The sequence below is a fragment of the Cupressus sempervirens genome, chromosome 2 (assembly GCF_028749045.1).
Source record: "Cupressus sempervirens isolate cs-2001-9-10 chromosome 2, ASM2874904v1, whole genome shotgun sequence".
In the NCBI taxonomy this organism is placed as follows: Eukaryota; Viridiplantae; Streptophyta; class Pinopsida; order Cupressales; family Cupressaceae; genus Cupressus; species Cupressus sempervirens.
In genome coordinates this window covers 575,125,284-575,269,462 of record NC_143119.1, presented here as the reverse complement: position 1 = coordinate 575,269,462, position 144,179 = coordinate 575,125,284, and positions in this window count along the sequence as shown.

Genomic DNA, 144,179 nt, shown 5'->3' with positions numbered 1-144,179 from the left:
TGGGCATGACACTTTCCTTTCATCTTCTTTCCTCTTCTTCCCTTTGGCCTCAATCTTTCTCTTTTCTTCCTCCTCATCATAACTCAAGTAGTCAATGACATTGCCAATAATATTTGGCCTAATATCCTTGAAAGGATCTTCTATGATATTTACTATTACACTTGTAGTACCAATTTGCACTATGTATGCTCCAATGGAGATATGTGAAGATAGATCTTCCATCATTGTATTCTTTGCTTCCACTGCAATTGTTGATGGAGTACTTTATTCAACATATATAAGGATTTATCCCCCTGACTTTGTGCTCTCTTTCTTTCATACAAAAGTCATATATTTGACTATGGCTTCTTTTGTCTCTCTATTTACTTCTTCATAATTTCATCCCATTAAAAGAATGTGTCTTCTTTTATTTTGCAGCAAGGGCTCAACTCCCTTCAATATATCTTGCAAGTCTTCCTCATTATTAACTTTGCAATTTTTTTTACCATGTTTTCTCTTATTTTCTTATCTTCTCCAATGACTCTTCTTGTTATATTAATCAATCAAGTATACAAGTCTTTTGGAATGTGTCTTTGAACATCTTCAAATATTTTATTCTTAAGAATCATATTCCTTACAACTGTATTTTCTAACTGGATTCTATCCATATTACTGTATATGCTATAGAACTTATTTATCTAAATGAAATTACTATCATTTATTATTTGCATTCTCAAGCTCTCCACCTTTTTTTTTCAGGGATTCTTTCCCATGGTTGTCCTCACTTCACCAATTATATGTTCAATAGGTCTTTCTTCTTCATCAAATTGATCTAATTCAACCATTTGTAGTGTCTTTCTCCTCTTTCTAGGACCACTAGATAGTTGCTTGGTTCTTTTCTTACTAGGTGACTCAACTTCGTGCTTTACCTTGGTCAGTCTTTCTAACTTTCTGTTTGCTAGAGGAGTAGATGATTTTTCTTCAACAATCTATACATCCTCTTCATCAATTTTCTTCAAGGGTTGTACAACAATAGGTTGTACTTGACCAACTATAGCATAGGGAACAATATATTTTTGCAAAGTGGGTCCTTCTATCACTTCCTCTAAAGGTGTTTTTATGGAAATAGGAGTAGCTTCCAATACCTCATTTTGTTTGCTATCATTTATCTCTAAGGCTATACCCTTAATATCATTGAATTCCTACGTTGTCCTTCATAATTCCTTGAGAATTGATTCTGTCTTCTTCTTAACATTCTTCTCAATCTCTTTTCTATAGAGTTTTCTCTCTAATTCTCTAATCATTTTAGCACAAATACCCCATATAGGAGTATCCTTTTCTTCCTTAGACTTGAGTATGGTCTTCACATACCCTTCAATGATTTCTTCACTCAATTCAAAACCCATGGGATCTATGAATTTAACTCTAGGTATAATTGCCTACACGTAAATCACATATGTTTCAACCATGAAGCATATGTCCTCCTTCTACTTTTCTACCAATAGGGGTGGAATTTTGTACCTCTACTTCATTGTAGATTGAAATTCTCTCATCATTTTGTTAATATCGTTTACAATCTTTTCCTTGGATTATTTTTTATGATGGTGTGTCACCAAGCTCATGGTGCACTAATTCTTGTTATTCCATTCCCAATATGGCATACCTGAGAATTTCATCATCACTAGGAAGAATAGGCGAATCAATAATGATTTAAACCTAAATACTACACTTCTAGTTTTCTTAAGTTTCTCAACATTATCCAGCAACTAGTGTCTCAATATGTCACACATATTCACCTTCTCATTCTCAATTGTCATCATATAGGTTGTATGTAGAAACCTAGTAGGTATAGAGTTCAATCTCTACCATCTTCTTTACATTCTTTTTGTTAACTGGGTTTCTAGCCTCATTGCATAGACCAATTAACCTATGAATCATATCATTATTAATCATGATAGGTACTTCTCCAACCCAAAACATTCCTTTGTGAATGCTAATTAGAATAATTTTGCTTCATTCATGGTTGTTGAATTCCTTAAAGAACATGTGGTTCAAAATATTCATTTCTTTTAAATGAATGAACTCTTGTTTCAGCAAAAAATCACCCTAGCACACTAGGTCAAGGTCCTTTTGTATATCATTATCTCCAATGCTCTCAAATTTACAATGGATATACGATCTAATATCCTCTAATTTTTTTTTTTTGAAACTTGCAAAAATGCTCCTAAGGGATCATCCAGTTGAGAAATGAATGGATAATTCTTTAATACATATCTTGGCCTCTCACTTACATAAAAAATAGTAGGACTCACCATTTTAATTGATTTAAATACTTTGTAAACTTCATAAAATATCTCAATTTTATGAAACTAGGGCTCTTTCAACTTCACAATTAGAACACTTCAAATTTAGCTTTACTCACTATTAATTCTCTCTAAAATTCTCCTTAAGTCTTTTCATGATTGAATGATACTCAAAATCCTGTTCATATCCTTTAAATCTTTCAAATCAAACTTTGCATTAATTATGCATCTACCAAAATTTGTGAAACTACTACTCTATTAACTAGCAAACTTGTTTGACTTCATTCTCATTCATTTGATTACCAAATGAATTGCACTCTTAACCAAAGATTCCTTAGTAGCTTTTATACTTCCTGCTAACATTGCAACTCTTAACTCAACTTCTAACTTCTATTCCTTCTTTTTGATTATTTGTTTCAATAAAAGGTGGTTAATTCAAATGAATTAAAGTTAACTCTATAGCTAATTTCATTCTTCCTTCAAGTGCATCAAAAAATTGTTCTTCAAAAACTATACATGAAATTTTTGGATTGTTTTCTTTCACAAATACTTCCTTAAATTCTTCAACATGCTCTTTGAGTGCTTCCTTTCAACTATTATCATTATCATTTCTTTAATCATTTTTGTTATTGTTCCTCCTATAGTTATGAATCCTGTTGAAATTTCTTCTATCCATTTTACAAAATCTCACAGTGTGTCCAAAGGTATTGCATAACTTACATATAGGTGTATTCTATTTTTGTTTTAAAATGTTGTGTTTTCATTAATACATCTAGGGCATCTACTTCTCATCTACAACATACCCATTTAGACACCAGGGCCAACTATAAGGGTATACTTTTCTTCTACTTTAGGCTTTGCAAAACCTAGCTGGGTGAACCTATCTTTATATGGTACCAGTGTCAAAAGCATACAACTAAATCTAAACCAGGTCGATAAAATAATTATTTCTCCTATACTTATACAATAACAAAGATGTGCAATAGCAAGTTGCAAACCCTATGAAATCCACAAGATGAGTGAGGGCATCCTTTCAGCTCTTAAATAGACAAGAAATGGATGATTATAAATTTGATTTTAGTAGATCCCAAATATGCAATAATAAAAAACATGTTGATCATGTAACTGATCAGTGCCTTATCTATTTGGTAGTTCCATAAATCACACACATACATCTATGATATCAATGACATATTCCATACATCAAGATATTATATATCCTATAAATTTATGAATCAAACATCAATTCTCATAAATACCTCATACTCATGCAATATCCTTCTTAAATAACCAACAACCCTATCAAATAAATCAAGCATTTACTTGGGTCTTTGTTCCAACAAAAAAAAACACAAAATGTACAACCTTAATGAGATTCAAAAGGGTTTTAAGTTCTTTGTCCCTAAACCATAGAACATTTCAAATTATAGAGATAGGAGATGAGAATTAGAATGAAACTAAGAATTTTGTTGTTCATTATATTCATTGCTTTGAAACTATACATTCAAGATGCATACAAATAACTCATAGAACCACTAAATACATTAGAACTATCTATATTGGCTTCATTACTATTGTTCTTACAAGAGAGAAAGCTAAACAATGGTGGAATCATAGTCATGATAGAAATTTCAACCTAACTAGAACCATCCTTGTAGTATCACAGTAGTGAAAAGCATCCAAGAATTGGAACCAATCCTTACAATGAGAGAGAAAGAGAAAGATATAGAAAAGGAAGAAAAAGTTGGATCTAATATGGAAATGACACATGTCCACTTGAATCTCCATCCCTTCTGTTGCAAAGTATCTCTCTTCTCTCTACAACTGACATCTCAAGGAATCTCATCATTGAGTGTAACAAACTTGAAATATCTCTTCCTAATGATGAAAAACCCTTGCTCTAATAACATATTAGATATGCATATGAAATGCGATAAAATTCCTTACTAAATTGATTTAGAGATGAAAAACCATCCCTAACTGCATCCCTAACAACCTTGGCATACACCTAGTTCATCATTTTGCCAAAAATTAAATCTAAATTACCACTTCTGAATGTGGTTGAAAGTTGAGTACCTAGGAAATAAAAACCCTAAATAACGCCAACATACTATTTCCTATGAAAAAATAAACTATAAATCTGGAGAGTTCACTCTGAGACCTTACCAACAGTATATGATAGTCCTATTTTGGCATATCAGTGATGCCCAAGATGTCCATTTGAAAACCAAGCTTAGATATGGTTCTTAGGTCTACAATTCTTTCTATAAAAATTTAAAATTTCCTAAAGTCAAAACTTTATGATATAACCTTTTATGATTTAAAAAACCTGCACGTGATTCATAGGAAAAACAATTAAAAAACAATTTCTTATGCCTTTGTAATTTTCCATCCAACTTTCCAATCTAGGTCAAACATATTTCACTTTCTTGTGCTACATGGTAGCACATGATTGGTCTAACCCCTACTCTATCACTGCAACATGTGTGCCACGTGGCACCCTCTGATTTGGTCTACTAGTCTACCATGTGGCAGTCTCCTATTGGATCTCTTTATATAGTCACTATGCCACATCATCCCCTGCTAGACATCTTTCCACATCGCTGCCACATGGCATCTTCTAATTGGCCAAAATATTCTATCCTTGCCACTTAAGCTCACTGCCATGTGGCAATAAGGCACTTTCTTGCTTTCTCTAACTTTTACACATCTTCATAATGTGGGAAGTGCCTACTATTGGATCATGCCACATGTCGACATCCTTAGTGTCAAACTAAAAATAGCCACATAATATCTCCTCATTTTGCATGCCACATGTTATGTTATGATTTGTTTAGAATGCCACATGTCCATTTCCTTTCTCCCTTGTTCTCTACCTACATGGGGTTAAATTTTTTTGACTTGCCTCTAGCTATCTTGTCCATAGTGGGCCCACCACATAAAGGGCTAATTCTCATCCATAAGTGTTGACCACTTAAGACAACACATGATGGAGTGATTAGGTATAAAAAATACCAAAACTACCCACACACAAATGATTTTTTTAAAAAAGATGTGAGGTTCCTTCCGCTGCTTAGGAACTCCATACGCATTGGAGATTTTGGATCAAAGCTACAAACAATTATAATAAGCTCCTCCATTTTCATGAAGATACTAGTCTTTCAAACCTTCACACCTTGGTTCATTTTACATAGGCTATCATGTGAAACAATCCAACTATTTATTTTTTGTGTGGGTTTGATAGCAAGCTGGGTTGTAGAGGTCTAAAAGGTCCAGTTATTGCCTCATGAGGGTAATACCATGTATATGTTTTCTAGAGATCTAGATCGGGTTGGGCTTCAATTGCCTGAAATGTTATCACTAAGGCTTTGAGCAGACTAATTTCTTCTCATCATTCGAATGATAATTCAACTACTTAATACATTTTACAATGCTACTCACTAGTTAGATGCTAGCAAACCTTTCCACTTATATAGAGGAAACATATTTTGTTGGTCTTACTAATATGACATTGTGAGGCCTTGCCTAGACCCATCATAGCACATCTTATACATTTTTATGTTGATACATTATGACTAGATATGCTGAGACATTGTTTGATGGACTGGACATTATTATATTATTTCATGTCATGTGATGCTTTACTTAAAATCACTAATAATTTTATTTGATGTTTTATAAGCATGCAAAATAATGGTGTATTACTATAAATGAATTCAGGATTATGAAAATATTAAATGCTATAATTATTCAAATTGTGATGATCAAATATGTGTGCAAAAATGAGAAAAAAGTTATTAAAATGAAAGATTGATGTTTTAATTAATGTGATTATCTAGATGAGTTTTAAATATACACATGTGATTTTTCTCAAACTACTGATGTGTGAATTGAGTGTGCAAGATTATTAGCCAAGAAATCTAATGGAGAATCTAAAAATTGACCTTATGCAAAATTTGTGAAACCCAATGTTGAGTCTAATAAAGAGATGCATACCCCATTGTTTTGTGTTTTATTTGTATTGTAATCTAAATGTATGTACCATTCTATAATGGTACGATGTTTTATGTTACATAATAGTGAATCTTATGGTGTCACTTGACACTTGTAATTCATATATGTGTATCAACATGTTAATTAGGGTTAGTAGAGTAACTCAATAATTTAAGTTTGATTAAGTTAGTTATCTAATGCTAATTAGTTACTAGCCTAGATTAATTCCCCTAATTAGGGTTTAGTGGTAAGTTTGTGTTCCTAGGGTTTTTAGAAAGTTTAGATATTTCAAGCTAGATTAATAGGTCCTAAAATGGTCCTAGAGGCCAAAATCAATGAAATCCAAGTGCTAGGGGGTATGTGTATGGGAGGACATTTTCCACCCTTCTAGATCCTTATGTTGACTTTTATGACCTAAATATCTAATTTTTCCTTTAGTGCAAAAATTAAACACCACTTTGAGTTTTCCAAGTTTACACTCCACCAAAAAGGTTGTCTTAATGGTAGGATCAAGTTGGAAGACCCTAGAAGGTCTTACTGAAGTTTGGAGTTATTGCAATTTTAGGTGGGTGAGTTTATAAGCCTATTTAGTTTACAATTTGAGGGTTAAAGGGTGTTCACCCATTCTCTACATTTAGAGAAAGTAAAGATAGGTTTGAAGGAGGAAGAAATATTAGCTCTTCTCAAAAATTCCAATTGCCATAACCATTTGTGAAGGTAAATAATTATTCATGGTCTTGTTCTTCATGTTGCATTTTCATTTTCTTTGGTAGAATTTTTACATGTCTGTGTATTTCGTATGTATGATGAAACATGCAAGGGATGGGTTAATATGGGTTTATTAATTGTTTTTCCTTTCATGTTTTACATTTTTTTTGTGAGGGAAACTGTAAGGGTTGTGTTGGTATTACTCACACTCATATAGGGTAGAAGTGGCCATGTATGAGAGGAGGGCCTCAGTTGGACTTTAGGTGAGTATATTATAATAGGTCTTAAATATTATATTTAGGTATGTATAGAGAGGTTTGATAAAGTTTTAAATCCATTTTGTCAAAAATGTAAAAAAGTTGCATAAAAAAGTTGTAAAATGCAACATTGAGAAAGTTGCTAACATTGCAAAAAAAGATGTAAAAGGGTAGATGGTTGGTGTAGGAATTGGTTTAAAAGTCAAAAACTACCAAATAACTTATAAATACCATTTTATGGTCAAACCAAATCATAAATTTTGAAGGAGAAAATATTTTGATACATTTCTGGTGCATTCTATTATTGTTATTATGATTGGTTTTTTAGTTTTAGTGTTGGTTCTAGGTCTTGTATGGCAATGTATAGCCCAGAAACCATGTAATATGGAAATGGATAGATAGACGGATGAATCATCATTCTCATTCTTTTGTTTTGGTTCATTTCTATAAAGCAATGAATAAGTTATGCACATTTTGGTGAAAGTTGGTATTTGCAAATTTGAGGATTTTAGGGAACAGTCATGTTACAGCATTTGGTGCAGATATATTTTGATGAATCAAGACCTCAAAGAATATTAATTGGAAGTATATATGAATTAAATTTCATTTCATTTTGGTTTGGGTTGTTATTATACATATTTGTGAAAGTTATGGGCATTTGAGTGAAAACTAGTTTTTAACAATCTACATTGGAGTTGCAGGCAATAATTTATGCTTGGAAAATGATTTTTGAATGGTAAAAATAAATGAATTACATGTTTAGAAACTAAATTAATTAATAGATAATTTGAAATTGGTTTTGTGTCATTTAGATATTTTTTGAGGAAGATATGAGATGCCTTAGGAAGGGTTCGGTGTTTTAAATCTGGTTTATGATAGAAAAATGATAGTTTGAAACAGTTATTGGTTGAGGAACCAAATGGAAACATAAGAACTTGTAATTTTTGGAAATGGTAATTCTTGATGTTGGATGAAAAATTCATTCTTTCTAGAAAATTTAATATTGTGATTTTATGGGTGTTGAAAGGATCATAAAGGATCTTATTGATAATCTAGTTTGTATGATGCTCTGCATTAGATTGGTATCAAAGCTTGAAGATTCTTAGTGTATGGATAGAGCGCTGATGGAGGTAATCCACACCAGGACCTTGGAAAATTGATATTTTTCTTGTTGATGAGTTTTGGTTGTAGGTGCTTATCCATCTTGCTGCATATGAAGGTTGGGATGTATGGGTTGACAAGAGAAGGTCTATCATTACCATTCTCCAATGGAGATAAAGCTGGGTAGAAGGTGCAATGTGAAGAGAGAGGCATCTTAAAGGATCTACTATTCGGTAAGATGAATGGTCAAGGGCCAAGGATTGGTCTAGTTGATTGCCAAGAGGCTAGGGAGAGAGGGAAAGAGGACTCCTAGGTGAGACATAGGGGAGAGTTATTTGTGGTGAGTTTAAAGCAGCAATGGTAATAGTGGATCTCTGACTGATAAGGCACCGTGGAAGTTGTAGTCATTAATGCTCCACTAAGAGGAGTATTTGAGAAGATGATTTTAAGGATATTATTGTGTCCTTAATGGAAAATATGATGGTAGTAAAGGCATGAAGAGGAAAATTCAAATGAAGGTGAAGACAAAGATTTTTGTCATAATTTTTTTTTTGCAGGTTATGGCACACCATTCCAAGAGACTTGGAAAATTTTCAAGGTCGGTAGTATGGTGTGGAAGCACCTAATCCTAGAGGTCACTATGAGATGTATAAGGTTTTTGAGCCATTTAAAGTCAATCATATGATGTATTGATTCATTTTGAATTCATTTGTAAATGTATTGACACGAAACATAAGCATGTGCATAATATTGCTCAAGTTGTCAAATAGGTCATGTTTAGGTCTACATGGTCAAATTATATAAAAGGTCTATGAAATGGTAAATGCATTATAAGAGGTATTAAATATTATATTTAGGTATGTATAGAGAGGTTTGATAAATTTTTAAAGTCATTTTGTCAAAAATGTAAAAAGTTGCATAAAAAAGTTGTAAAATGCAACATTGAGAAAGTTGCTAACATTGCAAAAAATGATGTAAAAGGGTAGATGGTTGGTGTACCAAATACCTTATAAATACCATTGTATGGTAGAACCAAATCATAGGTTTTGAAGGAGGAAATATTTTGATACATTTTTGGTGCATTCTATTGTTATTATTTTTATTGGTTTTTCAATTTTAGTGTTGGTTCTAGGTCTTGTACGGCCATGTAAAGCCTATAAACCATGTAATATGGTAATAGATAGATAGAAGGATGAATCCTCTTTCTTATTATTTTATTTTGGTTCATTTTTATAAAGCAATGAATAATAAGTTATGCACATTTTTGTGAAAGTTGGTATTTGCAAATTTGAGGATTTTAGGGAATAGTCATGTTAGAGCATTTGGTACAAACATATTTTAATGAATAAAGACCTCCAAGAATATTAATTGGAAATATATGTGAATTAAATTTCATTTCCTTTTGGTTTGGGTTGTTTTTATACATATTTGTGAAAGTTATGGGCATTTGAGTGAAAACTAGTTTTTAACAATCTGCATTGGAGTTGCAGGCAATGATTTATGCTTGGAAAATATTTGTGAATGGTAAAAATAAATGGCTTACATGTTTGGAAACTAGATTCATTAATAGATAATGTGAATTTTTTTTGGTGTCATTTAGATTTTTTTTGAGGAAGATATGAGATGCCCTAGGAAGGGTTTGGTGTTTTAAATCTGGTTTATGATAGAAAAATGACAATTTGAAACAATTATTGGTTGAGGAACCAAATGGAACCATAAGACCTTGTAGTTTTCGGATATGGTAGTTCTTGATGTTTTTTGAAAACTTAATTCTTTCTAGAAAATTTAATATTGTGATTTTATGGGTCAAATAAATCAATCTTTAAAGACTGTGTTGAAGACAACAATGTTGTGGTTTTCCTCATAAGTTGTCTTTGTTCAAAGATATTATTGAATGGGTGTTGAAAGGATCATAAAGGATCCTATTGATAATCTAGTTTGTATGATGCTCTGCATTAAACCCACATATGTTGAAAAAAGAAGAAGCAATTCCTTTCTTATGGCATTCTTTATAATTCATTTCATATGGATATGATTAATTGTGATTAGATGCAATGATGTTACATAAAGTTATGCAATTCAATTACAAACATGTGTTAGAGGAAATTTTATTTATATGGATGTTACTTTATTTTCCATTTTAGTAGCTATCAAAAATATATAGATACTCTTGCTTTATTGTATAAATATAACATCAAAAGTCTATGCTATAATTCATCCTAGGAAAAAAAAAATCCTCTTTATGCCATGTAAACAAAATTGTATATGAAAACTCAACTCTTGGTGAGAAAAGATCTTTAATAAATTTTATCATTTTTTTGAGAAAAATGCTCTCTCCCTTTTGTATGAAGGACTATCATTATTTTGATAATAGAAAATATTTTTGGAAAAGATTCTTTTTCAAAATTTGGAACACCATTTTCTAAAAAATTATGTAATTGCAAAATGAATTAAAATGAAAATAAAAATTTAGTGAATACTCTTATCCTTATCCCACCCACCAATAAAACTTTAAAATTTACTTTCCCCACTAACTCATATGTTTCCTGATGTGACCTTGGACTTAAGAATTTTTTTTGCATAAAGTAAAAAACAATTAATGAATCTTTCTTTAAAAAGAAAAACTACTTTAAAATTGGCTAGCTCCTACTGTGTGTAGGTTTTCTTGCTAACAAAGTGTTGACTTAGGGTTAGGTTTTATTGGTGAAAGAGAAACAAAGTACATATAAAAGATTAAGCCCATTATCCACCTCCATAGATGATAATGTCATCACACCCTTTTGTTCTTCCCAAAAGTGGGTGCAGTACATCCATTTTCAAGACAATGGAGATGTTTTCATCTAATGGCATTAATGAGAATCTGACATGCAAGCTTCCCACTCAATTTGGTTGGTGATTAGAGCCATGTTTGACTTCTGACAAGCCTGCACCTTCCTCTCCCCTAAATACCTTGCTACAAATTTTTAGGAAGGTCTACTCCTAGGAATCCACTCAATAGAACTTGGATCACGTACTTACTTTGGACAACATCCCATAATCTTGTAACCTTGCACTAGTACATTTGAACCCAATTTTTGACCAAGGTTCATCACTATTTTTCTAGTCAAAATTTTGACCAAATTGCAGGTTGGTCAAAGTTTTGAGAAATACATTTGTCAAAATTTTGACCAACCTACAATTTATTCATCCAAATTTTGACCAACTTGCAATTTGGTCAAAAATTTTACAAGAAAAATAGCAATGAACCTTGGTCAAAATTCAACCAAAATTGGTCAAAATTTGGGTCCAAATTTACTAGTGTTGGTGAGCACTTAAGAAAGGGTTGATGGGACAGTTTAGTGTGTAAGGATAGTTAGGTAGTTATGTTAGTAAGGGTTAGTTAGGAGTTAGTAGGTAGTATTAGTTAGTTAGTATGTGTAGGGTTTGGATAGGTTGAAAAAGTTAATAAAGTTAAGTTAGGATTTTTAATTAGTTAGATGATAGGAGGTAAGAATTAGATATATTTAGGATATGTATTTTAATTAGTTTTATATTTAATTTATCTTATTATGGTAGTTACATTTAGTTTTGAATAAATGTGTTTTTGTATGTTTCTTTTAAAAAGGAGATTAAGAGATAATTAGTTTAAAATAGTAATAACGTGATTTACAAAAAGTGATGGCATTTTAGATTAGTTTAAAACATTTAGATGTTTTCCTTTGTTAATTGTATTTTATTAAATAAAATGAATGGTATTGTATGCGTGAATATGCGGCCTACGCTAACACACACACTTCAACAAGGTCATTGTATGCGGATTCATCTCAGAATGAACATTGAATTGTTCATCAAAAGATCAGCCTGCAAAGCGACTTGTTGCCTTCTATCTAAAGAGGATTTCTTGTCAGATATCCTTAGATCTAAGGTGTTTAAGCAACCAGACCTTGTAAGAACGAAGGATTTGAAATGAAATTAATCTATATGATTATGCAGATTAATCTAGAATGGAGTATGCATGTTTAATCTAAGAACATGTAAAAGAAATTATACTAAATGTATGCATATTAAATCTAGATGAGAATTAAACTAGAAAATGAATATGAATGTAGGGAGCTTAAATGAATGCACAATCTAGCAGCAATTTGATGCAAATTCTCATTCAACCTCCTTTAAAATGAAGAGATGAGGGTCTCTTAAATAGACTTTCCTAGAATCCATCAACGATCGAGATCGATTTCAATCAACGATCAAGATTAAAGGTGAAGTTCAGTGATAAAGGAAGATTCCCACATTAAAGGAAGTTAACTGATTTGATTTGAGTAAAATAAGGAGTTAACTGATTCAATTTGAGTAGAATAAGGAGTTAACTCATTTAACTCATTTTTTATCAATAGTGAACTGGAAATTTCCTTTTTTTTGAATTGAAGAGAGATTTTGGTGAGATATTTAATTTAATAAAATGAGATATGTTCTCATAATTACCTTTTTCATTTAATTAAATAATTCTATTTAATTAATTAGAGGCACTTTTCTTATTTAATTAAATAACTTCATTTAATTAATTAGGAATGACTTCCCATTTAATTAAATAAATTTGTTTAATTAATTTAGAAGTAAGTTCTCCATTTAATTAAATAATTTTATTTAATTAATTAAAATAGGTACATTTATTAAATTAAATAAATTTAATTCCATAGTACATTAGCCTTAGGATATAATTTAATTTAATTAAAGTATAAATACTTAGTAATTAAATTAAATATTAATCAATAGGTTTAATGTGACTACTATGAGTAAATACTATAAGAATTAAATAATAAGCATGATGAATGCAGATTTAGGTTTTTTGCATTTGACAATTAAGTCAAATAGCAAGTAGCAAAATTTGCCTATTAGAATAGGTCTTAGGATTGATAAGAAATAGAGCAGAATTGGTTGAGATGACAATGAGCCAATTTTGGGGTATTACATTTTTCCCCTCTTTGAATGAATGTGCGAGCAACACGTTCAATTCAAAGATAATTAGAAAGCATGATGCGAACATGAGATTGGTTTTGAAGTTGATTACACGGAGACCAATTGATAAGCTTTTAAGGACTATCTCTAGAATAGAGCTTGATCCCAAGGAATTCAAATAGAGCACTTAGATACCTAAGACCGATAGCATTTAAAAGACTATCTCCAGAACGAAGCGTAATCTTTAAGGATCTAGACAGAACATCTAGATACCTGAAATTGATAAGCATTTAGAAGACTATCTCCAGAACGGAGCTTAACCTTCAAGGATCCAAGTAGAACACCTAGATACCCGAGATTGATAGCATTTAGAATATTATCTCCAGAATGGAGCTTAACCTTCAAGGGTCTAGATAGAACACCTAGATACCTGAGAGTAATAACATTTAGAAGACTATCTCCAGAATAGAGCATAATCTTCAAGGATCCAGATAGAACACCTAGATACCTGAGAGTAATAGTATTTAGAAGATTATCTCTAGAACGGAGCTTAGCCTTCAAGGATCTAGATAGAACACCTAGATACCCGAGAGTAATAGCATTTAGAAGACTATCTCCAGAATAGAGCATAATCTTCAAGGATCCAAATAGAATGCCTAGATACTTGAGAGTAATAGCATTTAGAAGATTATCTCCAGAACAGAGCTTAACCTTCAAGGATCCAGATAGAACACCTAGATACACGAGAGTAATAGCATTTAGAAGACTATCTCCAGAATAGAGTGTAATCTTCAAGGATCCAGATAGAACACCTAGATCCCTGAGAGTAATAGCATTTAGAAGACTATCTCTAGAATAGAGCGTAATCTTCAAGGATCAAGATAGAACACCTAGATACCTAAGATTGATAAAAGATAACAAGATCTAATCATGAGTCATAGAATCATCCCTTGAATGAGGCTTGATCCTCAGGAGTCAAGGTTTAGACTATCCCAATACTTGTCCATCAAACTCTAAGAAGAGCTGTTATAAGGTTGATCAATTGATGAAAGGATAAGATGGATAGCAAAGATGCCAGATAGAAGGGAACAAGATGCCCCGAGTGATGAGATGCCCTAAGTGATGAGGACATGATATGGGAACAAGATGCTCCAAGAAATAAGTATTCAATGATATAATCATGCTACCCCCTCGGGAGCGAAATTGAAAGATGACACACCAGAAATAGATGTGAAGCAATATAGCAATAGATACAGAAGAAATCTAAGATTCAACAGAATGTAGAAGAGATTAGAATGATTTGAAAAATAAAGAAGAGATCAGAATGATCAGAAGAAATATGAAGAGATTAGAATGATCAGAAGAAATATAAAGAGATCAAAATGATCTGAAGAAATATGAAGAGATCAAAATGATCAGAAGAAATATAAAGAGATCAAAATGATCTGAAGAAATATGAAGAGATCAGAATGATCTAAAGAAATTTGGAGAGATCAGAATGATCTAAAGAAATTTGGAGAGATCAGAATGATCTGAAGAAATATGAAGAGATCAAAATGATCTGAAGAAATATAAAGAGATCAGAATGATCTAAAGAAATTTGGAGAGATCAAAATTATCAAAAGAAATTTGGAGGTTGATCCAAAGTGATTTCGAGATCCAAAAGACCAAGTTTGAGTTGAAAAGATTCCAAGAATTGCAAAGTATCAAAAAGATTTGGATTGCACAAAAAAATTTAAAATGCATTTTGAGCCACTTAAGTGTGTCAGATTTCGAATTCGATCCCGAAAAATGGGTTCAGAGCAACCAAAGTAGCCAAGAGGGTGATTAATCAATCATTTGTGCAATTCCTGAAAGAACATGATAGTTTGAAGAGATTGGCAATCCCTCATCAGAGAAGGTGAAAGTAGATTTGTAATGGAATCACATGCTTATGCAAGTGAAGTATGCAATGCAAGACTATGTTAAATGCAACCCTAGGTCTAGTTACCGAGCCTCAATATTTAATCATCACCGGATATAGAACAAAGCTCATAGGTCATACAATTCCCAATGACATTGCAATCATGGAAATATGAATATAACATACATTATTGGTTTGTCAAGATTAAATGTAAGCATTCGAGGCACAAAAAGCCAAAATGACCAGAACATTTGGCCCTTTTAATGTAGCAAGTTAACATAAGCATCAGAGCATAAACACTAGGATGACCTTAATGTTGCTTGCATGCTAGGAACACCAAACACACGGGAGATCCCTCTTATGCTAAGTATTCAGTAATCATTCTATCCGCAACGACCCTTGCATTCGTAACCTGAGACAGAAGTGTGCTAGATATACTTGTAGTGACCCGTACGTTCACTGAATAGGACGAGTATCAATATGTACTATAGCATAAAGAGTTTACTCTAACAAACAAGGAGAAGAACCAATGTTATTAGCGTATTCATATAAAAGGAGTCGAGGTACACATGGCCATCCAATATGAGATAGAGGCTCTTATAGTGGACACCCCTCTTATAGGAATATATCAACTTATTGGAACTAAAATAAAAACAGAAAACAAAGAAAAGATTATGCCCCCAGTCATTACTTCTCTAGTCGAAGATGACATCATCGAGTTGCTCGAGGAGATATGATAAAGCAAAAACAAAACAAACAAAAGAAAAGCTCAACATATCCAAACAAGTATGTCATTTTTTTTGAGCTCAATATTTTCAGAATTGATGTCAAGTGTCAATGTCTATAACAAGTTTGAAAGAAATCTCTTTAGTAAGGTGATGACAGTAGGCAGATGTAGTCAGAACGACTGGTGATTGACATCAAATAGGAATCTTCACGATGAAGAACCTAAGAAAGATTGAGTGATAGTAGGCAGACACAGCCAGGACAACTGGTGACTAACGCAAGAGATTTTCCATAAAAGAATCTAGAGACATAACCTAAGCAACAGCAGGCAAACACAGCTGAAACAACTGGTGATCGTTGCGAAAGAGATTCTATGAGGAGAATCTCAAAAAGTTGACACTGGTGATAGTAGGCAGACACAGTGAGAACCATTGGTGACTATCACAAAAGGAGATTTTATGAGGAGAATCTTGAAAAGACTGACACTAGCGATAGTAGGCAGACGTAGTGAGGACCACTGGTGACTGTCGCAAAGGAGATTCTATGAGGAGAATCTCAAAATGAGTAACATAGAGGGGAATGCCCTCGAGCTATGACAAGACTCAATCCATGGATACATGAGCTGAAAGCTGGAAAAGCAAGAAAGTGAAAGCATGAAAGTGACTGTACAGAGTAGCCAGAAGATGCGCTGCAAGATGTAGCATTGGGAACGAGAGGTGCCTATTTACCAAGTTTTTACCTTCTTGGCAAGATTCTCTTTTTTTGTTACCATGATGCCTATTTCCAAGTTTTCACCAATGGCACTTTTCTTGTTTTCCAATTTTTTTGTATTTTTCTCTTTTTAATTTTTTTGTATTTTTGATATTTTCAATTTTTTTGGTGTTTTTTTGGAATTTTCAATTTTTTTTGGTGTTACCAAGGCACCTATTGCTAGGTTTTCACCAGGGTAACAATTTTTTTCAGGACTTTTTCTGATTTTTAGATTTTTTCAGATATTACTAGCTCTCAAGAAGGATCACCTTGATTTTGTTCCAGTGTCTAGCAAGGTGTAGGATGTGATGTAGTAGCAAGCGAGTGGATAAGAAAAGATGGGAAGGCAAGGAGTATGAAGCAATGAATGTTACCCTCAAGGAAAGTCTTCACAAGATTACCCAAGCTAGGGAAAAGGATATAACAATATGAGCTCATGGTGTAATGAAGGGTGTCACGTAAGTAATACAAGAAAATGACCATGTCAAGAGATTGCTAAGAACTGAGTTTTATTCTTTCTTTCGTTGATCAAAACCAAAGGGTTAACTGAATAGGATAGAAAATTTTGTTGTGGAGGTTATGAGAAAATCACTTCAGGAATGAGGAAATCTGAAGGATAAGCAAGATCCTGATAGGATGTCATGGATGCAAGAATTACACATGATGCCTATTTACCAGATCTTCATCATGGTACTTATCCAAGGTGCCACAAGAAGTGGTTTTCACCATAGGATGGATTTATTTTTCTTTACTTTTGCTACCAAGGTGCAACAAGAAGTGGTTTTCACCATGGCACTTTTTCATTTTTCTTTTTCTTTTTTTCCTTTTTTTTTTGGTTTTTTTGAGTTTTTGGAAAGAATTCAAACCTTTCTCAAGTTAGATAGCACTCCTATAACTTAAGTTATGATAAGCCAAGGCCATAGCAAGGTACACTCAAAAATGTTGATAAGGTAATGGAGGGAGATAGTAGAAAAGATATATGGAGGATAAGGTTTTAGGCTTTGGAAGACTAAAACAAGCAAGGATGGAAAGCCGACATAAGATTTAGAGGATCTCATGAGGGTGGATGAGATATTAGGAAAGATCAACATTGACACACACCTTGAAGGGTAGTGGAATGATGGAGGAAATATGGATGAAATAGATTGAGGCTTAGATATATGAGGTAGCAAAGCCATTTTGTAGAGGGGTAGAGTAGAAGGTTTTGAAACTTTTTTAGGAAGATGTTGGGAAGAAATGGAGTGGAAGCCTTTGGAAGCTTGAATGTCAACTTTGATTTGTTTTTGATATTCAAGTCCTTCAAAAGAGACTTGGGAATCCATATAGCTTTTGATTTTTGATTAGATGCTTTGGAACGCATTTCTTCAATAACAAATTCAAGAAACCATACTTTCTTTGGTTGAGCTCTTTGAATAGTGGACCTTTGCGGTCTCTTTTGTGTATTTTCCTTCTTGACATTCACATGTCAATTAGAAGAGACATAGTGAAATTTTGAGGATGGATTCATGCATTTGTGTTTGAGTTGATCATCCAAATTACTTCCAAAGGACTTGGGACTTGTGGATGAATAAGGCCAATATGACTGGTTTAGATGGAAAGGTGAATGTGAAGAGCTCAAGTATGTGCATCTTTGTTGATCTTGGGGTAGGGTAGGAGGAACATGTAATGGGCTAAGAGTGGAAGTAGGAGATAGAGTAACATAAGGTCCCAAAATAGATGGAAGGTTTGAAGGTTTTACCTTAGATGGGTAGGGACCAAGGATAGATTTAGAAGATGTGAATGAACCATGAGTATGGATATCAGCATCTTTAGAGTGAGCAATATGACCAAAGTCATCAATAGATTTATGAGTAACTATTATAGGAGCAATACCTTTGACATGAGTATTTAAAGCTTGAGCATAGTTTGGAAGTGAATGTAGCGAGGTAGAATAAGAGAGTGAGGGAACACTTTTCTCTTCAAAAGGAATTTTGGGTAACATAGAAAAAGTATCCTTCTCTTGGTCTTTTATAGTCTCCTTAAGGATGGTGGAAGGAATATCTTGATCTTGCGTAGTAGAGGTGCATGACATGGGAGATGGAGGACTGTGTGGCTCTTGAGATGGAGGCACAAGATCTTGGAAGACTTGAAAGGGGATGAAGGAATCTTGGTCTTGATCAACACTTGTTTCTTCATCATTTAAGTGGTCTGATTCTTGACATGAAACCAAATCCAAGGATGAGGGAGTATCTGAATCTGTATTTGAATATATTTCTAGAGTCTCCATAATAGGCTCTTGAAGGGAAAATGGAGGAATAGTTGGATTGGGGATAATAGGAGGAGCAACACGTGGAGGTTTTGGATCTTTGCTTTGTGTAGTATGGGAGAGGTTTGCAGCTAAGTCAAGATTAGCTTGAGTTTCCTTTAAAGGTAGTCCTTGAGGGTACACATAGTCAACTGGGGGAGTAGTGAGTTCTTTTAGTGAATATGTGTTGGAAAGATTGGACAATTTAGAAGGTGGATGTACGTTGGAAGAAGTAGAAGTTGTATTTGAACCATTGCTAGACATGGTTTCATGATGTTAATCCTTCTTGAGAGTAGAATCTTTAGTAGCTGAGAGCTTATATTTTTGAATTATGCCTTTGTCAAAGAGATCTTGGATCTTTTTTTTCAGCTCCTTACAATGTGAAGTTTTATGTAAATTATGTCTACGATAGGCACAATAGTTACTCATAAAGGAAACTCCCGCCAAAGTGAGCTTAGGTAAAGTAATGAGTTTTTCTTCAAGAAGTTCTTCCAATGTTAATTCATAAGATTTTTCCAAAGGTGTGAAATCACACTTTGGTTTAGGTTCCCAAGGTTTTTCTTCAAAGATATTTCTAAATTTCTTGGGTGTTTGTAAAGTGTTCTCAGATATCTTGGATTCAAGATCACAAGAATGTGATTTTTGGTTGCCATAGGAGAAAGGGAAAATTTCCCTCAAGGAGAATTTGTTCGATGATGTGTTTTCCTCTTCTTTTAGTCTTTGAAGTTGAGCACCCATTGATTGGATTTGTTGCTTCATGTTTGCAATTAGTAGCTTTTCTTCCTCACTAGGAATATTGGATTTAGCACATTTTTTGTTAGCCATTTTGATGTACTATGTTTCAAGTAGCGATAGCCAAGTTTTAGAACATAAGTCAAGTTGCCACAGTCATAGACAATGACAAAAAGGAAAAGCTTAGACAAGGACCACACTAGAACACAGTCTCAGAAAAGCAAGATAAGAGTGCAGTATACTAAGGTACAAATAGTCTGATTTGAAGGCTAGAACAACCAAAGATTATGACTATCATGACACGGAGTACAACAAGCACTAAAGGACAAGAGCAAGATAACTGAGAGACAAGACTAGTTAAAGTATGGATCACAAGTCATTAGCTAAGCAAGATGCCACTATTTGGGACTATTTTTAGATAGAGAAATAGTAAACCAATGTAGGAAACAAACTTGGTACAGAGCACAGATAGCTCTAACAAACTAACTTGACAGTTCAAACTCAAGATCTCACGTGAAGATCCTCTGAAAGGCACATGAGAAAGTACATAGGGCCATGCAAAGACTTGGGATAGCATAAATATTTCACACGAGGATGTCCTGCAGGCCACGCAAAGTAGTGCAAGGTTAACTTGGATAGCATAAAGATCTCGCATGGAGATGTGCAATTGTTTGCACAAGAACTTGGACAAAGCTGCGTGAAGAAGTAGTAGGACAACAAGTATTCGCGCAAAAGTTTGCAAACTATGTGCAAAAATGGAAACCAGACTGACAACTGAACTAGATTTTGAAAAGACTTTGAAGATTTCAAACAGTTTTGGACAGATTGTTGGTTTTTTTCAGTAACCAGGCAGATAAATAGGCACGTAGAACAACAAGCAGGTGATTTCAAGCACATCTGAAAACAATGAGCAAGGGCAAAAGTAACCTTGCACATGAACAATCAAGTGACTTAGTTTGTGCTAATCCCTAGGAGAGCTATTTGTGTATGTTTTCAAAGAGTTTTGCAATCATTGCACACATTCCTAAAAAGTGAAAAGTTTGGCCTCTCTAAGGTTTTTAGTAATGTTTTGACTCTGCAACTTTTATGACTTATAGGGGTGACCTCCAATATCGGCGCACCAAGGTTTCAACACAATCCAAGAACTTAATCTTCAAGAGCTGCTGAGGAGATCTAACAACCCACAATGAACCACACCTATGGAGATTTCTTCCACAAGGACATTTATATAGCAGTTGTCACTACCACGTCAAAAATGGCTATTACTGCTCGAGGTTCCGTCAATGCAGTTTTCCCTGTAGAGGGATTGTCTGCTATGGTTAACCCTCTCTAAAGGTGACCGACTCACAATAGTGTACCACAAGGGGACTTAGCTTCAAGATTCAAGGTCTTGACACCTTTTCACTTTTAGCCCAATCAAAGCAGACAGATTAATCCAACATGCTAAACTAAGAGTATCTCTTAAAGATCTATGATATCAACTCCCAATGATCTATCAACCTCTCTGGAGAAAGGATGCCTCAATCAACAAGTTGAAGATTCATCTATTTACGAGATGCTCAAAGTATCCTCCCCACCTACAAGAAATCCATCTTAGAGAGGAGTTTCACTAGGAACCCACTCCCTCAAGATCTAAGAATAGTGTTCATGGGGGCCTAATTACTATGTGTGTACAGATGTTAATTCCCGAAAGAAAATCTATCCAAAAGCAATCAAAAAGCACAAGGTGGTACACTTAATGCTTTAACTATTGTGAGGTGAGTCCAAAGATGTGGAACATTTAACTCCTCACACAAGCCAAAATGAGTCCACAACTCATAAACTAGCAAGTTCTAGAAAGCACAAAAGGGTTGCCTTGTGGAGCATTTAACGCTTATTTCATGTAGATCCCTCCCCTTTAACGTGGTGTTGATCTTGCAACCACAGGGTGGAATGAGGCGCCGATGGATTAGCGAGTCCAATAACCCAAGATAGCTAATTAGATCTATCACTAGTAACTAAGCTTGCTAGATGAAACTAATAGAGATCACAACATAGTATCAAATTATGCATGTGTTGTAAAATGAGAACATGGAAGGAAATGCACACAAGCTTGACACAAGAGATGTTCATTTTAGCTCCAAATGAATTGTTATCAGCTGAGGAAGGTTACCTGGTGATCCTTGCAACGCGCTTAGTAGATTTTACCTAATTTTCAATAATTCTTGTGCTATTTTCGAAGCTAGCAAAAGTGAGATGCATTTTTATTTTATTTTATTTGCTTTCTTTTGTAATATTTGGATGGCCTTTCTTTCTTCCTTGCTGTTTTCCAAAAAAAAAACCTACAATAAAAATTATTGATTAAAATTCCAAGATTTGCATCATGAGTTAATAAATTTTGTTTTATGAAAACACATAAATTTTTTATTAAAAATAGAATTATGATTCAAAAAGTATGAAATTTTTACTGTAGTCTACAGAAGGCCTCCCAAACATTCAATAAAATTTTTGGATTGAAATTATTTGATTTATGTCAAGAATTAATTTTTTTATGAAAATATATTAAAAAATTATAAAAAATCACCTTTTGTTCAAAAAAATCCAAAATTTTTACTGTAAACTGCGCAGCATTTCCAAAATCTACAATAAAATTTTCAAATTTAAATTCAATTATTTGCATTGAAAAATAAGTTTTTTATGAAAATACATAAAAAAATTACTAAAACTTCATTTTTGATCAAATAAATCCAAAAAGTTTATTGTAAACTATGCAACATGTCCCAAATCTACAATAAAGTTTTCAGATTTAAATTCTAAAAAAAATATTAAAAATTCATTTTCGATCAAATAAATCTGAAATTTTTACTCTAAACTGAAGATTGCATGTCAAATATGCAATAAAAATTTCAGATTGAAATAATGAACTGTTTGAAGGATATGATCAAATCTTTCAAGAACCCCAAGAGTTTCTTTTTTTTTTTTTTTTGCCTACAACTCAACCTGCACAAGGGTTAGCATTAAAAGCTAAAATAAGAACCTAAAAAACCACTAAACTATTGCAAAAAAAAGAAGTTAGAAAATAGACTGAAGGTAAAATGAAAGAAAAGAAGATGGAGCTAGATACTTGTTTCACGCCCCATGGTGGGCGCTAGAAATGTATGCGTGAATATGTGGCTTATGCTAACACACACACTTCAACACGATCATTGTATGTGGATTCATCCCGGAATGAACATTGGATTGTTCATCCGAAAATCAGCCTGCAAAGTGACCTGTTGCCTTCTATCTAAAGGGAATTGGTTCTCAAATATTCTTAGATCCGAGGTGTTTAAGCAACCAGACCCTGTAAGAATGAAGGATTTGAAATGAAATTAATCTATATGATTATGCAGATTAATCTAGAATGGATTATGGACATTTAATCTAAGAACATGTAAAAGAAATTATACTAAATGTATGCATATTAAATCTAGATGAGAATTAAACTAGAAAATGAATATGAAAGTAGGGAGCTTAAATGAATGCACAATCCAGCAGCAATTTGATGCAAATTCTCATTCAACCTCCCTTAAAATGAAGAGATGAGGGTCTCTTATATAGACTTTCCTGGAATCCATCAACGATTGAGATCGATTTCAATCAACGGTTCGGATTAAAGGTGAAGTTCAGTCATAAAGGAAGATTCTCACATTAAAGGAAGTTAACTGATTTAATTTGAGTAAAATAAGGAGTTAACTGATTCAATTTGAGTAGAATAAGGAGTTAACTGATTTAACTAATTTTTGATCAATAGTGAACTGGAAATTTCCTTTTTTTGAACTGAAGAGAAATTTTGGTGAGATATTTAATTTAATAAAATGAGATATGTTCTCATAATTACCTTTTTCATTTAATTAAATAATTCTATTTAATTAATTAGAGGCACTTTTCTTATTTAATTAAATAACTTCATTTAATTAATTAGGAATGACTTCCCATTTAATTAAATAATTTTATTTAATTAATTAAAATAGGTACATTTATTAAATTAAATAAATTTAATGCCATAGTACATTAGCCTTAGGATATAATTTAATTTAATTAAAGTATAAATACTTAATAATTAAATTAAAATTAATCAATAGGTTTAATGTGACTACTATGAGTAAATACTATAGGAATTAAATAATAAGCATGATGAATGCAGATTTAGGTTTTTTGCATTTGACAATTAAGTCAAATAGTGAGTAGTAGAATTTACCTATTAGAATAGGTCTTAGGATTAATCAGAAATAGACCATAATTGGTTGAGATGGCAATGAGCCAATTTTGGGGTATTACAGGTATTATTTAAATAACGGAATAGATGGATGGTTTCATTTTAATATATTTAAGTGTTTAGAAGGGGAAGTGTAATAAATTGCTAAACAAGGGTAAGTTAGAGGTTGCAAGTTGTATTATGATTATTAATTTCTATAATTTATAGATTTGATGAAGTTTAATATGTAATCAAGAACAATAACCTATTGGGTTAAGACTAAGTCAGATGAATATATTAATGTTGAATTAACCTATGAAAAAAATGTCTTGATTAATTTTGATAGTCAATATTTAATGATTGCAACTAGTTTAAAGGTTCAATTAGATTATGGTAACAAGTATTAAGGTTTTTTTTTATGAATGTTCTGAAATGTTGCAATCTGTTTCAACTAGGAGATTTAACGGGCACACAAAATGAAATATGGAAACCTAGAAAACCTAATGTGTCTTGTGTGTGTCTCTTGTCAAACATGTATTAACATAGTGGATTAATTAACCTTTATAGTAATAAAAAAAAAAAAAAAAAATCCATGTGTTTTTGCTTCGAGATTTTGGGCATGATAGATGCCCCTTTTGAACTAACACATCCTTGGATTTTTTCTCGAGCAGTGGCACAAAATTCCATTGAATGACAAAACATACCTAGGCTAGAAATGACCTCTTTGCTAATATGAAAGCATTCAACTGAAGATCAAGATCATTGCAACCTCTAGCTCTGTAAATTCTATTTAAAATCATGTTGATATTGGGAGACTGGGGTGGGATTTGCTTCTGCCTTTTCCATGGATTGCCCCACAACACCCTATTGTGAATGTTCTACTCTATCACTCCTACCATGGAGCTTTCTCCTACAATTCCAAAACATTTAATATTGTTGTTAATTTGGGAATTTCTATATGATCCAATGTTATGAAGAGCCAAAAATGAATGTTGTGGATTTCTCCCTTCCATACCTTCCTTCTCCATCCACTGGAGCTTGCTTCTCTATCATTAAAACATGAGAAGGGTAGGAAGTATGGGGTTCAACAAGGGGGATAATGAAATATAGAGGGATTAATAAAATGCTCGGATGGGGTTTGGGTTATGCTAATAAGTGGTAAGTATGTTTTTAATAGGATACTAATTGTGTCCTCAAATGTAGTAGAGGTACCATAGTATCATCTTGTGTAAGCCTCAAGACCAAACATATCCACTTCTCTTCATTTCTAGCCATATTTTGGAAACACATGTCTACTTGAGAATTAAAGATGAAATACTCATACTAAATATTTATAATGATTACAACCATTATAACCCCTTACTTGAAAAAATCTCCAAACCCTAGTATGCCTAATCCATCTGATGGAATTAGTCAGGCCCCAAAGTGGGTTTGACTAAAAAGAATTTCAAATTGAAATAACTGATATCTCAAACTAATCAAATGAACACCTGACACTGAATAGAAACCAAATTGAGCATTGAATAAATATTTAAAACTCATTTCAAACACTTTTTGCAAAACTACAATTTTATGCTCGGGTGGCCTATAGGTTGGCTTTAAAAACTGACTGAAACAAATAACCAAGCTTTGAGAATTGACATGTTGATTCTTCATTCCCCATTCCTTCACCCTGTTAGATCTTGTGTCATGAATACTTTAGGGTTAGGAGATATTGACCATCAAAGCTACTCAATAAAACTATTTGCAAATAAACATGTTAGAAAATAGGAAAGTGCATTCAGTTTCGACTTCAAAAATAGGGCAAATGAATATTTGAAGGCTTGAAAAAAGGGGCATTAGTTCACTGTCACAAGGAGAGTATAATAATATGATTTGGTATCATGCTGAATAAAAAGACACAATTGGTGAATGTTCAAAGTGGGGTACTTGGATTTGTAGGACTAGAAACAATGGCAGAACTATGATTTTTACCAACATAATAGACTTGGGAAAGTGTGCAAATGGATTTGTCAAGACTTGTAAATTGGAACACATAAATAATATTCAAAGTATAACACAACAATATGATCCATTTAGTTTACAAAATCATGGATTCAAAGTTATGACATCCTAAATAGGCGTACTAATCAATCTACATTTCTTGACACCAATAAAACTTTACAAATTACATTAGGAATCATGTTTGAAAATTAGTCAAATAGATTCACATAAGCTCAAATATGAAACATAACAATTCTCTAACCTCTAAAAAGCAATGCAAAATGAATTTTCTCATTTTGATCAACCAGGTCAAAGTTATAACAGGTCAAATAGGGCCTCGTAGAATTCTAAACAATTAGCATCAACATGACAATAATAAACAACCAACTTTAAGGGATTCAAAACCTAGACAAAACATATCAAAATGACTTAAATTTGAAACATATGTTCTCTGATATGCATACTAAACACTCCTAAAGTGGAAAGTCATGAAACATAATTTGGTGCAAGATATTCAATTGCAAACTAGGCCTCCTATCGATGTTTGACACTTAGGCAAAAATACAAATTTGAACATTGCTCAAAATGAAACTTCACGGAATGAATTAGAATGGAAATTTATCTTCATGGGATTTAGAGATATAGTAAATTTAAGGTGTTAGAAATATTAAAAACTTCATAGGCCTCAATAGGATAGTCAGTTACACATGCATTAAATGTGCTTATAATGGGCTCGAAAGCTTAGAATAGTACTCAAATTAGGAATGCAATTTTGAGTCCCATCATATAGATTGGTTCTATTCTGATTATCTCATGCCCTTATATTCCTTGTAATGTGTCCTAGATTGTTACATTTGAAAGATACAATATGGTTCCTTCCTCCATTGGGTATTTCTCCATCATTATATCTACTTTGTGATCTCCCTCTTTCATTACCTATAGGGTTAGTATTCCTAAATATTATACTATTTCCATTATTACTATAAAACTTAGGTTTCTTACAATCTACTACTTTATGTCTATAACCATGATAATTATAACAATAGAAATTAGTGATAGGTTTAAAATAATTACTTGTGTAATCTCTCTTCATGTGGCCAACTTCATTGCATATAAAACATCTACCTTTGAATTCAAGTCTAGTCCCCTTAGTTGATTCAAGTTTCTCTACTTTATTTGGTTAATCATATTTCTTAGATAGATTAACTTTCTCAACTTCTTTAGATACTTCTGTAGTTATAATTGGTTCAATCTTATTTTGACTAGTTTCTTTAGGCTTATGGTTTGCAATAACTAGATCTAGTTCTTTCCTAACTTCAATTTTCTTGGTTGATTTCTCTCTAATAAGATATCCAGGACCTGTCTTGTCATAATAAGATCTATGGTAAAATAGTTGTTCATCAAATTTATCACTATTAGAATAAAGATTCTCTAACTATTGTTTAGCTTGTGTCAATTCTCCTTTCACAACATAATTGTACTTTTCCAATTCTACATACTTTGTTCTAATAGAATCTAATTTAGATGTTACTTGAGTTAGATGGGATCTTAGGTTTGCATTCTTAAATTTCAAATGTGGTTCAATCTTACTTTCATCCTTCTTAAGACTTAACTTAAGCTCAACAATTTTCAACTCATGTTTTAAGATCTCATTTTCTTTCTTGAGGGTTCTTACTTCATCATTGTCACTAGATTTTCTCTTTTGATTCCTTTCTAGATTTTAGGTAATCAATCTTATCTTCTAATTTACTAATTTAATCTTTTGCATCTTCATACCCATCTTTCGAGTTATCTCTTTCTTTTTTAAGAAGATCATTTTTCTCAAGAGCTTCTTCAATATTTCTCTTTAACTATTCCATATCCATAGGTATCTTACTCAAGATATTAAGCCTCTTCTAAGTAACTAAGCCTTGATACCAATTGTTAGAAATAAATAATCCTAATAGGGAGGGAGGGAGGGGGGGAGTAGGGGTGAATCAGTATTCTACAAGCTTTTTCCCATAACTAGATATTATTAATCACTTTGTAACATGCATATGAAAGTAAACCAATAATGTTGAACAGTAAATAAAATAATACACAAAGAGAACTCATAACACCATTATTTTTTAACTAGGGAAACCCTAGCCAAGGGAAAATATTTGTGGGGATGGTACCCACAAGATGATCCATTAAATAAAATAATCTTCTTAAGTATATTGACATTGTTATGAGTCTATAAATTACATATAGTGTATCGGTCCTTGTTAGAGGACTAGGCCCTATTAAAGGCCTCAACTTCGTTAGGAGTTTGTATTGCAATCAAAACTATATGTAAGAAGATCCCACTTTCCTAACATGCAATTATATAATATAGTACCTTTATACAAAAGAGATAGATACAAAAACCTCTTAATCTCTAACTTCTATACTTCACATATCTTGATCTACATCATATTTTGCATCAAAAATTTCTTAGATAATTTCACATGAAATATACATAGTTCACATATATATCATATACTTCACATTCTTATATCACACACGCAATTTACTTTGTATAAAGTAACTCTTTACTTATATTGTTTCTTTTCTCAAAACTCTTGTGTAGTCGGCACATGTTACACTAACTTAGGCTAAAAATATAAGATGGCATCCCTAAAAAAATAAGCAGTAATTTCATGACTATAATAATTCCTTCACATGTTATATCTCTTTTGCTACTATGCACATTTTATTTATTGGTGTTTAGCTTGAAAGCTTGACTGTACTATCCATAATGAATTGTCCACTTAGGTACATCATCATGAAACTATGATATACCTTCCCTTAACTTCACATGTTCCAATCATCTATATAGCTTTCACTATACCAAAAACAATCTCTGTGTAGTCTGTAAAATTGTCTAACACTTAGAAATTTTTCTATCTCTAACTATAGAACCTTCAATATTATATATTGTCCTTAAATCTTGAAATATATGTTTCCATAAATGATAACCATAACTCACCTTACCTAGCCATATTTCCAACAGCATATAGGTGAACCATGTGGGTCATTGGTCAACTCCTCCACTCAAAGTTGTTAAAGTCAACATCGATGGTTCTTCTCGAGGGAATCTTGGTCCTGCTTGCAATGGGGGTGTGGCCCAATGTAGCTCTAGAGAATTTCAATTTCTTTTTTCAGTGCACAAGGCTTATCATACTAATAATTTCATGGAGGCTCTGGCAATTTTACATGTTCTGGAGCAATGTTGTTTAAGGGGATGATGTAAAGTTATTTATGAATCTGACTCTCAAGTGATGGTGATTTTTCTTACGTCACAGTTACTTAAGGATGCTAGTAGGCAATTGGCTTCAGTTGTTAATCAAAATCTTCTCTTGTTTACTTCTCTAGAGTCTGTTAGTTTTAATTACATTCCTTGAGAATGGAATAGAGTTGCTGATTATTTGGTCAAATGGGCATCTAATCATGCTCAAGATTGGAATATTATGGATAGGGACAACTTCCCTTAGATCTGTCTCTTAAGTTAGATGACCTTGTTGCTCATGATATAGATCCTTATTGATCTCTCCTTTTTATTTCTCATTTTGTCTTATTACATTTTAACCCCTCTTTTAGTTAAAAAAATTAAATGATGTTATTATTTTTTCTTTACAATCATAATATAATAAAAATAGATAAATACAAATATCAATTACAATTATTTTAAATTTCAAAAGAATTATTCTATATATTATATTTAGAAATATTATCAAATAATTAAAAAAAAAAAATTCTTACAAATTTAAAAATTAAAAAAATTATATAAAGTGCATTAATGAGAAAACATAAAAAAATACTTTTAATGCTTACCATTATTTGAAGTATCCTCACTCTAATATAATTTTTAACTACATGAACATAAACATACTTAATATATCATCTTTCTAAGTAGTTAGGGAAATAGTTGGTTATTTTAAGATTAGATTTAGAAATTAGTTTAAAAACAATTTCCATTCTAACACAATGAAACTTAGAGTTACAAATATCATTTACCACCTTGTCATAATTTTGGTTTTTTTAAAAATATATTGACCACAAACTAGTCATTCCTTTCATATACCTCTTCATATGCATTTAACGCTAAAAAATAATAATCCATGTTTAATGTCTATACCTATTGAAATGGTTTACAAATAGAAAAAAGCAATGCCATTTTATATATGTCTATATCGACATAATTATTGCACCCCCTTTAGGTGAAAATGCTAGTAAGTATTATATTTTTTAATTAGTAGTTGAACCTATCATTTTATCTCTTAAGGATATAAATTTAGGGAATCTAATACTAAAACATATCAAGATAACATGTTGATTGGTTTTATTTAGTAAAATCATCTAGTATTGTATAATGAGATTGCTATCTTTTACATAAAATGAATAAGAATATCTAAAAAATGCATGATGTGAAGTTTTTCATAGAGGATGCAAAATGTTAAAAAATATTCCTTTTAAGCACATGGGAAAGATTCATAGATTGCATTAAAAAAAATCTAAGTGATAAAAAGTGATCATATTGTTTCAACTTTCCTCAAAATTATCCTAGCACAATCATACCACCATAGGTAGATTTTAAGTCACAAAGTTTGACTAGGTAAATTTTGATGGCTACTACTTGGATGATGATCTAAGTTTACGATTATGTGAAACACATTATTTTTAATTATAGAGCCATCATGTATCTAAAAGAACTAAATATTAATTAATTTTTTAATTCTATAATTCTTTACTATAAAAAAAGTTAGTAAAGATTACAAAAGAATGTTAATAAATCCTAATAAGAAATTTAAAATAATCAATTTTAATATCTTAAATTGAAACTAGTGCAATTTCATATCGCATAAGGCCCTTACTCTAGCTAAAATAATTGGGAATAATGTATTTCCATTCCATGAACCCACTCTTGCTACATTTTGCCAGCTTCATTATGCTAGTTTGAAATGTTCATACAAAGCATATTATAGGCACAACCCTATTTTACATGCAATCATCTTACAAATATCCCAACTAGATATGGTTGTTGAGATTTTACACCAACTACTCATAATAGTATAATGCATCTCCAGGTGCCCACCAAATTTGGGAGGATGCCCACCCTCTTTATCTTCCTTCTCCTTGTTTTATTTGAATGTCTTTGTGATTTTGATAAGATCTTCTAGGACATGATTTTTGTCTCTTGACCACTCTTGAGCTATCTTACTCTTGGTTTCTTCTTTCATCCATATTTTCACCCATGTTGGAATTTCATTGCTTGGGAGATTCACCTTTTTTCCTGACTTCAAAAATCCTTTTAATCATGGTGTTTTTTCTTTTATCTCATTACTGTTCTCTCAATATCTTCATTTTTTCTTTCATTATATTTCCATAAATCAATCATCATTATTTTTGGGTAAAACTGAGGTTCAACTTGATGGTATATAATCAAGTCAACAATACCCTAAAAATGTCAGTTCGAGATTCGTAAACTCATGAGAGATATAATGGTTGTTTGCACAGGGGGTGAAGATAATAAATCAAGAGGTTTATTAATGCAATTACTACTTGCTAATAAATTGAACTGTTCAAATTACCACACATCTAAGATTACTTTTGCAAATGGATTCTAATCTAAAGTTCACACTTCGAAACAATTGAACACAATGTCTCTATAAATGCTATGAAGGTTATTAACACACCTCTAAAAAATTAATCACAAATACTATTAACACTCCTCTAATTAATCACAATGTTTTTACGAATGTTATCACAAATTTTTGTTTGATTAAAATTTTGTTTAATTAAGAGTTGAAATCTACTTGGATTGTGATAGGAGGTTTAGTAGCGATAGGGGGTTGTTTACAACAAACTAGCTCTTAATACAGAGTGTGGCAAGAAGTCTGATAAGTGTGACATGAAGTATGATAAATGGGGACAAAGAGTATTATGAATAGCGATAGGAAGTGGTTCAATAGATGGATGAATGTGGTAGGAAGAATGTAGCAGATAGTGTTTTGTGATAGACTTATGCAGGTGATAGAATAATGATATATAGTGAACAATTACTTCATAAGAATGTCACAACCATTTACTTTATCAAATAATTGAATCCCCAAAAAGCACTGTACAGATTTGATTGATATATATATATATATATATATGATAAACTCTTTATAAATGTATATGATCGATTAAAGCTATAAAGAACACGCAAAATCAATTGAAATACTTACAAAACAAACCACGATAATCTCACCATGTTTCCTGAAGAGCGGGCCCTCCTCTGGTTCGCAAGGTGAGAGATGTTTTTAAAGGCAACTACTACAGAAACTCCACATTTTTAATACCACAGATTTTAGAGATAATATAAATAGGGTGTTTCATACATCATATCATGTCTTTCATTTAACATTTGCTTAAATAGATTTGAAAATGTTTAACCAGATTAATAACTAGGCTAGAATGGCCAATGGCCTATTCCCTAAACATAGACAATGATTTGTTTTGGCCGTTGGCCACACATAATAGTTTAAAAAATGACCTGATTGAAATAACATATGGCCAAACATTGCTCTATTTAGCAATTTAGAACTACTTGCCTAGTAATATAATAAAACTATAGCTTTCAACTAGATAGTTGACTCCATACCCTTGCGTCCTTGATTCCTATAGCAGAATGGGCCAAAATATATCAATTTTATGCATTAACCATCCACTCTTTCAAGAAATATTTCAAACCTTAAGACTTTATCAAATGCATTATATTCCTTAATAATTAATGGCATGATAGAGGTTAGGACAACCTTAAGACAAGGCAAAAATGTATAAGGAATATACAAAAACAAAGCAGTTTGCACACCCATCAATTATCTATAGAGGTGGAAACAATGAAGCAAGGGTTTGTTTGTGGAAAACCTATTAATCATTCTCAATCAATAATTTACCCCTTTATTGTATTTTTTTAGGTGCAGCAAGAGAAAGTCTAAGTGAATTGGAGGCTTCATTTCCAAAGCCTTGATAAATATTTCTCCCCCAATTTTCCACACATGCAATGTTCACCTGCAAGGTATAGACATGCACAAAATTTTACACTACAAAATCCATAAGAGACATGATCATACTAAATATAAGGTGCCACACTCACATGTGCCTCACAAAAAGTAAGCATTATATAGGTACAAGAATCAATAACATGTATCTGATGACTCACTAATCAACCAAGTGGGTAGAGATTTCAAGCATGGGAGTGTCATCAAATGTGTTGGTGTTTTAAAACTACCAAGTTGTAAAAGACCCAATACCAATATATAGAAGACAAAACTCAGTATAAGGGTTAGCTATTTCCTATATTCAACTAAATTCATCTCAGACCTAGACCAACATTAATAAAGTACAAGGACTTTCTATACTTTAGGCTCTATAGAGCCAATGTGGGTGCACCTTAGGGATGGAAATGAGTGGTTATTAGATATTTTCTTTAGAGTTTATTCACGTACACTCTTCTTTCTAGATCTATCCCCTATAGCATAAAATGGTCAACAATTCTTCCTAGATTTGTAATGATTTCTTGATTACAATTGCTAACTATAACTTAGAGAAATACTATGACAAATAAGCAATGACTAGTAGTTTGATTCTTCATGATGGAAAAGTAAATATTTATTTGATTTAAATGTTCTTTGTTCAACCACATGAACTTTTCAATTTCCATTTGATTTGATGATTAGTGCCTTATCCATTTCTTATATACAGAGTCAAGCCAATAAAAACTTGATTTATTTAATTGCCTTTCAATTAAAATTGTTAGTTGTTAACCCTAAACCTCATTCTTATGATATCCCTTTCATATGACTAGAAACCCTATCAATTTATGGAAGCATTTAGTTATTCCTTGAATTAAAAGAAATAATAAAATGATATATAACCTATCCTAGTAGCATTAAATTGCATGAACCTTTCTCATTCAATCCAAAAATAACAAGCATCTGAAAATGGAGACAGAAATTAGAGACACCGATATTCATAACTCCCTCTTTGAATTAATATTCCTTGAAAATAATACATCACTAACATAAACTCAAGAATAACTCAAAATATGGCAAAACTATCACTAAAGATTCATTTTTATTCTTGGATTTTTATAATTGAATACAACATATAGTAGACACAAAAACTAGACCAACTGCAAAAATAGCATAAACACTAAAAATTATACAAATTTTGGAACCTCCCTCCACATCTTGAAAATTCTTTTATAGGAAGGATTGCAACAAGATTCAGATGGGAGAACACATGTCAAAAAACTATTGAAAATAAAATACAAAGATATTTCATACTATTACATCACAAACATTCTTTGTACTTTGAACACAAAATTAGGAAGCAATTGCAAAGTTGGGAGGTGGCACATTCTGTAGGCATCTTCAACATATTTTTGTTTGTCTTCAACTGCCTATCACTTTCTTTTCCTTTTCTTTGTCCCTTTTGTCCCTTCTACCTTTAACTACACCCTTGAACTTCCTAGTCACTTTTAGTGGATGGTATGGCTTTCATATCTGCTATCACTTCCTAGATAGTAATATCAGTGTCCACATTAGGCCAAGTGCAATCCCAAATGGTTTTTAAATCATCTATGCATTTTTTTCATTTATTATCAATGATTGTTTTTACTTCCCTAGTAACTTTTCTCATATCTGAATCAATCCTAAATAGAAAATCAATCATATCATAGATAGTTGTTACATCTATCTGATTATTGTAGTAAGCAACAAACTATGGATGCCTCAAAATATCCTCAAAAGATGAAGACCATTCTTGCCAGTATTTTATGATTCCATTAAAATCTAAGATACTAGGAATAAAACTGGGAATCCTAGTGGAAATTATCTTTATTTTACCTTGGATCAATTGCATTTTTCCTGAGAAAAATCCATTTAATTCCTTTACCATGTTTATCATCTTTCTAACAGGGATAGTTAATTACCCCCTTGGGCAATTCCTTCTTGTGAGGCAAAAGAGGGACCAGGCTATCAAAAAATTATGTGTAGGGCCCCAATATTGTAAATAAAGGGGAAAGGAAAGCTAATTCCTTTGAGCATTGAAGTTCAGATCCTTGCATAGAGTTATAGCTGTTGTTCACATTTTGTGACACAATTTGCAAGGCACCTATATTGTGCATCATTAGGCTTTGAATTGTCTTGATTTCTTCCTCCTTTGCACTATCCCACTCATCAATATCCATTTTTTGGCTTTCTCCCACATTTGTTCTATCATCTATCTTGGCTTCTTGATCTTTTACCTTTGTGATGGGCCTAGCCACATTTCTCAGGCTTCTTACCTCTTCATCCAAGGAAACTAATATTTGTTCCAAGACATGATTCTCTTTATCTCCTCTTCATACTTCTTTCTAGCATCAATGTATATGATTTATGTTTGATACAATTTTTCTTCCAACATATCCATTTTTCTCTTTCGGGCATCAGTGATGTTGTGTTTATCAAGTTATGTATCTGGTCACTAAACACAGTAGTGACATTCCAAAATATAACATTTCCTTGGGGAGAGTCCTTTATCTCCATAAGGGTTGGCTTGTTCCCCTTAGGATTGATGTTCCATATTTTCATGGTCTTACTATCAATATTGAAACCATACCCTTGCACCTCACCAATAATGTTTGTCTCTTTAAAAGAGACTAATTTATCCTATCTTCTTATTTGATCAAGCATGAAGGATGACCTAAGCTTCCACCCTAGGAAAATAATCATCCTACTTCTCTTTACAAATTCTCTAAATTCTTCCATAGTGAGGATCTCACTATTTGGGTCATACTCCTGCAACCTTTGTACTAATTCAATAGTCTTTTATGGGGAGTCTCCTAGTTGCAGCTACAAGGTAAGCTCATTTTGTTTGACCCTATATAAGAATAATTTGAAAGCATATAATTTTATGAATTCATCATCCTTCATAAATTCTTGAGCTTGAATTATTTTCTCATCCACCATTTGAAATTGTAGCTCCATTTTATTAGGGATTTTCTCATTCTCCTGGACTTTCTTCAACAAGAAATTATGCCTGATTGTATCAAAATATTGAGATCCTCTAGGAAAAATTTGTAGTGCCTTCCCTCTAACCTTATCAAGGATTTTAATCACCTTTTTTATTTTTCTCCATTGAGCCCATGAAGAGCTTTCTAATTGATCATCATCTACATCAATAAGTTATAAAATCCTCCTGTTGAGGGGCTTGAGGCTCTATTCTATCTCTAATTTTAGTAGTTACTTGTGCCATTATCTAATCAAAATTATCAAGGCACTTATTATATCTATCCAAGTATCTTTTTTCATGGTAGAAACTCGAAATATGGATTTTCTAGCTTCATGGCTTCTTCTATCCTCATTATCTCTCTCCATTTATAGGTTCTATCCCTACAAACCTCTATGTCTAAACAATTCATTATATAATCCTCCTCCCAATTTGGCTTGCTTTTAGGAAGAGTATATTTTCTCATCTTCTTAAGGGCATGCCTCATCAAATCATTTGGATCATAGGTCCTAGAAGGGGCTATAAGAAGCATAAATTTAACAATGCATTTGTCTATTTCTTCTATTTCATCTTTTTCTATCACAAAGTCCCCTATTTTGGTATTCCTAGCTATAAAAGAGGCTTTCTTGACAGTAGGACCTAAATATTCGTACTTCATTATATGTAGTTTCCTAAAGAATTCCAACTAACCTAATCTCTCTAGAACATACTTGGGTAGCACATGAGGGGGTTGAGGACACCCAAAAACCCTTATTATTGAAAATTTTCCAAATATAATTAGACTAGACCAATCATGGCCCATTACCCTATCCCCATTTAGACAAGTAGATGGATTTATCAATATTCTTACTCCGCTATGTATTCTCTTAGTTATTCAACTAGCATATTTGAAATTGGAAAAATAAAATCATTATAAAAAGCAATAACACTAGCATAAGGATTAAACCTTTGCCAAAAATGAGTGCATAGCTACATGGGCAAGTTCTCTCCATTCTTCTTAATAGCTTCAATGAAATCTATGCTGACACACCCTGTGTTTTTATAAAGAATAATGTGCATCAACAATGAGTAACAAAAAAACCAAAAATTTCTCAACTCTCCCTTTTGAGTTGCCATAATCTTATCATGCACATGCTAATAATATACTCAACAAAATCATATCCAACATTATGAACTAGGTCTTGGATGTCTAGAGCCATGATGTATATATACCCAGGGGAATTCATGATGCCATCTACTCCCACAATTTTTGTGATCCTAAATATCATATATGAGAAGTATTTGTAGAATAATTTGAGTGGCATAAGATTTGATACCTTCTGTGGTAGTTCTCCCTTCTCCTTCTTTTCTTTGGGGATGTGTCTTCTCATAACCCTTCTAGTAAAGAAACTTTTTTGGCTCTTTAATATTTCATTCATTTTTTCTTTCTCAATGGGCCTTTTCATAGGTCCCCCTAGGTCAAAAACTTCGATAAAAGCTCCCTATCCATCTTACATAGGATACTCATGTCCTTTCTATGAAATCATTTAGTAGTAGGATTATATGATTTAATCAATGTCTTCATCAAATCAACATCGATTATTACTTTTGGCATCATCAATTTCAATATGTTCCTAATACAAGGGCTAAAAATTAGCTATTTCTCAAACCTATTATTATAAAAATACCAGAAAAGCCCATTCCTATTGGTATTAGGCATAATAGCATCTTTACAGAAAGAGTATACATCTTTGAATGTATGGGAATTCATGGTTTGAGCATGGGAAGATCTTGGAAGGAAGTATACCCATTCCTCTCCATAGAAAATCACCAACTTTGGTTTGGCCTATTCATTGGCTTGTGAAGATTCTTGCACATCAACCTGGGCTATGATTTCACCTTCTTCTTGTGCCATGACTTCTACAGTCAATTCTTCAAACAAATCACTGTAAAGATTAACTCTAAATGTCTCTACAAACTCTAAAAATTTCTTAGCACTCAAACTTCTATCTCTAGATCATGCAAAAAAATGTAACTCAAAAAATCATTATGTCAACATATTAAGTAGAGAAATGAGTAGCAAAGAAGCGTTTATGTGTCTTTATGTCAACATATGTGAAAATTCTCAAATTCTATAAAAGTGCCAAAATTGATTTGTATTGCTAACCTTTCAAATATTTTTATGCACATTTTGATAGGACATTGCCTTTTAATAATGATGAGGCTTTTAATAGTCATTATTTTCTTTAAAAATCAAGCTTACTACCTAGCGACTCTTTTTAGTTGTCGTTTAGTGGTGATTTTCTACCTTAGCATTTAAAATTAGTGACCAGGTGACTAGAACTTCACACCTTCATTGTTTCTTTATAGTACAGTTAACATTTTGGACAATTAACTATGTGACTAAGTGACTTAAGGATTTAACCCCTTTTAGAACTTTAATTATGCAGTCACTCCATATTATTAACATTTACACTTAATTCTTGTGACTGCACGAATGCCTTTAACTGTCATGAAGTTGTAGCTTCCCATACTTTTCTTTCTTTTGAAACTTCCTTGCTATAACCACATGATCACCTCCTCTTTGTAATTTATTAATGACTTTCTAGGGTGATGAATTTTCTTATCTCATAACAAACTTTCCTTGTGACAATGTGAGAAAAGAATTCTTCATGTACTCTTAGCCTGGTTGCTACTTCATGGCTCATCCTCATTAACATCTCATTTGGATCATGAAATTGTGGCTTACTATGTTCTACTTTCATTTTGGCTATATCACTTGGTTGTGGTCTATAAAATTCTTACAATTCTTAATTGTATGACTAGGTGGACAAGCATTTGTAGTTAGTTTCATCATATCACAACTTTTTTTTGATTAATTTCCTCTTAACATTGTGATAGTGCAATCACATACATTCTCCCTTCAAACTGACTACGTCACCTAGTTGTTGGCTTTACAATTCTTATTCACTTCAACCTCATGAATATGTGAACAAACAAATTCATGCATCTTGTAATTATATTCACCAAGTCATAGCTTATTTTGCATGTTATGACCTAATTGCCTCAATCACATGGCTGAAGGTAATGTTGAGTGTTTTAACCTTGTCATGGCTTTATAGTCAAACATCCTAATTATATATTTACCCTAGTGATAGTGCATACAAAGGTTCTCTATGTGCTCTTACCATTTTTGCCCACTCACAGAAATCTCATATTCTTTAGTCTTTAAGATCCTGACCATGCAAACACAATAGTTTGTGCAATCACTATCAAAATTCATGTTATACCTTCCACTTAGGCAACTACATGACTAAGGCTAGACTGACTCCTTTGCTCAGTTGCAATACAAGAAAAACTTAAGTGCTTAATTGCCATGACTTAGTGATCAAAGAAAACTTAGCCACTGTATTGGGTTACACCATAAAATGTTGCAATTTGATGATATGCTTCGACTATGCAGTTGGCCTAGTTACATGGTCACACACTTTAAAATGTTATGAGCTCACATTAAAATTCAAATATATGCTAAGAAAAGGATTGAACCAACTAATTTTTGAGATTTCAAAAGTTCAAAAAAGGCATGGATTAAAACTAAGGGTTTGCTAAGGCAAAACATTTTTTATGAATTTCTAGGGAAACCTAACCACCAAAAAAAGGAAAATTTATCAGGTTAGGATTTTCACCAGATATCACAACCAGCACCAAGTAAAAAGAAACTCTGGCCCCTAATCAGGAGCTTTTGAAGATGAAAGAGGAGGCTAGAAAGTTTTTTGAGCTTGAAATTAATGTTGTTGAGATGCTTAGAGACATTGTCTGATGCTCCTTGGCCTTTTGCGGGAAGCCCTAATTTTTTCTTATCTCTCCCTGGCTTTTCCTATGTTTTTCTTTATTTAGGGAGATGTAGTTTCTTTTGCTTTCTAGCTCTTGCTAGCCTTTAATGTTTTACTGTTGATTGTTTTATCTATGTTCAAGGTTTTAGGGCTCTTTTAAAGTATATTTTCCTTAATAAAAAAAAATGCAACACGTTTCAAGGCATTTTCATAGTAAAATTTTTAGAATTTTGGCATAGTGAAATGAGGGCTATCAACATGTCCAATTAACTTATCCAATACCAAGAAATCATGTCATTAAGATGAGGTGTTTGATGTGTTGAAATATCTAAATACTTCTCCATTGTGTCTAGGACTTGTGAAATTCCACAAGGCATGTAAGATGTATCTCATTGGCCAGCACATCTAGGTCTATTATGGTTGGTACATCTAGGCCAATAAAACAAAACTCATCTTTATTAATTAGTTTACCCAATTAATTTGATATATGTTATCACTATAGTAATGGATCGATAATGGGTTACCTTGGTGGCTTCTTTGTGTCTCATTCTCCCATTGAGAGCCACTCGTGGGATTGACTATGCGTGCACACACACACACACACACACACACACACACACACACACACACACGAAACACGCAAGGTCTCATCATAATCCTTTAAGCATGGGGAGTTCTAGCAAGTCCCTCGACATTAATACAACCATATCATCCATGTACTCCAAGGGAATTCAAATACACACACAAGAGCTAATTTTTACCATTCAATCTTTCCCATTGCACAAATAAGACCTCACAAGGGTTGATTTGTAGATACAAGACATCCATGTGCGTGATATTAAAGATAAAATTATGCATATAGCTTATCTAGAAACATTCTAGGAATATTGTTATGGATTGTACAGATCTACCACAATTACACCTATTTAATAATAATAATGACTATTAAATAAAAATAGATTAGAGTACAACTAAATATAATTAAGATTTAGTAAAGTTAAATGAACATTCAGAAGAGGTGAATTGGAAATTCGTGTCTCTTAAAAATGTGATACAAAATGGAGATAATAAAAAATCATTTGAGGGGAATAAAAAAGCATGGGAATCAAGGAAGGATTAATAAAGAAATGAAAGTTAAATACAAGGAAACAACTCTTTTAAAGGTTATAAATTAAGAAGGGTTTTACACTTCCAAAGGGTGCTCATTGTGATAGGTTGTGTCTCTTACCTAAAGTATTACATGATGAGTGGTGACCTCACACTTACATTAGAAATTATAAAGGGTCAAAGGTTTTATTTGAGGAAGGTAAAAAGTTGATATATTATGGGTACATCGAAAAACTCGTGTGAGAGGCTAAAGATTAGTAAAAGCATATATTTTTGAATACTTCTACAATATATAAGAGAGAATTAATAATTAAATACTCAAGTAGAGTTTGACCATAATTAAGAATGTATACATAAGGCAAAATTAAAATAGATATTTATGTTGATTTAGCATGGGGTGATCCCACAATAATGGGTTCCACTTTTTGACCAATTTTGACACTAAAATCAATATTTTTGAAACAAATCTCACATTCGAGTGACTATATCTGTAAAACTATAAATAATTTCAAGATCACATAAACTAGTGATTTTTATTACTCTATTCCTACTTTGTAACCATATTTTTTAATCTAAAAAAAAATTTATTTATGTCAATTTTTTCTTCTCCTCTGAGAAGTGGTACATAATAAAATTCAATATTGTTAAAGAGTGATAGTTGGCTTGACACACATAACTTTTTTCTAGAAAATATAATGAGGTAATTCTTTCAGCGTTGGATTTGTAACATCAATATCCAGAGGATGCATTTGGTTTGATTCAATTTGGTTGAATATTGTATAGTTTATGAAGTTTTGAAGTGACACCAATCATAATTTAGACATACATTCATTTTGACACAAATAACTTAAAGTTAATTTATCATAAATCTTTTTTTTTGAATAAAAAGCTATCTCAATAAGCTATTTCCTAGATATTTTTCAAATTTTTTTGACCTAATTTACTAATTTTTCTGAAGTGGCAAAGTTAGTTGATGTTCAATCGATAATGAACCTATGATGAGTTAAACTCATATTTGAAAGTCTTAATGAATAAAATATGTATTACAATTATAGTTGTTGGAAAGCTTGCTCTGAGCAGTACATTTTGGCATTTTTAATTTTACAATAGGAGATCATTTATCTACAATTATGGGTGTCAAAAGAGCTAAAAAATATATAGAAAAAGGGCCAATTTTTTTTTTTAATTTTCTATGTTCATGCGAACATAGTGTTCGCATGAACACATGTTTGAATGAACATGTGGTTCAAAATTTTTTGGCTATCAAAAATTCAACAAGACATGTTTGCACGAACATGTCAAATTTATGGTGTTTGCATGAACATGTAAAAAACAAAAATGTTTGCGTTAGCTTCAAACAAATCAGTTTAAAAATAGTGAAGCCATACTGGAAATCCATATAGTGACATTTTTATATAATTATTCTGTGAAATTTATCTTGAGGCAAGGGGTAATTTTTTTTTATAATGTTTTTATAATGGGAAACAAGAAAGGAAGGCAACATAAATATGCAAGGAAGAGATCTGATAAAGTAGAACAAAGAAATCTTCATAAGACTGTTATATATATATATATATATATATATATATACAATTTTTTTTATGGTTTTGAATTTGATTATGTTTCAATCTTTTTTTTTAATTCTAATTTGATTTATTTATAAATTTTTTTGTAAACAATCAACAAGGTGAAGTAAATGTTGAAGAAGGCTCAACAGAAGTAGAAGAAGTGCATATAGGAGAGAGGTCAGGAACACTCACTATGGAATCTCAAACAATGAATGTTGAAGAAGGTTCAAGATCACTCCCTACAAAGGTTCAAATAAAAAAATTTAGAGAAGGGTCATCCCTATCGAATGTTGGAGAAGGCTCAAGATCGCTCCTTGTAGAAATTCCAATAATAGAAGTCAGAGAAGGGTTGGGATCAGGTGTAGGAACTAGTATGGATGAACTCCTAAATATTGCCCAATCTATAAAGAATGGTATTTCTCATTAAAATTTAGAGCATTTACTTAAAATGGATGTGGATAAATAGAGAAGACTTGCAGCTACTGTTCAACCATTAAGTTTGTCTAAGAAAAAGTCAATGAATAAGAAGATAAAATAAATTATGACTCAATTTGATAACACCGAAACACTTGAACAAGCTCAGTTGCTTTCACTTTTTCTTACACAAAAGAAGTTGCAAGAGGCATTGAAATTGTTAGGTGTAGACACATCAAAGAAGAGAGGATTTTCTAGCATGCAAACTGATATGATTGAAAATGTTAAACAAGGTTTGAGAAACATAAGAAAACACTCTCGAACTAAAGATAAGTCATCAACAAGAAAAGTGGTGTTAATGTCTATTGTAAATAAGAATATGACCCAAAATAGACAAATATCTTCAATTTTGTTTGAAATAGGTTTTAGTAGGAAAGCAATGAGAGAATATGGTAAGAGAATATTAATTGTGGATGAGAGTACTATGGAGGGCAATTGGGCAATCATGTGCAGAGCACCTCATTCTAATTATTAAAAAATTTATTCATATCATTTTGGATTGATAACACTCATCCTCCATCCAATAGTAGAGATGTTATTAGGCATAGGATTGCATTTGGTCAATATGTGCATCATACAAAACATTGGTTGGACACAACATAGCATGAGTTATATGTGTCATTTTGTAGTGAACATCCTAATATAAAAGTTCAGCAAACATTGTTTGAAAAATTGAAGCCATACTTTGTGAGGTCAAACAAAGTGTTTGAAACATGTTGTTGTCATCATCTTATTGAGTTTGATCTCCACTATCAAGTATTTTGAAAGTTTGTAGAAGACACATATGGCTTTCATGCCGCTCCTCCTAGTAGGAGAAGTGAGTTTATATCATCCATTCTATGTGACAAAATAGATGATCCAGCTAGTCAAATAAATTGCATCAAATGATTATGTGAAACATGTGAATTGGTTCTATTTCCTTTGAAAATTAAAAATATTGTTGTAACAAAAAAAAATTAAATTGCAAAAGTTACAAGTATGCCAAGAATGAAACAAAGTTGGGGAAAGAGACAAAAAAGTTGGAATATGTTAAAGAAGAGTTACTTGTTCTAACATTTATGGACAGATTTAAGAATTTGATTCAACCTTATAGTCATCACACAGTTTTTGCAAAGTGGAAAACACAATATTTTCAAACTTTCAGAGATCATTTCCCACTTGGAACAATTGTATCAGTTGTTGATTTTGCAGAGAACTATTCTTTTGTTCATCAAAAAGAAATTCAATCAGATTATTTCTTTTCTAAGCAGGTCACTATTATGGTACATATTTGTTATAGACATGCACAGTTAGATTTGGATGGTGTTTAGAGTACAGTTCAAACACAAGTAATTAAAAAGGAATATCATTTTTATATGAGTGATGATAAAGAACATGACATTCACTATGTAGAACATTGCTTCAATATGTTCTTTTCTTATTTGAAAGAAAGAAAAATAAATGTTGATAAACATTATTTTTGGTCTAATGGATGTGTCACACAGTTCAAATCATCTAGACCATTTTATGCATAATGTAGATATCATCACAATGAGAATATAAAACACATATGGAATTTCTTTGAGAGTGGCCATGGCAAAGGTGAACATGATGGTGTTGGAGCTTGCATCAAATGTGCTCTGCAAAAGTATCAAATGAATTATTAGGGAGTTTGTGTAAATGATGCACATGATGCTGTTGAATGGTGTAAGACACATTTTGCATTAGAGGAGGCCAAGACATCATCAACAATGAGTCGACAGGTACCATATAGAGCCTTTTGGGAGATAACAGGTATGAATGTGTACATTTGTTTAAATTTTATGAATTAAGTTATAAAATTTTATTGTTAAGTTTTATTTTTCAATTCATTGAAGCTTAAATTTAATTTGTCCATATTTTCAATTTAATAAACTTTTAGGTGTTAATAGAAAAAATATGCATGGTTGCAAGAGGATAGAAAAAACATGTTCCTGGCATTCAATCATGAGTACAAATAATTATAATTGGACATTGAAGACAAGAGAATACTCATGTTTTTATGACAATTGCATTGATGAAGACTATCAAGAATGCATCAATCAAACATGTGGGTATATAGGTGCATGGATTTCGGTACCACTTGATGTTACCGATACATTTGATAAAGATGATGAAAATTTTGATGATATTCCATAGATTTTTGATGATTATAATCATATCTCTAGATTGGTAAAAGTGGGTAAGTATCATAAAAATTAATCTCAACTTGTTATTTAATTATCAATTTGAACTATCTTATATATATATTGTACACATGTACATGTATACTTGTTATGCAAGAGATGTCTTTGTAGTGATTGTTGAGCCTGGAAATCATGAAGGTGTCAATTATTATTTATTGCAATGTACTGTAGAGATGACAAAGTTATATGACCCTAAAGAAAGTGATGGAATATTGTTCCCCATAGGTAAATTATACATATACATGTGTGCATGTACATACATACATACATACATACATATATAGTTAACTTTGTATCTATCAGATTTTAAAATACTTAAATTTGTGGGGCAGATTCTGTTGTGATAGATGGAACATATTTGAAGCAAGACAAAATAGTCCAACATGGAATACACTTTGTTGATTATCAACCTAACAACAATGTTTTACAATACAACCACCTGGTCATTGCTACTGGGCTTTGTCTACATGCAATCAAACTTAAGTGTGTATGTCGCAAGTGGAGACTAGACAGTGAAGATCATGAGAAGATATTACATGTTATAAGTGTACATCATGGTTGAACTAACCTTTGAGATTTATTTTATAATAATTTGAATATCAACTTCTTTTCAAACTATTGAATTTCATCTTGAATTAAATGTGTTTTTAATTGTATAATCATACTCTTAGTTATCATTAGTTTGTTAAAAAAACTATATGAATTAATAATATTAATTGTACCATGGATGAATTTAATAATAACAACTTGATATAAATAGGCAATACAAGTTAGTTCGAACTTACACAATCATTAGATAGATATGTATCAAAGATAATTTAATATGTTAGAATTCTTAAATATCAACATCTTTTCAAACTATCAAATTTCATCTTGAATTAAATATGTTTTTAATTGTACGATCATACTCTTAATTATCATTAGTTTATTAAAAAACTATATAAATTAATAATATTAATTTTACCATGGATGAATTTAATAATTTAACAACTTGATATAAATAAGTAATACAAGTTAGTTCGAACTTACACAATCATTAGATAGATATGTATCAAAGATAATATAATATGTTAGAATTTTTAAATATCAACTTCTTTTCAAACTATTGAATTTCATCTTGAATTAAATGTGTTTTTAATTGTACAATCATACTCATAATTATCATTCGTTTATTAAAAAACTATATAAATTAATAATATTAATTATACAATCGATGGATTAATAATTTAACAACTTGATATAAATAGGCAATACAAGTTAGTTGGAACTTACACAATGAGTAGATAGATATGTATATCAAAGATAATTTAATATGTTTTTTTAAATTCTTTTATCAACTTCTTTTCAAACTATTGAATTTCATAAGTGAATTAAATGTGTTTTTAAAATTGTAAGATTATAAGTTCATAGTTATCATTAGTTTATTAAAAAACTATATATTAATGTTAGTTTATTGTCTACGGCCATACTCTTAGTTTAAATTAGTTTAAATTAATATGTTTTTTAAATATTATATTTTGTAAAAGTTTTCTAAAACAATGTATTGGCTTACCTAATTAACCTATTTTTATCCACATAAAACTAATATTTATTTTTAGCAGGTTACTAATTGATAATTTAAGGAATATGTATCTTTCTAACTTCCTCGTAATTGTTTATTTCATATAATGATTACAAATAAATATAATGTTTTAAATTTATAATCTAAATCATTTGGGTTAATTTAGTGGTTTAAGCACCTATATTAATTCAATTCAATCACCCTATTAGTTATTATTATTTTTCAAAATTTTAAATTAGGTTCATAGATCAATTTGGAACTTCTTTGAATATTTAACTATTGAAGTAGGTATTTAGAGAAGTTAATTTGATTATTTTATAAAGATCACAATAAAATATAAAGTTTGAAAGATATAATCTAATTCATGAAGAATTTTATACTATAATACAAAAAAACAACACATGTATATACAAAAAAAAAATATGCATACACATGTACACATCTTAAGAATAAACATCTACATTTAATATATCTCTAGAATTGAAATGCATACATATGCAAATTGTAAATTTTGAATAAATACATGTATGTAGAAAAATATAAAAAGTTATATATACATGTGACCATCTAACTAATGGAGTACTAAATAGTCAAATAAATAGTGAAACATATGTATACATGTCATCAAGGTACTAAAATACACATATGTGTATGCAAGTCTACAATATACAAATGCATCAAAAAATATATAAGTCTACTACTACTAGAAGGACCCCTCAAGACGCATATGGACAGAATGACCCTTTGATCGAGTCTCTTGTACATCCTATGGCCGAGCCACATCAACTGAGCCTTGCAAATATATATATATATATATATATACATACATATATATATATATATATATACATACATATATATATATATATATATACATACATATATATATATATGTATGTATATATATATATATATATATATATATATATATATATGTATGTATATATATATATATATATGTATGTATATATATATATATGTATGTATATATATATATATATGTATGTATATATATATATGTATGTATATATATATATATATGTATGTATATATATATATATATATATATATATATATATGTACATTAGAGTTCTATCTAAACATATATATACATGTATATACATTCAAATTAAATACGAGTGCATATATATCTAGTTTGAAACATAAATAACTTTAAACAAACTATTTAAAACTTGTACTTTAGCACTACTGAGTGCCTCAATAGAATTGTCTCTCTCATGTACATGTCTTGAACCAACACTAGATGTAATCATGTGCTTAATGACCTGTGCCTGCATGATTTATTATAGTTAGATTAAATTAAATATCTATCTGAACTAAATTTTTAAATAAATTCATATTTTTTAATTTCATATATTTAAATTTAAAAATAAATTATATATATGTACCTAAGTCTCTGGAGGTGGAGGATGATCAGTAGACTCCATCATATCATCTATCGATGCACCTCCTAAAACTCTGACACCTACTGAACCACCCTTAGCACCATGTCCAACTGCAAGTAATGATGAGTGAAGTGGACTGTGTAACTGGTTGGGTAATGGTGTAGAATTAGTGCTATTAGGTCGAAATAACATGTCCATGTATGATGAAATACCCATGCTTGAACTAGTATCAATCTCAAACAACCCTCGTAATTGTTTACCAAAATCATCAACACCCTTAGCTGTGATCCTAACATCTCCAACTCGTATGCTCGAGTCATTTGTAGAGTGTCGTGAGCTTGGTGCCAATGTTGTGAACTATGCACAAGTGTATCATCTATCACTAGTGTGGTGGCCTATGTCTATGGAACTATGAGGCTTTGATGGTGTCTAATGGCATCCATCACTAAGTGAACTGGCATCCCCTATGTATCAAAAATATAACTAATAATCTGCAATAGATCCTCCAAAAAATATAGTGCTAAATTGCGTGTGCTATCTTGGAAGAGCACGAACATCACCTAGTACTGGTAGTCTAGTAGATCTATATGCCTCATCAGAAGAGGTGCCTGAAGTGCTACTAGATGCCTCTAAAGATGGTCGACTAGGTGGATGATTTCATTGACTATGAATATAATGACCAAGAGAATCAGATGTGATACTAGCTGCCATAGATGCAATGTGTCCAATAGTGTCAATTGCTCCCCTTTTGGAAGCAATGCCAACTCTATCTACAATAGGCACCAGTGCTAGAGTCACTAGAGGCAATCTTTGTCCAATGAACTATCTGACATCTAGAGGTGGTAGACATTGTGCATTGCAATACTGGTCATGATCTGTGATCTGACCATGCCTCTATCTATAATAATCTAAAATGTCTAATTAGTTGACTTTGAGCCCCACGTGGAACTTAGTGTACAATTATTGTACAAAATAAAGAGGTATCTAGTCATTATTAGGATAATGACCATGTGTGGCTAAAAAATGAGGATAGATTATGCTAGCAATAATAGGATCTCTACATCATGTGACTTGGTAGCCTCTCACCCTACCCTGTGCTCCCTCATATGATGGAAAGAGATCTTGTTTGATGACATCTTTGGGGGCCACCCTCTTGACATCATCAAAAGATGCATCTCTTAAAATCTCAGCCCTAAGCTCCCTAGATATGGAAGCTTATATGTCAGGAGTAAATGAACGGTGAGCTCTAAATCTAGTAGTCAAATCCTGTAAACTCCTACATATAGTAGCACATATGTCTCCATATAGACCATCATTAGAGGAAAATATAGACTATTGTAGTCTAGCAACCTCCTGCTTTGAAAATGCAAATAATGCATCAATATCAATGCATGGAGGTGGTGTAGCAAGACCTCTAGCAGGAGTTGTAGGTGCACCCCAACCTCTAATAGGAGTCATACCAGGAGCCATGCCAAGACCTACACCACTAGGAGCCACAACATGGGACACACAATGAGCCCTATGACAAGGTACAACATGAGCCCCACCACAAGCTATGACATGAGCCCCACCATGAGCAACATGATGAACTACATGAGGAGCTAAAACAGGAACTGCATTAGGTGTTGCAATAGGAACTGCATCAAGTGCTAACAAAAGGAGCCACAATAGGAGTTGTAGTAGGAGCCATAGTAGGATGATGAGAAAGCTGATTATGTGAAGTCATATCTGTACAAATGTCTCAAGAGCTAAGTCTAGACTATATACAATTTTTTATTTAAATTAAAATTTATATGTAATTGAACATACATCACATGTCTAGATAATCTGTAACATGTACATATCAATAAAATTTAAATATGATCACATATACATACATGAGAGTTAGAGTTATTTAGGGAGTTCTTGAGTTTACAAAACTTTAGGAATTAAAGATTAATACCGAGTTTTGACTTAAATGTTTCAACACAAGTTAGATAGGGTTCAAAGTAATTGTATGAAAACAAATTGTTTAAGACTTGAAATTTTTAATGAAGATTCAAAGTAGCTAGTGAGTGGTTCATAAAAGTTCTATACAATTAAAATTTTGAACAATTCAAAATATTGCTCGATTTCATGATAAGAATTTCATTTTGTTGAGACATCACATGGTGTCACAAAGGTTTCTTGTCCTACTTGTGAATTGTGACAATCAACGGTGTTGCACTTGTGCAATAGTATCATCATCCATATAAGTCATACCAAGGGGTATATTTGATGCTTATACCCTTTTTTGATTTTGCGACAGCTTAGCACCACAATATCAATGATAGGTCATCACAATACACTTCAAATGTATTTGTGAAAATATTAATTTGAGGATGAAAATGATAAAAACTAAGAATGTTTGAGAAGTATGAAATGGTGAGAATTTATATGAGTGATGATCACTCACCAAATTTTAGGTATGATAAAAACCTCAAGAGGCTCACCCTCAAACCAAAAGTGAATTATCACAACCCAAAATTAATAGAGGGGTTCTAGGGCAAGATATAGATTCAAGGATAGGAGAGTCAAGGATGTATTCCTTTCAAGATAAATATGTGATTATGATATATAAAATTATTAAAGTATTTTGTGATACTACAAAGGAAATGGAAAATAGCAAGGTATGGTATTACATCTAATGTATAAAAGTAAGCACAAGAGGTGAGATAGAAAGAGTAAACTTACCTTGAGATGGATCACGTAGTCAACCTAGTCCTAGAAAAAATTTCATGATTTCAACCTAGATATGGTATCTTCATAGTAATTTCATGATTTCAACCTAGAAATGTTATCTTCTTAGTAATGGATGGATGAAGAATTAAATGGAATTCATAAGTATGGTTGAATACATGTGCTTGAAATGTATTTTTGAATCAAGGATTCCTTTTTAAATGCATGTTTATATACACTTTCCAATCTTAGATCTAGAATATTGGTGTTCTTTATGGTCATCAATGGAAAATAAGAGATAAGAAGAATGGATATTTGGATCTTCTTTATTTCTTGAGAATTATTCTAATTGGTAATAATGTATGAAGAAAAATGTACATAAGATGTAGAATATTTCTATATTTTGAATGGATCTTAAAAAAAATGAAGACTTGCTCAGTTCTTTAATTGGGTGTTTTCCTTCAAAGGCTAAGTACAAGTCTTCAATTACACAAAAACTTGAAAAACTCATGGAAGATTTGAATTTATTGATCTATTGATTTTATGTTATGGAAAGTGAAAGGAGGAAAACCCCTTTTATAAATTTTTTGGATTTAATATTTTCAGCATGATAGAACATAAAGAATGGAAAGAAGATCCCTCACATTGGGCTCAAATATTAACTAAATGTAGACCTAGTCAGCCAAGTCTTGGCATTGTTACAAAAAGAAGGGAGTGAAATTGAAAGATATATTCAAGAAAGACACATTAAAGACATTCAAATCTCAAAATCACCAAAATGGGGTCTAATAGTTCTTAGAGCCTCTAATAATGGGTTCTAACATTTTAGGAGAGCATAGCCACATTTCCAATCTTGAACTTCTCCTTATCTAGGTATGCCCTTTTTTATTGGTAAAGTGGAAAAAATTATTTGTTCTAGCCTTATCTAAGCCTAGAAATGGTATCTTCTTAGTAATGCAAGTAACTCAAAATACTCATGAGGTTAATTAAAATTACCTCTATCTATATCATGTATCTCAAGTACATATACTTGTTGTATGGTTCAACAAGCTTGAAGGAATAAAAAGCATATTCCTTTGGCTAGGAGTTAAAGATGAGAAGAGGTTATTTATTATTGACTAGGAGAAATTATACACTCCCAAAATCTTGGGGGATTAAATGTTTGTAATTTTCATAACTTGAATTTGGTCATCCTTCTAAATTTAGTCTAAACATAATTAATTATTATTCACATTGGTCCATATTCCATCATTTAAAATATATATAAAATAAGAATGATCTAAGGATATTAGATCTTATTTTATCCCCTAGATCAAATATTTGGAGTAGTTATTCTAAAATATATATAGTTTTCCTACTTTGTAGTTTTCAATTAAACTGATTGTATAAGAAATATAAAGGGTTCATCTTATTCTATTTAAGTAATATGTTTTTATAATTTTCTAAGAAGTCCAATTCAAAACATTTCTATAGCTCTCTCATTTGGTATCAAAGCATGTTTATTGAATCTAGTTGAGGATTGAAGAAACTTATAGTAAGGAATTGTGAATTACGGTCTTTGGTGAATGATCAAGTATATCAAATACAACTCATGCATACATACTCCATTTTGACTATTATTTTTCTAGGGGCAACATAACACTGATAACTTTACAATTAGATCATTTAGAATGATGGTGATGACTAAGTTAGATCTACAAAATAATAAAATGGATAGACAATGTTGTGAACCTTGCATTCTTCTTGTATATTCTTCCTTCTCTTTTTAAACATATTTAATATAAGTATAGATACCACTCTTTGTTTTCTCTACTAGTGTGGATGTATATAATTAGTCTTAAGAAAGTGTAAATATGTAGGATTTTCTTGTTATACAATTCTTTTGGTATTTCATTATGCATTCTCCCACCTTTTAAGTTACATCCCATGTGATCACATATAATGAATGCACGCATGATTGATAATTTTTGCATGAATATGTGATCAATACATGTGGTCTTTATTAGAATATTTTGGTCAATATCAAATATTCTTGATAATATTTTTAATGTGGAGAGAAGTCAGGGAGCACAAAAATGAATAACTAATAGTGCAAGTCTTTATTTTTATATGGTTAACACTCTTTGAAAATTTGGAAATCTCAAGTTTGATGAGATGATTTGAAAGGGGCTCTTTATTGTTTTTAGGTCTCACTCTTTGAAACATTGGAAACATTGAGTTTGATGAGATGATTTCGAAAGAGATCCTTGAGTACATTATATGTTTGATGCTTGTTGTCAGGCTAAGAAGATTAGTGTACTAAACTTGGTTATTATGGAGACAATGAAGTTGAGCTAGAATGCCCACATAAATTTCCCCATCCTATTGTATATTAATATCATGTACTAATTTTAATTATCTCCATTCTCAAAGATTGATTTGATTGAATGGATATTGTAAGAATTTACCTAAGGGAAAAATTCACCTAGGAATTAAGAAATCAAACACAAGCACAACTGTAGACCAGAAAGAGAGAGTATGATTAGAGTGACGATATATTCATTCAATATGCAATGTCCAAGTACACTAGGAGTGCCTATATATAAAGGCCTTTGAGATACATCTAGAATGCCTCATAGTTAGCATCATGATATGTCATACAACCAGGCACATGTCCACCAGATATGGGTTATCCTCCATTAAGAACAAAAGTAAGTGCGCTGATGAGAGGATAAGCCTACAAAGGTGTGACACACAAATCAATGTTGTAGACACCATGCGCTAAAATAGAGTTGCATACTCCTATGTTGTCAACATGACAACTCAAAAAGGTGAGCAAACTCCTAAGTGTCTCACAAATAAAAATAATGAAATAATGCATTAACCTAAGTAAACTTAAGTAAGTGTAAATAATAAATATGTATTTACACCAACAGATATAAAGCATGTTTGAGTGCGAACAATGGAATAGTTAACAATGTGTTAAGTCCTATTGATTTGGAGTTTGTTAATCAAAATTTATATAGTTGCACATGTCTGACATTTGCCTTGATATTAGAATAACACTTGCCTTGATATTACAATTTAACCTTCTAGATTAGGGTTTGAGTTATCTATTCTAGGGTTTGATTTATATATATATATATATATATATATATAGGGAACCTTATTTAAAGATTAAAGGGTTTTTGTTAGATTAGGTTTTGGAAAACAAGTATGATCTTAGATTAGGGTTTTCAATTAGATTATATGGTTCATAGTAGGGTTTAATTTAGATTAGGGTTTGAGGCCTACGAGATCTAAGGGTTTTGGTTAAATTTAGTTAGGATTAGATTAGGGTTATAGTTAGATAGGTCTAGGGTTGTACATTACCTTGTTTCAGTTACGAAACTGTAGGGTTAAAGATTTTTTTAGAGTTTTCAAGTTAGGGTTAGAAATTAGGGTTAGAGTTTGAGTTAAGGTTAGGGTTATGGTTAGTGTTATCTTTTAGGGTTATAGTTAGTTTTAGGGTTAAATGCAGATCTAGCTCATTCTAATATTTTTTAATTTTCTACACTATTTTTTTTTCTAATGTTAAATTCTAATAATTGTCAAGTTTAATATTTTTTCTAATATTTTGTAATTTTTTTTCAAATATTTTATAATGTTTTTCTAATGTAAAATGTTTTTTTCTAATATTTTCTAATGTTATATATACTAATTTATTTTCTTTAATGTTAACTGTACTAATATTTATTAATGTTTAATAATAATTTATTTTTCTAATATTGTACAAGAAATTAACATTTTTTTAATATTTCTCTTAGTAATTTTTTCCTAATAATTCTACACTATTATAATGTTTTTCTAATATTTTCTAATTTTCAAGATTAATATTTTTAAAAATATTTTCCAATATTTTCTAATATTTTTCTAATAATTTTCTAATAATTTTTAAATTTTTTTTCTAATATTTTCCTAATAATTTTCTAATGTTTTTTCTAATATTTTCTCATAGATTTCTAATATTTTTCAAACTAATATTTTTAAATATATTTTCTAATGTTTTTCTAACATTTAAAAATCTAATGTTGTTCTAATAAAACTAATATTTTTCTAAATTTATTTTTTGTAATGTTTTTTATAAATAAAACTAATATTTTTCTTAAAAAATTGTTTCTAATTAAACTAATGTTTTTCTAATAAAACTAATATTTTCCTAAATTTAATTTTCTAATATTCTACACCATTGTTTTTTTAATAATTTATAATGTTTTTCTAATATTTTCTAATTTTCAAGACTAACATTTTTTAAAATATTTTCTAATTTTTTTCTAATATTTTCTAATTTTTTTCTAATATTTTCTAATGTTTTTCTAATATTTAAATGTAATGTTCAAGATTCTAATATTTTTCTAATAAAAACTAATATTTGAATGTAATGTTTTTTCTAATAGTTTTTATGTAATGTTCTTTCTAATGTTTTGGTATTCCAGATTAACATTTTAAAATATTTTTAAATATTTTCCTAATATTCTAAACTATTATTTTTCTAATATTTATCTAATTTAACACTAATTTTTTTCTAAATTTCTTTTCTAATGCTATATTATTATTTATCTAATATATAACTAACATATACAAAAAAGCTGTAAACATTCAATTAATAGAATTAAGTAATATAGATAAACAATAAAAATATTGAATTAACATTAAAATATGCTTTCAAAACATAAAAAACATAAAAAAATTCAAATAATAACATATAGACATACATGAAATAGTGCGAAGACAAGAATCCAAACTTGGAGGAGAATGATGGGGCACACTAACAAATAGGGGATGTTCACTCCAACCTCTAAGTCAACGATCGATGCCATAAAATGAACAACGAATGGTAAAAAAGGGTAAAAAATGGTGTTTTAAGTGAACAGAAATCACTGCTTATATGTTCACGCAAACATATTAACATTATTCGCGCAAACATATGTAAAATTCGATTCGCTAATTTTGCAATTTTTTTTTGTTTTCTTCATCCCACTAAAGTGGAACCCATTATTGTGGGTTCATCTCATGGACCATTAAGGTAGATCCTAAATGTTTCCTAGATAAAAGAAGAACAATAATACTCTAGTTATTCAAACATGTGAAGGAATCATTTATGATGAACAATAGCTATGAAAATACATCACTAACAATCCAATCCAAAGGACATGTTTCTTTGTGGAAGGTTAAGTACCTCCAAAGATCATATAATGCATTTGTTAAGGGAAGAAAGATGATATAAAGCCACATTTAACAAGAATTATCGAAGACATCAAAGAGAGAATAAGAATATGTGACTAAGAAAGAGATCTAAAATCTTACAATTAATAAATTAGACATCAAGTTATACACCATTTAATGTGTTCGTATGGTACATAACACATTGTGATCTAATTAATTCATTATCTTGTCTTCTCGTTGATAGTAAATAGGAATATATGAATGATTAATAATGATGAGGGTTCCTATAAAACTTACAACCAATATATTATGTCACTATGGATGGATGATATGGTATATGCAAGTAACATAAGGTATTTGAGTAGTGTTGACTTGGAAGTAAGTGGGAGGCTAAATGGTGCGTACCATTCCATGCTTTTGGGCTTGATGGACATGCTTGAGATTCCTTATATGATAGCATACGCTACTTCATAATGAGTATGGATTATTGAGATAATTATTTAAGGGATTTCTTGATGCACACACACACGCAGACGCATGTGAGCATGCGCACGCACACAGACACACACAATGAGATGCAAGTATCATCTAAGTTCCATTCAAGTAGTGGTGAATCGAGGGGGACTAGGGGGCTAAATGAAAAGTAACATTCATATGTATGAGCTTGATGGAAATGAATAAGCTTGAGGTGTCTTATATGTATTTCCAAGGAACTCCATCAATAAAATTATTTATATCATATCATTGAGTTAAATTTTCCTAACCCTAGTAGGGAATATATATTTTATGAATTATGTTTTAATGATAACCTAACATAATTATCTCAATTTGGATTTTTTAATTCTACTATTAGTAAATGATATTTTCTAACTCTATCCATTTCCTAAATAATCTTACTTTTAGGGCAAAAACTAGGGGCATTGAACAAGGGGACATTACACTAAATGGATTTAACTTTCCTATAAAATATTAAATAAATATAAGTCAAATCTAGTATCATAATGCTATATTACAATGTATTTAATGTTTTCTTCTATAGGTGTTATTTGTGTTTTCTATTAAGTAAAACAAATTTTAATGGGTGCCTCAAACCTAATAGTTAATAAAAGAATCAAACTTTATGTCCTGAACATGAAACAAACAACATAGAAACAATAGGCCAAAGAAGGCCAGGAGACAAGACAAAAAAAAAAAAGCTTCTAGAAGAGTAGGCTAGCCTCACAAAACTAGAAACCAAAGGAAAACCTTAAAAAACTAGAGGAATCAGTTAGGAAGCAGTGTTCTTAACTAGCTCACCAGCCTTGAGCTTTAGCATTTTCATAGTCTTAGCTGCTTCACTGATCAACTAAATGTCCTAAAGAGAATCATCCATGTCCCTCTTCTTGGTGCTCGATCTAGTCCTATTGCTCTGGCCCTCATCTTGGTATAGGTTTTATTAGTTGCTGCCGCAGCAGGAACTATTGCCGAGGGCTTGAGGTTAACTCATGATTACTGTTTATCTTTAAAACCAATCAGACTGTTTCATTGACCTCCCCCAATGTCCATTTCCCATATTTCTTCATTCTTTAATTGATGGAGATGATCGATTGTTAGTAGGAAACTATGCAGAACAATGCTTTTACAGAAATCAATGCAAGAGATCAATGCTTTCACAGAAATCAATGCAAGAAAAGAGGTAAAAATCGATGTAAAATGTCTTGGGGTTAGCGTTTCTTGCAGACTCCCTTTGTAGCTGGCATTTTGGACATGATTACGAAGTCTTGGGCCTCTCATTCCCATCTAAAGACTAAAAATAATATCTGGCATTAGGGATTCTTCCTTTTCATGCAGGTGAGACATGTGGCAATTAAGCTTTCAATAGCTGGCAATTAAACTTTCTGCATGGACATTGATCAGTAGAGTGATTAAAAATGGTGATGTTTATACAGAAAACCCATTGATGAATATTTTCTCTTGTGCACAACAATATGGAGACCATACGGATTATGTCAACGTAAATTAATTCCAACGCAAAGCATGGTCAGCACCGACCAGATGCTTCCAGAAGGCATGTGTGGCCATCCCTCCAACTGCCAACTAATCTCATTAAAAGCATTACCAAACTCTTCTCTAGAATACTCTGTACATTTAGCTATAAATAGACTGGCTGGGCCTGGAGTTTAGCAGCGCTCATTTCCTGAGTCTTTTGCTGTGTTAAATTCTCTCTATTTTTGTTCATGGTATCAGAGCCAGGTTAATGATTGGTGAATGTTTTGTTTTGCTGTGTGAACTGAAGGAGATTGTTGTTACAATCTACAAGCTGCTGTTGGAGTTGAAGTGTTTCTTTGAACTGTTGGCATTGGCATTGTCTGAGAGAAGAAAGATAATGTGCTGAAGAAAGCAGATTTGTTGCAGCCATTCCTGGAGGAGCAGAAATTATTGTTGGTCAAAGAGTACATTTGAATTTCTAAGAGGTACGTATTGAAAGATAAAAGAGAATAGTGTTGTGTGGGGTTGTAATGCTTATTGTTTTAATATAGAGCTTTCTCTATTATATTGTGCCACTGAAATAAGCAATGAACTATCGAATGTCTCTTTAAATCTGAAGTTGTTAATGACCATTTGGTTATTTCAAAGAAACTGAGTAAGTTTGTTCATGGTAGTGGTGTTGATGAAGAGTTATTTGAAATATTGAAGGATTAAGTTGCTATGTGGGACAAAATTGGGTGCCATTTATATTATTATGGTTATCTATCTTACTGTGATTTTTCAAGTACAGTTGAAGTGTTGAATGCTCTTGTGATTTAGAAGATGCACTAATCCTTTGTTTGTTTAGATATGTTTGTATGATTGAGAAGTGAGCGTATCTTTTGGAAGATACAAATTATGTATGCTTCAAGGTGTGTGGATGTATGTGATTAAGAAGTGTTATTAAAGATTTATCGTGAAGAGATTGATAAGAATAGAAAGTGGGTAACTTTGTGTGGAAAAGACAAATTTGATAAAGATTTTTATTTAAAAGTCCTTGTTTGATTAGTTCATAAGAAGGTCAATATCAAGGGTGGTCTTTTGGTATTTGATTGAAATCTAACTATGGCTGGTGAGATGTCTAATCTTGTGGTTAGTGAAAAATTGGATGGTTCAAATTATGCTAATTGGAAATGTGAGATGGAGTTAATTTTACAAATGAAAGATTTATGGGAACTAGTCATAGAAGAAGAACCTGAGGATCAAGATAAACTTAATAAATGGAATAAAGAAGATATGAATGCACGTGCTACACTTTTGTGGCAAATTAGTCCAGGGATTAGGCCTCATGTTCAAGGTTTAAAAACAACAAAGGCAATATGGGAAACTTTACAAACAATGTATGAAAGAACAAGTAAGTTAAAAGCAATGGATATTAAGAGGCAATTAACTCATTTGAAAATGAAAGAAGGAGATAGCATGAATGATCATATTGCTAGATTGAAAAACTTAAGAAATCAGCTTGCAATGATGAAGGTTGAGTACAAAGATGATGAAATCATAGAATTTTTAATTGAAAGTCTTCCAGAGGAGTATAATAATTTCATTCGCACTTTAGAATTAACTGAAAAATTTGAAAATATAAAATTGCAAGAAGTCTATGGTGCTTTGTTAAATGAAGAAGAAAGGCTTCACAAGTTTACAAGTGAGTCTAGCAAGAGTCAAGCATTTGTAGCTAGAGGGAAATACAAGTATTATAATCAAGAAAGAACATATCAAAATCAAAGACCTAATCAAGGGAATCAATATAGAAATAATCAAAGACAATGGTCTCAACAAAGAGATAATCAAAATAGGAAAAATTATCAAAGGCCACAAAATGAAGGGAGAAATTACAATAATAATCTCAAAGGAGCAAATACTATCAAATGTTTCAAGTGTGGAAAAGAAGGGCATAAAAGTGATCAATGTTTTAAGAAATGGAAAAAGAGATTTAATCAAAGAAGGCAATCAAATTTTGTTCAAGAAGAGGGTGATCATCATATAATGATAGCTTCTAATGCATGGTATATTGATTCAGGAGCTAGCCAACATCTAACTCACAACAAAAATATTTTTAGCTCTTTAGAAGCAACAAGAGGTGCAAAAATATTTCTTGGTGATGATAGTTCACATGACATAGAAGGAATAGGTACAATTTCAATGAAAGGTAATGATGGTAAAAATTTAGAGATAACTAATGTGAATTTTGTACCTAGATTGGCTAAAAATCTTCTATCAGTGAGTCAAATAACTCAACATGGATATAAGGTGGAGTTTTATTCAGATAAGTGTTTAATCAAGAATATTAATGATGGATACAAAATAGTTGCTAGAGGAGTTGAGAATGATGGATTATATAAATTTCAAGCTAGTGTTGCTAAGAAGGCTTATATCACTACAAGATCATCCTTAAGTGAGTTATGGCATCAAAGGTATGGTCATTTAAATTATCAAAGTTTGGCTATGCTTTCAAAGATGAATATGGTTGATGGATTGCCCTGGATAAAATTAAATACAAATGTGTGTGAAGGATGCATGGTTGGTAAACAACATAGAGACACTTTTGAGAGGTCTACATGGAGAGCAAAGAGAAGTCTAGAACTTATCCATAGTGATTTGTGCGGTCCTATGAATCCAACATCAAAGGGAGGAGCTAGGTATATCTTGACATTTATTGATGATTTTTCAAGGAAAATTTGGGTTTATTTCTTGAAACAAAAGGATGAAGTGTTTAACAAATTTGAAATATTTAAAGCTCTTGTGGAAAATGAAAGTGGAAATAAGATCAAGAGAATTAGAACTGACAATGGTGGAGAATATGTAAACAATAGGCTCAAATCATTTTGTGATCATCATGGGATCAAAAGAGAGATGACTAATAGATATACTCCTCAACAAAATGGTATTGCTGAAAGGAAGAATAGGACTTTAGTGGAAATGGCACGTTGTATGCTACAATCTAAGAATCTTCCTTTGTTTTTATGGGCTGAAGCTATTAATACTGCATCTCATGTTTTGAATAGATCTCCCACAAATGTTTTGCAAAACATTACTCCTGAAGAAGCTTGGAGTGGAAGAAAACCTAATGTTAAGTATTTTAGAGTGTTTGGATGTGAAGCCTATGCCCATGTGCCAGATGAGATTAGAGAAAAGAAATTTGATAAGAAAAGAATTAAGTGCATCTTTGTGGGGTATGATGACCAAAGGAAAGGATATAGGTTATATGATCCTAGTGTGGAAGATGTGTTTACAAGTAGGGATGTCAAGTTTAATGAAGGGTTTGACGATATGCCAATATCCACTCCTATTCCACATATGGCCATTGAGAATCATGAAGATCCTAATGATTTTGAAACTGGTGAAAGTTCTAAGGAACCCTTTGACATGGATGAAAAATCTAGTCCTTCTCCAAAGACCAAGAGTATTCAAGAAATTTATGAAAGGACTCATCAAATTAATTATGCTTTGATGACCATCATAATGAAGAATAATGATCCTCAAACATATGAAGAGGCCAAAGGAAAACATGAATGGGAAGAAGCTATGAAAAATGAGTATGATTCATTGATAAAAAACAACACTTGGGAATTGGTAGAGTTGCCAAAAGGTAAGAATATGGTTAACAATAAGTGGGTATATAAGACCAAGTTCAAGTCAGATGGGAGTATTGAAAAACATAAGGCAAGACTAGTAGCCAAAGGGTATTCACAAAAAGAAGGGATTGATTACACTGAAACTTTTGCCCCAGTAGCAAAGATTAGTACTGTCAGAGTTATTATAGCATTAGCAGCTCATTTTAAGTGGCCTCTACACCAAATGGATGTTAAAAATGCATTTTTGAATGGTGAAATTGATGAAGAGATTTATATGACTCAACCACAAGGATTTGAAATACAAGGGAAAGAACATTTGGTTTGCAAATTAAGGAAGTCTTTATATGGTCTCAAACAGGCTCCAAGGGCTTGGTATGCTAAAATTGATGAATATTTTCAAATTCAAGGCTTCCATAATAGTCCACATGATCCAAATTTGTATGTGAAAGAATTTGCTAGTGGTGATATCATAATCATTGTGCTTTATGTTGATGATCTTATTATCACAGGACATAGAATGGATAAAATTAGTAACATAAAGTTAAGCTTGCAAAATACATTTGAGATGACAGATCTTGGTTTTCTACACTATTTTCTTGGTATACAAGTATGGCAAAAAGATGATGGATTTTATCTTTCTCAAACTAAGTATGCCCTAGACATATTGAAGAGGTTTCAAATGACAGATTGTAAAAGTGTATCTACTCCAATTGCTCTGGGGTTGAAATTAAGCAAGGACATGGAAGGTGAAGATGTTGATCCTACCTTATATAGGCAATTGGTTGGTAGTCTTGTATATTTAACACACACTTGTCCTGATATTTCTTTTGCAGTTAGTGTGGTTTCCAGATTTTTGAGCTCACCTAAAGTCCCACATTGGATAGCTGCTAAAAGAATACTAAGATATGTGAAAGGGACTTTAACGATGGGCATCTATTATTCATTTCATGGAGATATTTCCCTTGTTGGCTATTCAGATTCTGATTGGGCAGGATGCATGGATGATCGTAAGTCCACTACAGGTTATGTTGTCTATCTTGGTGCAGGTCCCGTTTCTTGGTGTAGTAAAAAGCAATCTACCATAGCTCTATCCACTACAGAAGCTGAATATACTGCGGCAAACGAAGCAGCAAAAGAAATCACTTGGCTACGAGCTATCTTATCAGTCCTTAGGCAACATCATGCAGGGCCTTCTCTACTTCATTGTGACAATCAAAGTGCCATATCATTGTCTAAGAATCCCGTGTTCCATGCTCGCACCAAACATATTGAAGTTTATCATCATTATATCAGGCATCTCCTCCAACAACAGGTGATTCATCTTCAATATTGCAAGACAGAGGACCAGATTGCTGACTTATTCACCAAGGCTTTAAGTGAAGCCAAGTTTGTATCTCTTCGACATTTTTTGGGCTTAAGAGCAGTGACATAATTGTCTCATGGTTGTCATTCAGGGGGGATTCTTATGAATTCCAACCGCTGTATTTAGGAAATAACAGATTGTAAATGGGTACCTAACAAGGCCTTAGGCCAAGACCCATCATATGTAGATTATGGGGGGATATTTAGATATTAGATATTTAGTATAGCTATTGTAATTAATTTAGGGGGGATGTCAACGTAAATTAATTCCAACGCAAAGCATGGTCAGCACCGACCAGATGCTTCCAGAAGGCATGTGCGGCCATCCCTCCAACTGCCAACTAATCTCATTAAAAACATTACCAAACTCTTCTCTAGAATACTTTGTACATTCAGCTATAAATAGACTGGCTGGGCCTGGAGTTTAGCAGCGCTCATTTCCTGAGTCTTTTGCTGTGTTAAATTCTCTCTGTTTTTGTTCAGATTACAGGTATGCAGAACACTTGATTTTGTGCAATGCTTAGAAGTATGAGCTAAGTTTTCAGTTTTGCTGCAGTATGTATATTATTTTTTTCTTTGCACACAAATTTTCAATGATTACACAGTTATTCCATATTGGGTAATGTCTTTGCTTTTTTCCCAGCCTTCTCTCATGAAACTTTATTTGGGTTAATTCAATATGTTTTATATGTAATGCATACTATATTTTTCTTTCAATTTTGCACTATTTTGGACAAATATTGTTCGTATTGCATAAGTTTATTATATCTACTTAATTTTTGCAATATTTCGTCGTAACGTCTGCCATCAATTTGTCCACAACTATTTCTGTAGGATACTGTTTTCGTTTTGAGAGAGATGCTCCATTTTTCCGGACATAATTTTGCCTTATAGCTTCAATATTAGCTCAGTTCGTCTGAAACTGTCTCCGTCAACTACAATTTGATGGTTCACTTCAAGTGCAGTTAACGAGAATAAGCTATGAGTTTGGACGCCCCTTTCAATTTATAGGGCTTGCCCTCTTAATATTATTGTTGTGGTGTGTTTCCTTAGTTACTGGTGCTGCTACTTCCTTTGTAGCTCTAGCTGACTATGCCTTAACCTCTACGTGTGCCTATACCTTTGCCTACATTGCCAATACTGGTGGTACTTATGTTGTTTATATTGCTGGTGCTGCAGATGGATCTCCTGTTGCAAGAAATGGCTTTGGATCTGTATCTGCTACCTTTTTTACTTATTATGCTACTGGTTGAAGCCCTACGGCTAGCTGACTCAGGTGCCACCTACCCGAGTTAGTTTTGGGGCCTAATTATCAGTCTCGATTGCCCTATTGCACACACCTTATACTTTGCCTTCTATATTTGGAGTGTGAGTTTGATTATATAAGAAAATAGGTTCAGAAGGACTTGGACCAAGAGAGTTTGTATTTCCATGTTCCAATTGACACTAATATTTTGCTCTTCGTCACTTTTCAGGGGACAATGGAACTATTGACGGTTAAGGAGCTATAAACTGCAATGGTTTCGTAGCCATACTCTAAATTACACCCGTCCACAACTTGTTGAGCTGATATATTCGACGGATATTATTGTTGCGAATTTGACATTCATGAACTCACCATTTTGGACCATCCACCCAGTATACTGCAGGTTTGACAAGCTGTTGTTCTGGATGTTGTCCACTCTTAGAACTGTACTCATATAGAAGAATCTGTATAATTTTAGTTGTGTATAACAGAGGAGGATTATCGAGTGATGTAAGTTGACATCTTCTGTCTTCATTTACAGCAATATGTGAATCAAGAATCTTACAGTCCTTGCTCCGCTCAACTCACCCAATACAGATAGCATTGATCTAGGTAAAAATGGTTACACCACATTTTGATTTCACTGTGCAAGATATTGAACACTTATCCCATTGTTGCTCCCATTTGTGAACCCTGTTCTCTTTTCTTGTTGGTTATGATGTTCTATGTTCTTGTGGCCAAAACTAAACCTTTTTTTAATCAATTGTTAAAGTACGGAGGAAGCTATACAAAGATGACTTGTACGAACCTATGACAGCGAGGAAAGTATACAAAGATGGCTCGTTGAACATATGAGTAAGCCTTAGCTCGTTTTAAGCACTATCAGAAGATTTATACACAGCTCATTTTGGTGGGTAAAGAAAGGGTAGTTAGGTCCACAACCATTGTTCTCCCCCATTAAAAATGGTAATTTGCTGTACAAAACCTTGCACAGTAAATTCTAAATATTTTGTTTTAAAAACCTTCTAAATAAATAAATACAATATATGTAGAGTAGCCGGCTAAGAGAAGGATTGTTTTAAATAGGCTTTCAAATTATTTTATACTTAATTATATACAATCAATTTATTTTTGAAGAATTTTGGTTGTAGTTCCACTCCTTGAAATGATTTCAAATTGCAATATTAAATACAAATCAACGGCTTTTAGAAAGTTCAAAACTAGAGTCTAGATTACTAGAATCTAGAATCATTGTTAGATAGTTTTTTGGTTTTTGCCAATATACTCGATGTTTCTATTGCATTATTTAGCCAACTTATCAGTCTATATAGCAGTTCTATGTTTCTATGTTTCTATTGCAATATTTAGCCAACTTATCCATCTATATAACAGCTACTATGTGAGGTGTCAGCGCTATTACTAACCTTAATCTAATTAGTGTCACCTATAAAAATCACTATAACCAGGTCTATTAATAACTTTTAATAAGTGTCACCTATAAAAATGACTGTAACCAGTACAAGCTAATCTCATTTACCCATTTTGTTCGCTAATCTGAGTACAAGCTAATCTCATTTACCTGTTATCATCAAATTGTTAGAGAGTTTAAAGAAACACAGATTCATTTTATAAATATTTATATCATTTGCATGCTTCAAGTTCTAAAGTCAGTCATAAAAGCTCTATGAATATTTATATCATTTGCATGCTTCAAGTTCTGAAGTCAGTCATAAAAGCTCTATGGCCAATTGAATTATATTTCGAATAACAATTCTTTAGAGTTCAAAGAAACAAAAAAACAAAAATTTAAAAAGTTTTAACAAGCTACAGGAATCAACAAGACATAGAACATGAACATGAAAATGATTTTATGTGGTTCACTAATATAGCTACATCCAAGGAAAACAAGAGAGTTGTTTGGACACAATGTCAACTTGGAGAGTTGTTTGAACACAATGTCAACTTGGCCTAGGAGACTATTAATTGCTGCCTATAAGATGGTTACATCTGTAGGAACAAGGGAAAAAATTGTTTGGACAACATATCCACTTGGCCTAAGAGACTTATCTTAGTATTTTCTTGTAGCATATGCAAGAAAATGCCCCAAATGCCTCAACTCACTCTAGCCCACTTCTTCATTGCTCTTTTTTCGAATTAAAACTTGCCCTGCCCACACTTTGGCAGGAACTAAGCTGCCCTGCAGCCCTTGTTTGTGTCACCAAGTATAGCTTCATGGTATTAGATAAAGGGATTAGAAACATTTAAGTTTCTCAAAAGTTCGGTGAGTTTATATATGTAACCAATTATTGTATGTTCTAGTACTATTTGAATCTGGTAAGATATCCTCAGTCAAGAACTTTGTTGAGATGGAAAATATGGTTTAGGACATTACGTTTGAAATATAAAGAATACGATAGATGAAATATGAGAATGAAATATACCGTTCTATATTTATCAATTTGAACAATATATGAAGGAATGAAATTTTTTTTTGCTTTATTTCTGGGCCATGAATCGCCTGAATCGCCAATTCAGGCGATTCATGTAAAAATCGCCAAAATCGCCTTAAAAAATCGACTATGAATCGCCCGCGGCATGTAAAAAGGGAAGTTGAAATTTTAAAAAAAATCACTTATTTTTTTTACTTTTTTTTTGACCTATTCTCTTTGTTATAACCCTAAAGGGTCTTCTATTTGTGAAGCATGAGTAGAAGAGAGGAAAAGTGAGAGAGAAGAAGAGAAAAGAAAAGCCATAGGTTTCCAACCGGCAAGAAGGAAGAGCACCAAAGAGATCAGCAGGCCATTTGGGGAGCCCATCAATTGCTTTGGGAGCATTAAGGAGCCAATATCAACACTCCTCAACTCATTTGCAAGAGGTAAGTGCTTATTTTTTTTCTTGCATGTTAGTGTATTATGCATTTTTTGTTAAATTTTTAGTGTATTATGCGTTTTTTGTTAAATTTCTATAGTTTTCAAGAATTTTAGTGTAAATCTTGAATGCTCTTTATTTTTACTAAGTTGCAAGCTAGGGTTTGTTGTTTTCTAATTTTTATTAGCTTCAAACTTTGATATTTTACATTAAAAAAATTATTGCAGCAGCCTTTGCTCTCATTTTTCGCAAATTCCAATGGGTAAAAAAGATGAATGTTGGAAATATAATGAAGAGTTTCCTGGAAGAACCAAATATCAAACAAAATGCATGTTTTGTAAAGAAAAAATAACTTTCGGGGGTATTTATAGATTGAAATTCCACATTGCTGCTATACCTGGACATAATGTTACAGTTTGCACTCACCAAACTCCTGAGGCAAAACACACTTGCTTAATGGCATTAGAAAAAATTGAAAAAAAAAAAGAAAATAGGAAAATGCAAGTTGAAGGGTTAAGAGGTATTGGCTCCCATGTTCTCGCATCCGCAGTCGCATCCACATCTGCATCTGCATCAGCTTCCGCATCCGTAGGTTGTGTTGGAGAGAGTTCTTTTAGGCTTCCTTTTTATCCTAGTTCTTCTGCTCGTGCTAGTGCTAGTGCTAGTCGGTCACATACTGAGACAGAGTTCCACACCAACCTATTGCAGCCTAGAGTGCGAGAAAACAGAATGGATAGTTACTTTGTGCCCCACACTACTCCTGGTTCCCAACCCATGCTTGAGGGCATGGGTTTGAACAAGGAGATTCACGATGTTGCCAGAAAGGAGATATGCAAATTTTGGTACTTTTGCAACATTCCATTTATTGTAGCCAGGTAATTGATTCTTTTTTCTTTGTTTTCTTTAAAGCTAAAATTAAAAGTAAAAGTAAAACTTTAATTATATCTACTTGTTTTATAATTTGAGTCTTTGACATCTAAACTTTTATTTGTGATAGGGCTCCTTATTGGCAGAATATGATAGATGCGGTTGCTATTTGTGGTCCGGGGTTTAAAGCCTCAACTGAGGCTGAGTTGAGCGGATACCTCCTGGATGAGATGGTAGAGGACATGAGGGTTGACCTCGAGGAGAACCGAAAGGAATGGATTGCAAAGGGTTGCACCATCATGATTGATGGTTGGACCGATAGGAGGAATAGAACACTCCTCAATTTTCTTGTATCCTGTGGAGGTGATTGATCATTCTACTTTCCTACATACATTGTAAATTTTGATTTGTTGAATGCTAATTCGTTAATGATCCATTTAATATTATAATTCGTTGTTTTGTTACTTGTAGGATATACCATGTTCATAGAATCCATTGATGCTTCCGCACATGTGAAAAATGCCACATATTTATGTGAGGCTATTGAGGAAGTTATAGCAGAGGTGGGAGAACAAAATGTGATCCAAGTGGTGACGGATAATGCAGAAAATTATGTTGCAGCAGGTAAACTTTTAACTTTGCAAGTTTTGAAAATAAATTTATTTGAATTTTGAAATTTGAGTTTCTAATTGACTTAAAATTGTTGTAGGTAAACTTTTGATGGAGAGGCACCCCACCATATTTTGGTCCCATTGTGCGGCACACTGCATTGACCTCATGTTGGAGGAAATTGGCAAACTTGAGTTTGTCAAGTCATGTGTGGAAAGGGCAAAAAATATATGCAAATTCATTTACAATCATGCATTTGTCCTTAGCACAATGAGGAAGTACACAAAAGGCAAGGAGTTAGCTCGCCCAGGTATCACGAGGTTTGCCTCGAATTTCATCACCTTGCAGTCCTTGTTGACATCAAGGGATGGATTGAGGAGCATGTTTGTTGGGCAGGAGTGGATTTGCTCTTCTTATGCTACAACCACTGTAGGGTTAGATGTGGCGGATTGCATATTTGATGAGGATGGTTTTTGGAAACTCGCTAGAGAAATCCTTAAGGTAAATTTATTGCAATTTAACATTTAGTATTTTGCTTTTACTTTAAGTAATATTATTTTATATTTAAGTTTTGACTTAAATTTTTTGTTTTACTTTATATGTAGGTCACTGAGCCCCTTGTAGCTTTGCTACGAACTGCTGATGGGGAGAAGCCCTCTATGGGCTACATGTATGAGGGCATGGATAGTGCCAAGGAGGCCATCAGAGCCCAATATGCAGGAGTGCAGGAGAGGTATGGCCGTATTTGGGACATCATCGATAGGAGATGGCAGAATCAGCTCCATCGACCCATCCACGCAGCAGCTTACTATCTGAATCTGGCATTTCGTTTCCATCTTGAGTTCAAGGCGGATGTGGAGGTTCTCACTGGCTTATACACAGTGATTCAGAGATTGAGTAGTGATGAAAATAGCGCTACTGCGATTGTTGAGCTAGACCAGTTCAACAATAAGGAGGGGCCACTTTTCTCTGGCAGGATGGCCATAAATGCTCAGACAACACTACAGCCAGGTAAAAATTAAATAATATATTCAATGTTCATGAATCTAGATTCTAAACTTAAAGTTGATTATATAATGCATTAATTTTAGAGTTGTAATTTGTAAATGAGACTAATTGTTTTTATTTTTTCCTTATTTCAGATAGATGGTGGCAAATGTTTGGGGCCACAACCCCAAACCTTCAAAAAATTACCATCCGCATTCTGAGTCAGCCGAGCAGCGCTTCTAGATGTGAGCGCAGTTGGTCCATGTTCGAGCACATCCACTCGAAGAGGAGAAACAGGTTGACAGTGCAGAGGTTGAATGATCTTGTCTTTGTTCATTACAACCTTCGTCTTAGGATTAGACAAATTTTGGGCGTTGACTCCTCTCCGATCATTCTAGAGGAGATTGATCTAGAATCAGAGTGGATCACAGAGACCGTGGACCCAGTCTTCACTGAGGAAGACCGCGCGTGGGTTGACCAGGTGGATGTAGAGGCTGAGGCTGTGGCTAGGGCAGAGGAGGCAACTAGAGCATGTTCAGGCATTGGTAGACGCACACACGCACGCACAGACACATGCCCTAGCGACGTTATTCATGAGCCCATTGCCCATGCAGGGGACATGGCTCGGCGGTCCTCTAGGACCTACCTTACACGCCTTTCTCATAGGCAAACTGGATACTCAGAGGCTGAGGTTGAGGCTGCAGCAGAGCTAGAGGATGATGATGAGGATGATGAGGCTTGAGCTAGAGCCTTGTTTTTATATTTTGTTTATACTGTATAGATATTGATAGTGATACTAAATCACTGATAGACATATGTTTCAAACTTTCATGGATCTTCATCTGAGATTTATACATACATTTATGATTTGATGTCTTATAGATCTTCATGATTTCATCTTATTGATTCTATGATTTGAATCATTATGATCATTTGATTTTTATTTACTTCAGCTAGCATACAATTTACATTTTAGTACATAATGATAGCATAGTTACGTATGTGATGGATTTTATGTTTCATGTTTATGTATGTTAGATTCTATTTGATGATGTTATAGTGTTTTTAATTTATATTCAATAAAGGGTGCATGAAATAAGTCTTAAATTGTTAAAATCTTTACATTTAAAAGCTTTTTTCAAATTTACCGATTCATCGCCGATTCACCGGCGATTCACCCCTGATTCATGATTCGATTCGGCCATGCCGATTCCGATACGATTCCGATTCACGTTACTATGAGTTTAACTACAATTTAAGATCTCATAAAATGAAATGATAAGATACATAAAGAGGAGGGAAAATAAAACTGGTAACAACCAGAAATATTTTTCTTGAAGTGTAGGAAGAAGAACAACCTACTTTATATCCATAAATAGAATTAATAAAATGCTTGGATGCGCACATTAGCCACTCAAAATAGTCACTTGAAGTATTCTGTCAGACAGCTCCATTTTCAATTATCTATGCCTGACACCTCCATATATTTAAAGTATTCTGTCAGACAGCTACACTAAAGTATTCCATAACATCATACAAAGTTTAAAATAAACTCGCAGCGTGGCTTCGCTGGATATTCCAAAATTTTTGCATTGGCTGAGTTGGGCTCAATTATTCAGTGTAATTTTCTAACATCCACGTTCTACCTTCTCTGTCGACTGAGTTAAGTTTAACTTATCACCTTTTGCTTTAATATTCTCATTCACACATTCTATTTAATCTCATTCTCATTCACACAAACTCATCTTTTTCTGAGCTTAGCAAGATGGCTTTGCTGGGTGTTGACATGCTTGTGAGGAAAAGCTCACATCATTTGATGGTGACGGGGAATGACGACATTGCCGACATCTCTACTAGAGGCACTTTTGTTTTTGTCAAGCGAAAAAGAAAGTCCATCAATAGACAGAGAAAGGGCCATTAAATATCCAAAACATCCGACGTGGGAGAGTATAAAGAAAGAGCATTGGGAGGCCAGACTTGAAATTAAAGGCCTAATTCCACACTAGTCGGTGAGTGGGTTATACCTACATAGTTCACATTTCAAAACATTTTGTTCTGCATATTTTAATGAAATGAAAGGGTTTTAATGATTTTAGGAGACCACTAGTATAAAGGGCCAAAAGACCAGTTAAGCAGTCTGTTGTAATTTCTTCATATTGTTTCGTTTATTGTAAATTTGTGTTAGGAATCTTCTCCAAGTTGTTCAGTTTATCCTAAATTTGTTTTAGGAAGATAGTTGTCTTATGTAACCTCTCCTCCTCAAAAAGCTCCTTCACACTATTCACCTCTAAGCTATCCATGTACTGGCTGTGAGTATCTTCATATGTAACACAATCTTTAACTAAGTATCATTCCTCAATCTAATACAATCTTTAACAAAGTGTCATTCCTCTTCTACCACCCCCTTGTTGCAAAAAGTATAGACCCTTTCTTCCCACCCTTCTTTATAAACCTTCCATTTGCCAATTTCACATCTTAAATGATGAGAGTTGGTCCTTAATTGAGCTATTGAAGCATGTAGCTTTGGTCTACCAATAATTGTGATCAACATATATATAACATATATATACATATGTATATATGTACAACAATATGATGCACGTATGCATCATATTGTTATATATATGTATGTATGTATGTGTTTATGTGTGTGTGTGTGATTGTCAATTTCAAATGTGCATTGATTCACATACATCAATTTTATATATATATGAGATCATTAAGGCATGATCAAAATTTATTCTGATTCTTTTAATTTTCACTATTGATCTATATTTTATATGGGGCTGCAATTCATAATGATTGGTAATCCATTATTAGACTTGTGTTAAGTCTATAACAAACCGGGCATGATTAGTTAACACCGAACTGGTATGATTGTGAATGCTCATGTCTCCATTCACCCTCACACCCCTTTGTGTGATATGTATATTAGATCTGCCTGAATAACCAAGGCATACAAATCAATTAATGCAAGAACACCAAAGGATCAAAGTACATTTCAAGTTCAAAAACACTATATTATCTCTATTATTTCTATACTAATATATACAAATTTTGGAGCAAATATACCCTTTGTTAATAGTGTTCATATGTGCAATAAAAGTTGTGCATCAGTCAGCCACAAATTTGAAATTTGGTGAGAAACTTTACATGGTATCAGAGCCTTGCTAAGGAGAGATCTCATTAATTTTAAGAGATCAGATTTCACATTAAATTGCACTCTCTCATTTCTCTGTAAGATGACAAACATGTTAAGATTTGAACATTACCTTACAAGTGTTGATAACTTTGAATCCTGGAAACTTCATATAATGATGTTGTTATAAGAAAACAAATTAGAATCTTTTGTAAGAGAAGAAAAAGAAGAACCTAATGATGATCTAGAAAAAACTGAATGGATAGAAAATAATGAGAAAGCCATGAAGATAATCATGAATGTTGTTCAAGATCACATAGTGCCTATTGTGGCAAAACATGCTACAACATATCACATGTTTAAAGCTCTTGAAAATTCATTCATAGTAAATAATATTGGTAGAAAACTTATTCTTAAAAGACAAATGAATAATATCAAAATGAATAAAGGAGAAATAGTGAATGTCTTCTTCATGAGAATCACAGAATTGAGAGATCAATTATCTTATGTTAGTTATGAGATTGATAACCAAGAGTTTTCACTAATAGCATTAAGAGGACTACCAAATTTTTGGGAGTCTTTTGTACAAGGTATAGGTGCAAGATCTAAAATCTCAAAACTAGATCAATTGAGATTTGATTCTCTTCAAGAAGAATCAAGATTAATTATTTAATGAAAACATAAAACCTTAGATGAAGACAGTCAAGTTCTTCACACTAACTCTCATAAGAAGGGAAAGAAGAAGAAGAACAAAATGAAAAGAAACTTTGATGGAAAAGGACAGTCAAAATAGAAGATAGACTTGTCCAAAATTCAATGTTTCAGATGTGATCAATATGGACATTATGCACTAAATTTTCTTGATCGATTTAAACTTCAACCATCATTTTCAAAATTTGATGAAGGTCAAGAATCTAAGAAATATGTCTTCTATTTAGCATTGTCTAGTCAAATATCAACCAAATCCAGCACTTGGATAATTGATAATGGATCTTCAAGACACATCATTAGATATTAGGATAACCTAGAAAGCATGCAAATAGAAATGGATGAAGAAGTTACAATTGGTAATGATTCTTCACATTCTGTAAAAGAAATTAGGACCTGTACCATCAAAGTGAAATCCAAAAATTCTATTAAGCCTTTTGGAGTTCTTTATGTACCAAGTATTAAAGGGAATTTAATATCTATATATGCACCTGAAGATGATGGTTATAGAATTTCATTCATGAAAGGTAAGGTACTAACATGGCCCAATAATTAAACTATAAAGAAGGCTCTAACAATAGGAGTACGACAAGGACTACTATATAAGATTTGCACTAAGAAAAATCTTGTACTTGTTCATGAGACTTCAAATTCAAATGAAAAATGGCACATAAGATTAGGTCATATCAACTTCTATACTCTAACATCTATGGAGAAGTTGGTAATTGGAATGCATGCCCAAATAAGTCATATTCACAATGAATCCTACAAAGGTTGTGCCTTAGGGAAAAATACTAAAAATTCATTTCCTCATAGTTTGAGAAAAACTAAAGATGTGTTAGAACTAGTGCACTTTGACATATGTGGACCCATGTCTACATCATCAATAGCACGGTTATTGTACTATGTGATATGTGTTGATGGTTTTTCAAGGAAGAAATTTTTATGCTTCCTTAAGTGCAAAGAATCTGAAGAGATCCTTTCTAAATTTATATAATTCAAAACTATCACTAAGAACTTTTTCTGAAAAGAAAAATAAAGTTTCAAGAACAAATAATGAGAAAGAATACACTTATAAAATATTTAAAGAGTTATGCAAAATTGTTGGGATGAGGAAGTTCACAGTTCCCTGTAATCCTCAAGAAAATGGAGTTGTTGAAAGGAAAAATAGAACTATTTTAGAAGCTGCTAGGGCTATGATTTATGATCAAAACTTGAGCATGTCATTTTGGGTTGAAGCAACTAATACAACAACCTATATTCAAAATAGATGTCCTCACTCATATTTGGATAACAAAACTCCTGAAGAAACATTTTTAGGAATGAAACCAGACATTAGTCATTTAAGGATATTTGTATGTCCTGTGCATGTTCATGTACCTAAGGTGAAAGGATAAAGTTATAACCTACTCGAAGAAGAGGAATTCTTATTACTTTTAGTGAAATAGTTAAAGGATATAGAATCTACATACCTAGATACAAACAAATAGAACTCAGTAGAGATGTCATCTTTGAAGAAGATATTTCTTTCAAAAGAGCAAAACTTCAGATGAACTAGATTTAGATGATTTATCTTGTTCCTGAGAAGAGGCTTCTACTCTTGGGATTTAGTGGGAGTACCCTAAAGAGACTTCAAATGAAACTGAGATCCTTCCTAAGACTAAAGAAGAGAGTCTTGATAATTCTAAAAGGCCACTTTGGGCAAGGAAAATTATATAGGAAGGAGATGAATTTGCAACACCTTCAAGGACTTTTAGAGAAAGCAAAAGACCTCAAAAATTGTCATGTTCCCCACTTAGAACCCTAATTATAGTATTCTCCACCTAAGAGAGATAGATATATGATATAAAATAATCTCATTTAAATACATTACTATTAACTATAGATATAATGATAACTGAATATAATATATTCATTAAGTAACATATAAGGTTATATATATTACCATAATATAACTTAATCTATATATCAACATATTGATATAATAATGATATTATATAATAATAAATATAATATAAAATTGTAATACATCATATATTATGATTGAAATTTATAGTTATTAGATGATAAAGATTAAATAATATTTATGGTAATTATTAAACAAATAAAGAATAACAATTATGAAAATCTTAATAATAATATATATTAATCATATAAATAATAATTTTAATAAGAGCATTGGAAGAGCCACATTCCTTCAAACATGGTACATATATAAGGATATCATCTTTTAGGGAATTACGTTATTCTAGACTCAAATTTACCTTTTCAAACATGGATGGAGAAAGGGGTCATTGTGATTGGTATCAGAGCATGATCTTGCCATCCTATAGATTGAAGAAGGAAATCATTTGAAGTTTTTTATATGAAACAAATAAAAGATGATTGAATAAAATAGAATTAAATCTAGATGGATCAACATAAGAAATGACCAACTAGTGTCATTCAAGTATAGATTGAGTGTCATGTCCCCTTTTTAAATAATTAAAAAATAATAATCTTTGCTAAGACAGGCAGGCCCAAGAAAGTGAAGTTTTGGAAAAGGGGGGTTAATCTTTTGAAACCGTTGGACTAATAAATAAAAATTATTATTAAAATATGTTTCATTAACCTCTCTTGGACATGAGTTACGGTTATGCCCTATTTTAAGGGGTTTGGAGGCATTTTGGGCTGATTCCAGAACTTGATTTTGCTCATTTCTTTGTTATTCTTCAAAGGCTGGCAAAACTGTGGAGAAGGAGACCCAAGAATGAGAGTTTACAGGTTTCTAGGGAGACCCAAGAATGGGAGTTTGTAGGTTTCCAGGAAGGCTAAGGATGGGAGTTTGAAGCCATTCCATGTGCATGCTCATACAAAGTTTGCCTTTGTGCTGAACAGTGCAAATTTGTGGATTTTCGGGTGTGTTTTTTGTATGAGTTTGGTGTTTTCAGTTGAGTATTTCATATCAGTTTGGGTTGCTGCTGTATTTTAGACTTTAAGGTGTTAAAATAGAGTTGAATATATGTATTGGGATGTGATTAAACTTCTGAGATAGATTATTAGTGTTTTTGTGGTGTTTCTAGCTATTTTTGTGTTAATTTCGAGAGGTCGATGAGCATAGTTTTTGTCCTACATTTGAGAACTATTGTGTAAAGGCTATACGGATCTGGAAATTTCATTTTGTAGGCTTTTATGCTGCTGAAATCTCTATAATAATGTCCACTTTCAGATTTATTGATAATAGGTGAAGCTGTGAAGCTTTTGGCACAATTTCTGGCATACCCGATTTGGGGTTTCTTAAGAAATTTGGTGGATCTTTGTGATATTAGTTGTTTGATCTTGAAAATATGATTAGAGGCATGAAATATCATGTAAAATCAGAAAAGGGACATTTCAGTGGTATCAGAGCTATGATCTTGCTAGCCTGAGGGTTTGTAGAAGTTTGCATGTCAGTTTTGAGAACTACCCAAATCTTGCATGTCATAATTTATGGTTGCATGTTGCTTCTAATCAGCTGCATGTCAAAATTTATGGTTGCATGCTACTTCTAATCATTTTCATGTTAGTTCTTGGTGAATTTGGTGGTTGTAGAAGTTTGCATGTCAGTTTTGACAACTACCCAGATCTTGCATGTCAGTTTTGACAACTATCCAGATCTTGCATGTCATAATTTATGATTGCATGTTGCTTCTAATCAGCTGCATGTCAAAATTTATGGTTGCATGCTACTTCTAATCATTTGCATGTTAGTTCTTGGTGAATTTGGTGGTTGCATGTTGCTTCTTATCAGTTGCATGTCAAAATATATAGTTGCATGCTACTTCTAATCATTTGCATGTTAGTTCTTGGTGTTTGAAGAAGTTATATCCTATTGGGGTTACACTCTACTTTATCCAGAATGGACAGGTATAGTACAGAGTCTCAGAGGACACGATCTTGGACAATTGATATCCAGAGTCAAAATAGTAGAAAGGATGGTTATTTAGACATTCGAGATAAACCTATGAAAATAAGCCATGACATGTCTGAATAGTTGTTTGAGCACCACCGTATGATGAATGACATGTTGTCGGACCCAGCTAAGGTGGATAAGTTGACTGGATTTCTATTTGGCAGATTTTCTCACAGGGCAGATGAAACAATTACTAAGAACTTGCATGAGGAGTTTGAGAAACTAGCTGATAGCCAAGTAGAGGTCTCAGATTCTAATTTGCCACAGGAGGTGGTGGGAAAGGATATTACACAGATTGATAGTAACATTCAACTTGATACTCAAATTGAGACAATTGTTTATAGGTCGTTAAAGGGTGATGCCACAAGTATTTAGGATGGTATAGTTACAACAGGCAATGACTACAGTGTAGTGGGTTCAGATGATGATTATGAGGATGTTGTTGTGTAGGATGGTGAGATACCTGGTAGAGATGAGCAAACATTGAGCATTCATGACTTTGCTGAGAAAGAGTACCAGGCATAGTTAGATTCTTCATCACATGAGGTTGAGGTTGGTAGTATTTCACATGATTTTTCCAGCCAGTTGAAGGTGAACAAAGATAGTATTGTGACTTCATTATCTCATCATGATAGGTATGTGGAGTTAGTTGGTATTGGTCATATTACTCAGGTGAGGAGTTTTCTTGAGTTACCAGTTGATTCTAGTTTATGGATATGGACTCAAGATTGTTATATTGGCGTTTGGGATTCAATTGACTAGAGATCTTTAACACTTTTTGGTAGCAGTGTTTGTTTGGGTGCTATCATGGATTTGATTAGCAGATTACACAGTGTTGTCTTTTCTTGTGCCAATATCTTGTCTGATGTTGGTATTAGTTTTTATACACCGATGTTGGGCTTTGTTCATATATCTAGTCGACCATACTTTGCTGGAATGTGTTGATGATATTTCATATTTGGCAGTGTGTATAGATGAGTCCCAGGATCATATTGGCATTGATGACATCCAGGAGGATGCAGTGGGAAGTTTTGAAGACTTAGTTTCCTTGGGTATAGAGAAGTTGGACAGCAATGCTAATGTTTTTGATACTCCGTATGTTGATATGAGCTTTACAGTTGATTCACAGGACATGGATGGTAATACTCTAGAGACTAGTAACTTTGAGGATACTCCTTTAGACAGTGCATCAGAGGAGGTTTGTAGGAGATAGTCAAGCCAGTGCCATCATGTGTCTAATCAGTTGAGAGTTAGTGACCAAGACATTTCTATCACTTGCCAGCATTTTGATGCTGCTCTTCAGTTGTTAGCAGTTTATGGATGGGGTTCTCCTACTAGTGATGAGCAGGAAGGAAGTTATCTTTCCTTGATAGAGTTCCACTCTTTATGGGAGGCTATCTGAATTTTGAGACAGGATTATATGCAGTTGGTAGCCGATAGAGATTATCTTATGGAGTGGGGCAGTACAGCATATGATGCATTGTTGGCCAAGGAAGATGAGGTGAGTGAGCTTACTCAGCAACTTGAGGTGACTTCTGAGATTCTTGAGAGTACACTATTGGATTTCAAGGAGTCACAGTTTCATTTGGCTAAGGTGACCATGGAGTTAGAGCGACTATAATCTTTACTTGATTCTATACAGTCACAAGCTGTGGTGTTTGGTGATCCGAGGATGTCCATGGCCGAGATTGTTAGAGACAATGGAGATGGGGATGCATCCATCCTTGATACTAACATTGGCATATCAGGTTCATTCCCACTAGAGTCAGGTTCAGTTGAGTTGGGTGTTGTAGCAGATTGTTGTATGCCTGACATGGTGGTGGCCTCTAGTACTGATGGCATGTAGACTAGAGATGTATGAAAGATCATGTGTGATGTTGGTGAGTCGGCAGTTGGCATGGTTCCTGCTAGTAATACTACTCCCTTGGTGATATCTTCAGAGGTAGTAGTCAGTTCAAACATGGTTAATGATCAATTGTAGTTAGTTTCATCTAGATTACAGTCTGAGCCATTGATTGAGATTGGTGAATTCTATCGGCATTACACTATGAGGTACGCTCATCAATTTACCTTTGATGACCATGTTGATGAGATGATGATACAGAGATGTACTTTGGTTCCTAGTGCTTATCATCAGTTATGGGGCAGTTTGATGCCTCAAGATGAGAGTTGTGATGGGCATGACATGGTGATAGGTTCTGCAGTTGACAGCTTGATAATATGTGACTTAGAGAAGGAGTTTGGGAGTGATGCTTCAGTGGGTGTTGTTATTGATTCTACTCCTTTGGCTATGACATCTCCTGACTTAGCTAGTGATTAGTCACAATGGGTTGTATCACTTGTTCATGGTGAGCTGTTGACTGAGGTTGGTTTTTTTAATCAACATTATATTGCAGGGTATGTACATCAGTTAGCATTTGATCCTTGTTTTGAGGAGTTGATGGCAGCAAAATTTGGTTTGGATTCCATTTCTTACTCTTTATCTTGTAATGTCTTTTCACCATCAGCAGTGCATGGGAGTTATGGTTATGAGATAGTGGCTGGTGATTTGCAGAGTTGTGTTGACTGCAGGAGTTGTACAGTGTGTGGATTCTCCATACTTGGTACAGTTTCATTCGAGAGCATTCATCATTGTTGTAGAGTTGATTGTACATTCTGTATAGGCCAGTGGGATGCGTTGATGATATTTACTGTATTGGTAGTTTGATTTGTCCACTTTACTTGGGTTCTGATGTTCTAAGAGTTTGTGTCTCATGGGTTTTTGACTGTGGTAGTGGTGATTTTGGAGTTTGGTTGAGCTATAATTGTCAGTTTGATTATGGATTCCTCTTGGTCATATTGCAGAGGATATTGTAGGAGCCTGTGTTAATTGGTAGTAGTATAGTTCATGACTACATTTGGGATCCGGGTGGATTGATTGGTTTATTGTTCAGCCATTGCTTGAGGACAAGCAATGTTTGGGAGGGGAGGACTTGTCATGTCTCTTTTTCAAATAATTAAAAAATAATAATCTTTGCTAAGACAGGCAGGCCCAAGAAAGTGAAGTTTTGAAAAAAGGGGGTTAATCTTTGGAAACTGTTGGACTAATAAATGAAAATTATTATTAAAATATGTTTCATTAACCTCTCTTGGATGTGAGTTAAGGTTATGCCCTCTTTTAAGGGGTTTGGAGCCATTTTGGGCTGATTCCAGAACTTGATTTTGCTCATTTCTTTGTTATTCTTCAAAGGCTGCCAAACCTGTGGAGAAGGAGACCCAAGAACAGGAGTTTACAGGTTTCTAGGGAGACCCAAGAATGGGAGTTTGTAGGTTTCTAAGAAGGCTAAGGATGGGAGTTTGAAGCCATTCCATGTGCATGCTCATACAGAGTTTGCCTTTGATGTAAAAAAAATTATACACAATCAAATCCAGAAATTTGACAGCACGTTTGCCTTTGTGCTGAACAGTGCAGATTTGTGGGTTTTCGGGTGTGTTTTTTGTATGAGTTTGGTGTTTTCAGTTGAGTATTTCATATCAGTTTGGGTTGCTACTGTATTTTAGACTTTAAGGTGTTAAAATAGAGCTGAATATATGTATTGGGACATGATTAAACTTCTGAGATAGATTATTAGTATTTTTGTGGTGTTTTCGAGCATTTTTGTGTTAATTTCGGGAGGCCGATGAGCATAGTTTTTGTCCTACATTTGAGAATTGTTGTGTAAAGGCTATACAGATCTAGAAATGTCATTTTGTAGGCTGTTATGCTGCTTAAATTTCTGTAAAAATGTCCACTTTCAGTTTTATTAATAATAGGTGAAGTTGTGAAGCTTTTGGCACAATTTCTGGCATACCCGATTTGGGGTTTCTTGAGAAATTTGGTGGATCTTTGTGATATTAGTTGTTTGATCTTGAAAATATGATTAGAGGCGTGAAATATCATGTAAAATTAGAAAAGTGACATTTCATTTAGGGAATTAAAAAATTATAAATTAAAAAAAATCATCACTATGGCTCTGCATGAAAAGTTGCATGAACTTCTAACTGATGTAATAAATCTATCTTTGATTACCTATATAGATTTACAGATGGAAATTGGTGAAGAACTAGTTAATCCGTTATTGTAGATTATTCAGTGAGATTTAGAGTATTCAGAGATAGACAAAGAATTTATTATTATTGAACCATATCTGTTAATGTATATTATAAATTATAACAACTATGGTAGTATGCTACAAGATTTCACTAATGAATGTTATTGAAATTGACTTTATCATCAAAAAGAAAAATAAATAAATAAATAAATAACTTCCTAGTTTGAGCACGAGGAACAAAATATATCAACACTAATATTGACTCCCAAAACAACTATCGTAGAATCATTTATGTTCAGCTTTGATGTTATCAACATTACCACAATGGGGTCTATGTAGATGATGTAACCTACTTTGATGTTATTTATGAATACTAGCATGAAGTTGGTATACATTTGTGGCAGTTCTTTAGATCTAGACCCAAAATATTTAGAAATAATGCATGGAATGGTCACATTCATTAGTGCCCTATCAAAATCCTTCTAAAGTATACAATTTTGTGATTATTCTATCTTTGACAATGACCAATTTATGAGTTCAAAAGTCTCCTATATGCTATATATTTCTATTCGATGCCAAAAAATGAGAATAGTGACATGGAGCACACTGAACGATTTATGCACAAAGAAAATTAGTGTGAAGGTTTTTGGTGATCAAATATCCTACTATCCAACAAGACAAAGTTAATAGAAAGAAGATATTGAAATAGTTCCATCATATATGATATCCACTGGATGGAATATAGTAGGAAAAAATATTCAAAAATGGTAAAGTCTTACAAAGAAAGAGTCATCTTGATGTGCAGAGTACATTTTTGGAGGGTAACTTATAAAGGATAACTTTATCTTCTCACCAAAGTAAGTATCTTTGGTTTCTTTTTATTTTTATTTTGCTTTATTTTCTTAAAAATTTTATGATTAAGTTAACCATCTATGAAAAGATAAATGTAGTTATATATCATTTTAATATTGAAAGGTAATAAGTTTTTTTAGAGTGGATGTATGATATCTAAATGAGATTATGTACATTTTTTTTTACTAGAAATCAATATTGTTTCTTAAACTTAAAAATAATTAATCCCAAATATTATTATTTGAAATGCAATTTTCAATATTTATATTCAAATATGTAAATAAGATTAATATTGAGAGCCAAATTAACTCTCACATTTGATACAACTTTCTAATATTTTTGTTCAATAAGATTATCTCAAAAGTTATTTCATATGAAGCATATTTATGTCAATGATAATAATTTTGGTATTAGTGTATAGTGGATAGGGAGTGTGCACAGGTGGAGGAGAAAATTGGTTGTGTTGGGGTAAGAAAATCCCAATGTGGATAAATATCTAAGGGAGCCCCAAGATGAGTGTGTCAAACTCAAGAAGTAGTAAATCTATCATCCACATCAAAATTAAACATGTTCGTAGTGGGTAGGGACTATGCAAAAGGGAAGGAGTAAATCAGTCACATTGGGGCAAGAAAATCCCAATATGGATAAAGATCTAAGGGAGCCCCAAGATGAGCATGTCCGACCTCGAGAAACAATAAATCTACCGTCCACATCAAAATTAAACATGTTCCTAGTGGGTAGGGAGTCTGTTGGTGTTTGAAACTATTGAGCAACAAAATGCTCAATATCACAATGAAATTACTCACACAATCTAAGGATTTAAAAAATACAAGGAACAAAACCCTAATTTGCAAGACACAAAGACTCAAATGATTTTTCACTAAAAATTTTCCAAAATATCTGCATTGTGAAAAATTAGACCAACAATGGCTCTAACTGGGGATGATAGACTACTTGAGTCTATTCAAGAATTCAGAATCTTTGGGAGGGAAGACCACATACTTGATACAGGGATGACAAATTTTTCAGAGATCATAGAGCAACACGCAGAAACAAGAAACGAAACTGTATAGAGAGACTATTTACAAGCATTTACAAAATATACAAAATGTACAGGAAAACCAAGAACCCTAAAACTATTATTCATGGAAAATAGATACTTTTAAGAAAAGTATCTCTTTTAGAATTGTCCATGAACTGAAAATTCAAGAATACCTCCAATTAAATCCTTCAGAAAATATGAATCTTCTCCATTTTTATCACAAATGTTATATAGGCCAAGCCAAATTGGGTCAAATTTACCATGCTTTCCTTTATCTTCCACTCTAGCATTCCATATTAGTACCATGTCACCTATTTCAAATTTCTTGTCACTGGCTCTTTTGTCATATAAATGCTTCATTTGTGATTGTAACTTGGCATTTTTAATAGAAGATTCTCTCCTTGCTTCTTCTAGTTGCAAAATATCATCCATTCTGAGTTGCATCTCATCAATGATGTCATCTTCATATAGTTGAACAAATTTATACATCTTTTTAAGGTTATTTTGTGGAATTCTGGCCTGTATACCATAAACCAAATCAAATGGGGCACATCCAATGGCCTTTTTCACAGTAGCCCTGTCACCCACAGAGCTAATGGCAATTTTGACACGCCTTCTTGGTTTCCCCTAGAATTATTTTGATAACCTTTAGTATACTCTTATTGCTTGATTTTGCCTGACAATTCCCTTGAGGATGATAGGGTGATGATGTGTACTCTGTAATACCATATTTCTTGCAAAAAAAATTATATTTCTCTAATCTGAAAACACATAGCATTATCTGTTACAATCTTCTGTGGGCATCCAAATCTGGTCACAATATTATTTAAAATGAAATTAATCACCACCTTACTTGTTGCATTCTTAGTAGGGACTGCCTTAACCCACTTGGTGAAATAATTAGTAGCTACTAGGATCCATGAATGGCCACCACTAGACTTATTTATGATCTCACATATAAAATCAATTCCCCATTGTTGAAAAGGTGGCTTCACTTCAACTAGTCTTAATGGAAAATTCCTATAGAAATTTAATTTTCCACTAAACCTTTGACAAGCATCACAAACTTTTACAAACTCATGAGTATCTCTAAAAAGTGTAGGCTTCCAAAAACTAGTTCTAAGAATTTTATGAGTAGTGGTTTTAGCCATATAATGACCTCCACACACACCTTCATGCATATCTTTCAAAATTCTTTTAGATTCATTTTCATCTACACATTTCAAAAGTACCCCTTCCATATTTCTCCACCATAATTGACCCTACACTATAACATACGTTATAGCCTGCAACTTGAGGGATCTTTTTTGATTGTCTATTAATTTGATTCATATCACATATCACAAAGATTCTCCCTACAACTATCATCAAGTTGATTGATTTGGTTTGCCTCTAGATTAGCTTCTATCATCAATTTGGCCAAACCTTGACCCCTAACTAATTTAGTAATCTAAATATCAATGTTAAAATCTTGTATCCTATTAATCCACCTACACCTCCTACCAGACACATCTTGTTGTGAAAAAATGTCCTTTATAGCAGCAGTAGGAACAAAGGAAATGATAGTAGCTCCCATTAAGTAACATCTAAAAGCCTTAACTCCTTTCACCATTGCATATGCCTATTTTTCATTGATTTCATACTTGAGTTCTACTGCTTGCAAAGACTTATTGAAGAATGCAATAGGCTGCTCATAACCCTCCTCATTTTTCTGCAACAATACTGCAACACTAGTGTGAAATGAGGCAAAAAAAAATATATGAATAGGTTTATCATAGTCTAGAGCTCTGAGAACAGGGGTATCTTTAATATCTTGCTTAATTTTTTGAAATGCAATACTAGGTTCACCATCCCATTTTATCTTAGATCCTTTCTTTAGCATTCTTGATATAGGCCTACCGATCTCTGCAAAAATTTTCACAAATCTCCTGAGGAAATTGACTTGTCTAAAGAATGATTGAATGCCTTTAACACTCTTAGGTTTTTGAATCTTGTCTATTGCTTCTACCCTTTCAGGGTCAATTCTTACTCCATGCTTTCCAACTAGATGTCCTAACAACTTCCCTTTGGTAACACCAAAGTTACATTTCCTTGGATTTAAAGATATTCCATATTTAAGGGCTCTAATAAATACCTTTTCTAGGTGCATGCAATGATCATTTTCATCCTTGGAGTAAGTATTAAGGTCATCCTAATACACAGCCAAAAATTTGTCAATAATATCAGCAAAAGCCACATCCATAGCCCTTTGAAAAGTAGCTCTAGCATTAGTAAGCCCAAAAGGCATCCTGACATAAACATATGTACCCTATGGAGTAGTGAAAGCAATTTTAAATTGTTCTGATTCTTTAACAACTACTTGATTATAACTTGAAAACCCATCCATCATTGACATAAGCTATGCACCAGTGACCCTTTGCAAAATAGCTTCCATATTTGGCAATCCATAATTATCTTTTAAGGAAGATATATTGAGATTTCTGAAGTCAACACATAACCTTATGTCTCCATTTTTCTTCCTGACAGGAACTAAATTGGGTACTCAAGAAGAATGTCTAATAGGCTTTATGATCCCATCATCTCTTAACTTGATCAATTCTTCTTGCATTTTGGGAGCAAAGGTTAGGTTTATTGGCCTTTGTTTTTTTCTAAAAGGCTTAGCATTTGGTTTCAAAGGGACTTCATGTTGAAAATGATCTTCCCTATAGGCCTTCAGATCATCATATGACCATGCAAACACATGTTTATATTTCCTTAGAAAGTTTATTAAATCTGTCCTAATTTTAGGAGGCAATTTCTTACCAATATATACCTTTTTAGGTGTTTCCTAAGTTCCCAAGTTCACCTCCTCTAAATCCTTGGCACTATATCCATTAGTGTCCATTTGTGACCTATCTTGGTTGTCAAACATAGTTTCTAAAACAACTAGACCCTTTGGAATTTTATTTGTCTTCAATTGCACAACTTCCTACCCAAAAATATTATCTTTTCCATCTACATTTTCCACATAGGCTGCACAATCAATTTCTTGTCCTGAAAACATATGCTCACAATTCAAAAATCTCAGAATATCCCTATCATCTTCAAACATTTTCCAATTCTGAACATTATTAGGGATATAAGGTCTAGTTTGAATCTCAATTTTAGACACACCAGCAAATGTGATATCATAAGGTTTTATTGCTATATTTGCTCATAAATCTGCCATTTTATTATTTTTCCTATCCTTCCAAATTATTCCAAATACATCAAAACATTCAACCATGTCCCACACTACATTTCTATACTATTTCAATCTTTTATTCTTTGACACATAATCATTTCTTACTTGAGATACCACCAATTGAGAATCTCCTACAACATGTAAACACTTTATCCCATGTTTATGAGCTAATCTAAGCCCTAACAACAATGCCTCATATTCTACTATATTGTTAGTACAAGGGAAACTTAAAGTAAAGGAAAATTTGTATGTTGCCCTTGCTAGAGATATCAACAAAATGCCTACACCAAATCCATCTTTGCAACATGCACCATCAAAAAACATAGTCCATAGATCACCCTTGTCTATTTTTGTGTCAACTTCCATTTATAACTGAGAGTTATGCTTAGATTTCCTCAAAGTCAAAACCTCAGCTCTAAATGCATTAATATCTATATCCACAAAATTTTTCATGTTGTCATCTTCCTCTATCATGTATATACTCTTAGGTTCTCAATTGAATTTTATCAAATTTCCCTCAATATTGAAAGTAGCAAATGACAAATCACACTATAAACTCCCACCATAGAAACACTCCACTTTCTTGGTAACAACATGACATATTGAGGTGGAATATCAACAACCAATACACTCATAGTAAGCTCTTTGTCAGGGTAGGCTGTTAATCTATATGGCAAAGAGTTTATAGTGCCTATGATTGTCACTTCTCTTTTATCCATAGCACAACATCTTCCTCGAGTAGTGTCCACCTTTAAGCCTAATTCCTTCATTATTTTAAAAGGCATCACAGTGTTGGAAGCACCAAAATCAATCATGCAATTTTTTAATGTTTTACCATTTACTAAAATGCTCAAGAAAAGTGGTTCAACATTTCCCAAACATTGATTTATAGAATTATCTAAAAACATTTGAGGAATTTGAGAGACAACTCCTTCATCTTCATTGTTCTTTACTTCTTCTTTATTGATTTCTTTGGAACTATGATTTTCTTTACAATCCTGACTTACCTTTACATCAATATTTTCCAACCATGCTATAGCTTTATTTCAATGTTCAGGGATTCTTACCAATTTAGACAATGGAACTTTAACAATAATATGAGACAAAATAGCAAGTATGTCTATGGAAGAACCAAGAGGATCATCATTAGTCACATTGCTTTTCTCATCTTGTTTATCCAAAATGTTCAGAGCATTTTGATGATTCTTATCATATTCTATGATGATCTTTGATACTTTCTCATCTATTTTTCTGGGGACATTATTTGAAAACTCCACATCTTTAAGATTTCCTCTTTTCTTTTGTTCCCACCTTCTATTAGTAATTTTAACCTTCATAACAGGAGCTTCTTTAGGTTTCACAATTTCTCCCTTTTTAGGATCAACCCCTTTTATGAAGATACTAGCTACCTTATTACTTTCATCTTTCTGAGCCATGTTTCTAGTCTGAACCTAAGCTATCATATTAGTAGTAATTTGATCAATTTCTTCCCTAGAAGGTTTTCTTAGTGTTACTTCTTCTTTTGCATTTACCATATTACACACATTGTCTTCCATATCACTCTCATCAAAAAATACTTGTTGTATGACATTTTGAGACTGTCTTTGGTCATACACATCTCTTTCATAATCTTCATAGTTAGAATAGTTTGATTCAAACATATTTCATCCTACATCATCATTATTTTCTTCCTACTCATGACAATTTTCTACTATAGCTTGATTTCTTGGGAATGACAATGCTACTACACAAGATTCAAGGGAATGGGGTAATTGACATGCAAAACACCATGTAGGTTCAGCAACAAACTCAAGATCATCTACCAAATTTATAGAATTTTTTGACAAAGGATCAGGGGTCAGCTTGTTGTTGTTGTTCTTGGGAGGAGGGATACTAGGCTGAACATCCTTCCAAGTAGTGTTATAAGGGAAATTTTGCAGCCTATTTTGTCTATTGAAATTTTATTCATAGGGGGGCCTATTATTAGTGGGGCTCCTATCATTCTTCATCTGAGGAAGGTTGAGACCTTTTATAGCATTTAGAATCTGACTCATTTCACTAGGCTCTTTCTTTTTTCCTCCTATGGCTTTATTTTCTTCCTTTCTATTTCCCTTATTCCCAAATAACCTAGGATCATCTCTTTTTCTTTCTAATCTCCTTGAAATCCTCAAATTATTTTCTATATTAATGGCAATCCTGAAAGCATCTCTTAAGGTCCTAGGTTCTTTATCCCTAAGCTGGTATGCCATTTTACCATCAAAAGCATTCAAATAAGTGATTAGACATACCTTGTCATCAATTTGCATGGCTTGCATTAGCTTGTACATCCTTTTCTAAAATCTAGTGTTAAATTCAGTGACAGATTCATTGGGAAACCTTTTAATATTATTGAATTCACTCAAAAGATAGCTCTGATTTTTCTTGTCACCATATTTATCTTTGAAACAATACTCAATATCCTTCCAATCAACAATAGACAATTCAGGAAATCTTTTTAACCATTCTCTAGCATCTTCAGTTAATGACTGAACAAACAACTTCATAATGACATCTTCAGCTTCAACCTCATAATCACTCATCATATCAAGAAAACTTCTCAGATGGTCCTCACAAGAAATAGCATTATTTCCATCAAATTTAGGCAATCTTTTCCTCATTTCTTGTGGGATAGGATTTGGAAAACCATGGATTCCATGAAAACATATTTTCCTATAACCTTCTAATTGAATAGGTCTTCTTTGTAAATCAATCTTGGGGTGATTAGCACTATCTTTCTTAGTATTATTCATAATATTACTAGTGCAAGCATCACCAACATATTTGTTAAGATCTAATTTTAGTGAAGATGAAGACAAGAAAGAAACATTTACCTTAGTAGTATTCTGATTTGCATCATTAGATCCATCATCATCTTTAGGCATAGCTGCCGACTACTTCTTGGTATTTTCCAAGAATTTGATCTTATAGTTCATCTCAGTTGTAGTAGCCTCAGTTTCTACAATCTCCAATCTCTTGGCTAAAGCATCCCTTTCCTTTCTTCTCTTTTCTAATTGAATATTAGAAAGTGACATGGAATCATGGATTTGAATTGTCTTTACTGGCTCATTGATCTTAATACCAATCTCCTTTTATTTTCCTTTGTCCCTAGCCCCTGCAACAGGTTCCACATTTTTTACTTTATTGTTATCAACTTCTAGAGCAACATAGTTGCTAATTTGCTGTAATATAGGTCCCTCTAGATTCATTTTCTGAGTTTCCAACAAATTCTTCTCTTGCCTCTTAAGTTGTTCAACTTCTCCCACAATCTCAGGTTACTAGACACTAGTTGCTATCTCATTTTTCTTCTTCATATTAGTAATTCGCCTAAGTAATTCTTTCTTTTCTTCATAAGCCTTCGTGATCTTTTCTTCCATTTTTTGAAATCTCCTATTTATAGCTTCTTGCTCAGCAAGCTGTACTTTCAAAATTTCATTCTCATCAGGATTAGGGATAGTGAATTCAGACCCAGATGTTTTCTCATCATTAAAACTTTTAGGTTCTAAGTGTTTAGGTCTGACCTTTTCAGGGGAATAATCTAACATGAAAGGCTTTGTGCTATGCTGGAAAGGATTGTTACTAGTCCTATCCTCAAGACCAAATGTATGTGGTTGCACAACCTTTTCCTAACATATCATTTCAGGGGTATTATAGAAATCATCATTAGACAAAACTAGATGAAATCTTGGACCTTTGGAGAAAGGCACCTTTTCAACAGCAAAATGGTGAATGTTATCTTTCCCTACTAGTTGCTCCTATGAATAGCTTCCTTTCTGCATTTGATTTCCCTTCACAACCCAATTCTATCTTCCTCTAGGAGGGAGATCAGTTTGTAATTTGATTCTTAGGTTTTCCCTCAAATTTTCTCGTGTATTTGTTTTATTTTCCATGGTTTTGAGACAACAAATTTCTTAATATTGACACTGGTTAGAACCTTTTGAGTTGCCACCCACTCTATCAAAATGGGAAAAAGAACTGAACAAATGATAAATCCTTTAGTGATAGTCTCGGGAAAAATGTATAGAAATTCCAAATCCATGGGACCCTTCAGCATGAAACACTTACTTCAAACTCTACCCAAGGTAAACAGAGATCTTAAATGATATACTAGTTTATGACAACATAGAGTGTATTTCCTTGCAGAGTCACCATTTTGTTGGTGTTTGAAACTATAGAGCAAAAAAATGCTCAATATCATAGTGAAATTACTCACACAATCTAAGGATTTGAAAAATACAAGGAATAAAACCCTAATTAGCAAGACACAAAGACTCAAATGATTTTTCACTAATTTTTTTTGAAAATTTTTTCATTGTGAAAAATTAGGCCAACAGAGTGTGCATAGGGGGAGGAGTAAATCGGTTGAGTTGAGACAAGAGAATCCCAATATGGATAAAAATATGAGAAGTAGTAAATCTACCATCCACTATGGAATTATACACCCTATTGTAGTACTATCTATAGAAAAGTTGTTAAAAATATGCACCTTCAAGAACTTTTTATTTCAAGATAGGAGAAAGGAGCATGACATCCATGATCAAAGTGGTAAAACATTTCTTTACCTTTTCTTAGTTCAAATTGTAAGCAATATTCTAACATGTATACTATGTGTCTACATTGTGTCTTCATGTAGTAATGTATTTTCTTTGTGTCTTCATGTATTTGTATGTCTCCCTTATGTTTGTATCACATATTCATGCATTAATGTATCTAGTTTGTGTCTTCATTCATAGATCATCATAATACTAACATGTGTACTTTGCAATTATTTTAACACATATGAAGGGAAAATAATGAATTCAAGTTACAAATTGCTTGAGGACAAGAAAACTTGAGAGGGGAAAATTGTCATGGCCCCTACTTATAACCCTAATTATAGTGTTCTCCACCTAAGAGAGATAGATAGATTATATAATATAATCACATTTAAATACATTACTATTAACTATTGATATAAAGATAAATGAATATAATATATTCATTAAGTACCATATAAGGTTATATATTACCATAATATAATGTAAAAAATATATCAACATATTGATATAATAATGATATTATATAATAATAAATATAATATAAAATTGTAATACATTAGATATTATGGTTGAAATTTATAGTTATTAGATGATAAAGATAAAATAATATTTATGATAATTATTAATCAAATAAAGAATAACAATTATGAAAATCTTAATAATAATATATATTAATCATATAAACAATAATTATAATAAGGACATTGGAAGAGACACATCCCTTCAAACATGATACATATATAAGGGTATCATCTTTTAGGGAATTGCATCATTTTGGACTCAAATTTACCTTATCAAACATGGATGGAGAAAGGGGTCATTACAAAAATTGACATACAATGCATTCACGTGTGAGAGTCCAAACCTTGAACCTTCAAATGCTTCAAAATCACTTAAACATCAAGCTTGGAAGGATGCAATGGCGAAAGAATATCGGTCAATACTAAAAAATGATGTTTGGGATATAGTTCTTGTTGTGGCCTCACAATGCATGCCCCATTTTGAGTCACAAAGTAGGGACCCCCTAGTTTTAAAATTCTCTATGAGGAATCCTCACTCATTTTGGACCCTCCTTAGAGTTTAGGAAAAACCTTGGTGATCTGATTTAAGAAATGACATGAAACACAATATCTGGTGAGAATCAAGTACCTATGATATCAATGTTCAATTTATGGAAAAAATTGCAAAAACTTGAAAGAGTTGTATGCAAACCAAAATCCATCATACTATTTGAAAATGTAATAATATATACAATGATGGAACATCAAAAGTCACCATAGCCATGAATTTGAAAAGTATATGTGGTTATAATAAAAATAAAAATATTTAACTAAAACTATTTAAAACTAGGTGTTTATTCACCCAAACTTGTTGGGGTCATAACTTTTGATCTAGAGCTTAGAATTCAAAACCATTTACACTATTAGAAGAAGAACTAATAATCTAGTTTAAATCCTTAAGTGAGCCTTTGGATTTCCAATTTTAAGGACCAATAAAAGCTTCAACTTGAAATATTGAGTAGAAGGCCTTTGAAAAAGCCAATTAAAAAGGCCTAGAAAAGATTTTACAAAAAAATAATGAAAAAGTTGCAAAAATTGTAACACAATTTGCCTAGAGAATATGACAAAGATTTCTAATGGATTGTGGAAAACTAATATTTACATTCAAACATTTGATCATTCTGGATAATCTAGATCATCTAGTTTCTAATGGGAAGGATCAGGCAACCAAAGAGAAGAAAAATCAAGGAATAGACTTCATAGTGCAAGAAGATGTGCTTAATATGAAGGTGCACATAACATGAAGGTGCAGTGCATAATGCACAAGTGCACAAATTATCATATCATCTTCATTATTGATAGCAATAGAGATCTCACCTAAGTTGGTAACCTTCACCTTGAAAGGAATCACATGAAAGTTTTGATTCATGAATTTAAACTAAAGATCAAAGATACATGAACCCGAATAATTTCCTTATCTTATGCAACTATTAATGACAAGATCCAAGACATGTACTTTGGGAGTTCAAATAGAAGAAGAAAATGGAGTTCAAGCCTATGACAATATTGGGCTATAAAGAGGGAATAAGTCATCAAAAAGGGCAAGATAAGTACATAGGAGTGCCCCTAGACCTCGTCTAGGGAAAACCCAGAAACCACTAGACCTCGTCTAAGAAAAACCTAGAAGCCATTTTCAAAACAAAGAACTTTGATTTTTGGTGAACTGAGTACCTTGCATAATTCCTTGAAGGTGTGTGGGTATGCAATTTGAATATTTGGTGAATGAATTGTCTCTTAAGGTATGCAGGTGCACATATTTAAAAAATCTAGAGGCCCCTTGAGGTCCTGACCATTACCATGGCTTCCTTGTCTTCTATAGCAACTAAGATCACACAAAAACCCATGAATTTCAAGTTCCATAGAATGCCCAAGAAGTCACACTTCATGATTTCCATAGAGAAGTGATGGTAAAGTATGAAGATTTGGATTTATTATCTCCTCAAGAAATCACCTTTGTTATCAAATATTTCAAAGGGAAACATCCAAACATCATTTTGGTTGAATGTCAACAAGACCCAGATGATGGAAACAAGAAAAGTGTGAAGTTAGAAAAAAATCTAATTCTGGAAAACTATGAAGTTTAAAAAAATTATAACTATGGAAAATTGTGAAGTTAGAGAAAAATTCTAACTCTAGAAAATTGTGAAGTTAGAAAAACTTTTAATTTTGGAAAATTGTGAAGCTAGAAAAAAATTCTAACTCTAGAAAATTGACACTTAGAAGAATTTTTAGATTTTTCGGTCTTGTCACCAAGGTGCGCAGGTGTACAAGGTGCATAGGTGTGTTATTCATAGAGGTACACTGACAATTTTGAAGAAGTAGCAGGGCACTGATAGTTAACTACTAGTTCCTAATTTTGAGCATTCCATGCATCAGAAACACATTTTGACAGTAGTTCAATTCCCAAAAACACCTAGAAAAGATAGTGCTTCCATTTTTAGAGCTTCCACTAACTCTTAGATCCTTTTGTAGCTTCCTTATTCTTATCTTCTTCTTCTCTCTTTTTTATATCATGTAAAGGCTCATGCACCCATTAATTGATATAAACAAGGGTGGAGACCTACTTAGTACCATTTAGAGAGTTAGTTTGTATATAATTAGATTTGTTTTATTAGTTTTTAGTATGAGTTGCATTTTAAGAAATCTCTCTCCTAAAACATAGGGAGGAGATGATATCTTATAAATACATGGATGCAATATGTACTTGGGGTCGTTATTTTGATGCAGAAATATATGCTATTAGTGCTCTCATTCTGAGTGCAGTTATTCTTTTCGGAGTGTGTCATTTTTGTGAATGCATGTACATGAATAATAATTGAGCCAATGGTTTTATTGTGTTAATTTGATTGTGTGACCTTTTATTTCTAGCATTTTCCTTGTGTTAATGAATTTTGCTAACGATGTAATGGGTTGGAGAAAAGATCACCTATTGTTCCTACATAGCTTCTTCTCTCATATGAGCACACTTTCTGTGGCCTTGCAATTTGATAAAAAGTGAAACATATTTTAGTTAGTGTTAAGCTCCCATCAATTATTACATTAGTGGAATTGAGGAAGCATTGCTCCTATTTTCATTGGTTTCCTACCTGATCTTTTCAATGATTTAACTCGTAGATGTGTTGTTACCTAGTTTATGTCTATTAGGAATTTCCATTTCAAGTTATTTTCTTAAATCTCTTGTTACCTTATCTTTGTTATTTTCTTTGCTAACACTTGGTTAAATTAGGAATTCATATAGTTGAATTGATAAATTACATTCATCATAAAATAGAAAATGCCAAAAATATCTCTTTTGTGGTTACTTTTCAAAACAATAGATCAACCATCTTATCTATAATTGGTTTGAACTAGAAAGGGCCTCCCTATGAAAAAATGCATTTATCTTCAATTGAGTGGATTCAAGTAGGACATAAGATCACCCAGAACATTGGAGTTGATCCCAAATTATCATTTCAAGAGAGGATTTTGAAAGGATTCTTGTCATTAAGCATTGTGCAAAATGACAAATCAACAGTTCCTATGCCTAAAGGAAAATCTGTTGTTTCTTCCAAATGGCTCTTCAAAGTTAAGTATGTTACAAATTGTAGCATTGAAAAACATAAATCTCATTTTTTGGCTAGAGGTTTTTCTCAAAAGAAAGGAATCAACTTTTGCACTAGTTGCTAGATATACCTCAATTAGAGCTATAATAGCCATTACAACAACTAAATGTTGGAAAATCAATCAAATGACTATAAAAACCTCTTTCCTAAATGGAACAATTGAGGAAGAAGTATACTTGAAACAACCAGAAGGATTTGTGACTCATGATGTTTCCTCTTATGCATGTAAATTAAAAAAGGCTCTATATGGACTCAAATAGGCTCCTAGAGCCTAGCATGAAAGGATTGATAAATACATTTTAAGTCTTGGATTCACCAAGAATATTGTTGATACTAATATTTACTTTAAGGTAACTAAAGGTGAGATGTTGATTCTAATTCTTTATGTTGAAGACCTTCTAATTATAGGATAAGAACATCTCATTAATCAATATAAGAAAGATTTGGCTTCTGAATTTGAAATGAAGGCCTAGGTATTCTTCATCACTTCCTTGGTTTGGAAGTTTTTCAGAAGTATAGGAATATCTTCCTACATCAAAAGAAGTATATTGTTGATATTATGAACAGATTTGGAATGTGGAATTGTTGACTCATGTCAACACCTATGGAATCCAACTTACACAAGCTAAAGGAAGTAATTGCTAAATCCAGACTAGTTGATCCCACTTTATATAGATAGATAATTGTGTCTTTGATGTATGTTGTGAATACTTGACCTAATATCTTCTATGTTTTGAATGCATTAAGTTAGTTCACGTGTGAACCTCATAAAGTTCATCTTGTTCCTTTGAAGCATATTATAAGGTATCTCCAATGCACTATTGGGTATGAACTTAAATATGAGAATACAATATTGGAGTTACATGGATATAATGATTATAATTGGGTCAAAAGTGTAAAAGACTAGAAGAGAACATCAGGATGTTGTTTCAGCTTAGGTTGATCCATGATCTCTTAGATCTATAGAAAGAAATCTTAGTTGCTTAGAGTTCTACTAAGGCAGAGTGTATTACAATAGTAACAAGAGCTAGAGAAGTAGTATGGCTTTGAAAATTTCTTTCTAAATTATTCTATGAGCCTATGAAACCTACCATTATTCATTGTGATAACCAAATTTATATCAAGTTATCTATAAATCTAATATTTCATGATAGATCCAAGCATATAGAAATTCCTTACCACTACATAAGAGACATGGTGGAAAGAAGAGCTATTTAGTTAGAATATATTAACATAGGTGATCAAATAGCTGACATTCTCACCAAGGATCTTCCCAAAGTGAAGATTGATCATTTTAGAAAGAAACTTGATATGGTTGAAATGTAAGTTTATGAGATTGAGTCTCAACTTTGTAAATTTTTATTATTTTAATAAAAATAAAATTAATTGTAAACTCTTTGTCATATGTGTGACTCTATGACTTACGGGCCTACCCTATGTTTATTAACAAAAGGTGATAATTTTTTATCATGAAATGTTGATTCTAATAATATAAGGTGATGACTTTATAATTATTAGATTGCTATCATGATGAATATTATGTGACTTGATATTCATGGAAAAATAATGATAGTTAAAAGAGCATATTGATAGATATCACGTGACTTGATATCTATTGAAGATCAATATGTTCAAACTCATGGTGGATATTATGTGACATAATATCTATGGATGTACCATGATCTCTTATGGTAGATATCATGAGACTTGATTTTCATAAATATATCTAGATGATATCAGTTTTCAAATAAGGAGAACTTATATATATTCACTTTGTCTTCCCTAGCTAAGAGGGAGTGTTAAAGAATGTAGCTTTGGTTTGATAATAACTATGATCAACATATATATACATATGTATATATGTACAATAGTACGAGGCACATACTATTATATATATATATATATATATATATATATAAAATTGTTGTATGTGAATCAATGCAAAATTGAAACCAATGATCATATATATATATATATATATATATATATATATATATATAATTGAAACTTATTCTAATTCCTTTGATTTTAGATCACTATCAATCTATATTTTATATTGGGTTGTAGTTCATAATGATTGATAATACATTATTATAATTGTGTTAATTCTATAACAAATCAGGCATGATTAGTTAACACCAAACTGGTGTGATTGTGAATGTCCACATCTCCATTTGGAGACATGACCATTCACCCTTACAAACCTTCATGTGATGTATACTTGATCCACCCAAATAAACAAGGCATCAAAATCAATTAATGCAAGCACATCAAAGGGTCAAAGTACATTTCAAGTTTAAGAACATTATATTTTCTTTGTTATTTCTATACTAACATATACAAATTCTAGAGAAAATATGTCCTTTGTTAACATTGTTCATGTTAGAGTAATTATTTGTTTATGCTTATTAATTAGATCGCCTTGATTCAATTAATTAAGTTGTCTATCACTCTAGTTTACCTAAGCTATCTCTTAGGTGCATATAATTAATATTTTATATTAATTATAATGCATAGCCTAGCTTCTTTTTTCTTTTTAGGGTTTCATTCACCTTTAAGGTTGAACTCTTGTATTTTTTGTTTTAACATCTTGGAATACATTTTTTTGCTCTCACTCCACTGAGATCTCCAAGCTTCGCTTTTTCCTCTTTGGTTTTCTTTCAACAATAGGTTATTTTACATGTAACTATTCTTGGCAAACTATGAAGTTGGTTTTTCTCAACTTCTACATGGTATCAAAGCTTCCCTCTGCTGCTTGGTTTGGAGATCTTGATGCCATGATTCAAGGGTGAGAAACCCAACTTGTTGTGGTTGTTTTTCTTCAATCTGGAGGAGGCACTTTTTTTCTGGTGCCCTTTGAGAAAAAATGGATGCCACCATGGTGCTGAGAAGACCTGGTTCAATCAAAATCCATATAAAACTTGTGGATTTTAGCCATAGTGACCCTTGGGATAAATTTTTTCCCTACTTGAGGCCATATGACATAAAAAATGAGAAAAAAATACAGCCTCTTGATGGTCATACAAATGTCATTTTTTTTTGCATCTTTTTATTTTTCTAGAGAGCTTATTTATTGAAGGAGCAGTTGAGTTTTTGGCCAGTACCTTTTGTATATGGTGTCCATTTTCAAAAAATGAAATATCATGGGAAAGATGTTTCGAAGTCAGAGATGATGATGCTAGTTCCATTCTATGACATACATCTCGTGCCTTCTTTTGAGATATTCTATGATCGATTGACACAAGAATATGAAAAGATCTAATAGATGGATGCTTCTAGCTCTTTTAGCTAAGCATGAGTTGCTTGGTCTTCACAGGGGAAACCAAAATTGAATACCAAACCAAAGAAAGATACACAAAAAATTGATTCCAAACCTCTAGCTAACCCTTCCAAGGGTAAATCTTCTTCAAAGTCTACTGAGTCTTCCTCCAAGACTAAGAAGAAATTAGTTGAGACCTTTAGTTTTTGTGGAAATGATGGACATCCCTTTTCCAGGTGTTGGAAATGTTTGGAGGCTTTAGAGGAAGCCATGCAAGAGCATCACATTTCTGTTCCTAAGTCTTCATCCCCCTATAGGGAAAGGTCACACTCTTACTACATGAGCAATGATTTCTGGGCCTACTTGGATTCTTGATTCTAGTGCCTCTCACCATATGACTCACACTCAGTAGTTGGTCACGTCACTTGCTCCTTGTGCTACTTCATAGATTGCTATTGGTAACTCATTACATCTTTCAGTCTTGGGTTCTAATTCTATTGCATTAGCTAGGAGTTCTCTTTAGGATTTTTTTATGTCCCTAACATCTTGACCAACCTATTTTAAATTTATCAAATTTTCTATTCTTTATTTGGTAAGAAAATTGATCTCTCATCACATGATGTGGTTATTTGGGACTTACATGATTCTAATTTGATTGTGGCTAATGGGAGTTTTGACTTTGCATCTTGCCTATACAGATTTGATGGATTTGAGTCTTTTGATGGTACAGGTTCTTGTCTTGTAGCACATGCAGATTTAGTGAGAAGACTTTGACATGAGCATTTGGGCCATGTCAATTATAGATATTTTCAACAAATGAGAAAACATGTACTTATTCTTGGGCTTCCTTAGATTTCTTGCATTGATGGTGTTTGTTAGGGTTGTGTTCTTGGAAAACAACATAGGGATATTTTTCCTTGTGGATGGGCTACTTGTACTTTGATACCATTGGAGTTGATTCATAGTGACCTCATGTCATTTCCCACTCCTTTTCCTAGTGCCAGATATGTGCTTACTTTCATTTATGACTTTTTTAGACACGCATGAGTGTACTTTTTGAAGTACAAGTTTGATGTCTTTGATTCATTTTGAGTCTTCAAGACATTTGTGGAGAAGAAATCTGGTCTTTCTATTCAATGGATACACAGAGATAATGGGGGGGATTATGTGAACCAATATTTTAGGGATTTTTTCTCAGAACATGGTCGTCAGCATTAGTTTTTAGTACCCTACACCCCTCCATAGAATGGTGTGGTAGAGAGAGAGAATAGAACACTTTGAGAGATGGCTAATTGTATGATACAATCTAGGTCCATGGATTCATCTTTTTGGGTAGAGGTAGTTAGTTGTGCCAACTATATTCAAAATTGGATGCCTCACAAGGTGGTTTGACATATGACTCCTGAGGAGGCTTGGTCTCATGTCAAGCCTAATGTATCTTCATTCTAAGTTTTTGGTAGTAAAACATGGACATTTGTACCCTATTCTCAGAGGAGAGCAATGAAGTGGAAGAGTTGAAACCTCATTTTTTTTTGGCTACTATGAGGATGTTAAGGCATACAAGTTGTTTGATCCTAATTCCAGAGAGGTCCTATTTGGAGGGGATGCCTAGTTTGATGAGCATCTTCCTATAGTAGATACCCTACCTCCAGAGTCTACTTCACTTACCACTACTCCCTTATCCTTTCTAGTCTCTCTTTTAGATGATGAGGATGATGATCTTGGTGATCCCCATTTACATCCACCACAAGATCCTCCACAGATGGCTAAATGGGCTTGTGTTACAATTGAGGCTGCAAGATCTCTAGCTATTGACCCTTCCACTTCCTGCCACACTCAATCTTATATTGTGGGTTCTAGTCTTCTAAGTCATGCTATTTTTAATGATCCTTAGACATTTGTAGCAGTAATAGGACATACTGAGTGAGACAGTGCCATGGAGGAGGAGTATTCTTCTTTGATGAAGAATCATACTTGGGATCTTTGTTCTCTTTCTAAGGGAAGAAAGTTAGTATGATGCAAATGGTTATATTATACTAATTTTTCTACTGATGGTTTTATTGATAAGTACAAGGAACATCTTGTTGCGAAGGTTTTTTTACAAGTTAAGGGTATTGATTACATTGAGACATTTTCCCCTATCACCAAGATGAACTCTATTCACCTTGTCTTATCCCTCACAGCTTCTCAAGGATGGCCCTTTTTCTAGATGGATGTGAAGAGTGCATTCTTGCATAGTGATCTTACTAAGGATATTTACATGGATCAGCCTTAGGGATTTGTGTAGGATTCCTCCTTGGTTTGCATACTTCAACACTCATTGTATGGTCTTAGATAGGCCCCTTCTACTTGGTATGAGAAGATGGACTCCTTTCTACTCTCTATATGCTTCACACATTGCCATTCTGATCCTATAGTATACATTCAATTTCTTCAAGCTAAGGTTTTGATCCTTGTGCTATATGTTGATGATCTTCTCCTCACATGTAGCTCATCCTCTATGCTTTAGTATATTCAACATGCATTGATAGAACAATTTAAGATGACTGATCTTGGTCTATTACACTCCTTTCTTGGTTTACATATTGTTTAGTCCTCCACTGGGATCTTTGTTTACTGGCATAAGTATGCTCTTGACATGCTTTGACACTTTGACATGTTTGATTGCAAGTTTGTTCCCACACCTTCTTAGTCAAGTGTTACCTTGTCTACCTCTTGCACTTCACCTTCAACAGATCCTACATTGTATCAACAATTGGTTGGCAACTTTTTGTACTTGACACATACTCATCTTGATCTCTCCTTTGTAGTTGGTCTTGTCTCTTAGTTTTCACATGAGCCTCATGAGAGTCATTGGCAAGCTGCCAAGTGTATTTTGAGATACATTCAAGGAACACTTATGCATGGCATTCATTACACACTTGGTACTCCTCACATTATTGTCTTTACTGACTCAAATTGGGTTGGTGATGTTAATGATCAAAAGTCTACTTCAAGCTTTTTCTTTTTCTTAGCTTCAGTTCTATCACCTAATTGTGTAAGAAGTAGAATGTTCACTCATTTTCATCTACGAAGGCTGAGCATAGAGTAGTAGTGCATGCTAGTTAGGAGATATTATGGCTTTGGTGGTTGATGACTGAGTTTGGTTTTCCTCTTGATCGTCCCACTATTTTGTGGTGTGATAATTAGAGTGCTATTCATATTTCCTACAACCCAATGGAGCATCAATGCACTAAACACATTGAGCTTCATATGCATTTCATTCATCAATAGATTTAGGACAATGTTCTCTCTTCAGAGTATATTCCCATTGACGTGCAAGTTGTTGACATCTTCACCAAATCTTTTGCATCGCCATGCTATCTTTAGTTGTATTCTATGCTTGGGGTTACGAAATTTGTCCTTGGGGGGTCTTGTTGAGGCCTTCCTTCATTCATTTTTTTTCAACATGTTTTTTCTATCTCTTCTTGGAGTAGGGTTTTTCCCATTGGGTTTTCTTTATTTCTCTAGTTTACAGAGATTTCCTTGTTTTGGGTACTTGATCAGGCCTTGTTGCTAAGACCCATTTTCTTTGCTTTCATAGCTATGCTAGGTTAGCTTACCTCCTGAGCTTCACTTAAGGGGGGATGTTAGAGTAATTATTTGTTTACATTTATTAATTAGATTACCTTGATTTAATTAATTCAATTATCAATTACTCTAGTTTACTTAAGTTGTCTCTTAGGTGCATATAATTAATATTATATTAATTATAATGTGCAATCTAGCTTCTTTTCCCTTTTTAGGGTTTCATTCCCCTTTGAGGTTGAAATCTTGTATTTTTTATTTTAACATCTTGGAATACATTTTTTTTCTCTCACTCCACTAAGATTTCCAAGCTTCTCTTTTTCCTCTTTGGTTTCCTTTTAGCAACAGGTTATTTTGCATATAGGTGTTCTTGGCAAACTATGAAGTTGGTTTTTCTCAACTTCTATAGTTCATACCTGCAATAAAAGTTGTGCATCAGTTTGCCACAAATTTAAAATATGGTAAGAAACTTTAAATGAGAAATTAAAATTTTGGCCTTTCATTTAATTGTGAATCCTAAATATTCTTTATCCCCATGTTCCCATGTGTGATTAAATTCTTTGGTGTAATAGAATTTTTTCCTACCTATCAAATTTTTCCACATGACAATTTTGAAGTTCTCTAAAATCCATTTTTTATCTCTATATTGGTGTTTAGACACTCCTGAGGGTTAATGTTCCATTTGTTCAACCACTTACTATTTTGTAACTTCTTCCACATTTTTTTCCTTATGTTCTAGCTCTTTCTCAACAGCCAATTCAAGCCAACACTACTTATCTATATTTTCCACTTTATTTACATAGCTTAACAATCAGATAATTAATGAGGTGTCAAATAGAAACATGTCTGCCTCTATCAAAGGGAACTTGTATAGAACCATTGAATTGACATTGAGATTATTAGTAATGAGATGTTTTTGGATTCTTTCTATTTGTCACAATTTATGATTTAATATGCTATAATTCCAAATCTCACAATCATAAAGACTAACTAGATCCACCAGAAGACCAAAGAGGGTCTTCCTTGTTTTCCAATCTCATAGCTTTGCTCTCTATTCATTTGAAAGAGAGTACCACTATAATTAAAGCTATTTTTTAACATTCCAAGTGTTTAAAGATCAAATTTTTACTATCTTTTCATTAATTTCTATAGTTGTATCATACATCTAATTACTAACTATTTATTGAAAAAGAAGTAGTTATTCTTCTGTTATAGGATTTTTTTGGAAGTCTTTACATTTATTGAATCTAATAATCAATAATTGAAACATGACTATTAGTGCTCTTCTCTTGCAATGCTTTAAATTTTATTTTTTTTACCAATCATCTTCTTACTTAATTGTTAATCTCATGGAGTAACCAGAATTGAAACCAGGAATGTAAGACACAAGTGAGGAAAATTCTACGAGTTTTTTGGCAGGTATGTTATAGTTCCTTTCTTTATTTTTATAATATATTTTGCTATATTAATCTAATAATATAATCTCATAAAATATAAGTTGTTAGTGTCTAGATGACTAAGTTATTCTTTTAATGTTTGATATATAATAATGTGTTCCATTACTTTTCTTGTAATAAGGTATGCAACTCTAGTTCACCTCCACTTTAAGAATAAAGGGTTGACTACAAGGCATGTCCAATTATAATCAAAATCTTATTGCACTACTTTAAATAATAATAAAGTTTATTATGGTGAATTTTTAGAACTTCCAAAACATACTTAAACATTATTATTTATCATATAATAAACATACTTAAACATTATTGTTCTACTTATAAATTATAAAATATTCAAAATTATTATTAATTTAACTATGAATAGTTCTAGTTAAAGCATTTAGTTTATTATTTGTAGGGTTTCATTCAATTAGGGCACCATATTGTGTTTGAAAGAGAATTTATTTCTTTGTTTCCACATTTCATTAACCCTGGTCATAATATTATTCGTATGCTTCCTAGAACTAATCAAATAAATTTGATTGGAAAAGTAAGACCATTACTCTAAATATAAACAAGTTTCATGTTGTGCTTAATATGTCAATTGTTTTACATCAGAAACCACTCTATAAAAATTGACACAATATAACTATTTATAGTTTATTTCAACATTTTACTTTATTATTTTTTTAATGAACCCATTATATTCATATGGTCTAGCCTCTCTCAAACCCAAGTTGGATCACAAGTAGAACTCAAGTAGAACTCAAATAGGTTTTATAATGATTATATTGAGTAAAACCAAAAGAACAACTGGAATTAAAATAGACCTATGTAATAATACTCTTATGCGAATGATCTAGGTGAATTTTAGAAGTGGTGCATCTGAAGGATGGATGTATTCATTCACAATAACTGATAATTACATAATTGTTCCTCAAATACCAATGAAATATCATCTAAAGAATATTTTATGTGGGGAGGTATTACAATAGAATCAAGCTTCGAAGGTATTTATGTATATAGTTTCTAGAGAAACACGAGACATGGTATGTACATTTATGATTCAATTATCATATAAATAACTATATTAGAAGAATCAAATTAAGCTAATTGAATAAACCTATCACAGGTTGCTTCTATTGAGGTTCCTTAATTTATGACTTTCCACTTCATCGATGCTTATGAAGAAAATGACGAGGCTACTTATAGGTTGATATCAATCATATTTGATTGTTTTGAATGTTATGGAAGTGTTGAAATAATGAAAATATTCAACCTACAAGAATAAAGATCATTTTTTGGAAATGATCCTTTCTCCGAATTCAATGTGGTTATTTTTCTTATTATATTTATTTATTGCAAAAACCATCCTCATTTTTTAATTTTTTTTTAGTGATGGTATTAGTAATGATTTTCAAATTACAATCATCTTTTCCATAATCCATTGGTTAGTTTGATAGAAGTACACAACTAAAAAATAATATTTTTAATTTTATTTTATTTCTATATTTAATGGGGTAATATACAAATAAGAATGTAATTCTTTTTAATCTAAATAGAGTAGGGCACTTTACTATACCCCTTGATGGTACTCCAAGGGGATTCCTCTAGAGGAGCATGGTAGAGGGATATACATGTGCATTATTAATCCAAAATATATAGGAAAATGTGTTGGTATGCATATGGATGTGGAGCAAAGCACCCTTACCATTTTGTCAATTCTCTCATAAAGGTTACATCATTTTTAATTTATCTCTTCAAATAAATAATATGTATATATATATGGATGACATTTTTTAATAAATTAGGTAGATTGAATTGAGAGATAAATCAACAAAAAATTGGTATGATGAAGGGAGCATGCCTTCTGAACCCTTCTTTATAGCTCACCCTAGAGAAAATGCAAAAGATGACAGTGATAATTTTTGAATTAAGAATCAATTACATTAATGACTATTAATAATTTTTAAAAAAAAATTAAATTGAGCTACTGGTGTTGTTGGAATGGTGATATCTATAGTTGCTAGTAAAAATGGCGACAATTTAGTTTTAGTTTTAGATGGATCTACCTTCACTAAAGTTGCTTGTGCAAAGCTTCCTTATGGACTCCCATATGGCCTACATGTTTTTGGGATTCCTTCTCTCTGAACTTGATAAAAATTAATTAATTTGAATATATGTTAGTGTAATCATCTAATTTACACTGATGTTTCTTAAGCCTACTTAGTTATTAGTGCATTTTCAATTCTTTTTCATACAAGTTCTCCTCATTAGGAGCCATCTACAGAGGTGTCAAGTTTATTTTGATACCTCATCTTATGTTTGCAAGAGCTAACCCACCACTACTCATTGAGTGTTGGAATCAACTTTTGGTTCGACCCAATCATTCACATCTAAATGTACACTTCCCTCATGTGTTATTCAATGGTTGGCTCTATGCTTATATTTTTTTATTGTGCTAGAAATTTATCTCTTAGATCTTTTTTTTCTATTAATATATTTAATAAAAAGCTAAAATCATAATAAACAACATTTGAAATCTATGAGACCTATTGTGAGATTTACTTGAACATCTTTTGTTTGGGAGTAACATGGTGATTTTGTACTATATATTATTTTCTTATGTTACTTATAGTGGTAAATTATAAACCATGAATTTGATTATCACTTCTTGTTAGAGTACTCAGATGGAACTAAATCAAAATTATGTGTTTATGATTATTAGAAATGTTTAATAACTAGATGCTTTTGAGGAAAAAAATGGTATTTTTAAAACTAAAGTCAAATAAAATTTGAAGAGGCCTTTAAACCATTTACAACAAAAATTTTCCAGCAAGAGAAAATCAGTATTCTAGAACCAAAACCAAAACAACAAAAAAGCCAACGTTAAGAAATATAGGGTTGTTATAGCTTCAAGGTTTTTGTTAATTATTTTTCACGTATATTTGTAAAATCTTTGGTGGCCTAATATTGTTTATCCAAAACTTTAGTTTGGCTACATATAGGTACTAGTCATGACCCCTTACATTTTAGAAGAAACATTTTTACCTTAATTAGAAACATAGCCAACAATACCCACATATCAACTTGTGTTTTTTTGTTTGTGTATACTTTAGCCATAAAGTGTGTAATCTTAATCAACATAAATTCTAATAGGTTTATTTTGTTTAATTATTGACAATCAAATAACTAGTCTCAAACAACTTAACTTTTGGTAAGTTTATTTTATGAATCATAATTGATTTAATTTTGATTTCAAAAACTTTAAATTTTGCTATTGATTTTTCTTAATATTATTTTGATCTTATTTTTATGCAATCATGTACAGTCACAACAATTAAAATTGGTAAAAATGATGATACATCATTACCTATAATAATATTTTTATATTAAAGAAGTAATAAATGGCATACAGTGAAACATACTTAACATGAATGTGTAGTTATAATATGTTTAGTTTGTAAAATTAAATTAACATAAGAGATAAAATAATTAGATAAGTTATTTTTATCAAAAAATATAAATATATTAAGAAATGAAATAATTTAATTTTAGTTATAAGAGGGTTATAAATATGAAATGTGTTCCATATTTTTTTGACTAAATCAAAAAGGTTAAACTAGCTAATATACTCTTTTATGTAAGAAACCATTGATTAGATAAGTGTCCCATGCTTAACTTCAAACTACAATTTTTTTCCCTAGAGATGAAAACAAAAATCTAACATATTTCCACCTTCTAATCAAAAGGATGATTCAATCACTATGAAAGATTATATTGTGCAGTCTTTCCATCCTCTTTCCTTCACCTTCTACAAAGAAATTGATAGTCATCTAGGTAGATAATCATGACAAAAGAATTTACACATTAGGAACCAAAAGGAAGGATCTAGATTATCAAATCAACTAGTACAATGAATGAAGATTATGTTTATTAAATCACAATGGCTAGATGATCAAGATTACCAAAGGAACCATACTCTTCCCAAACCACTTGATACAATCTATATAGGGTGGATAGAATTATGTTAAAAACCAAGAATGCATAACATAATGTAATAAATTAATGGTTGGGTACCACATGATAATACAAAATAATTGTACACTCTTGATATAATAATAGTAATGTGATTAATCCAAACACAAGGAATACAAATGATTTATTCTTGTTTATTAATAGTCACTTCCTCATATAAATATACACGTCAATAACATCATATTCCAATTCCAAGCAATAACAATATCATCAACACAATATCCATAATAATAATTATATATGTCAATAAATGAAGCTTCCATTATATTCCATAGACACTTACTTATGTGAAGTACTTATAAACAAGGATACCAAGAAATATATATTCATAAGGTAGTCCATAAGGCCCCTCACAAGCTAATCATTAGTCTCTACAAAGTGACTTATAAAAGATGTTAATCAATAAATTACTATAATGCACCAAAAAAATGTGTCACTCAAAGATCCATAGCATGAGATAATAGAATCCCCAATCATTTTCAACTTGCTAATAATCCAATTATAAATACAATCTCAACCACCATAATTGTTGGTGTAAATAAGTATTTACTATTTACACTTACTTAAGTTTACTTGGGTTAATGCATTATTTTATTATTTTGCACTATTTTATTTTGTGAGACACTTAAGAGTTTGTGTACCTTTTTGAGTTGTCATGTTGACAACATAGGAGTATGCAACTCTATTTTAGCACATGGTGTCTACAACACTGATTTGCATGTCACACCTTTGTAGGCTTATCCTCTCATCACGCACTTACTTCCGTGCTTAATGGAGGATAACCCATATCTGGTGGACATGTGCCTAGTTGTATGACATATCATGATGCTAATTATGAGGCATTCTAGATGTATTTTAAAGGCCTTTATACACTACATTTTACATTGCATATTGAATGAATATATCATCATTCTAATCATACTCTCTCTTTTTGGTCTACAGTTGTGCTTGTGTTTGAGTTCTTAGTTCCTGGGTGAATTTTTCCCTTAGGAAAATTCTTACATTGTATCAAAGAAACTTGGAGATTTTCTCATCACATAGCCATTTCAGACCATTGTTGCTTTAATACCTCAGCTTGAATCCAAAGTATTGCAAAAATTGGGAGCATCTAGAGTTAGATTTGAGCTCACCATTGTGTCTAAAATGTTGAATCAGTGAAGATCAACTATAAAATCAGCTACCTTGGCCCAAAGTTGACTATGAGGAAAAAAATAATTTGCAAATCAAAACCTGAAGGCCTCAATTTGTAGTTTGGGATGTTATTTTTTTACATAGTGAACACTACACATAGTTCAAGCTATACACAAATCGCAGTGGTTGCCTCCTTACAAAATCTGGTGAGCAACTGACTATTTTCAACACATTCTAATAGATTTCACCCTAACCACCCACCGGTCCAGCCACATCAAGCCTGGCGAGACCTCCTTTGATTTATATATTCTGTAGCATTTACTTTTAAACAACACTGCAGTCTTTGGTGGGAACAATGTGGGATTAAACATATACAGCCAGAACTGCATATTTCTTCTCCTGCATGAATATTTTGCCACTGTTTCTAGGCATCAAGTGGATTTTTGGTCCCACACATGGAGTTTTAACCCGTGCATATTGGTGATTCTAGTGTCCATTGAACCCTCTAACACCGGCTTGGATTTCTTCGACCGCATTTATTTCTTGCAACGCGCTTGACTATCTTCGACCACAAAAACCACTCCTCATTTTCCATGTGGATACTCACTTTCCCTCCTATACATAGTCAACTTTGCATGGTGGTTTAACTTTTCTAGCATTCACAACAATGACTATTTGTTTTTTGCCTGCCATTTTTATTTTTTTGGCATCAGTCAAAAATTATCGACCGCTACGAATGTTCTTTGGCATACTCCAGTAGACACGCAACATCTCACACCTTTGTCACATGGTCTAAATAGAGTTTGAAATCCATCTTAAGTAGTGCCTAGCTCAGTGACAATGAATCCCTTAGTGCTATGTTAGCACACTGCTTTCTTGTCACTTGGCAACACACCACAATTTCTATACCTACACATGTCAACACTACCACCTCATCATACGACTAGTGCCATGTCAAATTCCATACACCACATTGTCATTTACATATAGTACAGACACCACATCATCCTTCCATGTCAACACAAGCACTAATTTTTTTGCTAATGTCAACAGAAGATGGTCTTGAAATTGATAGTTGTCTGCCCATCAAATATAGGCAATTTAAAATTGTTGCAACATCCATTTGACAATCAAATTTAAGCTCACATTTTTCTACCAGACCCCTCTCCAAATTTTTTTTCAATTTGGTAGCCTAACTTTGTGAGCCAATAACTTGGACATCCAGACTCCGATTCAGGTGCAATTTTTTTTTAAATTGGGTAAAATTTCCTTAAAAAATTTAGTGGTGTGTTTTTTTCTATTTTTGGTGCATAGATTTTACAAAAATTTCATTTTTTGGTGATTGTACCTACATAATCTTGCATTTTGCAAATTCAAATGCTCCATACATGCACATTTGGTCACTTTTTCAGGTTCCATTTTTTTTGAAAGTACATTATTTTTTGTTTACTTTCTAGATCTAAAGTCAAATTCTAGGGTTGTGTGGAAAAAATTCTAACTTTTAGAATTAGGCTTTTTTCTACATTGTAAAGCTTTGATTACTTTTCAAAAATTTTGTACATTTGAGGTACAGTGCTTAGTGATAGATTTGGGCCTCATAAGGCAATTGTAAAAAAAAATTAGAAAGTCCACGTTGTTCATTTTGACAAGTGGCCCATTGTACATGCATTACTTATAAAGTGCCAAAAGCATCTTTTTTGGGGGGTCTTTTGATTGAGTGAAAGGGGGGGAGGGGGGGTGAACTATGTTTTTGTGTCTCTTTTTTGCTCTTTTCATTTTCTACATCATGGGTTTTAAATGTCCTTTAACTTCATGCAACTATTCTACATGGAAAGCTATTGCATGGAGTAGATTAATGGAAAAAGGATATAGTCTTTATGTTGATGGTACAATTACCAACACTACTAATGCTAAAGAACTCATTGAATGGAAAAGACAAGACCAATAGGCTTTAGGAGCTATCAGGAGTTGTGTTCATACAGATCTCTTCTTTCACATTAACAATTGTATAGAATCCAAAGCAGCTTGGGATAAACTTGTTAGGATAAACCATGGATAGAAATAAAAACTACATGCAAATATAACCAATAACAGAAAAATAATAGAACACACAGAAATGAACACAAGGCACCAAGATTTAACGTGGTTCACCCAACCCCTGGGCTACGTCCACCAAATAGCAAGTCTGATCTTATTACAATCTAGTGATTACAACCTGATTACAAACCGTAATCCCTTACAGCTCAATACGCCGCAAGAACCAATTTCGTATCACAACATTATAAAAAATACCCAACCCTCTAACAATCAGTCACCACAATCTAACAATCTCGCACTTGGGGACTAATCAGGCTCCACACTAAACAACAATCTCCCACTTGGAGACTGATCCCTTAGCAATACCACTACCACATGGGGCTCCCACTGGATCAAACCATCCTGGACTCTACTGTTCTTTTATTCATGTTCAGTCTAAAAGACCAACCAAAGCTAAAGAGGAGTTCAGCTTCTCCCTTGGTACAACCTTTGTCAACATATCTGCTGGATTTTCATTGGTATGTATCTTCTCCAACTTTAAATGTCCATCCTCCAAAATTGACTGAATGAAATGGTATCGCAACTGTATGTGTTTGGTCTTAGAATGCAGAGCTGAATTCTTAGCAAGATGAATGGCACTCTGACTATCTGTAAACAAATAATTATCCTTCTGAGGATGTCCCAATTCTTCCAAAAAGAACTGAAGCCATATCATCTCTTTGGCTGCCTCTGTAGCAGCAACATACTCTGCCTCTGTAGTGGAGAGAGCATTAATCTTCTGTAACCTAGAAACCCAGCTCACGGCTGCCCCACCAACAGTAAAGACATAACCTGTAGTACTCCGCATGGTATCAATATCCCTAGCCAAATTTGAGTCAACATAGCCCTGTAAATCAGTAGTAGAGCCCCCAAAGTGTAAACACTTATTGGATGTTCCTCTCAAATATCTAAGAATCCACTTGAAAACATTCCAATGCTCAAATCCTGGATGACTCATATACCTGCTAACGACTCCCACTGCATGTGCAATATCTGGCCTAGTGCATACCATAGCATACATCAAACTTCCTAGAGCTGAATCATAGGGTACCTTGGACATCTTATCCTCCTCTTCATGTGTCTTGGGACACATCTCCTTAGTCAATTTCAAATGACCAGGTAAAGGTGTGCTGACAGCTTTAGCATTCTCCATAGAGAAACGTTGCAACACCTTCTCAACATAATCAGCTTGAGATAGCGTCAATGTTCTATTCTTCCTATCTCTGCAAATCTTCATACCAAGGATTTGTTTTTTTGCCCCCAAATCCTTCATAGCAAATGCATGTGCTAATTGGCATTTCAGTGCCTTAATATGATCCATGTTAGACCCAGCTACAAGCATATCATCAACATATAAACATAAAATAATGTAGCTATCATCATCCAACCTCTTAAAATAAGCACAATAATCTGAATGACACCTATTATATCCATGCTTATGCATAAAACTATCAAATTTCAGATACCATTGCCGAGGTGCTTGCTTCAAGCCATATAAACTTTTCTTCAATTTGCACACTAAGTTCTCCTTACCTTTGACCTCAAAACCCTATGGCTGAGCCATATATATTTCTTCATCCAAATCACCATGAAGAAAGGCTATTTTAACATCCATCTGCTCTAAATGCAAATCTTCAGTAGCCACAAGACTTAAAATAGTACGAATAGAAGTCATTTTAACAACAGGAGAAAATATCTCATCAAAATCAATTCCCTTTTTTTGTGCAAATCCTTTTACAGCTAACCTGGCCTTAAATCTTTTCTTACCTCCTTCCTCTTCTTTCAACCTATAAACCCATTTATTCTGTAAAGCCTTTTTACTTGCAGGCAACTTGCACAAATCCCATGTCTTATTTTTCAGCAAAGAGTCCATTTCATCTTTCATTGCAGACTCCCACTGAATCTTAGTATCCACCTGCACAGCTTCATCATAACTTTCAGGTTCACCAGCATCAATAAGTAAAATAGAATACAAAGAGGGAGAAAACCTTTGTGGAGGTCTAATTTGCCTTGTTGACCGTCTAACATTCACTGGTGTGTGTGGTATTTGTTGTTGCAGTTGTTGCACATCATGAGGAATGGCTGGAACATAAACTTTTGGAGTATCATCCAACACTACATAATCATCTTCTTTCTTCTCATGTTGCTGCAATAGATCTTTGTACAACACTTTCTTATTGAATATGACATCCCGACTTCTAATAATTTTAAGATTTTCAAAATCCCAAAGCCTATAACCAAATTCATTAATGCCATATCCAACAAAGACACATTTCTTTGATTTAGCTTCTAGCTTGGTTCTATTTTCAGAGTCTATATGAGCAAAAGCTTCACAACCGAAGGTCTTGAGAAAAGAATAATTCACCTTCTTACCAGTCCATGCTTCCTCTAGAATACCACAACCCAAAGGAGTAGAGGGACCTCTATTAATCAAATATACTGCAGTATTGACAGCCTCTGCCCACATGTGTAAGGGCAACCCAACATGCAACCTCATGCTCCTTGCGCGCTCCATTATAGTCCTGTTCATGTGTTCAGCCACTCCATTTTCCTTTGGAGTCCTTGGAACAATTTTTTGTCTACAAATACCATTAGTGGAGCAATAATCTTCAAATTCATGACTGCAATACTCACCACCATTATCAGATCTGAGACATTTTAATTTCTTACCAGTCTCATTTTCAACCAAGCATTTCCATTTCTTAAAAGTTTGAAATACATCAGATTTCTGTCTAAGGAAATAAACCCATAATTTTCTAGTTGCGTCATCAATAAATGTAACATAATAATGAGAGCCACCAAGGGAAGATACCTGGGCTAGTCCCCATACATCTGTATGCACAAGCTCTAATTTCTCCTTTTTGTTTTCCTTCCCTGTCTTTACAAAACTCACTCTCTTTTGTTTTCCATACACACAACTTTCATAGAAATCCATATTCACACATTTTAGACCTGGTAAAAATTTCCTTGAATGAAGTACTTTCATACCTTTCTCACTCATGTGCCCAAGTCTATTGTGCCACAGCACTGTATCAGAATCTATAGCAACTATTTTTTCTCCCTGCTCAACTGTAGTAATTGTTCCTGAATATTCATTTTTCTCTAAAACAATCAAAGTAGAAGGAACAATATGACCTGTACAAAGATATAAGGTGATTACTTTCACACCTTTTGCTACTACAAGGGAACCTTTTGAAACCTTCCAATTTTTATCATTAAAAGTAACTACACAACCCTCATCACCGAGTTGCCCTACTGAAATTAAATTTCTACTTAGTTTTGGAACATGTCTTACCTCATGTAGTAGCCAATGATTCCCATTCTGCAACTTAATCTTAATTTTTCCCTTTCCAACAATTTGACAGGGTTCATTATCCCCCAAATAAACAAGCCCAAAATCCCCTTGGACATAATCAATGAAATAACCTCTATGAGGTGTAGCATGAAATGAAGCACCAGAATCTAAAACCCATGAATCATCAACACTCTCTAAAGATAGAAGCAAAGCATCCTCTTCGAATTTGTTATTTACCACATTTGCCTCCTTGTCTCCATCTGATTTATCTCCTTCATTTTTCTTTCGATTCCAACAATCTTTCTTTTTGTGCCCTGGTTTCCCACAGTACCAGCAATCATTTGGTCCTCTCGATTGAGACCTCCTCCCCTTTGACTTTCCTCTTGATTTCCCACGATTTTCAGAGTTACTTCCTCTTTCAATTGTTCTACCCCTGTTTTGTGCATTTAAAGCACTTCCTGATGTAGATCCACCTGAGGATTTTCTACGAGTTTCCTCACTTAAAATAACACCGATCACATCATCATATTTTAGGGTACTAGATCCAGGAACAGAATTACTCACCGCCATTACCAAGCCATTCCAGCTTTCAAGCAAAGAACACAAAATCAAGAGAGCCCTAATTTCTTCATCAAAATTGATACCCATAGAAGATAATTAACTAGTAATAGTATTAAACTCATTTAAATGATCTGCAACAGATCCACCTTCTGCCATTTTCATATTAAATAAATGCTTCATGAGAAATACCTTATTTGAAGCAGAGGGCTTTTCATACAATGTCGCTAGGGTTTTCATCAAATTTTTTGTCGTCTTTGCTTTTATAATATTAAATGCCACCGATGGTGCCAAGCATAACTGAATGCTTTCGAGTGCCTTTCTATCCAAAAGATCCCATTTAGCCTCTGACATAGTTCCCTGATTCTTGGCTTTTCCTTCCAACGGATTCCATAAATCCTTCTGATATAAATAGTCTTCCATTTGCATCTTCCATAACTGGAAGTTCTACCCATTAAACCTGTCAACCCTCAACTTACCCTCATCTGCCATCGCTCCCACTCAACTGTGAGACTCCCACTTAACCGTGAGACTTTCTTGCAGAGGATAACTGAAAGACAACCTTGCTCTAATACCACTTGTTAGGATAAACCACGAACAGAAATAAAAACTACATGCAAATATAACCAATAATAGAAAAATAATAGAACACACAGAAATGAACACAAGGCACCAAGATTTAACGTGGTTCACCCACCCCTGGGCTACGTCCACCAAACAGCAAGTCCGATCTTATTACAATCTAGTGATTACAACCTGATTACAAACCGTAATCCCTTACAGCTCAATACCGCCACAAGAACCAATTTCGTATCACAACATTATAAAAAATACCCAATCCTAAGCCCTTTTATACAAGTATTAAACTGCTTTAGGGTTATAACATGTCGGCCATATGTTGGCCACTATTTATGAAGTATGTACAGTACTTTCCTGATCAGTCACCACAATCTAACAATCTCCCACTTGGGGACTGATCAGGCTCCACACTAAACAAAAAAACTTAAATCATTGTATGGTAAGGTGGATGAAGAAAAGGGATTTTAGATTGATATGATTTACTTCTAGATCCGAAGAAATTTGACACAATTCAAGATTACATCAACAATGCCAATGAGTATAGAGCACTTCTTAAAGATTGTGGAAATCCCATGAAGGATGACAAGTTGATTCATCACATCCTGAAGAGGCTACCTTCAGAGTTTGCTTCATTTGTTTCAAGTTTTAATACTCACAAGTTGACCATGGGATCTACTTACTAGAAGCCTTCATTTGATGCATTTGTAGAGATGTTGATTTTTGAATAATCTCACTTGATGGATTTAGGACTTCTCAAGTCATCAAAGACCAAAGCCTTGGTGGCTAATGATGAGTTCCAATCAAGCCAAGGAGGGTAAAGCAACAACAAGTAGAAGCAGTGGAAGTAGAAATCATAGTCTAAGACACAACAATCCTCCTCATATCAAGGTAGTTCATCTTCCAATAAAAAGGAAAGTAATGAAAAGAAGGAAAAAAAAATTTGTGCATATTGCAAAAAGTCAAATCATGATGAGCATCATTGCAAAAGTAAAATAATCAATGAGTTAGAAAATCTACTCAGGAAGAACAAGATTCAAGTGCCAAGTACTTCCAAGGATTCTACTCCAACCTCTTCAAAGGGTAAAGGACAAGCACTTATGGCAAACACAAGTTCTTCTTTGGAATGGATACTTGAGTCAGGTGCATCTTACCATATGGGTTCTTCAAAGGAAGATTTTTCTTCATTGAAGTAGTCAAAGGTACCACACATCTTCATGGGAGATGATACTAAAATGGAAGTTTAAGGGAAAAGATATGTGGAAATAGAAAATGGAGAATTCAAAGATGTTATCTACATTCCAAACCTTAGCTCTAATCTCCTATTAGTTTACCAAATCACTCACCTTGGAGATGGGCATAAAGTTGAGTTCCTTCCAGATTCAGTGATGGTGCGAAGTCTTAGAGATGATTCATTGGTTGTAGTGGGGAAAGTCAATGATGACAAGAGGTTTTATTCATTCTCCCACTTTGTACCTAAGTCTCCTTCTCAATCCTTGTTGACTCACTCTACTTCACATATCAACTTATGGCATGAGCAGTTTGGTCACCTTGACTTCCACTCTCTTCAGCAACTTTTCTCAAAATGCATATTCAAAGGTCTACCTAATATCAACTTTTCTAAGGGATATTGTTCATCATGTTTAGTGGATATGCATCTCAAGGAGAAGTATGATAAAAGGAAGTCTTCTAGAGCTCCAGTTGTTCTCTAGTTAGTTGACATGGTTTTAGCAGGACCCTTTGTAGTGACATTAGTCAGCCAAGGTCACTACATCCTCACATTTGTTGATGACTTTTAAAGATTCACTTGGGTATACTTCCTTCAGCATAAGAGTGAAGTGGTTCTTAAGCTTCAAGACTTCAAGACTTATTTTGAACACAAGTCAAGGAAATCCATCAAGGTACTAATGGTGGATAATTAGAATAGATATGTCGACAAAAGGCTTAAGGAATTTTGTAGAATTGAGGGGATTGATCTTCAAAACCCACTAGCATTTAGTCTACATAAGATAGATGTTGTAGCACTAAGGATTAGGGCTCTCAAATCCATGGAAAGTTGCATGATATAGGCCAAGTCTCTTAATTCTACATTAGAAGTTGAAGCCATTAGCAGTGCTACTCACATACTTAATAGGTCTCCTCATAATGCCTTAGACGAGAAGACTCCTTTTGAGGCATGGTGTGGTGGAAAACTAGTTGTGAGTCACTTCTGAGTCTTTGGTTGTCCAGCATGGGATAACCTATCTTCTAGGAGTTGCAAGGCACTAACACCTAGGCCTTGTACTTTCATCAGATGTGAAGACAATGCTAAAGCTTATAGACTTATGGATCTAGAGACTCACGATATTTTTGTGGAGAATAACGTTCACTTTGAGGAAAGTTCACCCAGCTTATCCTCTAATCCTCTTTGCACTTCATACATAATGGAAACTGATAGTGATAGTAGTGATAGTGCTTCAACAGGTTCAAACACATGGGGTTCTATCGACAGTTGCAGTGAGAGGTCACATCATCAGTTTAGTCCACATGCATATATTGCCGTTGTGAAAGGTCCAACACAACATGGTACTTCTTGTCTTCTAGATCTATCTTTAGTTGACTTGGGAGATAGCATTGAGGACATACATCTTCTCTTTGATGAAGGTGATCCTTCTATAGTTGTTGCAAGGACTCACTCTAACCCCCATTTCCATTCTCTACCTGATCAATCTTCATAGGTTGGCATGATTGTGGATCCTTATGTATAGCAATTGGAGGAGGTCTCTTTTTCAATTGAGGAGATAGATGGTTCAATGGAATAGGTTCAATAGACATCCTTGCTAGATCTGCATTCATTCTTCTCAGCATAGTTGGAAGGGATGAACTTTAGCATTAGCATAGGGATACATGAGCAAGTTTTTGGGTTAGCATACATCTTTAGGATTGTACCTTTGCCTTTGGTTTTTCCTAAGGGGAGGAAAATCATTCAACACTCTTGGACCAGCTTCTTCATTGGAGCAGCTTTCACTAATAAGTATTCTTCACTTGGGGGGAGGGGGGACTACCTTGTCTCTCTTCCTCTTCTTTCCTATGGGGGGGACTTTTTCCTCTTATGAGGCTCTAGTTCTTCTCATTCTTCACTTTTTTATATACTAGATGTATGTCATAATTGGGGGGTCTTGATTACTCCATTCATCCATGCATCCTTATTTATCTCTCTTTTTGGGGGAGGGTTTTTCCCATGAGGTTTTCCCTCTTTCTCCACTTTATGAGAGATTTGCATATCATTATGTACATGGGTACCTAACATGGCCTAGTAGTTGAGACCCATCCTACATTTCATCTTAGTTTCCATAAGCTTAAGGGCATTCCCCTAAGTTGCACTTAAGGGGGGGTGTTGGTGTAAATAAGTATTTACTATTTACACTTACTTAAGTTTACTTAGGTTAATGCATTATTTTATTATTTTGCATTATTTTATTTTGTGAGACACTTAGGAGTTTGCACACCTTTTTGAGTTTTCATGTTGACAACATAGGAGTATGCAACTCTATTTTAGAACATTGTGTCTACAACACTGATTTTCATGTCACACCCTTGTAAGCTTATCCTCTCATCACACACTTACTTTCGTGCTTAATGGAGGATAACCCATATCTGGTAGACGTGTGCCTAGTTGTATGACATATCATGATGCTAATTACGAGGCATTCTAGATGTATCTTAGAGGCCTTTCTATACAAGCACTCCTAGTGCACTTTTACATTACATATTGAATGAATATATCATCATTCTGATCATACTCTCTCTTTTTGGTCTACAATTGTGCTTGTGTTTGAGTTCTTAGTTCCTGGGTGAATTTTTCCCTAGGAAAATTCTTATAATAATGTCATCAAACAAAGATCCATAGATTAACATGATGTATTCTACAAGAACCATGTGATAATACCATCATTAGAAATAATAGAGGTGTGGGAAAGGGTGTCCTTATGTGTTGTATCCTTCTCCATATAAGGGTTATCTTAGATTTTTAGCTTAAACCAAGAATACAATAATATGAAACTATCATATCCACCAAATTTCCACCACTGCGACTTCAACTTGGCCCATATATGTACACACACACAAGAAATAACTCCAAATTTATGCTTCAATTTAGCTTATGTGTTAATTACATCAAGTTATTGTTAAGGCTTAGTGCAATATCATGAGTATTTGTGAAGTTATTAAAGATTTTTGATGTGCAGTTTTGGTACAAAAACTTCAAGCTTGGTTTTTAAGGCCTTAGAGGCCACATATGGGTTCCAAAATGGAGTCTATTGGAGCTTGTGCAAGTCAAACCCTATAGATCAAAAGATGAGGATTTTGGAATGGGGTTATAATAGCCAATTGGAGAAATGGTTTGAAATTTATGGCCTTTTGAAGTTGGGCCTACCAAAATTTCTAAAATAAATTTCAAAGCTATATCGGGCCAACTCTATATCTTAATTTGGGGTTAGTCAATCTCAAGGGTTAGAGTTTGATGTCTAAAAACTTCTTGGGGTTGTATAAAATTATCTATATAAGAAATGCTCTTACATTGTCTAAGATAGCTCTAGGTGATAGTTCACAACTCTATGTTGCAAATTATTGTAAGGAAGGCACCCATGTGGGTTTGTATATTGTATTTCAAAATTATGTAATTTCACATTTTCGACAATAATAAGAAGTCCATATTTTATTCTTGACTATTGCTATTATTATTTTGTTTATGTGTCATGCCTAAATTTACAAGACAAAACACAACCAACAATTTTAATTTTTAATTTTTTTTGAAAGGTGAACTATAAGATATTGCATAAACATATACTTATTTTTTTTTATGAATATTCTATTGAACTATGGGGTACTTGGAGTATATCAACTCATATCCCTTGAGAATATCAGAATGTTACCTTAAATCAATCATTGAGTTGGTGATAATTAACTTTAGTAGATGTGGAGTAATTTTGTTTAGTCCAAATACTATATTTCAAGCTTTCAAGGGAGACCAATTAGTTTCTAACATTCATTGAAAAACCTAAGAGGTAGATGATGTTATCATTTCGAATTTCACATCCTATCCTTAAAATTAAGACATTACGTATATGAATGTGAAGATGTTTTATACTTGTCCTAGATTTTTTGATTAAAATATTACGTATACCACTTAATATGTCCCTTATAATTAACATCCTTTCATATATTAGATTTATGTAAGTAATATAGATTATTTATTAAAGTTTTATTACCAAAAATAATTGCTATGCATACTACTCCTTTGTTTATTTATTTTTATTTTTATTTAATTTACTAATTACATATAATTAATTATCATTTAAAATCCATCATTAGTTTCCTAAGTTCTACCACCCCTAACTCTAATCCTAAATCTCTCTACTAACACATGTATTTATGTACTATTTTAATTCTAAAATATTATAGTTAACAATCCCATAAAAAAAAGTTAACATAATTCTACTAACTACTAACTCATGACCCTATACAATAACATAATTCCCAAAACATTAATACTTACCCCATGTAAGAACATAACATAATCCTTCTACCTAACACCTTCCTTTACATGGAAATACACCTAACTAAACTCCACCTTGGTTGACATTAAACTCTCCACATCCTCCCATGCAAATTTTCATAAGACCTAGGCCCACATGCCCCTTTCTTTTCTCCTTCTATGTGATGTGACATTGCACCATCACTTCCCCCCTTTTTGGCACCTTGATTTGAAAAATATTGAGAGCATTTAAAAACTACCAAAAGTAAAATTATCCTTTTCCAAGGTGGAGGTTCTTCAGTAAAGTGAACCTGACTTCATGTCAGTGTGCAACCCACCTCTTTAGTTGTTATATGCACCCAAGATGGTCTTGGGAAAGGGAGGTTCTTCATCTTAAGTTAAAAAAAAGTAAAATTCATGTGAAATTTTATTTTTATTTGATGGTGATGTTCTTCTTTTTGAGTTCTATCTAGGTCTAAGGTATAGATACCTAGGCCTTTCCTAATTCTTGACTTGACATAACCTTAAAATTATTATTATTATTGTGTAAAATTAGTGAGATGGTGACGCAAGGGTCACATGACTCATATGAGTCTTCATTAGCAATTATTTATGAGCTACCTATGTTTAATACTTGTATGAGACTTATCTCTTAGTATATGTATTATTTTATTAACCTTTTATGCACAAGGTTCCAAGTATATTCTTTCTGAATAAAATATTGGTCTATAGTAGGCATCCACTTATCTTCTCATCCTCATAAAAATTCCAAAGGAGTAAAATGTACACCTACAACATATTTTTCCTCATATATTTAGGATATGCATTATTCTCAAGCTAATTTTCTTCTATTTCTACCATAGAATTTTAGGGAATGGGGTTGATGATGTGATGATGCTATCTAATCTAGGGATTTATTGTTTTAAGGTAACAATTTTTAACACATTCATGTACAAGATTTATTATAATGTTTACTGCTATGGCTTAGATTATAGATGGTGTTGTTTGTTATAGAAAACAAATTGAATCATTTCATATGACCTATTTGAAAAGAAAGAACTCTCATTTCCATTATAGAAATTATGTGGTAGAGAATCTTATAATGAAATCATTCAAATTTACATTAAATGTTCACTACAATATTTCTCTCACATGAGAATTCTATAAGCTTATTGATGGATTAAAAAGTCTATGTAAGGACAATGAGCTAGTTTACATAACATTAATATGGTACTCTACAATATTAGATATTCCCTTAAATGGATTGATCCTTTTCTTTCCTACGCAACTATGATAATGCTACATTCTTTCTCTTGCAAAAATAATTTATATACAAATCCTTAAACTTCACTTTTCACATTTACAAAAATAGACAATAGTAACTTAGTATTTCTCACATTATAATGAAGCAACAATGGGAACTTAATATCCCAACACAATAGGATATGACATAGGGAAGCTTAATCCTTCCACAACACTTGATTGCTCAACATTGCCAAGAGTGAAACCCTAATATCTTCATAGGAAACATCTATCAAAACCCACAAAACAACACAACACTTGGAACCGTGGAGGTTCACCTCCCATCCTAGGCTTCTACGAAGCCACCCAATGAGTAGGGGAAACAAGTCCAAATGGGATACACACATACTACATTTTCCAATGCATGAAAAACATACAACACTACACATAACAATACCTTCCAAGGTTTGTACATTGATTCCCCATTGGAATCATTAACACATTGGGTGAAAGTTGACTATTCAAAGAGGAGAACGCCATATCCATAAAAAAAATCAAATTGAAATTACATTTTTTCCTCTCAAGGATATCATAAAATATCCTCCTTCTTACACATACACTTATATCTCCAAAACAACAAAAGGCATATGGCTTCAATGGAGCCCATACTCCATGAAAGAAAGAAAAACTCCTCATCATGAGGTAAATTTCCTCAACTACAATGTTGAGCCCAACTAACCCCTTCAGCCAAGGCTTCTCTTCCCTCCCAAGGGTGAGTAAAGCCTTCACACCCATGAATAGTTTCAACATTCAAACAAAACAAGGAAATCAAGGAGAAAGAATCAAGAAAATGCATGAAACAAAAAGCACAATCCTAACAAAACACAAGTGTTACAAAATAATACATGATCCATAACAACACTTCATACTTGTAGATTCATTACACAAAGCTAAAACAAAATGGTCATGGTTTGAGTACCAACCTCGGTCCAAGCTAATGGAAATGATAGTTGATGAAGAGCTCCCTTAGTCTCCCTCCAAAACCCTAACTATCTATAAACTTAGAGAGTGGGTGAACATCCCACTAGTTTCTCCAAGACTTTGTAAAAAGGATTTCCCACTAACTATTTTGGAAAAAAACACCCAGCCACTCCCTCTTACAAACTTGTCTCCCCCTAAGTTTTCTATATTTGACTTAGTGGAAACATGGGTAAGAACTCATGTGACAACTCCATTTTCGATTTGGTGGAAGAATATATGGGAAAAGGCCCCCCCAAGCTACCTAGGCATTAGCATGGTCAAAATTAGGTCCCTAACTTGTTATACTATCATATGGGTAGATTATTTTCACACAAAAGGCACTTTGGGACCACCTAATGACCCTTCAAACCCCTATTCAAGTCTAATTTCGAATTTTCTTTGATTGCGATCCATCCTATCCCTTATCAAGTTGGTTTACTTAGTCATAATGAGATGATTAGTTTTAGGGTAAAATGCTACCATGACCAAAACCCTAGGTGACATTTCATTAACACACAAAAATCTACAAGTTCCAAGTGACGCATAAAAGCACATTCCACATCATCATGACATGTCCCTAATGCATCTTTGAGATTAAAAATTTTACACACAAGAAAGCTTACATTTATGAAATAAAATACAACACAATGAGGCTTTGAAATCTTCCAAAGATTCACCTTGGCTAAACCATATTCACATAGGTTTGGAAATTGTTTCCCCCCAAAAATTTCCATGGTTACACTTCTTGCACATTAAACTCAAGCATCAATAGTCCAAGGAAGTCATATAAAATATATATCATAAATAAATATAGTTTCAAATGTTATGTAATCCATATTAAAATAATTCAATTAAATTTCCTTTCCTAACCATTCCTAATAAATCATTCAAAATGTTAGAATATCAAAATCTGCATATCACATTAAATCCTAAATCATCATAATTAATTTATCCTTTCGCATCACATCATAATCTAATTCTATTCCACCATGTGTAAAATTGCATCCAAATTTGTTTGATCATCCCATACATAGTATCAAGTTCTTAGTACATATCATAGATGCAAAACACTACTGCAATGTCAAAATCAATAGATAAAAAAAGCCATTTTCCATCTAAGTCTTGAGTAACTATCAAAATATCAAAGTATCGAATATCAAAATTCAAGTAAAATTATCTATGTTTTGATGGGTCTATGTGAGGCCTCACATGTCCTCCCTAGGCATGAACATCCTCCTAGAGCTCATCAAAAAGATATGGGTATTGAGTCTTTATTTGAGTTGCATCTCCCCATGAAGCAATGACCTCATCATAGCAATCCTACTGGACTCTAACTTGATCCAACTCTCTACCTCAAAGTGTGAGGGTCTGTAGAGCCAAAATGCAAATGGCCTCCAATGCTATCTATCTATCTAACACTACCTACAAACAATCCCAATATATGATGTGAGACTCATCATAAATATACTTCCTTAATATGGATACATGAAATACATCATGAATGGGTGAAAAGCTAGGTGGCAAGGCTAAATGACAAGCAACTAGTCCTATCCTCTCCAAAATCTCAAAGGACCCATAAAGTGAAGTACTAACTTAGAGCTTTATCCAAAATGCATTGGGCTCTTATGTAGTCATACTCTCAAGAATACTCTCTCACCAACCATGTACTCTATATCCACCCTCTTTGCATCTACATATTTCTTTTGTCTATCTTGGGCTTCTCTAAGGCATTGTCTAATAAAAACCACTTGCTACTCCATATCCATGACTAATTGTGGCCCTATAGATATCCTATCTTCAATCCTATCCTAGCTTAGGGGTATTTTGCAAGGCCTATCATATAAGGCTTGATAGGATGGTATGCCTATGGAAGTGTAATGTCTATTATTATAGGAAAATTAGGCAAGATGAAGGTATTCTTCCCACTTGGGCTAGTGGTCCATCACATACATCCATAACATATCCTCAAGGATCTGGTTAACTCTCTCTATTTTTCCATCGGTCTAAGGATAATAGGATGTGCTAAAGTTAAGCATGGTACCTAGTGATGTTTGAAATTCCCTCTAGAATGATGAGATAAATAAGGAATCTCTATCCAAGATTATCTTGCAAGGAATTCCATTGAGTCTAACAATGTCTCCCAAGAACACCTATGTCATTGTGGGTGCTATGAAGGTAGTGTGAACAGGTGAAAAGTGGGTAACTTTGGTCAAAGTCTCAACCATCACCATGATGGCATTGTGATGACAAGAAGACATTAGAAGACCAATAATAAAATCTATGGAGCTAGTGTCCCACACCCACTCAGGTATCTCATGTGGTTGCAAGAGTCCACCTGGATGTTTGTGCTTTGCCTTAACTCTCTAACACTTGAGACATTTGGCTATGATGTTGGCAATCTACATTTTTATTCGTGGCCAATGATATAACTACCTTAAATCTACATGAAGCTTCTTGACACCTGGATGTGTTGCATAGGGTGCCTTGTGAGCCTCCAAAATGATGAACTCCTATAGGTCACCCAAGGAAAGTACATAAATGTGCCCTTTATGATGTAGTAATCCATCTAAACTGAATGAGAAATTAGAAAATATTCCCTCTAGGGGTCTATCTAAGTGGACTAATTGACAATTTTTTGTATAAAATACATCTTTAGGAAGGTGGTACATTATGCACTCTCTCAAATCTATCTTAGTAATCATGGAAGATATCCCATGACACCTCCTACTCAATACATTTGCAACTACATTCTCCTTTCCCTTAATGTAATGTACATCAAAATCATATTCACATAAGAACTCCATCCATCTCTTCTATCAAGCATTCGGATTTGGCTATGTGAAAATATATTGCAAACTTTGGTGATTTGAATGAAGCTCGAAGTGATGTCCTAGAAGAAAGTGGCGCCATCTTGCTAAAGCATGAACCACTACAAGCTCTAAATCATGGGTGGGATAGTTGAGATCATGAGTCTTAAGTTTCCTAGACTCATATACTATAACATAACCATTCTACATGAGAATGGCTCCAATACCATCTAGTAAGGCATCTGTGCATATTAGGTACTACTAGGATTGGGGCACTAGTGAGTGCCCTCTCGAGTTCTTGGAAGGCCTTCTTACACTTGTCTATCCATTCAAAATTCTTCCCTTTCCTTTGAAGGTATATGATGGGGAGAGCTACCCTAGAAAATCCTACCGCAAACCACATATAATACCATGGTGATCCCATGAAACTTCTAACTTCTGTAACATTAGTCAATGCTAACCAATCCATGATGGCCTAGATTTTGGATGGGTCCATTGTCATTCCATCCCTTGATATCACATTACCTAAATAATGTAATTCCTTTCTAGAGAAGGCACACTTTGAAAAACTACCGTTTAGTTGATTTTCCCTTAAGTGTTGTGGTACCTACCTCAAGTGCTCTTTGTGTTCCTTCTCATCACATGAATATATAAATTTATCATCAAGGAACAATACTAAAAACTTATCCAAAAATTTATGAAACACCCTATTCATAAGGCTCACGAATACAACTGGGGCATTTGTAAGACCAAATGGTATGACTGTGAAATTGTAATGGCCATACATTGTATGAAATGCAATCTTATGAATGTCACTTTCCACAATCTATAATTGACAATACCTAGACTTCAAATCTACCTTGGAGAATACTTGGGCACCCTAAAACTAATCAAATAGGTCATCTATTCTAGAGAGAAGGTACCGATTCTTGATAGTTACCTTATTCAATTGTCGGTAATAAATACACAATCTCAATGATCCATCCTTCTTCTTTAAAAATATCACTGGCACACCCCAAGGTGATACAGTAGGATGGATATGTCCCATCTCCAAGAGTTCTTCCAACTAAATCTTTAGTTCATTAAGTTCATGTGCAACCATCCTATATGAGATCTAGAAATGGGTTCTGCTCCTAGCACCAGATCTATGTGGAAATCAACTACCCAGGGTGGAGGCATACTTAGAAGATCTGATAGAAAAACATCCTTAAATTATTGTAGTATCAGGTAATCATTTAAAGAAGGTTCCCTCTCATCTTCTTCCTCCCTATTACTGATAGATACTGCAAAAAATTGACATCTCTTTCATAGACACCACTTAAGCTGCATGGCAGAGATCATACGAAGAGACACTAGCCTTTTCATCCTTGAAAGTACCATAGGAGTACCACAATCATTAAAACACTCAATCTTCTATCTGTAGTCCATCTTACCATTATGTTCACATAGCCAATGCATACCAAGGACTACATCATACAATCCTAGGGGGGTAACTCATAGATTTGAGGTTGTGCTCATGTCCCCAATTTGAATCTAACAATTATGTATAAAGGAATTTACTATCACCTTAGCCCTAGAGGCCAATTAAAAATTCCCAATTATTGTTCTACCTAGATACCACTAGCCCACAATGCTCAACTACAAAAGGAGACACAAAAGAATCGTTGGCTCCAGAATCAAATAATATAGAAATATTAATACCTCTAATTATACTTGTAGCCTCAATAACTATAGCCTAATGCTTGGCTTAGTGGTTATCAACCACTATAAATACCCTATGGGACCTACCTATGTACCCTATGACCTATACCATAGCAAGTATAACATGTTCCATGAGTCTGAATATGAAGTCCATGTAGCCTAGACTATTGCTAACCACCTATTCTATTAGATCTGCTATAACTACCACAAGAGGAATCCTAAGTCCTACTTGGCTATGCATACAGTGCTTGTGGCCTATTATCTCATTGGCACCCCTATGATTACCACTACTTGGGCTTAGAGACCTGATACCCTTGTATTGGCTTCTACCTATTATCCTATTGAAACTTTTTTCGTACTTGTGGGGCCTTAGAGGACCTTTCTAAATGACCCTAATTACCCTCTCATGAGGGTTTTTATTGTCTTGAATGTTGGAAGAAATTTTGGTTGTGAGAACAATCTCATGATTCCTGTTTGTTGCAGAGATCTTCTACAACTAATGTTGTCTCAATTGCATCCTTGAAGGTGCTCGATAAAGCTAGGTATACTAAATTATGAAGAGATGAGTTAAGACCCTTGGTGAATTGATAGATCTATAGCTTCTCATCCTTCATGTACTCAACATAAGGAAGGAGTTCTAGAAATTTTATCTCATATTGTACTATAGTAAGCCCTCTCTATTGGAGGTCATGGAACTCCTCGATTTGGCTCTCTCTAAAATGCTCTAAAAGATACCTATCTTTGAACCTAGTCACAAATGCCTCTTGGGTAAGAGTGTACACTCTCACTCCACCTATGGTCTCCTCCTATTTCCACCAATTGGAAGCATTGTCTCATAATAAGTGGATCGTAAGTTGTTCCTTCAAATTTTTCCCACATGGCCACAAACTAAAGCACCTCTCTAAATTTTGTAACCATGCCTCTTCCTATGTACCATCTATGGTTCTACTGAAAAGAGGTGGTTTAAGTTAGATCAATTCCATAATCTCATTCCCTATGTCTCTAGGTTTTCTCACTACTATTGTTGGCTCTATGACTAGTGGTGGTTCAATCTAATGAACTGAGGCCTCTTCTTGGTCACCTTGTCCCTCTGCATCTCTAGGTGGGGGACTCCTACTTTTTCCCTATTATCAACTATATGCTCCCCTATTTCTTGCTATTTGGGCTATGGAATTATAGGTAGCATCCTTTCTTGCACTAATGCGATAAGATTCTAAATGGTTGTAAAGAGTTGATTAATATTTTGAGGTTGTTTGGGTGGATGTCCACCAATTCCATGTCCTACCCCTCGAGATGCCAATCATGCATCTGTAGGGACTCTAGCTTTCTGATGACCATTATGGGTAATAGTAGGCATCCTACACACAAGTTTCAATTTTTTTTAGTTAAGCATAATGGGTTAGGCTCTAGTGTTGTAACTAGTTGCTTTGATACTATAATGTCATGCCTAAATTTATGAGGCAAAACACAACCAACATTTTTTTTTTGAAAGGTGAACTATAGGATATTGCATAGACATATACATATATTCTGTTATGAATATTCTATCAAACTATGGAATGCTTGAGTATATGAACTTATATCCCTCGAGAATATTAGAATGTTACTTTAAATCAATCATTAAGTTGGATATAATTAACTTTAGTAGATGTGGAGTAATTTTGTTCAGTCGAAATACTATATTTCAAGTTTTCAAGGGAGACCAATTAATTTTTGACATTTGTTGAAAAAACCTAAGAGGTAGATGATGTTATCATTTGGAGTTTCATATCCTATCCTTAAATTAAGACATTACATATATGAATGTGAGGATGTTTTATAATTTTCCTAGATGTTCTAATTTTAGGTTGTCTTACCATATACAATCATAACCTAAAGTCATTACATTCTATGTCCAATTCCATTCAAGTTTATTATTTTAGAGGTACAACTGTTTTAATGAATTTCTTACATTTTTATCCTCTATTAAGTTCAACTTTAAGATGTCTTATGACCAAGTACTACTAACTAGATTTTTAAAATAATTACCTACTATTTATTATTATTATTATTTCTTTTAAACTACTACAATATATTACCATGTACTCTAACTACCATTCCTCATGAATTTAATTAAGACTTATGGTGCCCCACATTCATTAATATAGGAAACACAACATCATGGTACTAATGGTGTCCCCTCATGTATACCACTTAATATGTCCCTTATAATTAGCATCCTTTCATATATTTGATTTATGTAAATAATATTGATTATTTATTAGAGTATTTATTATCAAAAATAATTCCTATGCATACTTCTCCTTTATTTATTTTATTTTATTATTGTAAGAATTTGGTATAACTTTGATACCATGCGATAATTTGGTATAGCTCTGATACCATTTAAGAATTTGCCTTAGGGAAAAATTAAAAACCAAGATCAAGAAGCTCAAGAACTTAGCACAATATGGACGAATAATGTATGATCATAATAACAATATCAAAATGAATGTTTGATGTTCATACACACTAGAAGTGCCTGTATATAAAGACATCCAGAATTACCAGGAGTCAAAAAAGTGATAAGTATGAAAACTAAGCACATGTCCACCAGAAGTAGATTATCCTCTATTGAGCATAGAAGTTTGTGTGATGACGAGAGGATAATCTTACATAGGTGTATCTAGTAAAGAGATGTTGTAGACACCATGTACTTAAATTAGTTGCTAACTCCTGTGTTGTCAACAAGACAAATCATATGACAATGCATACTCCTAGGTGTCTACATAATGCATTAACCTAAGTAAACTTAAGTGTAAATAGTAATTATTTATTTACTCTAACACCCCTCCTTAAGTCCAACTTAGAGGAGTGCACTTAAGCTCACAAAAACTATGATGGGTCCCATCTACTAGGCCATGTTAGGTACCCCTGTACAAATGCAATGTTGTACATACAATGTGATGTAATGATATCTCTCTAAAAATAGAGAAAGAGGGAAAACCTCATGGTAAAAAAACCTCCCCAAAAAGAGAGATATGTACAATAAAGAAAGATTCATGTATGGATGGAGTAATGAAGACACCCCCCCCCCCCCCCCCCCCACTATGACATACATCATGCATATACAATAGAGAATCCCTCCATAAGAAGGAAATACGAGGAGATGAAATCACCCCTTGGTGAAAGATCTCTTAATGATGATTGCTTGAAGAAAAAAGAGAATCCAATGCCTACAAACAACATTTCTCCCTTTAGGAAGAAGATACACCAACTCTAGGTGCAAGTATGCTTCCCACTGTGGATAGGAAGATGGAAGAGGGATCCATATGTAGGATGTTTTGGATGCTACCGCTGAAGTATGCTTATATGTTGACAAGTCCTTGATGAATGTAGATGCCACAAGCCAATCTAATGGATGCACAAAAGAAGGTGGTAAACAAGGTAACGTGTCCATGTATGACAGTGAATCAAACTCCAAAGACAAGAAATCATCCTTATAGGAAGATATGAGAAGAGAAGCAATGCACCCTCCCCTCAATTATGAATGCACACCCATGAAGAAGCTCCTTGGTGACTAAAGAAGCTGCACCATTAAAACTAAATGATTTTCCTCCTTGTAGGAAGAAGTGGTGCCATAGGTGTAGTAGAGAATTCTCCCCATCTAGTAGGAATAATCCTCAAAAGATATGATGTCTAAGGAAACTGGAATAAAATATTCAAACTCTAATATGTCTCCTCTAAAGTAAAATAGTCCTCCTCCAACTGCTGAAAAGAAGTGTCCACAGTCATGTCAGTCTCAAAAGAAAGATCAAGTGGTTGAGAGTTAGAGTGTTCCACTACAACAAAGAATTCTCCTCAACAAGGAGAAGATGGATACCATTAATAATGTCTCCCACATATTCAATGTAAGACTCCACAAAAAAAACTCCAATGTCTAGAAGGAAGTCATCCCATAAAGCCAAAATAGGAAGACATGGTGTTTCCTACTACACTAAATCAAGAGCATTTGTCGCTAGAACTAGATTAGTAGAAGAAATAGGAGCATTAGAAGGAATGATGTCAATTGGAGTTGTAGGTACCATAACTAGAGTAATTAGTGGTAGAAAGTCCTCTAGAAATAGAGGGACTTGTGTATCTCCATGTGCTTTCCAAAGACACATCCAAAGGTAATAAGGTTTACTAGCCTTTTGAAAGATAACAAAACAAACTAAATTGATATTTATAAAAATAGCTTGAAGAATTATGCTAATAAATGATTGATTAGTGTAAGAGGGTAGTTCTTTGGAATAGAGATAAGGAAATACTTCCTTACATTTTCTTAGATGATCAATCATCAAAGCACTCCAATTCTAATAGTTCCTTTTTGTCAACATCAATTTTAAACCAAACTGACACTTGTGGCAAGAATCCATGAAATCAAATAGCATATACACCCCCAAAATGTAAAAACAATCAAAGGAACCCCCCTAATGTATGATATGACACTTTATATTTACTGTGATTACAATGGCCACTTGCCAATTTATGCCTAAGTGGACTTCTAATATTGTTGTTTACAACCTCCTCTTAGAGTTAAAATCTGACACTTAGTAATGTAGCTTAGATATACAACAATTTTGAAGTTTGATCAAAGCAATACAATGCAAAAAAGGACCTATTTCTAAAAGCGGTATTTATGTCCATGCAAGCCTATAATTTGATTGTAGATCTAGAAAGTAGACAAAAAATTATGCACTTTCAAAAAAAATGAAACCTAATTATGTATCCAAATGAGCCTGAACCAAGTCTTTGAAGTCGCAAAAATTAGGATTTTCATTTTGTAGGAAAACTTAGAAATAGAGATCTCAAATATCCTAAACCAATGTGTAGATCGCGAAATTCTACCCCAAAATAAAAAAAATTGCTCAAAAAAAGGAGTCTGTATGGGGGAGATATCACTATTTCAAAATCACCTCTGTAATTATTTTTCTTGAATTGTCGCAGTCACACCTCCAAAAATTGAATGACTCTAGATTTCACCTCAAGTGTCTAATGTTGATGAAAAAAATTGATTTAGGGGTTTTTGAACCTTTTGAATGTGATGCCAATATCTAATTTGCACCAGCAACCTCTAATCTTTACCTGCAAAAAATCTCTCCTACTAGCCTAAAAAAGCCAATTTTTTTTGTAGAATTTTGGAAACAAACTACAAATTTGAAAAGAACAAATGTAGAGATGCAAAAAAAAATTATATCTAAAAATCAATTGCACAGATCTAAAGAGATCATACCAGTTTCACAAATCGAGCCTTCTAGTTCTGATTTACAAAAAAAAATTGCCTCAAATTTGACTATGGTCTAGGGTAGGCAAATTTATAGTCAAAATTTACTGAATCAATGCTCCTAACACAATGGTGAGGTTTTCTTTAGCTTTAGACACTCCCAATAATTTCAAATACTTTGGCTCTAAATCATGGCCCTCCAAGAGGTGAAGCAAAAAATGGTCTCCAATGGCTATGAAATGAAGCTGCCTCAGCATTGATACCATGTAAAAATTTGGTATAGCTTTGATACCACGTGAGAATTTGGTATAGCTCTAATACCATGTAAGAATTTTCCTTAGGGAAAAATGACACCATGATCAAGAAGCTCAAGAACTTCGCACAATATGGACCAATAATGTATGATCATAATAACAATATGAAAATGAATGTCTCATGTTGATACACACTAGAAGTGCTTGTATATAAAGGAATTTAGAATGACTTGGATTTAGCAAAGTGATAAGTATGACAACTAAGCACACATCCACCAAAAGTGGATTATCCTCTCTTGAGCATAGAAATTTATGCAATGATAAGAGGATAAGCTTACATAGGTGTATCTCATAAAGAGATTTTGTAGACACCATGTGCTTAAATTAATTGCTAACTCCTATGTTGTCAACAAGACAACTAATATGACAACACATACTCCTAGGTCTCTAGATAATGCATTAACCTTAGTAAACTTAAGTAAGTGTAAATAATAATTAATTAATTACACTAACAATTTTATTATTATTTATTTACTAATTATGTATAATTAATTATTAAGTAAAATCCATCATTAGTTTTCTAAGGTCTACCACCCCTAACACTAATCCTAACTCTCTCTACTAACACACACATTTATCTACTATTTTAATTCCAAAATATTACTAACAATCCGATAAAAAAAAGTTAACATAATTATACTAACTACTAACTCATGACCCTATACAATAATATAATTACCAAAACATTAATACTTACCCCATATAACAATATAACATACCCCTTCTACCCAACACCTTCCTTTACATGGAAATACACCTAACTAAACTCCACCTTGGTTGACATTAAACTCTCCACATCCTCCCATGCGAATTTTCCTAAGAACTAGGCCCACTTGTCCCTTTCTAAAATGTCCCTTTTCTGATTTTACATGATATTTCCAACCTTTAATCAGATCTTTAAGATCAGACAACTAATATCACAAAGATCCTCCAAATTTCTCAAGAAACCCCAAATCGGGTATGCCAGAAATTGTGCCAAAAGCTTCACAGCTTCACCAATTATTAATAAATCTGAAAGTAGAAATTTTTACAGAACTTTCAGCAGCATAACAGCCTACAAAATGAAATTTCCAGATCCGTATAACCTTTACACAATAGTTCTCAAATGTAGGACAAAAACTATGCTCATCGGGCTCCCGAAATTAACACAAAAATGCCCGGAAACACCACACAACACTAATAAACTATCTTAGAAGTTTAATCACATCCCAATACATATATTCAGCTCTATTTTAACAGCTTAATGTCTGAAATAAAACAGCAACCAAAACTGATATGAAATGCTCAACTGAAAACACCAAACTCATGCAAAAAACACACCCAAAAACCCACAAATCTACACTGTTCAGCACAAAGGCAAACTCTGTATGAGCATGCACATGGAATGGCTTCAAACTCCCATCCTTAGCCTTCCTGGAAACTTGCAAACTCCTGTTCATGGGTCTCCCTGGAAACCTGCAAACTCCCGTTCTTGGGTCTCCTTCTCCACAGGTTTGGCAGCCTCTGAAGAATAACAAAGAATGAGTAAAAATCAAGTTCTCCGCTCAGCCCAAAATGCCTCCAAACCCCTTAAAAGAGGGAATAACTGTAACTCACATCCAAGAGAGGTTAATGAAACATATTTTAATAATAATTTTCATTTATTTGTCCAACGGTTTCAAAAGATTAACCCCCTTTTTCCGAAACTTCACTTTCTTGGGCTTGCCTGGCTTAGCAAAGATTATTATTTTTTAATTATTTGAAAAGGGGACATGACAAGTCCTCCCCTCCCAAACATTGCTTGTCCTCAAGAAATGGTTGAAAAATAAACCAATCAATCCACCTAGATCTCAAATGTAGTCATGAACTATACTACTACCAATTAACATAGGCTCCTGCAATATCCTCTGCAATATGACCAAGAGGAATCCATAATCAAACTGACAATTATAGCTCAACCAAACTCCAAAATCACCACTACCACAATCAAAAACCCATGAGGCACAAACTCTTAGAACATCAAAACCCAAGAAAAGTGGACAAATCAAACTACCAACACAATAAATACCATCAACGCATCCCATTGGCCTATACGGAATGCACAATCCAACTTTGCAACAATGGTGAATGCTCTCGAATGAAACTGTACCAAGTATGGAGAATCCACACACTGTACAACTCCTGCAGTCAACACAACTTTGCAAATCACCGACCACTATCTCATAACCATAACTACCATGCACCCCTGATGGTGAAAAGCCATCACAAGATAAATAGCAATAATTGGAACCCAAACCAAATCTTCCTGCCATCAACTCCTCAACACAAGGATCAAATGCTAACTGATGTACATACCTTGCAATATAATGTTGATAAAAAAAACCAACCTTAGTCAACAACTCACCATGAACAAGTGATACAACCCACTGTGACTGATCACCAGCTAAGTTAGGAGATGTCATAGCCAAAGGAGTAGAATCAATAACAACACCCGCTGAAGCATCACTCTGAAACTCCTGCTCTAAGTCATGTATTATCAAGCTGTCAACTGTAGAACCTATCGCCATGTCATGCCCATCACAACTCTCATCTTGAGGCATCAAATTATCCCATAACTGATGATAAGCACTAGGAACCAAAGTACATCTCTGTATCATTATCTCATCAACATGGTCATCAAAGGTAAATTGATTAGCATACCTCACAATGTAATGCCAATAGAATGCACCAATCTCAGTCAATGGCTCAGACTGTAATCCAGATGAAACTAATTCCAATTGATCATTAACCATGTTGGAACTAACTACTACCTCCGAAGATATCACCAAGGGAGTAGTGTTACTAGTAGGAACCATGCCAACTACCGACTCACCAACATCACACATGATCTTTGATAAATCTCTAGTCTTTGTGCCATCAATACTAGAGGCCACCACCATGTCAGGCATACTGTGATCACCAAACACCACTGCTTGTGACTATATAAAATCAAGTGAAGACTGTAGTTGCTCTAACTCCATGGTCACCTTAGCCAAATGAAACTGTGACTCCTTGAAAGCCAACTGTGTACTCTCAAGAATCTCAGAAGTCACCACAAGCTGCTCAGTAAGCTCACTCACCTCATCTTCCTTGGCCAACAATGCATCATATGTTGTACTGCCCCACTTCATAAGATAATCTCTGTCAGCTACCAACTGCATATAATCCTGTCTCAAAATCTGGATAGCCTCCCATAAAGAGTGGAACTCTGTCAAGGAAAGATAACTGCCTCCCTGCTCATCACTAGTAGGAGAACCCCATCCATAAACTGCTAACAACTGACAAGCAGCATCAAAATGCTAGCAAGTGATAGCAATGTCTTGGTCACTAACTCTCAACTGATTAGACACATGATGACACTGGCTTGACTGTCTCCTACAAACCTCCTCTGATGCACTATCTAAAGGAGTATCCTCAAAGTTACTAGTCTCTAGAGTATTACCATCCATATCCTGTGAATCAAATCTAAAACTCATATCAACATACGGAGCATCAAAAACATTAGCATTGCTGTCCAACTCCTCTATACCCAAGGAAACTAAGTCTTCAAAATTGCCCACTGCATCCTCCTGGATGTCATCAATGCCAATATGATCCTGGGACTCATCTATACACACTGCCAAATATGAAATATCATCAACACATTCTAGCAAGTATGGTCGACTGGATATATGAACAAAGCCCAACATTGGTGTATAAAAACTAATAGTGACATTGGACAAGCTACTAGCACAAGAAAAGACAACACCGTGCAATCTGCTAATCAAATCCATGATAGCACCCAAACAAACACTGCCACCAAAAAGTGTTAAAGATCTCCTGTCAATTGAATCCCAAATGCCAATATAACAATCTTGAGTCCATATCTATAAACTAGAATCAGCTGGTAACTCAAGCAAAATCCTCACTTGAGTAATATGACCAATACCAACTAACTCCACATACCTATCATGATGAGATAATGAAGTCAAAATACTATCTTCACTCACCTTCAGCTGGCGGGATAAATCATGTGAAGTACTACCTGCCTCAACCTCATGTGATGAAGCATCTAAATGTGCCTGGTACTCTTTCTCAGCAAAGTCATGAATGCTCAATGTTTGCTCATCTCTACCAGGTATCTCACTATCCTGCACAACAACATCCTCATAATCATCATTTGAACCCACTACACTGTAGTCACTGCCTGTTGTAACTATACCATCCTGAATACCTGTGGCATCACCCTTTGACAACCTGTAAACAATTGTCTCAATTTGAGTATCAAGTTGACTGTTACTATCAATCTGTGTGATATCCTTTCCCACCACTTCCTATGGCAGAGTAGAATCTAAGACCTCTACCTAGCTATTAGCTAGTTTCTCAAACTCCTCATGCAAGTTCTTGGGAATTGTGTCATCTGTCCTGTGAGAAAATCTGCCAAATAGAAATCCAGTCAACTTATCTACCTTAGCTGGGTTAGATAACATGTCATTCATTATATGGTGGTGCTCAACCAACTGTTTAGACATGTCATGGCTTATTTTCATAAGTTTATCTCGAATGTCTAAATAACCATCCTTTCTACTATTTTGACTCTGGCTATCAATTGTCCAAGATCGTTCCCTCTGAGACTCTGTACTATACCTGTCCATTATGGATAAAGTAGAGTGTAACCCCAATAGGATATAACTTCTTCAAACACCAAGAACTAACATGCAAATGATTAGAAGTAGCATGCAACCATAGATTTGGACATGCAACTGATTAGAAGCAACATGCAACCACCAAATTATGACATGCAAGATTTGGGTAGTTGTCAAAACTGACATGCAAACTTCTACAACCACCAAATTCACCAAGAAATAACATGCAAATGATTAGAAGTAGCATGAAACCATAGATTTGGACATGCAACTGATTAGAAGCAACATGCAACCACCAAATTATGACATGCAAGATCTGGGTAGTTGTCAAAACTGACATGCAAGATCTGGGTACTTGTCAAAACTGAAGTGCAAACTTCTACAACCACCAAATTCACAAAGAACTAACATGAAAATGATTAGAAGTAGCATGCAACCATAAATTTTGACATGCATCTGATTAGAAGCAACATGCAATCATAAATTATGACATGCAAGATTTGGGTAGTTCTCAAAACTGAAATGCAAGATCTGGGTAGTTGTCAAAACTGACCTGCAAACTTCTACAAACCCTCAGGCTGGCAAGATCATGGCTCTGATACCACTAAAATTTCCCCTTTTTTGATTTGATATGGTATTTCACACCTCTAATCAGATCTTTAAAATCAAACAACTGATATCCCAAAGATCCACCAAATTCCTCAAGAAACCCCAAATCGGGTATGCTGAAAATATTGCTAAAAGCTTCACAACTTCACAAATTATTAATAAATCTGAAAATGGAAATTTTTACAGAACTTTCAGCAGCATAACAGCCTACAAATTGACATTTCCAGATTCGTATAGCCTTTACACAACAGCTCGAAAATGTAGGACCAAAACTATGCTCATCGGGCTCCCGAAATAGCACAAAATATGCCCGGAAACACCACAAAAACACTAATAATCTATCTCATAAGTTTAATCAAGTCCAAATATATATATTCAGCTCTATTTTAACATTTAAGAGTCTGATATACAACAGAAACCCAAACTGATATGAAATACTCAACTGTAAACACCAAACTCATACAAAAACACACCCGAAAACTCACAAATCTGCACTGTTCAACACAAAGGAAAACTCTGTATGAGCATGCACATGGAATGGATTCAAACTCCCATCCTTAGCCTTCCTAGAAACCTGCAAACTCCCATTCTTGGGTCTCCCTGGAAACCTGCAAACTCCCGTTCTTGGGTCTCCTTCTCCATAGGTTTGGCAGCCTCTGAAGAATAACAAAGAATGAGCGAAAATCAAGTTCTGGAATCCCCTCAGCCCAAAATGCCTCCAAACCCCTTAAAAGAGGGCATAACTGTAACTCACGTCCAAGAGAGGTTAATGAAACATATTTTAATAATAATTTTCATTTATTAGTCCAACGGTTTCAAAAGATTAACCCCCTTTTTTCGAAACTTCACTTTCTTGGGCCTGCCTGGCTTAGCAAAGATTATTATTTTTTAATTATTTGAAAAGGGGACATGACACTTTCTTTTGTCCTTATATGTGATGTGACATTGGACCATCACTTCCCCCCTTTTGGTGCCTTGATTTTAAAAGGCTTGAGAGAATTTAAAAGCAACCAAAGGTAAACTTACCCTTTTCCAAGGTGGAGGTTCTTTGGTAAGTGAACTTGACTTCATGTTAGTGTATAGCCCACCTCATAACTTGTTACACATGCCCAAGATGGGCTTGGGAAAGGGAAGTTCTTAGTCTTAAGTTTTAAATAGTTTTTTTGTGTGAAATTGTATTGTTATTTGATGGTGATGTTCTTTTTTTGAGTTCTACATAGGTCTACAATATAGATACCTAGGCCTTTACTAATTCTTGACTTGACATAGTCTTAAAATTTTAATTTTAATTTTGTGTAAATTTTTGAAATGGTGACACAAGGATCACATGAGTCATATGAGTCTTCACTAGCAATTATTTGTGAGCTAGGTGTTTAATATTTGTATGAGACTTATCTCTTAGCATATGTATTAATTTATTAACCTTTTATGCACAAGATTCCAAGTATATTCTTTCTGAGTAAAATATTGGTTTTTAGTAGGCATCCACTTATTTTCTCATCCTCATAAAAATTCTAGAGGAATAAAATGTACACCTACAACATAATTATCCTCATAGATTTAGGCTATGTATATTCTAAAGCTAATTTTCTTCTGTCTCTACCATGGAATTTTAGGGAATGGGGTTGATGAAGTGATAAAGCTATCTAATCTAGGGATTTATTAATCTAACAAGTTTTAACACATTCATTTACAAGATTTATTATAATGTTTACTTCTATGGCTTTGATCATAGATGGTGTTTCTTGTTATAGAATTTTTTTTTTATCATTTCATATGACCTATTTGAAAAGTAAGAACTCTCATTTCCATTAAAGCAATTATGTGGCAGAGAATCTTATAAGGAAATCACTAAAGTTTACATTAAATTTTCACTACAATATTTCTCTCACATGAGAATTCTATAGCCTTATTTATAGAATACAAAGTCTAAGCAAGAACAATAAGCTAGTTAACATAACTTCAATATGGTACTCTACAACATTAGATATTCCCTTACATGGATTGATATTTTTCTTTCCTACATGACTATGATAATTCACCATTCTTTCTCTTGAAAAAATCATTTATATACAAATCCTCAAACTTTACTTTTCACATTTACAACAATAGGCAATAGTAAGTTAATCCTTCACACATTACAATGAAGCAACAATGGGAACTTAATTTCACAACACAATAAGAGATGACATAGGAAAGCTTAATCCTTCCACAACACTTGATTTCTCAACATTTCCAAGAGTGAAACCCTAATATCTTCATAGGAAACATCTATCAAAACCTTAAAAAAAACACAATACTTGAAGCCATGTAGACTCACTTCCCATCCTAGGCTTCTATGAAGCCACTCACAGAGCAAGGAAACAAGTCCAAATGGGATACACACATACCACATTTTCTAATGCATGAAAAGAATACAACACTACACATAATGATCCCTTCCAAGGTTTGCACATTGATTCACCATTGGAATCATTAACACATTGGGTGAAGGTGGACTCTTCAAATTGGAGAATGCCATATCCATAACAAAAATCAAATTGCAATTTCATTTTTGCCTCTCAAGGCTATCATAAAATCTCCTCCTTCTTACAGATACCTTATACCTCCAAAAAAAAAAATGCATATGGCTTCAATGGAGCCCATACTCCATGAAAGAAAGAACAACTCTTCATTATGAGGTAGATTTTCTCAACTACAATGTTGAGCCCAACTAACCCCTTCACCCAAGACTTCTTTTTCCTCCCAAGGGTGAGTGAAGCCTTCACACCCATGAACAATTTCAACATTCAAACAAAAAAAGAAATCAAGGCAAAAGAATCAAGAAAATGCATGAAATACAAAGCACAATCCTAACACAACACAAGGATTATAATACAATACATGATCCATAGAAACACTCCATACTTGCAAATTCATTATACAAATCTAAAACAAAATGGTCATGGTTTGAGCACCAACCTTGGTCCAAGCTAATGGCAATGATAGTTGATAAAGAGCTCCCTTAGCCTCCCTCCAAAACCCTAACTTTCTATAAAATTAGAGAGTGGGTGAACACCCTCTACTTTTTCCAAGACTCTCTAAAAAGGCTTTCCCACTAACTATTTTGGAAAAAACAACTAGCCATTCCCTCTTACAAACTTGTCTTCCCCTAAGTTTTCTATATTTGACTTAGTGGAAAAATGGGGAAGAACTCATGTGACAAATCCATTTTCGAATTGGTGGAAGAATGAATGGGTAAAGGCCCCCCCAGGCTACCTAGGCATTAACATGGTCAAAACTAGGTCCCTAACTTGTTATACTATCATATGGGTAGCTTATTTTCACACAAAAGGCACCTTCGGACCACCTAATGACCCTTCAAATCCCTAGTCAAGTCTAATTTCGAATTTCCTTTGATTGTGACCCATCCTATCTCTTGTCAAGTGGGTTTACTTAGTCATAACATGATGATTAGTTTTAGGGTAAAATGCTACCATGACCAAAACCCTAGGTGACATGTCATTGACACACAAAAATATACAAGTGTCACATGACACATAAAAGCACATTCCAAATCATCATTACATGTCCCTAATGCATCTGTAAGATTAACAATTTCATACACAAGCAAGCTTACATTTACAAAAGAAAATACATCACAATGAGGCTTTTGAATCTTCCAAAGATTGTCCTTGTCTAAACCATGTTCACATAGGTTTGGAACATGTTTCCCCCCAAAAATTTCCATGGTTCCACTTCATGCACATTAACTTGAGCATCAGTAGTCCAAGGAGGTCATATAAAATATATATCATAATTGCTTATAATTTCAAATGTTACGTGATCCATATTAACATAATTCAATTAAATTTCTTTCCTAATCATTCCAAATAGATCATTCAAAATGTTAGAATATCAAAATCTACATCTCACATTAATATTAAATCATCATAATCAATTTAAAATTTCATATCACATCATAATCTAATTCTATTCCACCATTTGTTAAATTGCATCCAAATTTATTCATTCATACCATTCATAGTATCAGGTTCTTAGTACATATCGTAGATGAAAAACACTATTGTAATGTTAAGATCAATCGATAAAATAGGCCACTATACATCTAAGTCTCGAGTAACTATCAAAATACAAGTAAAAATATCTATGTTATGATGGGTCAGGGTGAAGCCTCACATTATGTTTTGTGTTTTTTGAATAAATGGGAGCACCTTTCATAAAGTAGTATTAGAGCATGAGTTCTTAAGTGTGTAAATAGATCACTGACTATGAGGTAGTTGCAATAGGATCATGATTTGGGTTGAGTGTGTAGACAGATCAAAAATTATAAGTTAGTTTGCATTGGGTTTTAGTGGAATAAAAAAAGTGCCTCCATGAAGAGAGTGTAGTGGAAGTTTTGTAGGTATCACAATTGAGGGTTTTAGAGCCCTTTACAAAAATATACAAGCATAGGAAGAACAAATGCACAGAGGAATAAATCTTTATGTAAGAGATGAAAGTGAGGATGAAGGAGAAGGAGAAGAAAATTCTAAAGAAGAGAAAGTTCTAAACTCAGAAGAAGAGAGGGTTTTTAGGGTCATCCCCAAGATTGGAAAAAAGGCCTAAGTTTGAGGTTCCCACATTTTTGGGAAATCTCAACCCAAAGGAGTTTATCAATTGGATTGAAAAATTGGAGGAATACTTTGAGTACGAAGATATTAAGGATCTTGATAGGGTCAAATTTGTGAAGGCCAAACTGAAGGGTTACATGGAGATCTAGTGGTAGGAGATTCAATTGGAGCAAAACAGAAGAGGAAAAGATAAAATCACCAGATGGGATCAGATGATAGATAAATTCAAGTGACAATTCATTCATGTAGATTATGAGCTTTATCTTCTAAAGAGAATGCAAGGGTTGAAGCAAGTGGGAAGGTCTATTCAAGAGTATACTAAGGAGTTCTACTAAGTTCTCATCAAACTAGCCATGCAAAAGCTAATAAAGAGAAATTTTCCTATTATCTTAATGGGTTGAGGCCAACGATTAAGTAGGAGTTGAGTCTAGTTGATATCAATAGTATTGAAGATGCATATCGGTTTTCCCTAAGAGTTAAGGAAAAGATGAACAAGAAGTTTGATAACAAAGATAGTTCAAGAGGTCATGCTGAAAGCTTTGGCAGATGGTCTTATGGAAGTTGAAATGGTGATCATAAGAAGAAGAATGAGGCTAGTAGTGGTAGTCAAGAACCCAAAGGGAAACAACTCCAATAATTTTCATGATCAAAATAATAGAGATCAAAGAGTAAGAGGCAGAGGGAAAGGAACTAGAAGATGAGGTTTCTGTGGAAAGTGCTTTCACTATGAAGAAGAAGTGCATATAGTATTTAAATGTTTCTAGTGCCAAGGAAGGACAATTTAGAGAATATAAGGCTAGAAAAGAGTTGCACATGTTGATAAATATGTCAAATCATCACATTTTGAGGATTTTGAAAGAGAAGAATTCCTAGTTAACAAAATAGTCTTGTTGAGTGGAGAGAATGAACCTGATCAAAGGAGAAGCTTGTTTCATACAAGGTGAAAATGTGAAGATAAGTGTTGTGATGTGATCATTGATGGTAGAAATAGTAAAAATCTAGTGTCAAAAAAGATGGTCACAAAGTTAAAATTAAAGAGGGAAAAACACCCACATCTATATCATAGTTCCTTCTTGTGGGATGACCACAAGATCATGGTCAATGAGAAATGATTAGTTAAGTTTAAGATTAGAAGCTACCAGGATATCATATGTTGTTGGGTAGATGATGATTATTTGATTGGCATGTTTTACATGATGGAAATGCTATTGAAATTACAAGTAGGAAAGGTAAACTTGGGGGGGAATTAAGAGTTTTAACATCAACCCATACAACTTTCACCATTCATACATCTCATGCATTCAATATGTAAACTAAAATAGCATATGCATAAATCATGTAAACATGTAATCAAACACACACATAACACCAGATATGATTACCTAGAAAGC